Genomic DNA, 144179 nt, shown 5'->3' with positions numbered 1-144179 from the left:
TATTCTGTTTGTTACTGCAGTGGTTTCTCACACAATGCTCACACAAAGGAGATTTGGAGAGCCATTTACGTGAAAAGTGCTTTATAAATCCTTCCTAAAAGTGGCATCTTGCAAGTACTCAGTTTCTACTCAGGAGACTTGGTTTCATGTCAAAACAAAAAGAGATGCTAGAATCACTTAAGTGAGTAAAAGCCAGTATTCATCTTTATATTCCAAGTTTCCTCAGTCTTTATTTTTGAAATATAAACCACCTTATCAAATTTTTGGATATTTTTTAAAATCACTTTGCAATACATTTCTTATGGTGAATGAACAGAGCTGGGAGAGGTGAGGATGGCAGCAGAAACTAATGCAATTGGCAAAACTCCTTTGCTCAGATTTGAGCTCTCAGCACTAATAGTCCCCAGTACTAAGGAGAGCCTTCTGTGTGTATTCTTGTAAAAACAAACCTAGCAAATAAGTCCTGAAATGCATTGCCAGGTAAGCAAGTCTTTTAAATAGCCCATTCTGTCAACATTTTCTGGATGCATGCCAAGTATTTGGAGTTAAGGAATTCTAATTATGCTATTTTTCCTATCAGCCTTTGCACTAGACCAAAAGGTTGGACCAGGTGATCTTTTGAGGTCACTTCCAACATAAGCTAGTATATGATTCTGTGAATTGTCATTGTATACTGAATTCTCTTGCTTAATGGATCTTGATTTGAAAATAATTTCCCTCTGTAAGACTCCTTTTGGGTGAAAATGAAAATTTGGTGCCCATTTGGTCCTCACTGGAATAGCAGGTGCATGTCCCATCTGCCCATTCTCCCTCTGCAGAGGAGTAGCCTTCAAATTACATGTATTATTCTGATTACACTATCAGCTAAGTCCAGGATGATATTTTACATTTCATAGAAAAAAAAAAAAAAAAAAAAAAAAAAAAAAATTGAAGAGCAATCCCATGGGGTTCTTACTAATCATAACTTCCAGGTGTGTGAACACAGACATTATTTCAGTCTCTTACAAGTTTCCCATGAAGAGTCTGATGTTTTATTATACAGAAAAAACATCTCACTTCTCTGTCTCATGGTCATATTGTGAAGCTGAAGTTTTTCACTGCTGTTTTTGGGTAAGATTTATCAAAATCTCCTAATTCAGGAAGAACATAGGGTCTCAGATGGACCTGAGAAAGGTCAACCAGAGGAAGCAAGGTTTGAGCACAAGCTGGCCCATGAAGCCTTAGTGGGAGAATGATGTTACAACTGCTGTAGATAAAGCACTGATGGACTCTGCCCTGGGTCCAAGAGGAATGTTATTGCACACTACACTTTCCAATCTACCTTCATTGCCCCTTGGAGCTCACCACACTTATTCATACAAGACTCCTTTTGCAAGTAAAGCCCCTCTAACTGTACTGTTACCACAGAACCTAAAGAAATCATAAAGCAGTTTGTTTCCACAGATCCAGAAGTACAGCAGCTTCTCTGTCATTTAAATCTGTAGCAGCAACTTTGAACAAAAAGACCCAGCCAAAGCTATGATATTCCATACAGCGTGGGTAAATGGAAGCACACACTGGATGCATTTTGCCCAATAAAAATTTTTAAGCCATATGTAGCTTAAAATCATTCAGAACCTCTAAAAGTAGCATGCAATGTTCATGTTCCTCTCATGTGCTTCTTTCTTTCATCCTATTCAATGGTATATGAATGAACGCAAAGAAAGAAACACACCTGGCAACTTCAGAATGATAAATCCCTATCAATATATTTTTTCAGATTATATCAAAAGAAATTAGATTTTCTTTTCTAACAGTGACCCACTGCAAAAAGAGTTATTTAACATAACTTTAAAACTCAGTCTTAGGAATTAAAAACCATGTCAGAATCAGGTACTACAGGAATCACCAACAACAATATCTTAGAAAAAGCAGGAAACACTAGAAAAACAGGGAACATCTTGAATTTTTACACAGCAGCTGCCAAAACACCAACTCCTTCAGAAAACAGTCAAGTAGGGAGAAACCTGCAGTAGAGAGGCTGAAGGACACCCACAGGAACTCTTAACAGCAAGGGGAAAACCAATCCCTCTCAACATCTGGTTTAAAGCTCCAGGATGGAATGGAAGAAAGCACCTTCTGCTCCTAGACTAGTACTGGCCATTGCTATCACCCCATGTGGAGATAAACAAGCAGCACACTTGTCACAGCACACGTCTCAGTTGAGACAGTCACAATACATAGGACATCACCATACCATTTCAGAAAGCTTTAAGTATTCACCCAAACAGAGCAACACCATAACTCATCAGAGGACTTCAGGCATCTGCCCATACAGAGCAACATCATGTCACTTCAGAAGGCTGCAAGAGTCTGCCCTTCTTGTTCTTTAGCCCAACCTTTTACACCCCTCATGTTGATGCATTGCACTTGTGTGCCCTCTGTTCCCTTTGGTGTTTGGTCAGTGCACATGGGCACTCCATGGCTCATTGCTGTCAATGCTGCTCACCTGCTTTTCACTGCTGCACCCACTGGGGATGAGGCTCAGCCACAGCCCCACTGCCAATGACCACACACTGTGTGCCTACACACACTGATAGTGGATAAGGCAGGAGCACTTTTCTTTGAGCTCCTGGTTTTTGTTGGGCTTTTAGAGCAAAAGGGCAGGAAAGAGGGTGAAATAGCTCTTTCCAACTTGCATTGTAACATATCCCATGAAAGTGAAAATATGATAGGACAAAAGAAATGGGAGCATATATACAAGGAAAGCAAGGGTAGTTCTGAAGATTAGGGATTTGTGACAAGGGATAAAAAGGAGAATATTTTTACCCACTAAACAAAGAAAAGTGTGGAAGAATGAGAATATGAGATCAGGAGAGCCTGGTTGGACAAGGTACAATCAAAGTTGCCACAGAGGAGAGTAAGAGAAGTGCACATGCTGCCCCTGCATGAGGCTGAGGAATCTTGCCACATTGTTGTGGCCAGCACCATCTTTCTGATCATAAGACACTGAGAAATTAAATAAAGACAAAGAAATCTTTCTAAAAGAAAAAGAACAACAGATCAGGAGTAGGTATGTTTGTGCAGATGGAGGCAAGCGTTGCTGCTCATGGTCTAGGAATCACATGGTGAAGAGTATTCAGTATATTTTTGCATCTCTTTTTCTTCAAACTTGTTCCAGATTTTACTGAGGTATTGACAACTTTGCCAGCTATAAACCTTTGACTCAGCAGGTTTTTAAGATCTGTTCCTCTCTGACTAAAGACAGATCCTGAGAAATGATGAGTAGCCTTCTCTGACCACTCAAACCACCAGGAATAAATGAAGCAGTATCTGTTTCCAGAAATGAGACCAGTGCATCCTGCTAATGACAAAGCAAGAAGCAACAGCCTTGATTCCTGAGAGAATGGATGTTTCAGTACATGAAATGGTCTAATTTAAAACATGTGATCCCCTGCATAGCTAAGGGTCTCTTCACTCCCTCACCCACATTTTCCAGATAGACAAGTTAGGCATGTTCCACACTGGGGGTTTCTCTCTGGCATCCATTCTATAACACTCCACACCTGGGCTGCCCCTTAATTGATAATGTAATTATCAGCATAGTCATATTACTTCACACTAAGCATTTTCAACCATTTATCACAATGTTGATCTTTATTTTAAATATAAATCAGGCAATCATTTATGTCTTTTATGTTCTTTGTATTTATTCAAGAATATTTAACTGTAGACAAAAGGTGACTTATTCATTATTCATCCTGAACAAGGCAAGTATGGCAATTTGAAAAGCCTGACATTTGAGCTTTTTGCCAACACTAGCAAAATTATATCCTTCCCATTGTAAATCAATGAAGTAGAATCATTGTGCACAAAAGAATTAAATTGCCTTGTCACTTTAATAAGGCCACCTTATATACAACCTTCAGCCAATGCCATTGTGCAGAAAAAGGGTGCATCCTTTGCCTCAGCTGTCTCAGATCTCAGTAGGCTTTCCAATTAAATGAACATCCTCTTAGTCTTTCACTCCACTCCACTCTTTCTCTTTTTTGAGAGGCAATGTCAGAATGTCATAGGCATAACTTGCTATCAGTGGCATGCACACATCAATGTGAATTAACTTCCTCCAACTCCTGCTTTCTTTTGGCAGCCTTTTTAACTTGTTTGTCAATTCCAAAATGATGGAACTCCAAGAAAAGGGATTTTTTTTTGTTGATGTTTACTGAGCATAGATAAAAGCTGCAAATAGCTATCTGCAAACCAAAAAAACTATACAAATGTGACGATCCTTTGGAGGCAATGTAGATAATGTAAAATGGCAAAGAAACAACATGTCCAATCAGGCAGAACACAAGTGGCATATGCCAGGAAGAGAATAACTTTGTATGTTCTCACTTCACAAGCCAGGCCCCTATTTTACAATCAGACCTGATTTTTCCCATCTAACACCCCTTGGACACATTTTATCCTGAGAGTAGAGACCTTTAACCAGCCATTTTCAGGCTTGTGAACAACTATCCAGAACAGCTATTTCATAAATCAACAACAGATGGCTGCCCATAATAGTCAAATGCCTGCCTGCCCTTCCTTTCCATCCTAGCACACAGAGACTGAGAGAGTAACTTCAGCCTGGATTTTTCTCAGAATCAGAGAACTGAAAACAACTGAACAAAGCCCTGCACGCCAGCAGCTGAAACACAGCAACGTGAGTGAATCTTGATATTTCAAACATACCTAAAAGTCTGCAGCTTCACAATTGTTTTGGAGTCTCAATATTTTATCCTGTTTTGATAGTGAACTGATAGGTGCATGGTAAAGAAAAAAAAATCATATAAGTATAGAAACAGTGCTAATATTCTTGATGTTGTTAACATTTTAGATTTAGTCAGAAAATGTTAATAACAAATGACCTTTTTCTGAAGGGTATTTTAAGGAGAACAAGCAATTTTCTGTAATGTGGTTACCATAGTGATTTGCCCTCTAAAAAGACCAGGAAAAAAAAAAAAAGATGTACATCTGTAATCAACCAGCTACTGCAACAACAAATGGTCTGACAAAGCAACACTTTAATTCAAGCTGGAAAGACACTTGGTTTGAAGTTAAGTATAAAAGAAACTATTTATGGATGCAAAATAGGTCCTCTAATAACTATTACAGAACATTTGTGGTGATTCAGAAGGGATTTTCCTTGAAAACTATATTAATGCACAATAGATAATTTTTTTCTTAGAAACTACTTCATCATCTGTACCGTGTTGAGCTGTTCAGTAGAAGAGCTCAGCAAGCAACTGGGGATGGTAAATAGGGACCTCTGCCTCTTTCACTCTCTGTCTCTTCCTTTCCTGGAGCATACTTGGAAAATAAGCAGTTAAAAGAAGTGCTACAGTTTTAAACATTTCTGCAACTGGACATACAAACGCCACAAACATTTTCAGCCTACCCGTCCTGATAATGTCCTGGTATATTTAAGGACAGGAACTCCAAATCACCCATTAAAGTATTAGAGTATTAAATTAGAGTACTAAAACTTCGACCATCTTTCTAATTTTCTTCACTGTTTCTTGACATTGGGGAAAAACCATGAACATGTCTCTTTCCATGCTGAAGTTCTCTGGAAGCCTTATGTGACAAGCCTGCCCTTACTCAGAGAAGACCTTGCCATGGCAAGATGCTGCAGCCTGAAGTCATGTAATGCCCAGCATAATCCCTCCTTTTGTAACCTTCAAGGCTTGGAACAAGTCTTACAAACCCCAGCACCACAGTGCCAAATATCAAGTGACTTTTTCCTTTGTTTAAGGCATTTTAAACTTATCGTTTAGGCTTATCGTTTCCTGGGCTCTCCTCCTTGCCCTTCTTGAAGTTAGGAGGGGCATTTACTTTCCTCCAGTCCTCAGGCATCTCTCCCAGTCACCATTATCATTCAAAGATAATAGACAATGGTCTCTCAGAAACATCTGGCAGCTTCCCCAGCACTCATGGGTGCATCCTATCAGGCCCCATGGATTTATGCAGGTCTGGTTTGCTAAGTATTCTCTAACCTGGATTTTTTCTACCAAAGTCTTTCTTGCTCCAAACTTTCTTCTGGGTCTCCACATTTTTGAAGGAGGAACTTACTATTAAAAAGTATGCACTCAGTAGCAGTGGAAGAGACCATTCTTGAACTAGAAGGAAGCAATCCTCCAATATCAACCAAGTCTCCTGAACCCTTTTTATCTCCTGGGCCATCTCCCATAGGATTATTCTAAGCATATCCTTGAAGAAGCCAAATTCTGCCCTTCTGAAGTCTGGGCTTATTGTCTGGCTTTTTGACTTGTTCCCTCTTCTAAGGATCCTGAAGTCCACTTTTTTCACTTTTCTGAAAAAGCTGCTTCATTTACTTCTTCCTGATCAGACAGTGTGCAGGAGTTAAGTGCAGGAGTGGTGTTGCACCCACTGCAACACCACCCACTAACCCTGATCCTGTAAGTGCTGGGCTGGCTCATCATCCTTTCCTAGGCAGAGCTGCATGCAGTCCTGCTGTCCTCTCTCACAAATGCTAAGTCTCTCTCCTTGTCTTGCTAGCCTGCCCCTCTGCAGAGCCTGTATCCCTCCATTGCAGCACTCCAGGAGCATGAGCTACCTCACCACGTCTCTGTGCACATAGACCTCCAAACCCTTCAGTTTGTTCCTGGTAAGAGCTTTGCCCACCATGCTGTCCTGTAGGTATTTCTTCATTTATGTGTATACTCAGAGGTCCTTTCAAGTCTTCTTCTGCTGTTTGCAGGTCTGTCTTAACAGTATCACCCTCTATCTTTTACTTGCCAACCACAAACCACCTCACTTGAATGTGGTCATCACCTCCCACTCCTGTTACTCCTTCTTAAATCTCTTCATACCAGGTTGGTCAACTTGTTGGCTACAATGCATTTCCCCCTTGGTCAGGTGAGTTATCTCTCTTCTTAGACCTCAAATGGATCCCTTTGTCATAAAAGCCTCTGTTGTAGGTACCAGCTGTAGAACCAGAGTTTCAGAATGGCTAAATCTGAGCTGGCCCCTGCCTTTAGGGAAACAAAGACAACCAGGTAACTCCTCGTCTTTATTTCAAACCTGTTGCTAGAAAAGGCCCTGCTTTCATGGATTTTCTCTACATCAGGGAAATTAAAATACATGCTCTTTCTTTCCTTATTACTGCTGATTCCATGCTTACAATCTTGAAGAGGTCTGCTTAGGCTCATTCATCTGGATAACAAATTACATCATCCAGCTGTGATGTGACTCTACAGATAAGCATTCTGTGCAAATACTGGGCAACATCTAGTTTAGGAACATAAGAAATTGAAAACCCTCTCTGATTTCTAGTGATAATAAATATTTGTTCCTTTGGACCCACCGGCAAGAGTTTCTGTGTTGATATCTCATCATTTCTTTAAGGCATGTGAGTTTTCTAAACATATAAAACAAAAAAAACCACCTGAAATTAATCAGGCAGGCAGGCAGGCAGTGAATGACATGGCCATTATCTCATGAATACAAGCCAGTGTTTTAACAGCAATCACATTGTTTTCTTTTCCAGCTATCATTTAATTGACTTTAAAAAACAACAATTTCTTTGGATAAATGTTCTAAGTCTCTATATATAATTTAACCAGGCATTAATGACCAATTTATAATGAGAATATATCATGCTGCCAATGGTCCCATGTTAGTTTGTCTTTGATCTGATACTACTCTAAATTTCTCTGGGCAATTTGATTATTTAAACATCAAAATATGTTTGATGAAAGTGTATCATTGCTAAAGCCTGCCTCCATTAAATGAATATTGATTATGGATAAGCCACAAAACAAGTCCCAGGTATTTTTTTTTTTAATGCCTGGAGAAAGTATTTTAACCAAAATGACACATTTTTCATTTTTCATAGGATCTTTTCATACCAGATAGCAAACAACATGTTATAGGCATCTTCTTTTGAAAAGGAAGGTGACTTTAAAAACTAAAACCTCTGTCAGGAAGGACAAAGTTGAAGTCAATCAATCCAGGTGAAGTAACTTCTTTAGACTCCTTACTGGAGGGACAAGAAACCATCTCTAGAAAAGCTGGAACTTAGAACATTTGCAACATCTTACCTTTCCCATAGTGATCCTCCATTCCTCCAGTCACTGTAAAAGCAATTGTTACTACCCATGGAGCAGAGGGAGGCTGTTATTAATGAGTGGAAGCCTAAGGCATAGGGGAAAAACAGTGGTAAATATTGCCTGTGGGCCTTAGTCACCGTACAATGCAGAAAAATTTATAGTGTGGAGAAGCCAAATACTGTTTTCATTGGTTTGACTTGTGTAACAGGAAGAAAGACTTCAGCCACTGTTGAGCCACAAAGCAAACATCACAACACTCAGCCTTTCCACAGCCCCACACCTCACAACCCCCAGTATTTCTAAGACAAAGAGAACATATTATACACAAGTTCACAATCTCTTTTCCCATTGTCCCATCTAGGAATTCTCAAAAACCTAAAACAAGTATCCATCTGGCTCCAAATTTTCATAAATAAAAATATAAAAAATCTCTGCATTTATGAGTACTAAAGGTCCATAAAGAAGTTATGTTTTACCACAGGACCAAAATTGTGTTAGTACACAATTCCCTCACAAATCCCAGAGAACACACTGAAATAGAATCCCTTTAAAGCAGTGACCAGTACCTTATAGAAAAATTACTTTTGTGAATGAATGAGGGAGACTAGAATCTTTTCAGTAGGTTTTATTGGTGTCAGGAATATTTTAGGACCTATACAGATGGCAGTCATTGTGACTGCTATCATTGAGATGAGCTGGGTTTTCTCAGTGGCCTTCAGCAAGGCAGAGATTTCCCACAGGTCCTCTAAGACATCTGCATGAGGCTGAAGATGTCTTACTACCCTAGCACAGCAGATTTGTCAAGACATGTTTATATTTTATTTAGGTTACTGGAACGAGTTCCACTTTTCAGCAGAGTAATGGGATCCCAGAGTAAGGCTCAGCTCACACCCTAAAGTACAGATGACTGTACATACATCATACATCAGATGAATGCTTCTCCAGGCTCCACAGACTACAGTGACTTGCTGTCAGGAGAGCTTAGACACCTAGCACACACACAAAGGTGCCCTCATTTAGATGTCTTAATTTTAGCTGAACTGCACAGTCAGGGCAGATCCAGCTGCTTGAGCAGCTCAGGCCCATCCAAAAGGGCGCAAATCATTTTTCTCAAACCCTCCCTACAGTGGGATAAAGTCATAATCCACCCATCATCCTTTTTCCATGGATGAACGCAGTGAGTTGCATTGAATCGCCATCCACGCTTATAGGACAGGATACTCAAAACAGCCTGTTTGTGCCTCAGCACAGTTTATTCACATACCCTATCTTCATTTGGTATTCCCTGGGCCAGCAGCACAGACATTTCTGGGGATAAAGAAAAAAAAATTCAATATCTGTGAAAGCCCCTTAAAGCTTGAAATCAAGTTATATATGGTACTAATTCAATTTTGGCAAAGTCAATAGAATTACATTTTCTTCACAGAGTAAAAGCACTTGCCTGCTGTATACGTAAATACAATGAAGATGCCCAGGACAAGTATTATCAAGTTGGCAAGCACTTTCACAAAGGCTGAAAAACAATTACACTCTGTCATCTACAACTCCTCAACATCATTTCTTCCTTCTCCTTTAAATAATGATGGCAGCAGCCTGCACATTGCATACAGGAGTGGCATGGACAGCACACACTTAGGGATGTGATTAATATTGGGTATCACTGGAACAGTTTTTCTCTTCCAACATGTGACACTTGTTCACAAGTTTGAGACACTTATACGGTGCTCTTGGAATAGATATGGGTGATTTAGACCCTGAACTGGCACTTCCTTTTAATTTTCCTTAAATTAAAGGTCTGGTCTCTACCTTTGACTTATAACAAGGGAATTATCTTGATTAGAAGATTAGGTGACTGATTCCTTTGAGATAGACACAAAAAAAAAAGTGCAGAAAATTTAGAATCTTACAAGATTTTTCTTTTTTTTTTCCTGCAATCTGGAAGATAATTCTACCTTTGGAACCCTCCACAAAATCATACTTTTTAGCCTTGCTCATTGAGAAAAAAAAAAGAACAACTTTATTCTAAAAGGTAAGATGCCTAATAAAAGAGCCCCCATATGTATCACTGGAGGTACTATTAATATTGTTATCTTAACTGCCATGACATTTCAAAAACCCAGTTTTTAAAAGGCTAGAGTTTGCTAAAACACTGGCAAAGTCACAAAGGCACCTTGAAACACATTTCCTTTACCATGAAGGAATCAAGTCCCTAAATGTCTTTGTACTGGCACATAAATAAACTTACATAAAAGAGGAAGCATTTCAGTGTTCTATTTACCCAGCCAAGGCAAAGGGTCAAGGGATTTCTATCCCTGCTTTACAGACTCACTGGCATCAGGACAAGGAATGTTTGAACCCTGTGTCCCCACTGGCCAGCAGATCCCTCCTGGGGTTACCACTCAGTAAGGGAGAAAAGCAGCTCTGCATCCTCCCTGCACAGACCTGCACTTCTCTGCAAACCCATCCTGAAGCCCTGTGATTTTTTATGGGTCATTTGAATCAAGCATTGCAAAATGTCATGTATTTTCCCCTCTTTTGGCCAAAACTATTCATGTGATTCAATCAGGATGTGAAACTCTGAGCAGCCTCAATGAAGCAACACTTTTTTGGCAAAGAGATTTGTATGAAAAACAATACCCTTTTCTGTGCACAACAGTTCTTTCAGCAAAGCCTCATACTGAGTCTGAGTTAAAGGTGCCCTATGCCAGAAGAAACAATACCACACACCATCTCCCCTGCACTCAGCATGAACCTGCTTTTTCAACAGTGAGTAAATTAAAATAAATGGGGAAATGCAGAGAAGTAAATGTTGTAACACGTGAGATAACCCAGATCTCAGAAAAGGGTGCTGAAGGACATTCATACACTTATGTGTGTGTTTTGCACTTGTTTCACAAAGATAAAGGAATTAGGAGGAGAAAAAAATAAAATGAGGTGCACGTTGGGTCTTGTAAGCTCATAATGCTGTGATCATAGAACAACCTGGGTTGGAAGGGACCATAAAGATCATTTAGTTCCAGTCCCACTGCTATGGGCAGGGCCATTTTTCTGAAAATGAAAACATGCCTGTGCAGCTCATTTTGGTGTTCCTTGAATACCCTAAATTGTATGTCAGAAACCTTTTTCTCCAGTCGGAAATTAAAATCTGTTGAGCAAAGATGAGTTCCTCACTTGCGAGACTCTCCAGGCTGAAGAGTTATTGGTCAGTAATTTTCCCCTTTTTGAGATTCCCTTTATCCCATTACCCACTTTCACACAGATACTGTCTTCAATTTAATATTTTTTTTTATAAAAATTCCTTTCCTATCTCTGGCTTTTACCTTTTGTATTTTTATTCTTCATTATTATTTGACCAAGCTTCTGACAGAATATGCTGAGTTGGAAGGGACACATCAGGATCACTAGGTCCAGCTCCCAGCTCTGCACAGCACCATCTCTATGAGCCACACTCTGTGCCTGAAAGCGTTGTCCAAACACTTCTTGAATTCTGTCAGGCTTGGTGCTGTGACCACTTCCCTGGGGAGCCCTTTCCAGCACCCGATCACCCTCTGGGGGAAGAAGCTTTTCCTGATATCCAACCTAAACCTCCCCCGACACAATTTCAGACCATTTCCTAGGATTCTGTCACTGGTCACCAGAGAGAAGAGATCAGTGCCTGCCCCTGCACTTCCCCTCACAAGGAAGCTGTAACTGCAGAGAGGTTTCCCCTCAGTCTCCTCCAGGCTGAACAGACCAAGTGACCTCAGCCCATACGGCTTCCCCTCAAGGCCCTTCACCATCTTTGTGCCTTCCTTTGGACACTCTCTAACAGTTCAATATCTTTATTTTATTGTGGCACCCAAAACTGTCCCCAGCACTTGAAGGTGTGGCCGCCCCAGCTCAGAGCAGAGCAGGACAATCCCCTCCCTTGCCTGGCTGGTGATGTTGTCCCTGATGCCCTCCAGGACAGGGTTGGCCCTCCTGGCTGTCAGGGCTCTGCTGACTCATGTTCAACTTGCCACTGACCAGGACCCGCAGGTCTTTTTCCGTGGCACTGCTCTGCAGCCTCTCATTCCCCAGTCTGTACATCCAGGGTTGCCTCATCCCAAGTGCACAATCCAGCACTTTCCCTTGTTGAACTTCATACAGTTGGTGATTGTTCAATCCTCTGATTTGTTGAGGTCTCTCTGCAGGGCCTCCCTGCCTTCAAAGGAGTCAACAGTTCCTCTCAATTTTTTATCATCTGTGAACTTGCTCAGTATCCCTGGAAGTCCTCTGAGGAATTCTTGCACTGATCTAGTTAACTTCCTCCAGTCAGTCCAGGTAGACTTCTTACATGGAAACCAGATATTTTCAACAACAAGATTTTTAACAACACAGTATTTAAAGAATCACAGAATTGCATAAATATAGATTTAAATTAGATGTGCATAAGCCATGCAGGAAAAGATAAGGGAAAATTGTCTATCCCACTTCTCTCTGAAGGTGCTCTTTTGCAGGTTTCTTTCTCCTTCATGGAGAAAAAATGCCTGCTCTACATTTTTACAAACCTCTTCACTAATTTTTCAGTAAACTTATTTCTGCCTTTACTCATAAAGATTTTGTTCTATTCTCTGTCTCCTTGGCCTGTGGCTCTATGAGAGGAAGCTGCAACCAGCTCTCTGAAATGCAAGTACAAGTCAACTTCTGAACACCAGCTTACATTTTGGACAGAACTGAAACACTAATCAGTCCTTAGCTGCCTCCCCACAGACTGATTGCTCAATGATTAACATACATAGCCTCTCCCAGACATTTTTATAATGAACTTTTAAATATTTTTTATTGGAATCTGGGCATTATTCCTGAAAATTTTCCTGCCACATTAGCCACACAGTTGATGAAGTTCTCTTGGTTATTTTAGTATGAGCGATGTGAAGGCAGTCATCAGAGGAGGATGCAGGGGCACAAGGGCATCAGTAACTCGAAATGAGAACAGAAAGACTGTGGTGAGCTCCATGGGCACAGTTCCATCTCTTTCTGCTTGAGACACGAACACCACAAAGTTGGTCAATGAAAAGACATTAATCCCACAATTAGAAGCAAAGTCTGACATTTGAACAATGTAAGTTATCTGACAACCATCTCGCCCACAGAAGGAGCAGTCTGTGGTTACATACACCTCACCTGGAACTGTTTGATGATGTATTTCATAAGCATGGGGTTCAAAGAGTACAAAATAGAAAACAAAAAAAGAAGAGGGGAGAAAAGGCAGTGGATCTAACATTAGTTTTCATTCAACTTCACTGCAAGTGGCTGCATTATCTTCATAATCACTGAAAGTGAAATCTGTAATGCATATGTAGAATAAATTAAAGTTTGAAGCAAACAAAATAAAGGTAGAATTGACTATTCATAACAACACAGTCTTCAAGTCATAATACACTTCAGTGGAAGACTCTTGCTGATGCCAGTCTGAATAGTCCAGTAGAACACAAGACAGACTGAACACAATAGAAATGTTGAGATTCGATTTGTAATATATAATTATTCCACATTTTACTGTATTATAAGTTTAAATTATCCACATCAGAGGTTTTAGTATTTCAAGTCTGTGTAATAGAATAGAATTTTTTTCTCCCATTCTGACAGGAAAGGAGGAAGATAATGAATATGTACTGCAGAAGAAGAATAAAGAAAAGTACAGCTCTGCAACTGACCAATTTCAATATATTTACAAGTAGTTCAACATTTAAATCAAGAAATCTTTTTATAACATGAAGTGGAAGTGGAATTGTAAAATCAGCACAACTAGGTAAAAGACTAAAACTGGGGAGAAAGCTAAGTGCTGGCACATTGAAGGGCTCACTGAACCCACATCAGGGGACATCTCCCAGATGCAGAGCTAATATTAATGGAACACAAACATTAGTGGATCAAAATTTTAGAAGGATTTTGTTACAACAGAAGCCCTTTGGAGCTGCATTTTTGGAGGTGTCTGTGGTCCAGAACCATAGGCATGACCTGCAAACCTGCCTCCCCATAACCATCATTCCCAATTAGCTCTGTCTCATTTTAAGTTATATGCATATGATGGAACTAGAGGCATTGTAGTGCCCCATGCCAGGGTATTTTATGCTGCAGTACACAATGTGGCTGTGGTATAGGGGTACAAACCCTGATGTTCAACACAAAGCAGCCAAGAGAGCAGCACATTGTTATTTGAGCTAGGACCAGCACTGCAGCCTCAGAGATGTGCCCAGCCTATCTGTACTCCTCCTGTTTTAAGTTCCTTCAGCAGCACGAGCAACTCAAGCCCACTGGATTCTCTGGTGAGTTTTTCATCCTTGAGGGTTTTTGAGACCTGACTGGACAAATCTTTGAGCAATCAGGTTGGACCTCAGAGTTGTCCCTGCTCTGGGCAGGAGGCTGGACTAAAGACCTTTCAAGGTACCTTCTAGCCTGAATGCTTTTAATAATGTACTTAGCCCATAACAAAGGCTGTAGTGCTTCAGCTGATCCTACCCTCAGTGCTCAGGTGGAGATGAAGACGTAGTTAAGTTCAGGTTTGCTCCTCTCTGCTACAGTCAAATTTCTAATCCAAATATAGGCCTAGGAGCTCTGAAATGTAGTAACTATGGCAAATGTCAGCAAAGGCCCACCTGTTTTTTTTTTTAAAGCAAGCACCTGGGAAGCCAGCCTAACTGTGGAGCATATTTGGTATGGGTTGAATGTGTCTTCCTGGACAGGCATTAATGCCTTGACTAAACAAGAAACCTAAGTTTAAAAAAAAAAAAAAAAAAAAAAAAAAAAAAAAGGATTAAAAGACCAGCCTGACCAGCTTGTTTAGTCTTTCCTTTGGGCAATGGGAAAATTTTCTGAAGAACTAATAGGATTTAGACATTCAAATATCCTTGAGCCATAGTTTGGAAGGACGTTTTTCTTTTTCAGTATGGGTTCAAGTTTTCTGCATCTCACTACTAACTCAAAATAGTGGTTCCAAATCCCAGTTCCAACAGGAATAAAAAGTCCCAATAGCTTTCAATACCACTTGGGCTGCAGCTATCCTTGATGATAGCTGCAGGAAAAATTTTGGGTCATCTTTTTTTGGGAAAATGAAAGCTATGGTGATAGAAACTACCACACAATACCACAGATCTGCCAATTGATGAGGACCAACAAATGAATATTCTATTGAAAATGGACAGTGAACGTGCAGAAGGTTGGATCCAGCCAGATGCAATCTCTAGAAACCTGTGAAGAAAGCTGCAGTTGGTTTGATCAGAATGTAGTTCTTTTTCTTCATAGTAGTTTGTATGGTGGTGCTGTGTTTAGATTTGTGATGAAAATAGTGTTAACACAGTGTTATTGCCGAGCAGGGCTTGCACAGTGTTGGGGCCTTTTCTGCCTCTCACCCACCCCACCAGCAAAGGGGCTGGGGCTGCACAAGGAGTTGGGAGAGAACCCAGCAAAACAGCTGATCCCAAGTGACCAGAGGGATATCCCACACCATGTGGTGTCATGTTCAGCATGTAAAGATGGGGTAAGAAGGAGTAAGGGGCAGGGGGACATTTGGAGAGATGGTCTTTGTCTTCTGAAGTCACCATTAGGGGTTGTGCAGCTTGGCTCTACCGGAGAACTCTGAACACCTGCCCGCTCACAGGAAGTGGTGGATGAGTTCCTTGTTCTGCCTTGCTGGTGTGTGCGGATTGTGCTTTGCCTGTTAAATGGTCTTTATCTCAACTCACGAGTTTTCTCACTTTTACCCTCTGATTCTCTCCCCAGTCCCAGCGAGAAGAATGAGTGAGCGGCTGCCTGGGGCTGAGCTGCCGGCTGGGGTTCGACCACAGGAAGGCAGCTAGAGTAATGAAGAGAACGCCAGAGCAACAGGAAGAGGTGCCGAGAGAAGGGATTTTTCGGGAGGATTTTAGGCGCGGTCCTGTTCAAACCCCTCCTCTTCCTCGCCTGCCGCGGGCACCAACCCGGGGGCGCGGCGCCGCCAGCAGGGGGCGCCCGTGCCCCGCGCACGGAGCCGCGGCTCCCGCAGGGCCCGCCCGGAGCGCTGAAAACACACCCAGAGAACAGCCCAGCGGCAAGAGCAGAGCTCAGCCCAGCGTGCTAAGGACACTCCGATGTAGCACAGCAGGTGGGATTTTGCCAGACTTGCAGGAAGATGACGCATGGGAAGGGGCCTCCCTGGATTTCGGAGTTTCTTAGGGCCTTCTGCATCTGATTTGAAGGCACCAGTACAGTACAGCACATGATGTTGCTTTGCTGCTCCTGACTGATGTGATTCCTCCAAGTCCTACTGCCCGCACATCGAGCATAGAAAACCTTACACACGGCAACTTGTTCTCCGTCCTTTGGGGACTCATCTTGAGTTTACAAGATGTTTCTTTGTTCTGCTTGTACTCTGTGAGCCGTCCTTAATTTTCATCATCTTCATGGGCTTCTTCTCCCACCATTGCTCCTATGTACCACTGCTCCTGATCCTTGTGTAGTGAAACAAATTCCTACACTGGCTGGTGAACAGCCACCCTTGGAGTCAGCTCCTCACTGCAGGCATTCACAGAGCCCTAGGTGAGTTGTGCTTTAGAGGATGCAGGTATCCAGGTAGCCAAGAGCATTATCCAGGAGCTCTAGGGAGTTCATCCAGGCTCAGTGCTCCTGAGCATCAGAATAAAGCACACATTTCATAGTCTACTTCACACACAAATAGCACAACACTGGGATAACTACAGTATATGAATGATATATATAATGAGACATATACATGATATATATATACTGAATGATATATGTAATGATATATATACAATATGAAAGAAGAGGGGCTAGCAGACCCCCAACTTCCTCAGCCTGTATCCCTCCATCATGGCTTTTGTTAGGATTGTACTTGTTCCAGAGATAATACAATATATATGACAAGCTTCTCTGGTTTTCTTTTTCTGTAATTTGTCCACATTGAAAATGCATTATATAGGATTATTCACCAAACCACACAATCGCCTCACGATGCAATGTCTCCTACAGTGAACAAAGATAAATTAGACTTCACTGAAATGTTCTGTGAACTTTATCTGTCGATCATGTTTCAAATCTTGTCAATTGCACCAGATTTCAGAAGCACTCAGCTTTTGCAAAAACTCTCCTTCTTTTTTGTTTTTCTGATGAGTACAGGACTGAACTGCACCACTGAACTCCTGGATCCTGTTTACTGCTTTACCACAGTTAAGAGCAGTGGCATGACTCATTTACAGTATGTACCATTTTATGGTGAAGTGCTATAATATTGACTGCTTGCATTTCAGAATTATCTCCCATCCAGTGTGGTTTTTTCTGGCCCTGAAGACAGGTTGTGTATTCTCCTGGGGCCTCACATAATGGAAGAATACAGCATTTGCTTTTCACACTTTAGGCACATAAACCCAAAGTAAATATTTTCATTCAAAGCAGTTTACTTCCTAAACCACAACTTAGGAAGTAACAGCTTGTCCCATCTATCACTATTTCAAAGCCAAATGCTCAGAGATAACTTACTTTGAGTCATTTCCAAAGCCTGGAAGGAAGGGAAAGTCACAAGATTGCCAGTCATTGTATTCCAGATATGTTTTAATACTCCAAATTTGGCAGAGGAGATGGTACTGTACCTGCACTACAGTATTTGCTACAGCAAAAGTCTGGATTCAATCCCTCAAATACTGCATTTTTTCAGTTTTCACCTGTATATGTATCACTTTCACAAAACAGGGGCTGAAGAAGAGAGCTGTCACACATGATGGGTTTTGTTTTTTGTTTTAACAACTTTTCATTTACCTCTCAGCTTAATGTGGACAGTCATGTTGGTTTCATATCCATTTAATCAGATTCATTTAAGATATTTTTCTGTGAACAACTGTAGAACAGATCCAAACAATGCCCTACAATTACTGCTCCAGGACAGCATCTAAGCAGCATCTAAGCAGCCAGTTGTGAGTGTTTGGTTCAGACCAGGGGCTTTCATGGAGAGATGAAGAAGAGGCAGGTTCAGAAAGAGATATGATTGAGGTTGCCTGGAGAACAGCTCTTGCAGAGGCATTGAGCTGGATGAAAGAGTTTGTCCAGGACCACATCAGCCAGCACAAAATGCATGGACTCTGCAGTCAAGAGCCAGCAATCAAAGGGAGAGAGAGTTTGATGGAAGTGCCAGACCCTGAGCCATGAGCTGGAGGACAATGCACCAAAGACACAAGAGTCTGTGACAAGTTCATAGAGTGGGGTTTATAAGTTTAGTTTTGCTCTAGTCACTTTTGTTCAAATTGGAGGCAGTTTCTGTAAGTCAGTGGATTTCCCTCAATCAATATGCCTCAACTTTTTATACATCTTTTTCCTTCATATTTCCATGGCATTACTTCACTCTGAATAGGGGGACAGAAGTCCAGAAACAACATTCCAAAATTGTTGGGCAGCTGTTCTTAAAACAGAACTTGGCAACTAAACAAGCAAAGTGTTACTGGCTTTAGAAAGGGGATTTTAGCAGAACTGCAAACATCCACATAACCTTATGGCTGTCCACAGGCACAGCCTCCAGCAGCTGGCAGACTTCAGCTGTGCTGGGCAGCAGCCACTACCACACAGGCACCCACATCCCAGCGCCCCACAGAAACATAGAGAGGCTTAGCTTAGAAGGGATCCTAGGGATCATCTAGTTCCAAGCCCTTGCTGTAGACAGGGACACTTTCTGCTAGACCAGGTTGCTCAGAGCCCCATCAAACCTGGCCTTGAATACTTTCAGGGATGGGGTATCCACAGCTTCTCTGGGCACCCTGTGCCAGTGTCTCATTGAGGAGCCTGATGTAGCCCTCATTGTGTTATTTTCAGTTGTTTCAAGACTGACAAGTAATTACTTGATTCATTACAAGTCTGTACACAGTTTTTGTCTCACCTTCCTAAGGTACCTGCAAAAGCCAAAAAATCTGGCAAAAAAAGGCGAACTCCTCTGCTTTCCATACTCCCTCCAAATATGAATGATTTCTGAACCTCCTGATGGAGGTTCAGACTTCAACCATATTTGACAAAGGGAATGAGTTCTTTATTTTTCCATAAATCAACACTCATTAGACCCAAAAAGCACTGTAAATTATTCTCCTTAAATCAAGATTAAAGATTCTACCTTATTTAGGCTGATCACAGAGCACTTCCAAATGCTGCAAGACACAGTCAAGGCAAGATGCAGAACAGTCTTACAGCAGCATGTTTCTGCCTAGGAACCAAGTAATAGCTCCCTGAGTCATTTAATATATTACAATGTGCACAGTAACTGCCTGCACAATGCATAAATGCACAGAGTAAAATACATCTCTGCTTTCTAATCTTACTGGACAAGATTCCCAGTACACAGAGATCCAGACCTCACCTATGAAGATCTTGCCTGAACACAGACAGCGAATTTATGGTCAATGACCTGTGACTTAAGGCAAAGGCCAAGCCTGGAAGCTGAAGGGAAGCTGTGAGGAATCACACTAAAAAAAAGTGCTTCTTCATGGCAGTCTGCTCACTTTGTTTGAAAAGCTATGAAGAAGACTTTCTGGAAAGCCACGGGTTCAGTTGGAAATAAAACAGAAAAAAGGCACAAGGGATTCTAATGTAGTTGAGAAAAAATGAAGTGTTCAGTGCAGCCAAGGTCAGTAGCTTAAAGTTTCAGGGTAGAAGCTTTTCCAGCTGCTCAGGACCTGCATCCCACCCTTCTTTCCCCACAATGTGGGCTGATGCTCAGTGAGGTCACATGGTGTTTCACATAGCACCATAGTTATCAGCACATGGACATGGGAAAGAAGAGAACACTAGCAGAAAAGAGCAGAATAAGGAGCTCATTTTCTGTGGACAAAATCCCTCCAAAATTGCCATCTCATCTGGGACAGTGCCTGTGGGTTGCACAGTGTTTTCAGTCCTGCTTCCCCATCAAAGAAAGCCTGTCACTCCAACCTCTTCCAATAGCCAGGGTTTTCAGTAATGCCAGACAACAACTTGTCTGCCACTTCCCACTCAAGTTTTCACACTCCTGTTCTTCCCAGTGTGCAGAGCACACAGGACATGCTGCCTTGCTGAAGGAGCACAGCAGACTTCCCCTGTCAGGATCGTGAGGTAAGGGCATTTTCACTGTGGTTTTCTTATGTCACAAGGCAGCCCCATGTCACAGCTCCCTGTTTCCTTTGTCATGTCCCCCCAATAGTGCACCTTTGCACAAGGCTGCCTGCTTTACCTGTGTGCAAACCCACTTCCACCATGTTTTTGGTTTGGAGTGCAGCTCAAAGCATGATTGTTGCTTCCACAGGGTGGTTGAACTAGCCTTCAAAAGTCTCTGCCAAGAAGAATCCTCCTGGCACACACCACATCAGGCTGTGCACATGAATCCAGCCTTACAGACATGTATAATGATTAAGGCAGAAATTACTTTTCCTCCTGCTATGCACCAGTGCCTCTCAACTTATACAGATGCATCTGAGCTCTTTATCTACAGCTTTGCAGAACACAGAACTCTTTATGTCAAGTATTTCATGGTGGATGTTGATAAAATCTGATGCTCTTAATGAGCAGGAAGTCATTCAGAATAGCCAGAGAACTATATGCTTTTTCTTTCAATCGAATGCTTCCCTAGTAGTGGAAAACACATTGAAACACATTGAAATGTTACATTATTTCTTGCATTGAAGTGTTATTTCACTTCCTAATAGAACCCAGTTCATTTAAATTGTTTTAAAGTCACATCTAAACAGATTCCAAAATACCAGCACCGTAAATGGGGAGAGGGAGATGGGGAACAGAACGAAGCTCCCACAATCCAAAGAGATCTGCTACATCACTTAGTCACACAAGCCTATGGGGCTGAATGGGATTCACCTGAGCATACTGGGGGCACTGGTGGAAGTCCTCATTGAGACACTTTCCATCATTTCACAGTCACAGACAGGAAAGGATTTAAAAGTACCACTAGTCCAATGTCCCTGCTGTGGGTGTTTTTTACCTGGACTTTAGTAAAGCCTTTGAAACAGTCTCCTGCAGCATTTTCCTGGAGAAACTGGCTGCTCATGGTACAGATGGGTGCACTGCTTGAGGGGTAAAAAACTAACTGGATGGCCAGGCCCAGAGAATGGTGGTGAGTGGAGTTGCATCCAGCTGCTGGATGGTCACAAATGGTTTTCCCCAGGGCTCTTCAACAATCTGGATGAGAGGATCAAGTGCACCCTCAGTCAGTTTGCAGACAGCACCAGGTTGGGTAGAATATTGATCTGCTGGAGGGCAGGAAGGCTCTGCAGAGATCTGGACAGGTTGGTTTGATGGGTTGAGGCCAAGGGTATGAAGTCCAACAAGGCCAAGTGTCAGGTCCTGCACTTGAGTCACAACAACCCCAGGCAGCACTACAGAGCAGAGAGGCTGGAAAAGGTGCCTGGAAGAAAAGGACCAGGAGGGGCTGGTCAACAGCAGCTGAACATGAACCAGCAGTGCCCAGGTGGCCAAGAAGGCCAATGGCAGCCTGGTTTCCATGAGCAACAGTGGGCCAGCAGGAGCAGGGCAGTGATTGTCCCCCTGTACTCGGTACTGGTGAGGCCACACCTCCAATCCTGCGTTCAATTCTGGGCCCTCACTGCAAGACATTGAAGCACTGGAGCATGTCCAGAGAAAGGCAACTGAGCTGGTGAAGGGTCTGGAGAATGAATCATAGGAGTGGCTGAGGGAGCTGGAACTGTTTAGCCTGGTAAAGAAGGCTCAATGGGGACCTGAGAAGTAAAGATGAGACAGACAGCAGAACATGCAGCCAGGTCTGGATGCAGTGGCAGAAATCCTGCTGAAAATCTGGTGGTCATGGCACAGCAGGGGCACTTTCTTGAACCTGTATTTTCAAATGCATATCTTCAAGCCCAGGGAAGTTACCATGTCCCTCAATGCATGGCTCTTTGCCCCTCCCAGCACTGTTAATAGTCCTAAATCATAAATTCCCAGCACTGAGGAAATCTAGTGCAGTGGACGGAGCATGCATTGCATCACCTCAGTGTTTTCTCAGTTCAGTCTCAGAATGGAGATTTCATGTTAGATGTTGCAGCAGATTTTTCTCAGTTCCTCTGAAATTCTGCCTGTTGACCAAGGTCAGAGATTTAAATGAGTTAGTGATAACAGAAAATTCCTTGCTTAGTTCTGCCTGACAATAAACCTGATCCCGTGTTACCTCCACACTGCATTATGCTGGAAGAGCCCTTGTGATGCTGAATGTACAGACTATAATAATTCATGTGTGCCGTGGGGAAGTGCTAAAAAACCCCATACAGATCCCATGGGCACAGCTTGGTCAAATGCTACGTGAACACTTTCAACTGTGACTGTTTACCTCTGTACTACAACAGGTAGTAAATACCTATTAAAAGGTATTTAATAGACTGTACCTACTGAAGCTTGAAAAGCTGCTCCCAAATATACAAAAAGCTAACTCCATTTGGTTATAAAAGCATACAAAAGTAGAAATATTAACAAATTCAGGGAAAGTGAGTAGATTCTGACATAGCAGAAGCTAACACAGTCCCCTGCTGGAAAAATATTGCAAAAACATGCTATTTCTGTATTGTTCATCTCTGTCTACTGCATACACACAGCTGTCACAGGCTGCTTGACTGACAAGAGATGGCTAGCAATACACTAAGAAAAAAATTAGTTGTTTGGGGAATCTCACCAGGCCTACATATGACAGCAGAATGGACATTAGGAAAAGGTTTGTCCTGATTTCAATTGGGACGGAGTTCATTTTCTTCTTACTAGCTGATACAGTGCTAAGTTTTGGATTCAGCAAAAGGTGCTTCCTTTCCCAGGCTGGTTAGCACTGCCACGTTATTAGAAGGCCAGCAGATACCCCTGCAGGTGTGCACACCCACACAAACAGGCAGGGATTCAAGACAGTGGATGGCAAGAAGAACACCACAGAAGTGAGCTCTGCCATGCACAAAGGAGAGCCTGTGCATGCTCAACAGAGAAACACAATGAGATCAGTGAGAATGTGCAGGAACTAATGGGAACACCTGAGCAAATTTTGGACTCTGAAGACCTGCACTAAGTAATTGGTACCACAGTTGTAACTATTCATAGTAACTTGCAGAACTGTAGCTCTCATGTCTTCCTAAGGACACAATAATTAGATTTAGGCCTGGACAGTGGCTTTAAGACAGCCACTCAAATTATTGGAGAGCTCAGAAGGTCAATTTAGTTCCAAATGCAGGCTCAGCTCCCCTTCCAAGACAGTATTTGACTCATGTATTAAAGGGAAAGCTCAAGTGCTGAGCACACAAGCAAAATATGGCAAGCCTCCATCCCTTTTCCAGATGATGAAGCATGTCTTGCAGAGAAAATTCATCTCAGATTTCATCTCAGCATTTCTCCAAAGTGCAAACTCCTCTTTTCTGGGACCCTTCAGCATCTTATGGGGTATCTACAGATACACACACATTAACACACACCACCCCTGACTACTGTAGGCCCCTCACTCCCATAATCAAGGGTTGCATGTTCTTTCTTTTCCCTTCTCCTGACCTATCACAGCAAGCAAAGGTGTGAAAGCAGGTAACAGCAAGTTCTGCACCTGAATATCTGAGCTTGGTAGGTGTAGCAGGTCCAATAGAATGTAACTGAGACATCCCTTGAAAAAGCAGGACACAGCTAAGCCTCAGACAAAATAGCAGTGCCTTGAGGAGCACCCATTTTAGAGTGCAGCAGTGAGGGAAAAGTGCAAGAAAAGTCCTGTAACCACTCAGGTTGGAGATGGAGGGGAACAAGGTGCCACAGGTGCTGCAGAAGGCTCCCCTGCAGCCTGTGGAGAACATCACAGTGAAGGTTTTCCCCTACAGCCCATGGCAGACTCCACACTGCAGCAGATGCACTGAAGGAATCTGCAGTCCATAGTGAGCCTTCAGTGGGGCAGGCTCATTGGCAGGAACTGTAGCTCAGGATGAACCCACCTTGGAGCATATCTATCCTTGAAGGACTGCCAGCCGTGGAGAAGACCAACACTGGAGCAGGGGAAAGCATGAAGTGGGAGCAGGAAAGAGAAATTGTTATAGACAGACCAAAACCCCCATTGCCACCCTCCTGCACTGCTGGGGGGAGACTGGAAAACAGGGGCAACAAAAATGGAAGAGTCCAGTTCAGCCTAAGAAGTGGGGTTAGGGAAAGGTGGCTTAGTTCTTCTGTTCTGAATGATAAGAAATCAGTGGTTTTTATCTCAATGCACAAGCTTTTCCATCTTATTCTTCTCCCGTCTCCTGCTGAGGGAGAGGAGTAAGAGAGCGGCTGCGTGAGGGTCTGGCAGCCTGCAATGGTCAACCTACCCCAATAAAAAACATTCAAAAAGAAAAATCCCCAAAATACTTCAGGTGACAAGGAAATGGCCATTTCAAACTGTGTAAAATACCCATCTTTACAGTGATGAACCCAGAGAAAAGTTGGAAAGTGAGACTTCTGAGAATAATTATAAACTACAAATAAAGTCCTCTGTTCTAAGTATATCTCCTTGCTGAACTAAGCTGGAATAAATCTATCATTTCACACACCCAAGATGTTACTAATCTCTTCAAATGACTTGTCCAAAGACTGAAACCATCTTTTCAAACAAATTACTCCCTGTACTTTCCTTAACCCATCCCACCATCTGGCATAAAGCCATACTAAAAATCACCCCTCTCCCCCTATTTCAGGCAGCACCAACCACAAAACATCTCTATGACACACATCACACATTTCTATTCAGATAAATCATGCATGTAGACATATTTTACTCAACTGATGAAGTTTCTAGTGTTTCTTGCTGTATTTCCTTTCACTATTTTCTGTCTTTGATCTCCTCCATTTCCTACATTACCTGAGCAGGTCAGGTTGCCAAAGAAAGTGAACATTTTGCAATGTAAGACAGTTAAGGTCCTCCTCCTCACCCGTCTAAACAATCCTTGCTTTTTTTTTTTTTTTCCAGGCATCAATTTACTATTATAAAAGACCATGAAAAAGCTCATTCAAGATGGTATAGCAGCTACTAAATTGGAGAGGTGGTTATTTACATGAATGGCAAAAAAATTAAAGCAATTTCCCTTTATCTCATAGCCCACATATTAGATGAAACATAACACTTCATAGGGTAGGGGAAAAAATTCATGGTTTAATTACAATGTAGCATAAACGCTTTAGTAGTGGATACCAGGATATTATTGTGACATCTAAACTAGAGCTCTTCACAGACACTGTAAACAGATACTCTAAATTCCCTAAATGATTTGCATTAAAAACGTTTATACAAAAGCAGTCAGTTATTCAATCTTTAGGATGTCATGACATGGCGAGACAAACACACATACATCAGTAAGTACAGAGAAATGTTATGCTACATTTTGGACAGTTCAGAACTGAAAGTGCTTCACATCTATAGGATAAGAAATGGCTTCATCTCCTCATCCCTAAATGATGAGAGCAAACAAACAACCCTTTAATAGGTTAAATAAACAGTGCCCCATTTATCCATGCTTATGTAAAGTTTCCAACAATTCAGAAGGTCCATGGTGACATTTACAATCTATACACACTGTAACAAATTGTCAATGAAAACAAGTTCAGGTACTTGGTTCCCAAAAGTCAGAAGCTGCTCTCTGCACTAGAGACAAAAGTTACCTACAACATTAGGTCAGTTTTCTTTTTCTGCCTCCTTTTTTTTTTTTTTTTTTTTTTTTTTTTTTGTGTATATGTTTGTGTAAAAATTAGTCCTCCCAATCCACATTGAATAAAATCAGTCCCTAAGTCCTGGTCATATTTAACAACTGCTTCATCCCAGCGTTTAAGGCATGTTCATTAGATGTCAATGTAGGGGTACTGTCAGAAATTATAGTATCACAGGTACTAAGAGTCAGCAGATTTACATAGCAACACCACTCTTTACAATATAATGCAAAACAAGTTGTTATGATGGAAATTGTTCCTGAGTTAAAATTTGCTAAATACTGCTATGGTTAATGTTTTCCTTTTATACTTCTTCCTCTGGAATGTCCTTTCACATATGCTCAATTGTAAATTAAAAATCACTCTGAAAATACCCTGGATGTCAGAAAGTGAAAATGGTAGCAAAATTCTAATTATATTGGCTTTCCCAAGTCTAAATTTGGTCATGATAGTATGCATTTGCAGGGGTTAGTATCACTTAGTTTTTAGCAAGGACATTTTCTGAATGTGAAGATAAATAAAACGTCAGTCCACAATTTTGTGCAACCGCAAACATCAAGGGAAGATTTTGGTAACAATAATGAACAAATTTAATGTTCTGTGAATGTATAAAACTGATGATGTAGATGTTTTTCATTTTCTCCTCCTTTAGAATTAAAGGAAAACATTTTTAAATTGCAGGAACACAAGATACCTACAAATATATTCAGCTTTCCAAAAGAGACAACTTGTCTACTCAGGTTATGAAGCATCCATTCCCACAGAATTGTTTCTCAAGTATGTAATCACTGACAGAATTTCCTATTTAAAAATGCTGTTCTTGACTGAAAAAAGTGGGTAGCTTTAAAAGTAGATTTTTCATTTGATTCAAAATGTGCATGACAATTCTTACAACCCAAATCATCCTGGCTCCAACTCACTAAAGTTCGTACAGACATTTTGCTCAAGTCTGAGCATTACATTTAGCAGGAGTTAAAAGAGCAGTAGAAAATCAGAATGACAAAAGGTGTGACTCAAGTCTGTGCTATACCTGCACTTCTGACTCAACACAAACCCCTCAGAAAGCTGCACTGTCTGGAGTTAAACCCAAAATTTGATGAAATCCATGAAAACAATGAGCTTTAACGGGATTAGTTTTTTAAGTGCTTCATCTGAAGCTCACCGTTTGCAGTGATGTATCATCTCCTATCTTAAATACAAGAAATTGCAGTGATTGCACCTATCAGACTAGGGAATTAATGTTCCTTTATGTATTTTAAAATCTGTCAGCAGTGCAAATTATGAGTTACAGTACGATTAAAAAAAAATCTTACTTCCACATTTCTTTCCATTTAAATCCTAATAGCAACATGCAAAGAAAAAAAGGTGGGAAAGGAATGACTGCTTCCACAGTATGGGAACTCCAAACAGAGAGTCTTATATAGTGGTATAGAAACAAAGCTCTGAATGAAGTTTGGCCTAGCCCACGTGTCTTATGCACAAAGGTTAGCTAAAATTTAATTGCTGTGACCATAAAATATAAATAGCAACAATTTATTCACAAAATTCTGGATTAGATTGATTTTTTTCCTTTAACAAACCGCATGATCTGTTATCAGCCAGCTGTATGTTTAAGCCCAACAATAGAAAATGTAGTACATAAACACCTAAAAATCACAGTCATAAAAAGCAGGCAAGTACATAGTCTTTTGGTGGCCAAAGCACAATAGATTAGTCTGTGAATGCAAATTGTGGGCATTAGATTTGTTAAAATTGTTTCTACTGTCAATAAACAATTTCCTGCATTTTAATACTGTTCTTAAGGAACTGTAAACTGTTTAAAGTAAAAGGTAACAGTAAAGGATTTAAATATAGTGGTAAATAGGAAAAATAGGGTTTTAAATTTGCATGTGTGGTGAGTGGGTAATTTGGAACTAATTCATAATTATCCACAAAGAACTCTGACCTTTCTTAGGTAAGACAGTACTGCCATCATTTCTAACACTTGTGATCATTATAATAACATAAGAAAAAATCCCAACATATCAGCCCTGATACATCAATCACATATGCATTCTAAATTACAGCTATTTACATGAAAAATATATATTTAATTAAAAAGCCACTGAAAAACATGGACTTTTAGTCAGGTGCTGCACTTTCTGCAAAATGAGGTAATTTGGATGCAAACAAATTAAGTTTAGTAGAGTTCAGGATCCACAGTCTCCATGCTTAAAGTACAGATTGCTGCAGTAAATGGCTTGACTCTTTCTGTATGTTCAGAGCAAGAAATCACTAGATCCAGTTAAATCCTGTTTTATAGTGCTCTTGATGCAACACTGACTAATGTCAGAAGGCTTCCCAGCTCAGTTCTACAACTGGTCTTTCAATAGAAAGAAGAAGGGGAAAAGAAAAAGTGGTTATAAGTTGGTTTCATCCCAGGATGGATCATTCATATTCTTTAAAACTTTTCTAACAAGCTTCTCCAAGTCCTTGCGAGCTCTTTGTTCCTCTTCTAATGATTTCTTCATCTTTTTGTTATCCTGTTTAACAGAGACAGAGATATTACTGGTTGGTTTTGGGGTCTGTTAACAGATCTGAATACACATACACTGTCCATTACAAACTCTGAAGGCTCTTCCCAGTAAAACCAGTGTTAGCTGTTCAAAACCAAAGCTTCTATTAACTTCACAAGTTACACACAGTTATTTCACACAGTGCAACAAAAGCTGCCAAATGGAAACTGAGCTACTTCCTGTTGTACTTAGAGGGCCTTTATACAGCAAGTGGTAGTAACAGATGGCCACTAATCTTGAATTCTTCTGCTCAAACCTGATCAATGAGGAGTAGAATATATTTGTTGCTAATGGAGAAGGGAAATGGAGCAGTAAGCAGACTAAATATCCCCTGTAAGAACCTCCTGTGATTTTAACAGGTTTCAATCTCCAAAAAGCTTCTTAAAACTTAATGCAAATCAACTTGCTTCATTAGGAATGCAAGCAGTTGAAAGAAGTATCCTGAAAATCAATACATTCTCTGAAAAGTGTTTTGTGACTAAATTTTAAACTAGACTGATGACTACCAGCAGTCTAAGAGAAGTCTGAATTTCAAGGAACACCATCTCTCCACATATATATTAACAAGTGAGTTCTTACTGTTTAGTGCCATCAGGCAATATTGAAATAAATTAACAAGACCATAAGGATGACAGGGATCAATCCACAGGAATGCTTACACTATTTAATCCTGTACAGGTTAAGGTGATGCTAGCAACAGTAGGGAAGCAACCAGAAGGTAAAATAACATTGAAATAAGGCCCCAAGACAAGTCTAATGGCATTTAACAAACACTGGCCTTCAATCCAAGGTTCCAACTGGACTCCCATTAGCTGTCCTTTACAGACATTTTAGAAAAAGGATGGGATCATAAAATCATAGAATATGAGTTGAGTTGGAAGGGACTCAAAATCATTGAAGTCCATCTCCTGACCTTGCATAGGACACCCCAAGAATCACACCATGTGCCTGAAAGCATTGTCCAAATGCTTCCTGAATTCAGACAGGCTTGGTGCTGTGACCTGGGGTTCTGGGCTCCCTGGAGAGCCTGTTCCAGCAACCAGCTACCCCCTGGGTAAAAAATCTTTTCCTAATATCCAACCTGAACCTCCCCTGACTCAGTTTCATGCTGTTTCCTCAAGTCCTGACACTGGTCACCAGAAGAGATTGGTACCCGCTTCTCTTCTTCCCCTCCAAGGAAGTTTTAGACCCCAACGGGGTCTCCCCTCAGCCTCCCCTTCTCCAGGCTGAACAAACCAGGTGACCTCAGCCCATATGGCTTCCCCTCAACACCCTTCACCATCCTCATGGCCCTCCTTTGGACACTCTCCAATAGTTCAATATCTTTTATATACTCCTGGCTCCAGTTCAACTTGCCATCGACCAGGACCCCCAGGTCCCTTTCCATGGCACTGCTCCGCAGTTTCTTGCTCTCTAGTCTATACAGACATTGTCTGTCACCTTATTAACTCCATTCCCTCCTCAAGTCTGTTAAGAAACTTGGAAAGTTCATTATTTTATGTAGGAACAGATTTAAGTCTGCCAATTCAGGACCAGTGCAAGTGTACTGCCTGTGGAACAACAGCTATGAACAACTGATGGAAGCTGCTATAGGAAGGATCCCACTTTGCAGTCTGGTGTCTACACCAACCAGGACACCATGTACTCCCAGAGAGCCTTTATCCAAAAAGCCTTGCCAGCTCACAGATTGTTTCTGCCCCTTCTCTGGTTGGCAGCATCACAGCAGTGGACCAATAAATGTTTTTAAGTTGAGATTCCTGAATTCCTGATACATAAGAAAATGAAACCAGACTTTAATATGTCTTGGCTTGGAAGATGTAAGATTCTGAAGAACAACTATTTGAAAAGGCAGCAGAAAAGAGAGCTGTTGCATGAAGCTCAGGAGAAGGTGACTTTTTGTTTAAGGGTCATGGAGCTATGCAGAGCCTCAGTGAGGTTGCACATTTATTCTTTGTACAAAAGCAGGAGGCCACAGGAGTACTAGTGGGCTATTATTGCTGCTTTTATTATATGAATTTTCTTTTCTAAAAGACTGCCAAATTCAGCTCTAACCTGGGATACTCATTCTTTATATGCTGAACCCAGCAGAATTTAAGTATGCAACACATCAACTGTCCTATTTCAAGGAATATGCATGACATCCTTAGAAATACTAGGCATGGTTACAGATGGAAAAAAAAAAACTAAAAAAACCCACACATTTATAGCCCCAGACCTGAAGAATTACATTAACTCAAGAAATTTTATCCAACTTCCAGAGTCAGACTGGTAAGCAAATTCACACCTTGCATAGTGAGCAAAATCCAATGCTTCCTTTCACCTATACATTAAGCAAAAACTACATGAAGCACCATTAACATTATTAAAACAAGCTAAGTCCTGAAAAGGTGATTTTTTAATTTAATCATGGTGGATATTTAGAACAAGTGACAAAAAAGCACCCAGAGCTATTGTGAAGCCCTCATTTTAAAAAAGCCATGTGATAGGCACTGAGAAGGACTCTTGTCTCTGGAAATGAGCAGTTTTGAGAACTGATCCATAGAGGTGTTCAGGTTACTTTATGATTGTATCATTTTAGAACTATAAATATCTGGTTCTATTCAGGCCTTTATTAGCGTTCTTGAGCAACTACAATTTCTCAGTCTCCGTAAGCCTACTTTGCTGGTGATACAGCACAACTGAATTTGCTTAACACTTCCACCATTTCAGAAGCTGCAACATCCAAAACCAGCTTAGTAATTCACTTCAGAGAAGCAATCCTCAATGCTATTCTCAAAAGATTTATGACAACAACAGGGAGTGCTTTTTTGGCAAATGATATTTTACTTTTAAAAGTAAATCTAGTCCAAAATTCAAGCTGATGACTGTCAAAGTGAACTTGCAAGCCATATTTAGTTTTATAACAAACCTTCCATCTTTTCTTTCTCCATGTTGCTATAAATGTAGCAAGTTACCAACCTGTCTTAACTCCTGTACTTCATCCTTTAATGCATATACTGTGTCAACAAGGCTTCTAAAATGAAAAAAGAAGATCATCTGTTACAACAGTTTTCAGAAATACACATATAATTCTATTATTAGACAAAACTGTTTAATGAAATGCAATTAAATAAAAAAATACCCCACACCTAATAGCTAATTTCAAACCTGTGTTAAAAAAACCCTGTTTCTCACCCTGATTTATATTCAGTAAGGCAAGGACTTGTTATCAGCTTCTGGGACAAGAAACATCTCTCAAGCACATATGGACCTCTGCTGGTTTCTGTACTACAGCTTTCTACAACAGTACTGTACTTTCATTTCCAACATACTCTTTATCAAAAAAGTAGAATGATGCCACATGCTAACTAGAAGGATGGCACCAATTTAATACTGACATCTGACAGCACTTGGAAAAATTATTTGCAAGTGAAGCACGTCACTTCTTGGCATGGGTGGAATAGGTTGCACAGCATATACGAAGAAACCAGACATTTAAATGAAGGCCAACTGCATTTAGAGGACTGGCAGCATACTCCAAACAGCTCTATTCCAACTACAATCATACCAGACACACTCTACTATCATGGGAGACAGGAGGAGGAAGAGTGCAAAGTTTACTACTTTAATTCATCATTCATTAAACATATTCTTACTTCTCTTCTATAACAGTCTGACCATTACTTTTAGTTTCTTCTACAATAATTTTTTCTTCTTCTGGAAGCAGGACTTGAGGAGCTGATTCTTTACGGGAACCTGTTGTAAAAATAAATTACAAAATGAGCAACTCACAAATACTACTGTGGCATTATAAAGATTATTCTTTCATCATCGCATGATACACCCCCATGACCAAGATCTACCACTTTCCATTTCCCCCTTCCCTCTACGCATGAGTTACTGACACTTTTTTACTTTTGAAACTACAGCCTTACAACAACAAAAGATTGTCTGACACCCCTACCCCACTGGTGACATAACTCTCGAGTCACTGACAGGGATGTTACACTGTCCAAGGAACAGTGCACTATTCAACCATCAGTAAAAGCTGTGCCAGTTCCCCACAGCAGACTGAGAAAGACATAGCTGTGTTTAAGTAACAGTGATTTAAGTGTCATGGACAGATTCTGATCTCACACTGATAAAAATCCAATATATAATTCTGCTCTAAACCCATTGCTCTGTCAGTAAGGAGCAGAATAGTGCTATCAAATGACACAGCAATTAAAGAAGTAAAAACCCTTTTCCCTGAAACACTGTAAGCACCCCACTTTGTGTGTGCACACATATACATGCAAATACTCTTACAGATAGCCTTTTAGTCCTATAATGCATTCCTACCAAATGACACACACTGTTTGTATTTAATAGATGTTTTAAAAAGCGCTTCATGGTTTGATGATAAAAACTCAAAACATACAAACATCTTCAGAACTTTTTCCACACATCACAATTTATAACATCTAGACAAAATGTATAATTATAAAAACATAGTTCTGACTAGAAAAGCTAGAACTCAGAAATGTGCATCTACCGTAATTCTGTAAACATTATTCAATTCAGCTGCAACAAATTACAAGAGTTTTTTTTAAGAAGGTCTGTAAATAAATTGGTGTCTAAGCATTTGTTCAGAATTCAAACACTGCAGATAAAGCACTGAAGTTCTTACATTTTTTAACTAAGACATCAGTTTTAACAAACAAGGTATACTTGTCACCAATTCACTGTAATGAGCTTTCATTAACCAGGAATTTCTCAAGTCTCATGCATTTCAAACGGATAACTTGGTACTACAGAGCACATGCCTGTCCAGAGAAATTGGACTACAGAGCACATGCCTGTCCAGTTGCTGAACAGCTGCTTTGTGCTAGCAGTGCTTTTCTTTTATGGATCATGGTAAAATACAAAATATAAACAAATAAATAAAAATGTTTAATAAATCACACTCATTACAAAATACTAACTTCCCAGACAGCTGCAGTCTTGAGTTCTGAACAGTGAGCTCGTAAGGATCCTATCTTAGCTGTACATGTTTAGCTATTTAAATTATTTTAGCAAACAACAACAAATGTCTTTAATGCAGAAAAAAGCTTCCTTAAGCTTACAGTAAAGATCTAATGTATGAGTATGTGATTGTCAAAATTATAAAGACTAAAGAGAACAGCAGATTTGAGAAAGAATCTTGTCCTCGAAAGCGGTAAGTTCTTCTTACGGAGCGAAGAAATCTTTTAAGGGTTAATACACTTCCACTTATTTTCCAGGAGGAACAACCTATAAAACAAACACATCCAAATTCTGTAGGGAGCTCGAGGACACTTCCCTGTTTGTGCTGTCAGTCTCTGTAAAAAGCTCTCTTATGTTTATTTCAGTTAATTGCTTACTGCTCTGTTTTATTAGCCTTGCAGCTAACATAGAACTGAATTAAATGCTGTACTAGGAATTAGTTGGCAGCAGCTGCTACCAGATCACTGCATTTTGGGTCTCTGTAGTGATGTGGAGCACACCTCAGCCCAGCACAGGCCAAGGGAGACACTGACCAAGGGGAGAAAACTGCCACACATTTCTCACTCATGACACCCTCCACCCAAATGGAGCACACGTTTTTCCCTTTGTGTACAAAGCATTCCCTTTGTGTGAGCAGCATCCAACTGTCAGCCTGGGCAGGGTAACACGGGTCTTGTAAAGCACAAATAGCATGGAGCAGACAGCCTGAGAACAAATGTCCCAGCTGTTCAGTTATACACACACATGCATGTGAAGCAGACATCTACAGCAGCACATCCTGATGAAAGTACAGTAGAGCACAGCACACAACACTGCACAGACACACGAGGCACTTCAACATTATACACACAAGGAGACCTGACGCTACACAAACACACACAATGGAACACTGCTGCTGTGAACGTTGACCTTCCTGTGCCACAGGACAGTAATTACTGTGGAACACAAGTTCCACTCTTGCCTTCACTGCTCCAATACCCCTGGTCATACAAACCCTTATTTGTATGTCAGAATTCTTGCTGCTCTTTGGTTCGTACTTATGTAAAACCCCCCACACTTTCTCTCCTTGATCGTGGTTTGGGTTTTGTGATCTTTGGAGGGTTTTTCTTTATTGTAGATTTTTTTTCCTAAACCCCACAAGCACATGCTGAGTATCAAAGGTACAAACACTCAGTACATCTATCCTGCCACAAAGGATCCGGCCATCAAATGAGTACATGCACAGTAACATCAGACATGAGGTGTCAAGTTCTAGAGGCAAAAGAAAGCTATTTCAAAATCCTGCTTTTCTGCACCATTTATGCCAGCAGCTCTCCTTTTTTTTTAAGGTGCTTTTTTTTTTTTTTCAATTACACATCTGGAAGTAAATTCAAGCAGAGGCATCACTGGCACTCAGCAATATCCCCCAAATTCCACCTTGTGCCTTCATCAAGCTCTTTAGGCCTACCCCCTGTGCAAACATTTCCCTCTGCAAAAGCTACAGCTTTAGGACATGAAGAAAGAGTTGTGTTACAATACAGTGGGCACTTCCCACTGAATTAATACTGAAAGACTGTGCAGTCTAGGAACTTCATACAGCTCAGATAATCCTAAACACCTTTGAGACATACTCCACATTTTCATGAAATAGGGTGGAAGAATCAAGTTACTTTAGTTTGCCATATCTGCTATTCCTCAATCCTAACTGTCCAAGTTTCACACTAAATTTTATTACAAGACACTACTCCAAGTCAAAAAGGTCAAATGACTATATTTAAATTGACCTCAAACAACTGCCCAAATCACCTTGAGGCAACATAACCACAAGTACTAGTCAGTTAGTTTGTAGGGGTTTTTCATGTGGGGATTTGTTGGTTTTTTTTGGTTTAGTTTGGGTTTGGGGGTTTGTTTGGTTGGTTTTGTTGTGGTTTTTTTTTTTCTTTTTTTGTATGTTTTTTTTTTTTTTCTCTTAAAGATGGACACCCCACACCCCATGCTACACAAAACAGGGTTTCATTCAGTTTGGCGTTTTTTTTGGAAGGGGTGGGTATTGAGGGAAGTAAGGTAGATGGGAAGAGAAAATATGTTTGACAAACCCAAACAATTACTTCAAGATTAGCAAATAAATATTAAGGCCAAATAAGTTGCCATCACTTCTCAATAGGGAACTCTTAAAATGAGGGTTTTAGAAGAATGACCCCACTGTTTAGAAGTCTGTTGAGTAATTAAGGCAAACAACTGACCACTACAATAAGATTCAATTAAGTTTCCATCAATTAAATTCCATGAAAAAAATAAAGGTATCTATTCAATATCAATACCCCTCAGTCTTAGAGTGGAGAACAAAGAATTACAATGCTTTTTGACAAAATCATACCCTAAATTATAGGTTTAGCAAATTAAGCCTCCAGAGTAAAGCCAGTAACAACACAGCCCACCTGACATTCAGAGCACTATAGGCCTTACAATGCCCCCTACATAATGTGGTAGAACACCTGACATACAAGAATAGGCTTGTGAGGAACAGCCCCCTGCTTTTGGTTTTCAGTGTCTGATTCCCTTTCCAGCTAAATCAATCAGTCTAGAACAAGCAAGCAGTTCTGAGTATTTCTAGAAATAAGGAAAGCTGGAACTTGTTTGGGTATTTACATGGTTGAAAGACTTCATAACAAAAGTTCACTTTATACCTGCCTAAAACAGGTAGAGTGTCACTCCTAGCCCTGGAGTATGGTCTTAACACCAAACAAGGAAGAGACTACAGCAGAGACTGAATCTCACTGAGGTTCTCACTGATGTCTGTTTGCAATCCTAACTCAAAACCTCAGCCTTTCATTCACTCTTCCCCAAAAGGAGCATGACATATTACAAAATGGTTGACACAGAGTCAATCCCCCTGCCATGGGCAGAGACACCTTCCCCTAGACCAGGCTGCTCAAAGACCCATCCAAACAGACCTTGAGCACTCCCAGGGATGGGGCATTCACAATTTCTCTATAATAGCACCATGCTATTTTTATTGGCACCATCCTGGCTCCTGACAGAAGCCAGGCTTCAGAAAGAGCTGTACTGGTAAACAGCCTAGCCCTTTGTTTTGAATCCTTTAGCAGACAAATATGAAGGCAGTTAAGAAGTTTTGCAGAAGGGAAGAAAGAAAAGGGGGATGAAATTGAGAAACCTTTCCACTTTAACTGGACATTAAATCTCTGCCTATGTCCAAAGACCTTGTCTGTCCAGGAACCATTTAAGCCAAGAGTAAAATGGAGGTGGGTATTCCTATTATCCACTTAAAGTAGCTAATTTCAGGGCATCAGTTAAAAGACAGCTCTCCCCAGTCAACCAAGAACAGCTTCCTCCAGCAGGCAAAAGGGAGAAGGCTCATAGTCACAGAAGACTATGAGTGTCCCAATTTAAGGTATGGAAGTCAGATGTGTGGGGATGGTGGTAATTTCAAGAAGTGCACAGCATTATCTGAGGCCATGAGCAAAGACTCTGTTGCACAGTTTTTAAGTATTGCTGTTTTCTTCACTTCTTCAAACCTTTACTGCGATTAGGAGAGGTAAGGAGGGGAACAAGGTAGGGATAAAGGGCAAAAGTTTGAAACAGTACTTGTAAACATACAATTCTGTTTTCCACCAACTTTACAAGCTAAGAAGCTCCCAGAAATTAAATTTACTTGAGTTTCAATGACAGGAGTGTGACTTGCCACTGAAAAGCAAGTGTGTGTATACACAACTGTTTAGATCCACCATTAACCACTGGCATGTCCAGATATGTACATTTCCTGGTGAAGTAAATGTTAGACAAAAAATAAAAAACTTGTCATTTAAAATATTTAGTGTATCACTGCATTTGTTATATTAAATATGTTAAAGCAGATGAGCAGACCTGCCAAATTGACCTTCTCTTTCTTAATAATTTTTTCTTAAGGTCCTAATACATAGAATTCTAAAAATGCTGCTCCCAGACTCTGTACGTGTTGGGATTTAAAAACTGGAAAAATCTGTGCTACAGATCTGTCAAAATCAAAAGTGTATCCTTAACTATCTTTGTAAAGAAAACACAAATCAGAAGCCAAATATCAACTAAACTTTAGTTCACTGTATAAGATACACCATTGCTTGCAAATTCTTGGGAATAGAAAAAAAAAAGGTTTGGGCATGAAGTTTTGTCTTTTTTAACTAATAGAGAATCACAAACAGGAATAAAACCCCACATGACCCAGATGACTGATTTAGGCAGTTTACAGCAATATACTTAGATGAGTAAAATGGAAACAATTAAAGTGGACCAAAATATAACTTCATATGTAAGTGTTAGTCATGTAAGAACAGAATGAATAGTTTGAGCAGACAGATACATCATCTGAAGACATGGGAGATTTCTAAGACAACATTTGTAAAGAGCCACTCCATTAAACTGCCTGTATTTCGCTAACCAATACAAAAACTTCCAAGCACATGGCTGCAGGACTAGAGCTGCTACAATCATAGCAAAACAAAGTTATGACCTTTTAATAGAGAGGTGTGATAATTAAATTTATTCTGATGTAAACATTTTAGCGTATATATTATCCTACTAATTTGTTTAAATTCACTCATATGTAGCATCTTTTAAGTAGAAACACTAAAGATAACTCTTGCTTTTAAAAGAAAAATGTTGTAATATTAAATCATGAAAACACATAGGGTTTATTCACCCTTAGCATATTCATAAAATATCTTAGTATATTCATAAAATTTCTTTCTGGCAATAGGACCTGCAGAAGTAGGTTTTAGATTGTTCCAATAATTCAGCTCATTTCTACTGAGACTACACCAACAAAAAAAACCTCAAAAAAACCCAGCAACAAACAAAAAAAAACCCCACAAAAAAAACCCCACACCAAAATATCAAAACAAACAAACAAAAAAACCCAAAACAAACAAAAAAACAACAACAAAAAAAAAAAAAAAAGAGGAAAATAAAAATCAATTTAACAGGAGAGGAAGGTGACAGAAACACAATCTATAGATGGCAATGTCTCTGAAATTTTTACAAAAAAGAGGATATAGCAGAATACATACTTCCCATTACATTGAATATCCTGTAGATGTCAACTACATTAAACAAAGATTACACACTTATGTTAAAAAAGGTCTTTCATGTCAGCATTTGATTGCTCTGGGAAGAAGGGAGGAAGAGAAAGGAGGCATAGGAAGAGAAAGGAGGATGTGTTAAGTTACAAGTTCTGCTGTCCTTTCCCCCTGTGTAATAATTAAATATTAAAGTCACAGTCTAGCAAATGCAAAATTTATTTCAACTGTACATAACAGATGTCCTTTTCATATAAAACAAAACACTTAATTGATATATGCAACCACAAACAATATGCATACTGTACAGTACAATGAAACATTCAGATATACATCCATTTTGCATTTTCCAAAGGCAGTCACCTACTAAAGATGGCTTCTCCCATTCACAAATGAAGTGCACAATATATATTACTCTTTCTATGTTTTACGTCACTATATACACAGTACTGTGTTTTGGCAAGATTACGCAAAACACCCAATCAATATTGGTTGGCTTTAGCTTATGGTAAGTACTAATTTATATGGAAACACTGCATAAGCCATGAGAAGAGGGCCTGACAATGGCTTGAACCTACCTTCCAATTCAGGTTCTCCATCCTTCCAGTGTATTTGTAACTGTACACATACAATTTACAGAATTGCATAAACATAAGGTACTGTTATTACCATGACTAAAGTTCCACAAAAATAGAAACACTGAACCTTTGGACTGAATACCATCATTTCCACATTTGTCCTTTTTTTGTTTCAAGCATTTTGCATCAATACTCCTGATCAGTTCACAATAGTTTACAGCCTGTAACATTGAAGATGTAGAATGTTTTAAATGTGCTGTGATGTTAATATGAGAATACACAATATGAGAGATCTTAATTATGATACTACCTAATGACATAAATGCTACAATAATTAAAGGTGGTAAACTGTCAAAGCTTTGGTGCTTAAAAAGTCAAAATCTTCAGATCTGGATAACAAATCTTTCTGTGAGATAAGGAAAGTTCAAGTGCAACAACTGTATTACAAACTCATATTTACACTATATAACATGAAACAGACATAAAGGAATTACCATTTATCCAGTGCAGAAAACATTATTCAACTAGAACACCACATCATAAGAAACAGGGCAAAAAACAATCCATACTTTCAATATATGTTAAAAAAACAAAACAAAAAAAAAACTGACTGAAAAGAAGGAGGGAGTGAAGTGGGTTACAAATGTGCTGTGAAATGATATGGAGCACATATACTTATTTCTCTAAGCAAGACTCCTCCATTTGCAAAAGGTTCAACATACACAAGCTCCTGGTCACTACATTAATATATGACCAGCAGTAAAATGTACCCCTGAAAACCCTCCTTGGTAAGCACTACTGCTTTTGTTAGTCACATAATAGAAGGCCAACAACAGTGAGAGAGGATAAAGCAGGGGGTCAAACAAGACTGAATGTAAACTGAAGACACGAACTGCCTTGAAACATCTTCTCCACAATGACCACCTTCTGGAATCGTGCACGTCTAGCAATTACAACCTTCTGATCATGTAACCTGCAGAAAGGTATTGATTACCTTTTAAACAGTGTGATCAAGTTCCCAGGCTGCAGTTAAATTTCATCACAATTACTCTGAACTTGTTCACAGAGTAGTATCTGAACTCTGGATAACATGCTTACGTGAAAAGTGATAAGGGTGTTGCACTTGGGAACCCTGGCAAAACTGAGAACTGTTTCTGTCCTCCTATCACTTTCACCATACTTTTCCCTAATGCTTACCAAGATTTGGAAAACATGCCAGTTTTGTTTTGATGCCAATTACTTTAGCAACAAGACAGAACACACACAGTTCACCCCAGCAGTGCCCCAGGTGCAGGTTTGAGACCTTCAGCTGTGCACAGCATGTCACAGTTCTCTGAAAAAGCCAACATGACTGTAAGTGAAGAGCTGCTGCTGAAAACAAACCTGCTTATGAGAGAAGTTACAAGACACAATAAAATCTGTCACAGACATGCTCCAAACAGTACAACCCAAAAGCCAAGCATTCTATTATTCAGAACTTCAAACAAGCCAACTTGATCACAGTTGTACCTAGAGTTTCAGATGCTGAACACTGGAGCCTCCATCAGGGGAATCATTTTCCTCTTGTCTTTTCAAGAAGAATGGTCAATTGAGAGTTGACAGTTGTGTATTTTAACAGGCAAGAAAACATCTAAACCCTGCTTTCTGCCACACTACTGCACACAGTAAAGTGACAGTATGACCACAGGTAACATGAGAGTACCAAAACACTGCATGTAATGAGCATGGACTGCCAGGTTTTCATGACAATTGCTGGACTGGGGTGGGGAAAGAGCAGCAAGGTCCTTCATATAAACGTTTTAAGCAATGAGCAAAAGGCAGCAGTATAAAACCAGAAATTTTTATGGATTTGCAAATGCTCTTCCAAACAAATAGGCCAGATATGTGAATATCTGAATGATTTTACAGCTCTTGTACTGCTTATTTTTAAGCTGCATTTCACTTACTCTACCAGCTATGTATTTTGTTAATAATATGTAGGAAATCCAACCACTACCACTAAGGTATTTCCATATAGCTGGCACTCAGCTCTCAAACCATTATGGCTTCAGTACAAAGTATAAAAATGTGCTTATCCAAAATTAAAAAAAAAAAAAAAAGAAAATAAAGGACCTGTTACTACACTGACCAAGTCAAAAGAAAAAAAAAAAGACCATTCAGAGCTACAAATTAACATCTGTCAGTTAAAAAAACCCTCAAGAAGTATCATCCTTAACAGGATATACACTTTTTAGAATGACTTATTTGTACGTGTACTGAATTGACAATAGAGCCTTCCACCAGGTATAACTGAAGTTTCAGGAGCTCCCTCAGAAGTTGTTAAAATATCACATTAAAGAGACAAGGAACAGCAAGAAAACATCTAAGAAAAGCAGGCTGTGATACAACAAGCATTTGTTAAGAAAAAGCTCAGAAGTGCATTAGTTCTGGTGAGAGATATATGAGCAACAGCTCTTACGAGATGTAGACCCCATTCTGTAACTATGGGCTGTCCATATACTGTCATAGTCAGAGTCTTCTGAGAGGTCTGAAGGCTCCAAACGAGAAAGACTACTGCGACGACCCAAGGAGTCTAGACTTGATTGGTCATCATCAGCCAAGACGTGATTATGCATCAGGTCAGTGCCTTGCCATGCTAAGGATGTATAGGTGAAATGAAATGGTGGATGTGGATAGGCAGAGGTGGGATGAGGAGGAGAACGTAAGGAATAGCCACAACCAAACACATGAAATAAAAGCAAAAAGGTGATGGGAAGAGAAGGAAAAGAGAAAATATTGTTAAAAAGGCACCAAAGTTGGGTTTTGCTTTTTTTCTTTTTTTTTTTTTTTCAAATTTGTTTGGGGTTTAGGTATAAATTACACTCAGCACATAATGTTTGAATGGTTACAATACAATTTTGAAGTGGTTTTTAAGTTTCTAGGCAGTCTCAGTTGAGAATTTTGAGTAACAAAATATTGTTTAAAAGTAGAATTTTTTGAAGAGGAAGTCAAGTTCTTTTGAAATACAGTCAGTTCTGGTCTGGGGAGGATTTGACTGGGCACAGAGCAGAAAACAAACACAGTAAGCCAGCATGATCCAGCACCAATGTGAAAAGCAACAGCCCCTTCCCCATCACATATCTGTACCTCATCCTTTCCCTCCCTTGCAATGACACAGTCTTTTGTACAGCTGCTTCATGAGCCAGGTCAGGAAACAGCTTCAGATGAAAAAATCATTTGGAGACTTAGTTTTTTCAAGCGGGTAATTTTCCCACCAGCTCACAACACAGCCAACAGAAGTGCTTGTGTCACCACTGTGAAGAGGAAAATGAAGGGGGGAAAAGGAAAAGCAAAGGTTCTCATGCAGAGCAGGGCTGCTGATTACTAAATCAGCAGCAACATCTTGCACCCATTGAAGGAGACTGTCAAAGTACATTTTTTTTCTGTGCCCATACCCCTCGTTATTTGTTAAACCATGTGGCAAATTAACTCAGAAAAATATGGACAAGAGCCTAACAGTTACACAGCCTAGCCCATTGTGACCCCTCACACACCTCTTCCTACACATCTGAGTCCACCCCCCCCAGCTAAATACTTTCAGATCTCTAGGGTCATTGGTCAAACATAGTAAGGACAGTTTTTTTAATTTTTCAAGGGCTGACAATATCCAAGGATTGAAGCCATGTAAGTGGCCATGTTATGAGCCACCATACACATGATATTGCAGAGAATTTTAAGTCTTCATTTGAAGCAGAAATGCAAAATAAGCTCAGTGCTCAAAAAGCATAAGAAAGTCAGACTCTGCTCTTTCATTTCCATCTACCTACACAAATTAAATCCCATTTTTCCCACCCAAACAACTGATAAAAAGCTGCTCTGCTACCTCTAATACCACACCTTACCAGTTTTGCACTCTGCTGTACTGACACTGCCAAAAGCAGCAGATTAAGGTGCAGTAGGGGAATTGCCCAGTGAGTGCTGTGAGGGACAGGCAGAATATTAACTGGGAGATAAGAATGGAGTATGTAAAAAACCAGCATACTTCACAGATGGCAGGCAACTCTCATTCTATTATTCTACACTGACTACTGCTCCAACAGAAGCAATTCCAGCTTTATTGGTTCTTTTCCCATTTCCAGTTCCAGTTTACAAATGGACCTTCTGAAACCTAGCCTTAGGTGACAACACTATGCATTCCAAACAAAGCAGCTGTGTACCTAATCAATAAAAAATTGTTTCTTGCTGCAATTAAGAGCAAATAAAAGCTGCTGACTTCTGATGTATGCAATGATACCCACAGCACTATGTATATTTCTTAAATATACATAGGATAAATAGGCAAGCAAAAAAAATCATATCCACTTCATATCTGCACGCACACACTGCTGTGCAAGTGCAAATGTTTTCCCAACCATTTCTTGTCACGTTATCCTTGGAAATAACAGACCACAGTTGAGGTGTTTAAATGTCAATCATCTCATTTGATTTTGTTTGGAACAACAGTATATCTTCAGAACTTTGAACTCATTCATTCCCTTTATCCAATTAAGCACACTACTTTAATGACTGTAGGACTACAAAAAGATTAGCATTAATAAAAAAATAGTAGTAGTAGCTGATTTCATTATCTTGGAAATACACAGTTCATTAAGACAGAAAAATTAAAATTAAGACATTTTTTGTTACTTGAGAAGTTTTTACAGTCTAATATAACTGCCATATTCCCATAGTAAGTTACATAGGAATACAAAGTAGCTGTGTTTTTTTCAAGGCGGCAATAGCAAATAAGTATGTATTAGGAAAGTTCAAGAACTAAGTCTGCAATTGTGTTTTAAGACTTCAACTGACAGCACGAAGTGCTTTTGCTTGGAAGCAAAATGGGCCTAGAGCACTGTAGGCAACAGTAGGAGTGATTAATATTGCAGAATTTAAATAGCTTTAGTGGACAAGAAGTTATGATGTCCAGTCTTCTAGTTCCAGCAAAACCAGCCAAGTACTTCAAATTCATTATACTGTGTTCCAAGGATCTCCAAATTAAATTTGTATTCAACAGTGCAAAAAGGAACAAACGTAACAGCATTTTCTCCTTCCTTGTGTAAATGGAACACATGCTGGTGGACTCCCCTGCTTTGAGCAATGTTTTACTTACAATACAGAGGAACTCCACATGGCAACCTTGATTTGGATTAAATGAAGTAGGACCCCAGAGGCACGTTACAGGTTTTCAATATGCTAGGTATTGATCTGAGAAACTAAAAATGGCTTTAGGCAACACACATCTGAGAACAATTTCTCCTGAAATTATGAGACGGGATTAAAATTTGTAATTAATACTAAAAACAAGTAGTGGCAATAAAATTAAAGAAATTTTTAAAGGTCTAGGTTACTTTTCTATGGACAAAGTCTTTGTTGAACAGAACACAACAAAAATAGAGTCCTCCAAAATTACAATGACTTCTTCATTCCTCCTCCTACTTACCAGCTTCTTGAAATTTATCCAAAAGCATACTGATTAGCTGTTATATTCAGTTCAGACACCTCTTATTCATTGTTAAAGCTTTAGTACAATTTTAAACCATGACAACCAGTTACACTTGGGTTTTTGTTGTTTTGGATTGTTTCAAAATACTGAAAATTACAGTCTCTAACCATGGTCCTTGGCATCCAATACATAAACACCTGGCATTGATGTTAAACCAGAAACAGGTTATTATTATTTGCAGGTCCAGCTTGCTATTTGCAAAGGGCTGAGGATATACAGTACTCGCTTTTGCAAAGTATCTTATTTGTATTTTAGTTAGAAAGTACTGAAATGGGTAGAAATGGCTAACTTACTTGAATTTAATGTTTGACGTGTTTTGGCACTTGTGCAATATGCTTCTATGACTTTAAGAATTTGAGCATCTTCTTCTAAAGCAGCTGTACCTAGAATCAACGGGAAAAACAGAATTTTAAACATGGGCATGTTTCTTAATAGAGAAAAGCCTTTATGAATCAGTACAGTTTGGTTGAGTCCAAAGTTCAGCCTAATCAACCCTTCAAAATTATTTTAATCATACTATTTTAAAAATCAAACTTCAATGAACAAAAGTAACAGTTTAAAAAGACAAATACTATTTTGAAATGCTTAGAAATAATTCAATTCCAAGTAACCACCCACACATTCAAGATATTTTCTGAGCATCTGATGTTGTACAGAATGTGTTTTGAAGTGTGAGGACTCTCATTCTAAAGCAGTCATTTTACTGAAAAACCCCTAAATACTCAAGTTATTATATAAAACACACAATTCAGTATGCATACTATTCCATTATTTAATCAAAGAAATCAAGAAACAGAATACCAATTCACAGAAAACATCTTGAAAACTTTTTTGCATTTGTGTGTGTATATATATACATGCATTTGTATATATATATATACAAAATCAAATCTACCCCTTTCAACAGCACTGAAACAGCACTTTCAACATTGAAAATAGAACTCAGGATTAACAGCATAACTTCAGTCCATCGTGCAGAAGGGAAGATGCCACTGTCATGTACACATATCTGTGAAAAGTGACTACCCTAAACTACTCAGACTTCAACACAGAAAGAGCACTACTGAACAAATTTAACTATTCAAGCTTAACATGGCAACATTTTCCAAAAGGTAAAGCTCCACAGCAAATCTCATTGGGTGACTCAGTAAAACTAGTGTCAAATTGTTCACTCACAATAGAGTGTACCTCTACCTCTACCATTATTAGTTTCGATTAAAGCAGAAGTCTATGTGCAAGGAAAGACAATTTGTTGTTTTAAAAGCATTTTTCCTCCTTTCACCTATGAAATAGCTAGGTTTGAAAATGTCCTGCTACATGAATCTGAGCAGCCTTCAATATCAAAATGCAGTTGGTATTCTCTGCCAGCCAAGGCATCCTGTTGGGTTTTGCGATTTATTATCACCACAACAAAGCCGGCTTTCCAAACATATGTTGGGACAAATGCTAGCTACTGCAGAAATTATCTTGACCCAATATAATTTTCCTACAGCTTAAGAGATACAGAAACTCCAAAATATGGGTTATCCCTCTTTCAAGGCAGGAAAAATAATTGGATTTTTTAGTTAGAATGCAGCACCATATAATTACAGTAGCAGGGCAAATACTACTTCCTGAAATAGCATTTTGAGGACAGTCAGTTGAAACATCTCACTTGTTTTGTCTGTTGAAATGCTAATTTGACACAGCAGTTCTCAAAACATAGCCCATAAATCCTCTGGATTCCTGAGAAGGGAAGTAACAAAACCCAGACCTCTCTATCAATATGCTTTAAGTTCGATAGAAGTGGGAAACTTTTATAGCTCCACAAAAAAAAAAAAAAGAGAAAGTTGAAGGAACGCTAACAGAAGCTTCTAATTACTGATTAAGGAAGATGAATCTGTAAGAAACACTCTTTGACTAAAAGCTACCAAAAAATATGTTTCAATAAAAGTTATCGAATCGGGAGTAGAACAATGTATTTGCAAGCTACAGACTCCTTCCTTCCCCCAAGTAAAAACCCTTAACTCCTCCCACTGTGTTCTTTAACAGTTGTTAAACCTGCAAGTTGGCAGCTTCATCATCATCATTACAATTACTGAATCTCCATTCTCCAACATCTGAAATGATACTGTATTACACTGTTTTCATTTTTCCTAAACAAATGCCTTGCTGTAAGGGTAAAACATCTTGAACTACAACATCCACCTGCACATCCATCAACAGAGAATCATTCTACTCACTACCTTAACCTTTGCCACATGAAATTCACAGAACATTCAGAAGAACTAACACCTCAGACAAACCAAGAGCACCCTGAGGAAAAGCTTTTTCTCTCCAACTCTATATAAACCTGTGAGAGACAACTGCCACAATAACACACTTCATGCACTGAACACTCATGGCACAGAGTATCTTAAAAAGCCCATGAGCAAAGGACAGACACAGAGAAGCAAAAGCTATAGCAAAAATCTGTCCAATAAAACACCCTGTCTTTTATTGATACAAGTAATGAGATTATTCATTCACACACATTTCTAAGGAAAAATTACAGCAACACTGACAAGTAAGTGAATACTGTGCTTGTTTGATTAACATTAACGCTCCCTCCACTTCAAATTATCCCAACATCCAGATTTTGACCTCTCTTTTTGCGTACATTCTCTCAGATCAGTGTTTTTCTTCAGACTTCAGGCAGCCTAAATATCGGCAATTTATTTAGATACAGACATGAGCAAATGACTTTATTTACAAGAGATAAGAGAAGACTGTTGGATCCTAGAAGGATTGTGGAAGCAACTAGTCTTCAAATCAGCAGCAATAACCAGCTTTCCAGCACCCAAGACAACAGAAGCTCCTACTAAGACCAAGTAAAGAACACAGCTACAAAGTATCCTGCAGGAGTGGTTCAGTATCTTCACCTTGTTTACAGTACTAAAAGACAGGTTTACCTCACTGAACTTCACCTGGCTCTCTAGTGAACCTCTCTTCCTTCTGTAACAAACAGAAGTAGGCACTTCACAAGCAGACATCCACTGTAGCAATCAGTAAAGCTCTACAAATGCCACCACAGCATAAGGTGACTGTAACAAATCATCCTCTGGAGATATCTACCCCTCTGCCCTGACATTAGAGTGGAAACCAGGTAACTTGCTTACACTGTACACCTAACTCATACAGAATTTAAACTGATGTTAATTCCACCCTTTGTATTATGCAGATATTTGTTCAAGTCTCTCTTACTTTTTCTCAGTGCAAACTCTTCATCCGATGGCTTCCGCTCTGGCTTGCGTTTGGGAAGCAGCTTTTTCATGGTTTTAGGGCTTTTACTGAGATCCTGTATGGGAAAAATAAAAAGTAGTGCTTCTAGACAGCATTTCAAGAATTTAACTTCTAAGATGCATACAGGAATTACTAACTAAAAACCTTTTAACAGCACCAAAATTCAGTTTACTAATATTTTTGCCATGTTCAATTCACTTGAATTGGCTGATTTCCTCTATACCCTTCCTCCAACTACACACACAGCCAAGTATTTTATCTGTTCTATTAAGAGAAATGTGCATAAAACCTGCTGCAAAGGCATTCAGCTGCTTGGGATCTAGAGTGAAGAGAAGAGGCAGGAATACATTAACAGGTCTTTTTCCTGAACAGTTGAAGAGACAACCCATTTCACTTGTCTAGTGGGAAACAAGTAAAAAAGGACCTAACAAGGAAGCTTGGCAGGTACAATAGCTTTCAAAGCCAAAATTTGTGAAAGTTTAGGTCTGCTTTTACAGAGGTCTATAGGAAATAAAACCAAAAACCAACACAACAAACAAATACCACAAAGAAACAACAAATTCAGTAGCATTTCTGCTTAAAATGTGATCATAGTAATTTACAGGAACAATACTAAGTTTCAGGTACAAAAGGAAGATGCTGCTCTGCCTTTTACCTTAAAGATACAGTACATCTTCTGTGAAAATACAGAACAAGAAAATAAAAAGGTGATTGAGCAGGACCTACCAAAGTTGATCAAGATAGGTTTTGGACATTATTGTATGCTAAACACTACAAAGATTATTGAAATTTTAATACTCTGGAGAATTTAGTGGCCTACACATGAAAGCATAAAAGGATTTCAAGTTAAATTACAAAATAAGCATATATTACAGCCAAAGTGATACAGCCAAACAGAAGAATCTCTTACATAAGTTTCAATACAAATCTTGCACTGCAGATCAACTCTCACTTTTTCCCTGTTGTTTACAAGAGTTACAAAATTAAAGGAAAGTCACATACAAAGAGCCACCACAAAAAATTTACAACTTCCTACTGAAGGGCTGCCACACTGTCTTGTTTCTTGGCTGCTGCACCTCACCTCTTTGTAGCAAAGAGCTGCTGAAGGCCGTAGCGGAGGTGCGGGCCGCAGGCAGCTCAGGCTCCAAGGCTTGGGCGTTTTGGGAGGCTCCAGCGGTCCCCAGTTTATTGTGGTATGTGGAGTCCCATGATGTGAGGGATGAGGGAGAGTGTGGTAGGCAGGAGTCAGTGGTATTGGCTTGCTGTCTGAATGCTTGCTGGAGGGAGTCACTGGGTGGGAAGGAAGCTGTCAAACATGATGTGAAAGGAAAGAAGGCATATTACCATAATGGAGACAGTGTCATCAAGGACTGGTGAAATAATCCCACTTGCTATAGCATTTCTGTTTATTACAGCTGGCCTTCAAAAAAATTTACACTAAATTATTTTTTGGAAAAAAGGAGCTTAAATTTTTTTATTGTCTACCACATACAAACTAAAGATAGAACAGCCTTGCTCCCACTTCTCTCACTACTAAGGGTGGAGCTAAATTTAGAACCATTCATATCCAACAATTCAAATGCAGAACCCAAAAGAAATTACTGTTTCTCCACAGCCTGTCAAGTACATCACCAATTACAACCTACTGTTCTAAGTATACTTAAAAAATAGTGATGCATGCACTTGGTCAAAACAGAAAAAGTAATGATAATGAACTTTTTTTCACCCCATTTAACTGTTACACTGTTTTAAGCATTTTATTCTTTGTTCACACAATTAAAAACAGAATTATCTTTTTACCTATTAAACTACAGTGACAAAATTCAGGTTTTGTTACTAATGGCTAAAAAAAAAAAAAGCCTTTCCATGGTGTTATAATTGCCAGAATACCTAATTAGAACCTAATTCTGCTCATTCATTTCTTACCGTGTGAGATGGCACAGAGTGAGGTTTAATGGTGGGATTCCCAACAGTTGTGACTTTGGTTTGCTTCTGCAGGTGATCCACCCATTCATGCAAATCTTGTTGGTTGTTACAAGATACTAATATCCTTTCAATCATATTTCCTAGGTGATAGAAACCAGAAAGACATAGGAAATGAAAAAATAACAGGTTAGTTGATCTGACATGATTAAAAAGACAGTCATTTCCTAAAATATTGACAGGAAAAAGCAAAAATTTAAGTCATATTTTCAGTACAACACCATCCCAATTTCCAGGTTGTAACACACATGGCCTCCATGTATTTATTCTTAGTCTAGCACAGGAGTACTACTTTTTTCGCCCTAGCTCTAATTAAGCACAACCCTAAATGACAAGAGTAGGAGACAGGCTCATCTACCAGCCTTATGCTTCTCCATCCTCCCCAGCAAGGCCAGAACATAGCCCAAAATGTCATTCTTGAGTCTGTACACTACAACACAGGAAAAGTTATAAAATAAGAGTTCACCAGTCTTCTCTCAAAAGAAGGCATAAAATTAAAGCTAAGGCAAAAGTCACTTGGGAATGTAATCTCAACCAAAGATAACTTTCACTTCTGCACCATAAATAAACATTTAACACCATTTAACCCATCACATTCCCCTTGAGGTAAGCTTCATAGCTATTACTGCAAAAATGCATTTTTTTCCTCAATATAAACATTTTTTTTCCCCTGAGACTCATAGCATTGATATCATACTTGAGACAGTCAAAATTAGTTTCTTTAAATGTAACCTGCTTGGATGAAGAACTGATCCAGGAAATTAATGAGGATCCAAAACTCCACTATGGGGACCCTGCACTGTCCTTTAAATTGTCTCAGGATGTACATTATGAAATGAATGACTAAACAGATAGAAATTACCTATAAGCACAATGGCAACAGTCATTGACATCAGAGATGCTAAAGAAGCATCTTGTTTTCTCAGAAAGAGGTGGAAAACTTCTAGAAGAAAACTCTTGCTCAAAGCTCTTCCAGAGTCTCTCAAATTCCTATTCTTTCAGTAAATAGTATACTTGGAACTGCTTCATCACAAAAGGCCTTCTCCAAGGCTACTGCTTCCATTCATTAAAATACAGAAATTCCAGGACAAATCCCATGCAAAGAGCTCCTTAACTGCTTAAGAGAAGCAGTAAAAGAAAAACCTTCAAGTGAGGCTCTGGGTAGCTGTGTTACAAAATCTGTATAACCACAGGATGGCTGAGGCTGTAAGGGACCTCTGTAGGTCACACTCCCCAGTGCTCCAGCACAGACACCTGGAGCTGGTTGCCTGGGATCATGGCCAGGACTGTGCAAGGACAGTCATCTCCCCAGGCACCCTGTGCCAGTGCTTGGTCACCCTCCCCATAAAGTTTTTTCCTCTGTTCAGAATGAGCATTTGATGTTTGAAACAGTGTATCCTGGAATAACTAATAAATAAAAATACTAATGGGCAATACCTGATATTTCAAATGCATTTTTATGGTTTTCACTGTCTTCTAGCTTTGTAATAGTCATTCCTGTCATAGGCAGTTTTCCCTTAAAAAGAAAAAAGATGGTAACATCAACATTAAATACAAAATACATAAAAGCATTGCCAATTAAAGAAAATACTAACTTTAAGCTCTGAAAAAAGACATTCACAGTAAATTGACACATAAACCCAGTGGGTTTAAAACATTCAAAAATCCATACAAACATGTCACAATGGGAGTTTTTCATGTGTCCAACTTCTGCAAATGACATCTGTGATGTCAGTAAGTCTAGCTGATACCTATTCAGGCTACAAAATCCATACAAATACAATAGTGATCATTCCTCAGTCTTGGGTTCTTGAAACTGAGACCTTCAGGATCATATTACATGACTGGAGGCAACAGTGACTCTTCTTTAACCACATTTGTTTGCAAACTGCTTTATTAGCTCCCAGAATAAGGTCTGTAGAACAAGTAAATTTATAAGGGAGTATTTCACTAAATAAATGCATCAATTATTTACTAATGAATATTAGATTTATTTCTCTAATAAAACTTCTACTAAATTCCCTCACGGAAATACTTTGAGGGGAAAAAAAAAAAGAAATTAACGCCTTCAAATTTTTAAGTTTTCTTCACAAGAACATACTAATTTTGCAGGAAATCCCATTTTAAACCCAGTCAAGCAGGAAAAAATGTCAGGATAACTTTTTGACCCTTTAGAAACACAGAAGAATAAATAAAATTGAGTATTTGTGGGATGAAAGGTTTTATTGAAAATGAAACTTCAAGAAAAGTTCTTTAAGACATCCTGTATTCTCCTGCACAGAAACACTATTCAGCAAATACTGGCAAAAGCACAAATACTATGTACTGTGGAATTTTGGCTCCAACAGAGCAAAAAGAATAAAAACAAACTTTATGTTTTCCTCTTTCCTAAAGACAGCAGAATGGACAAAGGTTTCTTAGTTGCTTAAAAGGGAAAAATCACTTGGTATTCTGTAGGCACAGCATGCTCACGCCCAAGATACCAAAGAGAAAGGAGGAGTTCTCTTGTGGCAGCTTCCCCACTGAAGGAAACATGGTGGCCATGTGCACTACATAATGAAGCTAAAATTTGCTCTTTTCCCTTTTTCCCTATGTTTGCTGGTTCATGAATAACACAGCATAAAACCACAACAGGAGAGATGTGTAAGAACTGCTGACACAGGTGGGGAGGCAATATAGGGGTACACTGGAGACAGAGATCACCTGAACCACATGGCAAGAAAAAGAACAAAGTCAGCAAAACAGAAAGCTGAAGTGAACTTGTGAATAATTTATATTTCCCTTCTTTTAACAAACAATCATGTAGCCCTCCTAAGAAGTGTGGTCCTTGCTCCTTGTGACTTCAGCTTACCCCTGCTAGAAGTTCTTCCCATTAGCTCCTGTGGTAGATATCAACATTATCAACCAGAAAATCTGAAGCCTGAAAACCAGTGGGCTATTCAGAAATGCAGGGAAGGTCTTATGTAGGATGATGCCTCCAATGGCATAATCTCCCAGAGAATGACTGGGAGAACTGCATCATCTTCTGCCCATATCCATCCCAGTTCTGAGATGTGAACCTCAGAAAAAAGTTCCAGGAGGCCCACATTATGCACTCTAGACATGGGCTCTGGTCAACTGTCTCAGACACAGTGATGAAATAATTTCACCTTGCTGTGAACATGTAGTCAATAAAATCTGGGACATTCTCAGTGCTGGGACTATCACACATGAGGTTGTGAGAAAATTAAGAGTTTTGCTTTCAAGGGGTGGTTGGATAGTGAACACCAAGAAAGGGCTTGGCCATTCTGAGCAGAAACTGAAGACAAATCACAGAAAATGGCTTATTTATTTACTGAACAATGATGTACATCTAGGGGATAAAGTGAGTGGGAAGAAGAAATGCAAGTGATAGGAGAGAAAAAATAAAGCTTTTTAAACAGACTGTTTAATTTCATGCTGCTTGTTAACATACTAAATTTCCAGTCAGCTGCCTTGTAATCAGTACAGAAGAAGCTATCCTCACCAGAAATTCTGACTGTGCCACTTGGAACACAGAACTGACCTGTCTTTTCTACTATCTTCTTCCATTAACACTGGGATAATTTGAAGTGTCACAAAGTTAACAAACTTGACTGTCCACTTGAACCACCTAATGCAGCAGCATTTCAGACAAATCCATCTACAATTGTGGCAGGTAAGGTACGAACCCAAACACAAATTTTGGAATTTAATTGCTCTTAATTAAAAAAAAAAAAAGTCACATTTTTGTGACTGTGGTTGATCACATAGGAACACTGAATGACCAACCTTCAGCATTCCTTTGAAGCAGGCAAATCACTGCTCAGGAGAAAGGAATGAGCTGTTCAAGTGTCTATTTTACAGAAGCATTTCTAGTAGGTGAAATCTCTGTCTCCTTTTAGAACTTCGTTGCAGCTTTTCCCTGTCTTTTGGTATTTTACTGTGATGCCCCAAACCCACATGGCATTACTTGGAACATTTACAAGAGTTTGGAAGTCATGGATTGCACATTTGCCTCTCTCAGGAGTCTTTGAAACTATATATACCCAAGATGCAAGTGCTTTTGTGAAACACAGCCTAGAGCTACAGGTGAGCCAAGACAAATGGCACCCCTGCACTCCAGCAGTTGTTCCACCTCTGGAACAGGCCTGTGGGACAACAGCTGCAAGTACTCAGCTAGGAAACTTGAGAGACAGCTCAAAGACTCTGTCTACCAGCTGTGAGTAGAGGATATTTGAAGTGAAATACCTGGTGCTAAGTTCCCTAGGGCCACCTTGTATGCATTCCAGGTGGTGCTACTCCGGGGAGCCCGAGGCTGGGGCCAGTGACCGAATGTCACTCCATGTACTTGATCTTTTCCCATAGTTAGAGCATATCAAGTGTACATTTGGAGCATGCCTTCCACTTCAACTTCATCCAGATGGAATCTAGTCTGTGAGCCCCAAAACAACAACTACTTTGTGACTCAGTGCTCATTAAACAGAAAAAACTAAAAGATGCCTTTTTCAAGTGTGCCACTGATTCCAAGATAAAACACTAATGTGGATGCATCTAAACAAACTAATGGTAACAGCCTAATTCACACTAATGAAAGCTTAAGGGGGCTGTGCAATTTTGTTAAGTCTCAAGCAGCAGTCAAAGAGCACTAACAAACCTATGCAGCAACACTGGTTTCCCACACAGATCTAAAAAGCTACCAATATTTCCTGTCATCAGCCACTACTAACAAGGTAAAAAACCCGATGTCTCCTTGGTGATAGTCACAGCTACAAGGAAAATCAAACCCTGGGCTTCTAGGCCAGAATTTCATAAGACAGATGACCACTTCTTATTGCAGATATTACCTTTTATCTTTATAAGTGCAAAAGTTTAATATTCCTTCCAAATTTCCTATGAAATATCATTTGGAAAGAACACAACCCCCAACACATTTTTACACATATGTAAATGTATTACTTTACCTGATAGATAAACCCACTCATTCTTGGGCTGGCAGACAACATTAGCAAAATGTTGGGGAAGAGAAGAAGATATCTTTCATTCTTTTCCTTGTTAAAAGAAGAAAATGAAAAAGTAAATACACTATCACAAGTCCCTTCTCCCATTTTTCTATTACTAAAAGCTATCAGCATTTTAGCTGGATGATTACTCCACAAATATTTGCTCAGTGCAAAACTATTTCTCCATTGTATTTAGGGGGAAAAAAAAGAAAATTAAAAAAAAAAGGAAAGAAGACAGAATTACTTATTTTCTATTTGAAAAATGCTACTAACATGTGCCTATACATTTTCCAGAAGATTACAGCCTTGTGTTTGAAAACAGGAATTTTATAGTCTGGGTGAAATACTGACCTTACTTAATATGATAACAACTGTGTGGCCAATTTCAGTAAAACCAAAATTACATACTGGATCTATTTCTTCCTATAATTTAGATGGATACTGTTACAGTCATATCAAGACTGTGGTCTCTCAAATTGGAGATCAGATTTTTAAACACTGGATTATGCCCAGAAGTAGAAAAGGCAAAGGAATAATTAGTATAGTCACAACAAAAGCACTCATTACTTTGTTCTGGTTTTAATTTTCTGGTTTCATGTATGGTTTCATCCATTGTGGTTTTGTTTTGGGGTATTTTAAGGAAGGAGGATAAGTTTACTCTAAATTTACTGCTATAGACAACAAAAAGGAGAAGCATTAAAGTGTAATATTTGAATGACAACATAAGTATATCAACTGACAAAGCCACCGTCCTAATTTCAAGCATCTTTTCAAAATTACACTTCTTTAGCAGGTTTTAATGTTTTTAGGTAAACATTTGCAAATGTTTATATCATTTTTAGAAAGACAAAACCAAACCCAGTTGCTGTTGCACAAATGAAGCTGTCCTGTGTCTTGCCAAAAAGCTGCAATGCTAAACAGAATCTTCTACAAGTCCATTACATTTGACATTTTACCTCATAATGAGAGTGGGGGATGGTGATTGGTTTTGCTGGCTTCAAAAAGAGACATGACTGCAGAAGATGCACTATCAGCTCTACTGAATCTTATTTATTTACTTTAACACCTAACATAATATCAGAGAAAAATATCAAGTGACTAACTTCTAAATATTCAATTGCATAAACACTTTATGGACCTCTTTGTTCTAAGGGAGGAAATGGACTGAATGAGGTTGCAATTCAAAAGTCCTCATCAGATTCAAAGCCTCATTGATTTTTCAGGAGAACAACAAGCAAGAAAAACATGTCAGTAACCTGTATAACATTGCCTTTCTGTTGGCACTTGCTTTTCAGATTATTTTAACATTAGTTCTGGTAGGACAAGTTTTTCTTTACGTTTTGCTTCTTTGGTTAGGAAAAAAGAAATCACCCCACTTTGTCACTTGTAACTTTCTAATGTATCTTCTTGTTCTATTTCTCAAAGAGCATTTGGTACTCAAGCTTGTAGTTCAAAATTTACTACTTGAGCAATGTGCCCATAACAGCCAAAAAAGAGTTTGTCTCAGACACCTTACAACATAAAACTTTAAACCTTTTTTTATTTAAAACACATTGTAATAACTGCTATGCACAATGATCCTGTAATATAACAACACACAGAAAATCTTGTTCAATTATGCCCTCTGAAAAAAGCCCTGCAAAAACCATCTTAGAATATTTATAACTACTGTTGTAATTTTTCAGTAAATTTTACAGAAGAGACCATCCATCTTCAATGAATTTTATTTCAGGTTTTGTAAAACATGCCTTAAATCAACACAAAGACTTTAGCTTAGATTACCATCTCTGAAGCATTCTCTTTCTTTCTGTTGTATAATGATTATAATAAATTTTATTCAAAATTGGAGGAGTGACAGTGAAGATGAGAAGGACATTACCTCACTTCCAGCACACTGAATCATGACTTGGGACATGTAAATCACATTGCCAAGTGTTTTGATGTCCTCTCCCTCCCAGCAACGAATAGCTTCTGTCAGTATTTGCAGTTCAAGTTCTTTCCGTTTCCGTACTTCTTGACATTGTGCCTAACAAACATAGGGAAAAACATCATCTCTAGAATCTCTACCAATTTGGAATGGTTTAAGGGTAGAAATACCACTACAGTTGTATTTACTGCTGCTGTGCTTGTAATGCACAGAAGACAGCACCTTACTTGAAGTATTTTCATTTAGATGACTGCTACCAATATTTTTTATAAACTAGTTTTACTAAATTAAATATTACGGCTTTTCAATACATTGACTTCAATTACCATTCCAAACTCAGTTATAGCTCTGTTACTCAATTTTCTCCTTCCTTTAAACTTCAAATTTTGGATGACTATCCAAAAATGGACATGCTCAGCAGCCAAGATTAACACAGCTGTCAGATATCTATACAACAAAGCATATTCTTTCAGTAAGAAGACACATGCCACCTCTGCAAACCTGAGTGTTTATAACCTTGTGTTCCTACTTTTATTAAGTAACTCCAACCTGTTCTACTCTTGCTTTTTGAATTTTTCTCAACAGAATTTTTTCCTCTTGCTTTTATAGCACCCAACAGGATGTAATCCACAAACCTCTTCTGAACACTGATAACACTAAATTTCTGATTTAAAAAATAAAAAATGCCAGGTTATCATCAGTATACATTTCTAAAAGGAAGCAGAACACATTAAGTTTCTTGTAACCGAGACTGCATTAATCATTGCTTGTTGCAGTTGAGGCATACTTTTTCTTTTTTTTTTTTGTAAAGACAGTAGCAGACAGCTTATCTGTTCAAATTAGGCTTCCTGATCCAATTATTAAGTTTTGCATCTTCTGAACTTCACTAGCACTTTTCTCTTCAACCTCTCTTAAATCCAATGCCATTCCCTGAGAAGGAATGCACATAGAAAAAAATCAGAACATGTACTCATTTGTTGTAAAGAAGCCTTCAGGACACTAGCCATGCAAGCACTAGTAGAAAGGGAGATGAGTATGATGAGAGGGCAGACAAAGAGGTGCAGAATACTTTGCACAACTCTCATACCAATAGTCTACTTACTACAACTCCCCAGCAAATTACCATCTTTAGCTCTGCCTACATCCAGCATTGATTTCCAGGCTTTTAAAAATTTATTACACATTCATGAAAAAGCTTCACTTTTTTAAGCAATAGAGGAAGGTGTAATTAGAAAGCATTCTACTTAAAATATATAATGTATTCTTTTATCACTCTTACAGAAAGATTTTTGAAGGCAGTCATGGATTTTTGAATATCTGGACGATCCGGATGATAATCCTAAAAAAATGGAGAAAACATACATAAAAGGTTCAGTTCTAGAAAAATTAATTTTAAAAACTGTTAGAGGCTTAACTAAAACCAAACAAACAATTTTGTAAAATTGAAGTTGTAGACTGATCTAGTCTCTTCATGGCCTCCTTATATTAAACACTGGTGGGTTTGGCTTGTAGTAAAACTGCAGTTACTTAGCACAATCCTAGTTACACTTAAAATAGAGCTGAGGAAGTTTTACAAGACCTAGTGGATAAGAGATTTTGAATTCCCAAGAGGAAAGTATTAACAGAGTTTTGTTTAGCAGGTTAGCTTTGTCACAAAGGTGATTTCCTAGAGACTATCTAGCACGTTCTGCTGTCACTGGCTGACAAACCAATCTGTGTGACAAGACCTACACACTTTCTATTTCTCTCTTTTTTTCCCACTCCAAACATGTAACTTATAAAATGCAAAGGTTTGAGTAGGTCCTCAAACACCTTCTTGTCCTGCAAAGATCACTTTTGGACAGTGCTCACTAGAAGCAGAGGGACTATTTTGCCAATGTGCTCAGCATACTGAGGTGAAAAGCAGCACTCACTCTGCAAGATAAAGTGGCCTCAAATAGTGTGCAGTAGACACATTCAATGTCAAGTCAACTAAAGACCCTGGTAATCATCATTCTAGGGATGATGATTAGCTTCTCTGAATAGTTTTAGTTTAAATGTTTATCTTTTACAGGAAGTTTTACTGCACTGACTTTTACATAAACCACTGCAGCCTGTAGTTTTGAAGGCTGACCGAAGAGCAAACAAATGCAATTTTGGGTCCCATCATGTTTGACATGTACCTTTAAAATAATTGTTGTCAAATCATCATTAAGCTGGAACATAAATGCTGATAAGATATACCTCCATGTGCCTTTCAAGTTCTTTGAGTAACGTGGGGTATTTATCCAGACGCATAAAAGGTTTGCTGAGGCCCGTGGTCAGTACAAGGATCCCAGGGCTGTTTGCACCTTTCATCTCCATGAATTCTCCTAGTTCCTCACTGTGTACACAAGATATTTAAACAAATTAAGATTAAATTATCAAAACAAATAAATTACATTGGATTCATGATTCAATCTTTCACCTGCAATGAAGTATGCCAATAAAACAGGCATATGAATAAAAAATTTATTCAAGTATAACTTAAGTGCTGTGACCGGTTTTAAACAAAATACAGAACAAAGCCATGTGCAGATTTGGGACCCAACCAGGGAAAACCATACATAGGAACAAATCCACTGTTCTAGATAACCAGTGCTCAAAGACAATTCCTAAATGTTGCACCATTCAAGCAACAATTACAGAATAAAGCTGTATTTTATTACTCAGATCTTTATTCTAGTAAAATGACATACGACCTTAGAGGTAGTTTACACAAGTAATACACAAACAAGAGTCAAATGCTTCATATACAATTTAAAAATAGGTATTTTCATGGTGTCAGGCACTAATAAGAAGACAGAACATTTCAGAAGGTTTTTTTTCTCTGGCACTTACATGTTTAATGACCTCATCTCACATCCAAGGTGTTAATGCAAAAAAATTACCAACATTCATACAAATGGTAGAAATAATCACCGTGCAGTCTATTCTCTAATGAGCTAGGGTTTCATTAAGTGTGGACTTATACAACACACTTCTTTTCACAGCAAAGCCACTGTAAGAAATCCATTCTTTCCATGTATCATGAATTGCTACTTCCCCTCTCCAGATATTTTTTGGTTATTTGAATAATGCAGAACTGGCCCAGACCCTCAACTTTTACAGCAACTCAGTTGAAACACCAGATCTGAGAATTTCAACTCCCTTTGCTATCAAGGAAACAAAGTAGCAACATCTTCTGCTTACAATGCAGAGATTTTAGAGGACTATGGTGGAGGAGGACTAGTTTTTCAAGAGTTTAAATCACCAAGAACAAAATGAGCCCTCTCCATTCAGAATGGAAGATACGGCAGCATCTGGGCTGATTGCCAGACTTCATAAAATACAAGTTGCAAAAGAACACAGAATTCTAAAGGCAAAAATCTATGTAAAAAAATACAGGAAGTCATTTATTAAAAATGTAACATCTTACTGCATTCAAGACACACAAACACACACACCTTCCCATTGCAGAACAAGTGGCACTGATTATTCATATCATTTGTCCAAATAGATGATGACAACAGAACAAGAACACAAACATGGTGCTTAGGGGCGTGGTTTAGTGGTGGACTTGGAAGTGCTGGGTTAACAGTTGGATTCTATCTTAAAAGTCCTTTTCAACCTAAATGATTCCACAGTTCTGTGAGCTGTGACGTTCCTATCCCAATGTAAGTGCTCTACCCACAATCCCACCTGGATCATTCACCTCCCAGATAGCAAAGTTTCCCCTAGTTCACAGAAAAGAAGATACTTTTCCATACAGTTTACTCCAAGTTTACTTGTCTTCGGATTAGTTAATTGGAATTTGCTTAAGCTACACCTAGCTTATGTATGGCCATCACTGTTTCTGAATCGTCAGGTCCATCATCATTTCACATCACCTCTTTCAAGAGCTTTCTGTCCCCATTCTAAGGAGGCCCAGGTTCTCCTCAGTGTATGTATTTGTGCCATTTCAACTGCATTTAACTACAGAGTGGAGAAAGAGGGTGAGGGGATTTCTCAACATCTGCTGTGCATTTTAAAGATGCAAAGAGAAGAGCTGGACACACTTGGGAAAAACCTTGCATCCCTCTTAAGCAGGAAATATCAGCAACTCCAGGCCTTCTAAATCAGCGACATAAACAGGTTTTAGCCAAAATTAAAACACCTTGAAAAACTTCCTACAATACCTTGCATGAAGGGTTATAATAATGCAACACAGATGAACCTGAGTACTTTTGGAGCTTAAATTTAAATTTAAGTAAAGCTGGCCAGCTCTGAATACCTAGATGCTGAAGACCTACTTTGACTAACACTTCCTTAATCACAGCCCTTGCTTAGCATAAAATCACACCACTTCAGAATTTGACAGCTGACTGCAGTGGTACCCTAAAAAAACCTACAGATTTTGACTTGTAACTGTGTCTTGGGTTTACCACGTTGGCAGCTACTTCCTGGTCAAGTATTCAGGGTAATTTTCTGAAACATCAGGCTGCATGGCTACAGTGTGGTGTCATCTGTACTCCTGACTCAGTTAAAGGAAAGAAAATGTTTCCAGTAAGTAATAAAGGTATGACACCCAGTTTACACAGGAAGCTTTACCAAAGTTCACCTGGGAAAGCCCTTCTGCCAGACAGCACTCATTGGTTTTAAATTTCAATTCCCTATGTGTATGACACTGATCATCTGCAAGTCATTACTTTTCTGTTTTATCCATTCATTGCACCCGTAATCACCCCCACCCATTTCAGCATCATAAAGTCAGGTTACACACAGTACTTGATCCTTCATCTTCTTCCTACAAGAACCAAGAGGAAGTAGCTGTTTAAACTCATTATTTGCATTTTGTTTGCTTCAGTCAGACACAGCCCCTGCTGCCTCATTCTACCAACTCTGTCCTTTTACTGTCTACTACTCTTCCCCATTTCAAGCAGCACAATCCATAAGTGTATTACCCAGATTGTCTCACCCCTACAAAGCTGCATTTTCCATAGGATGTGCCACTCTTGAATACCACAGGCTACTCATTTTAACACTGTTCTGAACAGTCCTCATTTTTGCCCTTAGACTGCTAAGGGGCAAAACCCCCTATTCCTAATTACTTCAGCCATCTCCATACTGTTGAGTGCATACAAATGCATTATACAAATAGTATTTGCTGAGCTATCCACTCAGACAATGTTTGCACTTCCCCCTGCCCTTTTTTTTTTTTTTAATGCTTTTACTGCAGGAAAAACTTTGGTTACCGTTTCACCTACATTCACATTTCTAATTTTCATTATCATTGTTCCATTTCTTCAACTTCAGCATCATGAAAGAGATGTGTGAAAAAACAGGGGAAAATTCACTGTAGTTTGAATTAAAATTGACTTCTTGGAAACCTGAAATAAAAAGCTGGTATTATCTTATTTTCACTATCTCCTCTGCAATCCCTTTAACTAAACACACTCAGTAGTTACGCCATTCTCTGCTCAAGTGAAACCTGGTGTTGATCATCACCTTTTTTACTTAGTCACAATTTAGGACTCTATGGAGCAAATTTAAACCTCAGCTCACTTGAAACATACACAAAGTCCTGAAAAACAGGCTTAGCAATGGCATCATCACGAAGCCTTTAACAGGGAGCAGTGTTAATAGGTGTAATTAAAACTGAATGACGTATTTTTCCTCCCAACATTCCCAAGAAGACAATGTTTTCTTTCATACACTTCTACGCTTCCCTCTGACAAGTTTTGACATGCCTGCTTATTCAAGCTCGAGTCTGAACACAGGCACACACTCCTTTAATACAATAGTACCTAAAATTTTGTCTGAGCAGTTCCATCATGCAGACCACTGTAGCATTCTACTCATGCTACCAAACTGGCAGCTCTGCAGCTTTGTGGACATTAAATATCCATCAAAATGTGGATGTTACTTTAGCTCAAAGCTTAAAGTGAGTGTCTTTCATTTAGTCACAAAAGACAAATAGTATACAGGACATAACAGCAGGGGTTTACTTTTACTTTCAAAAATATATGAGGGGGTTAAAATACTGTTCGAACATGACAACATCTCACAACCATTTTTTAATTAATTGCAACATAAAAAAAGTCCATGTCAGCTGCTTTGCCAAAGACAATGGCTTTTTCATGTCACAATTTCAACTGATGCCTGCAAGTACCACAGTCTCCTAGGCAGTACATGCTAAATTAAACTCCAGCCCACAGCTAAGAATATGCTTTAATAAAAAGCTATCATTTAGCTGAACAGGAAAATCTTTTGAACAGTGAAATCATCAACTCAGTCACAACTGCCTAAGGAAGCAGCTTTTCAGAAAGAGGCAGACGAGACTTTAATTCACTACTCGCATCACTTTACACAATAAAATGCAGAGAAGCATACAAAAGTGCTGTGCTTCATTTATTCTGAAATCTCAAACTGAAGAGTTCTCCCCACTCCAGACTAGACTTGGTTCACAGCTTGGGATATTTTAAAGGTCACCATGAAAAGTGTCTTGAAGCCCTACTAATATATTCAAATCCTCCTCAGAACAGCTGCCTCAAAAGCTGCAAATCACACTGGAAGAGGGAAGAAAATAAAGTTCAGATGTGCCTACAAGTAACAGAACAAAAAAAAAGAAAAGGCCATTGAACCTTGAGGAAAGCAGATCCAGGAACTAAAAATGTAAACATTTAAAATCACAACTTACACTTCTGAAGGAGGTCTCTGTTTGTAATAGATGGAGCATGAGCTATCACTGCTGAGGGGTCTGAGGACTGCACACAGGCACCGCATTTTGAGAGCGTTGTGACACAGCTTAGCTCAGCAAACCCTCTGCTGCAGCTTTTAATTTCCTAGGGCTAAACTTCCCAGTCAAGCTCCTCTCCCAGGGACTGCTGCTCAGCGTATGACATCAGCCTGCACACTTGCAGGCTCAGGGATCCACCAAAGTGGGGGAAGCACAAAGAGTTTTCTGACTCAAGCTGATCTGTATTCCATGCTCCAGTTACTTAGAGTAATTGTAATGTTCCAGCTCCACAAATTTTATCCAGACTGCTACGTCTGTGATGCAAGTGTAGAATATGTTTGGGACATGTTATCTCAGAGAACAGAAGAATCTAGCAAAATTAATGTTTCAACAAGTAAAGATTTGTGAATAGCTTTCTTGCTGCTGAGAACTGGCTTGATATTTGCCAATTTGCAAAATAAAAAAAGCAGGTGTTAGTAATTTTCAACTGCCTTTTCATCAAATTAAATTTTCTTCTGGTAAGATATTTCTTCTGCCTGTTTTAATATAAATATACTGCTGTTTAAACAAAGCAAAAAAATTTAACACCCCATTCTACCCCTCCAAAATTACATACCTGATGCTGGTTACATTGGGTCTGTACTATCCATATTTCCTTAAAAGAATTTTTTGTGCACTGATCAGCGGGGCCTGTTACACTTGTTTTTTTAAATTATGTTATCCAACCTTCAGTAAATCCTCTACTCAAATATCTTTCCTCTTGTCATTTTTGGATATAGTCCATAGGAAGTCCCAGTCCTAGCTTCTGCCTCTTTTTTTTCTTTTTTGCTAGACTTTCTTGTTTCACTGAACTTTGTTGCTTGTGATCTTTTCCAGCCAGGTAGCATTTCATGTTCCTGGCACTCCTTATCCTGTTCCAATTACCTATTTCTGTACTTTGTGTCCAACTGGGTATTTTAATCTGCAGGACATTCACTCTTTCACACCTTTGATACCTTTGATTACTCGTTCTGTTACTTCTCTTACTGGAAGGCAAGCATATGTTTATGATCAGAAGCACACACAGGAACAGCGCTAGATTGACTAAACTCTACACCCTTAAGGTAGTACTGGTCTCACCAGCAAGCAAAATTATCTCCTAAAATAATACCACATATTGGAATACCTACCTTTAGATGTGAACTGGGATCTTCAAGCAAAACTAAACCTGATACAATGGAGCCAAAAAAGCTGGGACTGTTGTGGAATAAAGTAAATAAAACAGGGACAGTGTACAGTGGCACTACAGCCACTGTGAGAAGAGAACATGGAAAACTCAGAGCTCTGCCAGAGCACCACCCAACCGTACCTGGCAAACTCCACCTTTTCAGCTCTAGCCGGTGGCTTAAGACTCAATTACAAGATACAATGACAGATCTGAGGAAAAATTACTTAATCCTTCAAAAACCTTGATTCATTAAGCAGAAGGAATCTAAACTCTGGAAAAAAAGTATGCAATAGCTCCAAAACAATTCCTGAGACAAAAAGGTATCTACCAAGTTTGAAGACAGCATAAAATAGGAGAAATTATTTTGTACACAAAGTTTTAACACCTGGATAAAACTTATAAAGCCACAACTAAAACTAAAAAAAGAATCTCTTCCCAAACTTAATAGAAAGATTTTGTTGTTGCTGTTATTATCAGAGGCAAATACATCTTCAGAAACACATAGCTCTGGAACCTAGCCCTTATATGGGCTGCATTAGGCTTTATTCCCATTTCTTCATGTCCACATATACTCAGGTCGCCAATGACTTTAATAGTCTTTTAATAGTTTGACTATTAATAATTTAACTTAATGAAATGAAAGATGTTTGTGGCTTTGAAGATTTGAACATGACAAATGTCTTATTCTTTAAATAACATAACTGACCCCCTTCAGCCCAGACTGTGTATTTACACAAACATGCACATATATGCACAAACAAACCCTTATTCTGCATTAACTGAATGAAAGCCCCTATGTTGCTGCTGCATATGATCAAGAAGTAAATGACAAAAGATAAAGTGGAAACAGAATTGCATTCATACTGGATGGCATTTAAAAGAAAGGAATAAAAAGTCACATTCCAATTGTATGCCCCTTGTACATCTCCAACCCCATCCCTAGGACTGCTATTTAGTACCTACTTCACAAGAATGCTATTCAAAGAAAGTTTTTCTCTAGAAGTGCACAGTAATTCTGAGCACACTAATATAGTGTTTTACCTATACATACACACAGACTTTACAAGGTCTCAACAACATTTTAACAGGCCTTACAACACTGCTTGAAGAACACCATTGATAGCTCAGAAAATGACATGAAAAACCCCCACTACCAAACCAAATTTTAATATAAGTGATACAATCACTCTGAAGAAAGAATACAGTTAATGCTTTAGCCAACTTCCTTAAAGCTTTTTTTTAGCCAGTGAGAGTAAAAAACAATAATAAAAGTAGTATATTTTATAAAATTTTTAAAAATATTCATCTAGAGCAATTCTCTAGGAGATTTTTTTTATTGGTATGGGTTCCCAGAAAAACAAGCACCCTAATAAACTGAGAAGAAAATACTAACTTTGTGATACAAGAATTTGACATTTACTGGAGTTTTCTGTAAAAGGGTTTTCAGAAGTACAGTAATTGCATATGTGTTCAGTTTGTGAATTGCACAGAGCTCATGGCAAGAAACAACCTTCTGTAGACAGTAAGAACTTATGTTCCAAATCAAACCGTCCCAGACAGTTCCCTTTTCTTCTCTAAAATGCTACTGAATAGCACAGATGCTACAAACATGATATTAAAGTCCACGTATTCCACATACACTTATTCCTTTGCCCTATTTTTGCTAGTATTAAAACACATGGGTTTGGACACTCTTGTAAAATTGTACTTGCAAAACAGCCAACTAACACTGCCTTTTCTTAAAAACCTTAAACCTTGGTATTTTACCCAGTATAAACAGCAGTGTAGTTGTTTCACCATTACTACAATCATGGCTGTCCTCAAACCTCAAGGCAATTTTTAAATTTAGGTTTATAGGGGATTTTTTACTCACTAAAATAATTTCGGCTAAACAGACAAAGAGACAGTTCTGAGTATTTTACATTTCTTCATGCCTCCAACCAGTTTGTTATTTCTCTCTTTCCCTCTGCTTTGAAACAATGTAATTAAAAAGTTTTCCAGCATTCTGAGAGGAAGAGATTCAGAGCTGCTGAAAGCCACCTTCTGATTTTTCATGGCAGCTGTCTCAACCAGAATATTCAGGTTACTTGCTACCTACAGCAATGTTGAACAACAAAAATTAAGGTAACAGAATAATAAAATGGGGGTAATTACAAAGAGTAGGATGCAATTCTGTTGACTCAAGCCTAATAACAGAATAGCATTAAACAGAAAACTCTGTATCAACTTCTCTTCCCTTGAGCTATCTAATACAAACAAACTTCCACAACCCTGCTTAACTTTTCTATCATACTTATATTGTCTCCACCAGGATTTGATGTCAAGAGGACTTGAGAGACCTGAAGCTGAATTTTTCTTAGGACATCTTCCACAAAAAGAAATATGAAAGAAGAAATGTTTCTCTTCTCCATTTGCTGAAGAAACAGCTTTCCTCCCTCCCATTTCTATCACCATTTCTCTGAATTCTGAGATAATCCTTTACAGATATCCCTGAATCTAAAGAAATGTAGATGATCACTTTGCTGTCACATGTCATCTTCCATCTATAGGTTAAATCCCAGACCTCTGGGGAAGAGCATAAAGACTCAAACAACAAAAATCTATTCCCAAGAGTATTAAAAATCATTTACAGAAAATGGTACTAAGAATAGAGTAATTTGGAAAAAAGCAAACACATAGGGATTTAATTGGAGGGCATTTAAAAATATTTTTGTTTTGCTGAATTTTAATGACAAAAATTTACCTTCTTTCTGCCTATTCTGTAATGCGAATTCGCAGCTTGATTTTTCCAGCTGGAGTTGGAATATAGTTACATGTATTGTTAACAAATATGAAAGTTAAGAGTATTTGGTAACTAGAAGGTTTTTTGTCTTTATAACATTATGAGTAAAGCTCACAAACATACCACAACTGTTGCTGTTAAAACAAAAATTGAGTTCCTGCAAGAAACTAACACAATAGGAAAAAAATCTATTGTGATCCCCTTGGTCTTCTAAGTGCTAAAAGTATTCAAAATGACTTTACTTTAGTCCAACATAAGAAGACAAAGAGGAGAGAGGTGTGTGTGAAGCAAGAACAAGATATATCCTCTGAGAATTTTTCCTATAGGTAACCTCCAAGAATAAGTCATGGTTCTGTCCTGCACCAGCAGCAAGCATAAACAGCCCCAATCAAACAGCTGTTTCAGCATGAGAGTCATCAGAATACGAGTATATAGCAAAAGCTTGTGAAAACTGACTATTTTAATCAAATTCTGGCCTCAGCACTTTTCCCTCAAGGTGATACAGGGCATTTTCCATACAAATTTCAGGTCTGTCCAAAAGCTGAGCAACCTACATCATGTTAACTAAGCATCCTACACTTCTTACAGAAAATAGGAATTTTGTAAACCTCACACTTCTCTCATACCACTCAAAAGTAAAGCTAAGGGTTTAATACAGTTTGAACTTAAGTATATACAGGCATTTACAGGGCTAAGTTACAATGCACCCAACTGTCTAAGAAGCCTAAGTCATGTCAGTTTTGCCATAATTTCACAAACTTGTTTTTATCTCAACATTTTTAAAACAAAAATGACACTAGTAAAATCTGTTTTACTTATTCAGAGTCCAGCATGTGTTCTTTCAATGAAAAAGTTCTCTCAAATAGTTGATAATGCACTGCCAAAAGTGACAAGCTGTCTTGATCACATGAAACAGCTTTGTTTTATGGGACATTCAGTCTTTTTTTTAAAGTGTACGGTTTTTTCTCAAACAAGTTTTACCACAACAAATGTATCAAAAGAGACATCACAGCTTTACAATTCTAGTGTATATTTGTAATTTCTCAAGTGTATATTTTGCATTTTTGTATCAGATTCAGAAGATCACAAAGTTAACATACCTGTGTTCTGTGAGGACATTTACTGCTGATGGGTGGTTGGCACAGTATGTAAGGTATAAGCTTTTCATTTGTGGCATCAAATTTAGAAAACATCCTCCAACCCTCTGCTGAGCTTCAGGCAACCTAAAAACAGAGTAATAAAGATGAAAATACTGTAATACCAACCAGACAGAGAAATACATTAAAGCACTCCAGAAAAGCAGTGTATACTGTGTGGTGGGTTTGGCTGGGGTAGAGTTAATTTTCTTCACAGTGGCTGGTAGGGGACCATGTTTTAGATTTGTGCAGTAGCGTAAGGGTGACAGAAGGGATGAAACTCTTCTTTTCTACAGAGCAGCTCCCACTTGAAGGACTACGCCTCTTCAGCAGAAGGCTGTATGGCCAATTGCATAACCCCCACTGAAGTTAACCAGAAGATGGGCCACTAGCTTTCATCAGTCCTAGATTACAAACTTATTCATGACACCTTGTCTAAACCACTGTACAACATGTGCAAGATGAAATGTTTCAATTTCCCCATGTCCTTGCTTTCCTTCCATAAAGGCTGCATTGCCTAATATAAATATGCTGAATTTTTCCTTCTTTGCAAGACAAGACTGTGGATTTTACTGTTGCTGTTAATCCTTTTAATTACTCTTAAAACCAGTACTTCACTCTTCACATCAGCTGTAAAGCTAAATGAGCCCTCGCTGAGTACTTGATGCACATACTGTTAACACAGTCAAAGAGCTGCATTCTAAGATTAGTTCCAACAATTCTTTCTGGAAGAAATTTTTTTTTTTTCCTAAAAAAGAAATTTTACAGAAGTCATATTTTCTGTAGTTGTCCCAGACATGTACATAAAGCTCCTAAACATCAATATTAAGCATCTCCCCTTTAGAAAAAAGTGAGAGATGCTCCAGTGAACTTCAGTGGGAAAGAAACCATTCAGCTTTCCAGGACAACCACTCCTGCAGGCAGGGGATGTTCCCTTTCTGCTCAAACACAGTCATCTTGTCCCAGTCCTTAGGTTTGCTCATAGCAGTCAAAATTCAAAGTTCCCAAGAAATTCTCCCCCAAATTCCAAAACAACAAGTCTGTCTCCTATTAAGCTGTTCAGTCCCTCTGCACAGTATGGGAAGACTACCCAAAATGAAGCAAAAATTGACTGTAGAGGTGCTCCAAATGCGAGTCAGAGGAAACATATTCCCTGATTTGAGAGCAACATCATTACAGATACCCAGAAAATGACAGCTGAATCCCCAGCTAACACATCACACCAGACACACTCAGGTCACAATATCAACACTCCTTATATCAAAGGCCAGGGCTCATATTTTAAGTCTGCATCTTTTGTTTTTAAGAAGTTTAAATTCTGAAGTCAATAGAGTGGCTGCTTTTGCAGGTGATTAGGGGAAAATCAAGCATACTGAGGGAATGCTATTCTTACAGCCTTGCCAAGCAGCATTTCCTGCCAAGCAGCTGGCCCCCTTTAATAAATCTAGCATGAGCTAATAATACATTCTTCGAGTAATAGATGCAGCCAAAGTCTCAAACTCTGAAGACATACTCAAGGCATATAACTCAGTGTTAAATAGCAAGAGGCTCCAATAAACAGTTGCTAAAAATGGTTAAATTCCCATTTCATACTGTAGTGATGGGGGTGGAGGGTGAATTATGGCTGTTTGCACCAAGCAGACATCTGTGTCTTCTCAGTCTGCTGTTCTTTTATCAGAATCAAAGACTGACATTATTCTCTTTCACATGTTGCACATGCACTGCCACTTTATACTGCACATTCTTTGTTGAATTAAGATAATTAATAGACTTTGTAAGGGGGTGGTAACTCATCCCCTATGACTTTTCTAATCCATGCATTTTAGTTCCGAGTGCTCTACTATTTTCAGCAGATAAACTATATCTCCTTTACCTGCTGAAAAAAATCAACAATTTAATGCCTATCACCACATCATAAAAATCTTTTACTAATTAATGTGCTCCATAAAGGCCATAGTTATTTTACAATTCACTCTGAAGTTATCACCCAGCATTATTATCATAACACTTTAATTAAAAAGGAATCACATCTAAATATGTACACATATATTTAAGTTATACCAACTTCCATTAAAAGAAAGACAGATACATGCTTTAATTCTATTTGCAAGTGTAAAGGAACCATAACAAAGCCTCTGCTGTTGTACACATGCTAGAGGAATCCCCATGTGACTACATCTAAACTACCTAACATTGTCTGCTTGTTGGAGTTGCATCCAACAGCTATCAGTTCTGTTTCTCCAGACTTACAATAGGCACCCAGTGCATGGTAATTTGAAGAAAGAAATAAAAAGTAAATGTAATTGAACACCAATGGGTGCTGTTTGTGAAGAAACTAAACATTATCTCCTGAGGCTTCACAGTTAACAAGGTTACTGAAATAAGGGACCACTGCAACTTTCTGAGAGACTCCTTGCACAAATTAGGCACTACTCAACTTATTCACAATCCTTCAGTCTAACTTTCACCCTCTTCACTACCACACTTTTCACTAATTGTCTAATTGTCTTACTTCTCAGACATCAGTTACTATGCATGTTTGTCTCAGGATATCTAAAGACACTGCATTCAAATTCCCTTCATATCAATAGCCTTATTTCTGTTGATACTCATGATAACCAGAAGTAAAGGATGGTACTGGGACTTAACAGATTTAATTTGTATCTGCACTCCAAAACCAAACCTGAAATACTAGTGAGTTTTGGACTAGATTTAAATAGTCTCCCCCTCTCTGTTTGTGTTGCTTGGGGTTGTTTTAAATTCCATTCCACTTCAGGATCATCCCCAAACATGAAGTATCTGCTTGCACTTAAACAGAGAACAAGACAACAGTTCCTGTGACTGCAAGAGGAGGGACATGAGGGAAAGAGAAGACAAACCCCAGCTATGGCTGTTACAGGGCAAGGAGCTAAGCCTGTGATACTACATAAAAGACTTCAGTTTGCTACAGAGAAGATCATATCTAGCAGTCTATGTAGGCTGGTGTCACCAGCCAGCCTGTGTGTCATGTGTCCCTCCTTACTGAGAAATACAGCCATGAACGGATAGCTTCTACTTCCAGATGAATGGAAGATTCTTTTCTGGAGCAGGAGATCAAATCAGGTTCACCCTCCTGCTACAAAAATACCCATAGAACAACACTTCCAATAGAGATCATTTATATCAGGCCAGAGATCACCTGATGGCCACTGACTTTGTTCACAGAGACTCTTCTGCTGTGTGAACTACTGCAGAACTGATCTTTGGCACAGGACCACAGCCCTGGAATGAGACCTAGAGCACTGGACCGCTCTTTGTCTTCAAGAGATCAGAGCACGGAGCACTCTTGCTATGTTTCACTGTCAGAAATCTACTCTTTCACAACTGAAGGCTCCAACAGCATCTCTCTGCCTTGTCTGTTACAGTTATTTTCCATCCATGAACCAAGTGCACTGGAAGCTGATTAGCCAAAAAAGCACCTTTGAAGCCTAGCAGCTAGAAGATTCTCACTCAATGCTAGTTAGATTTATTCCATGCACCACTTTTGTTTGGTAAATTAAGAAGAGAAGTTACAAAGGTGGAAACAACCCCAACCTGGACAAGTTCAAAGAGGACAAACCTTTAACAAGAACCAGAAGACCTTCCAGACTGTGAGCAGGATGAGAGAGTGGCACAGAACCAAACCCAAACCATATCTAAACAACCATTTCCACCAAACACACAAAAAAGCCACTATAGCATTGTATGTTCTGAAAAAGCCCCACAACCCAATGATTAACACCACGAGGATTAAACAAGCCAAAGTGACACAGGCAAAAAGGAGGAAAGCATAGTAAAGTTTCTGCCACTGAAGTATGTGCCAGGATTTGTTTAAGAGAAAACTCAAATGACAAACTGTCTCAAGGTAGGCGTGGAATTCAAAAAACATTTCACTCTCATGCCCAAGAAAAGGAATTTGTCATGCAAGGTAGGCTGGCAGCATTACAATTGGCAGAATGACAGTATTTGGTCATTCTGACATGTCAAGTTAGAATAAAACACCACACCGGATGTTGCCTCGATGAAGTGCCTCAATGATGGAACTATAAGCTCTCTGCCAAAAATAAAATAAAATGATAAATCTATTTTCAGCCTGGGAGCTAGTCTGAGTTTACAGAACAGGTTCACCAGCCAAAAAAACATGGCAAAATGACAAGAAAAAAAAAAAAAGAAGAAGGCAGCAGAGCACACATTCTTCTACATGATGGGAATCATGATGGATTAGTGGATCAGATTCCAAACAGGAGGATGCTGTACGCTCAAGTTAATGTGCTATGATGAAAATTAAACTGAAAGTACGACTCGGCATGATGAGCATATTTATGAAATGAAAATAAGACAAAATGTTTGCAAATAACGCTTCAGTAACTCTAGGGCATCACTTTCTCTGCCCATCTACTAGTATCCAGCATGTTCCTATATTTTATTATTCAGCAGCATTCCACTTAGCAGAAAGAAGAAATAAAGGACATTATGAAAAGGTGCTTTAAAACGGTTTAAGCCAAGCAGAGTTATTTTGAAGCTTGATGAGCTTGAAGCTCCATTATGGTATCACTTTAACTTACATTGCAGGTAGAAATGAAGTTTGCGTTAATATTTGTTTAAAGGTATATGTAAAGGTATATTTAAAGGTATATACTCTTTTCCTCTCATTTTTAAGACCACCTTAAAAAAAAAAGTTTTAAAAGATGACAGTCTGTTCTATGCAAAGAATTTAATTTCCCCTAACTTCTGATACAAAGAAACAAAATCATGGTAACAAGCAAATGAGTGACAAGAAACAAAAGGAAACATTTGAGTATGTTGGCAAATGGACACTTTCAGAGATTTAGACATTTAACAGATCAAGTCAAACTTGCCAGAATGACAATCCTTCTTTCTCACAGCATGAAAGACAGACCATTTCAAGAGTACACACCATCCTCCCTTCCCCTCTTTCTGGTCTAAGTTACCTAGAGGCAGGAGAGAGAGACAGAAGGCAGGTGGTGGGAGGGCGTGGGATCTGAAGTCAGCAACAGTACCAGGCATATGTCACTGCCTAGTGCAGATGCAGCTCATCCTTTCCCATGACAAGACTACTTCTTCACACAGAGCAGCTCAGGGAGAGGGGGGAGAGGTCAAAACAAGACATACTGAGGTGATCCAAAGCTCACTGTTGCCAAAAGAGGTATTTTCTTCTCCATCCAAGACATTAATTTGTTCCCACAGCAAACTGAAACTTATTAAGCCCCCATTAGTACTTCAAATTACTAACTTGGCAGAAAATAAGAAAATATGTATTAGGAAGTTGCCTTAGCTCACCATGTGGTCAGACAAAACTAGAATATAGGCAAGGAAAATGACACAGCTGAGGTCAGGAATGTAAATTACACTTTCAGTGGAGTCTCAGAAAATTGTTAGGACAATCCAAAGGCAATATGGTCATCTTTCTTACACACCCAAGTGCTGAGATAACAAGCTGAAAAATACCAAGTTACCACTTCAGCCTAAATTACGGAAAGAGGACTAGTGTCTTCATGCCCGCCTTTCTGCGCTCCACGCTTCCTATATAGTGAAGAACAAGCATTGAGGGGTTTTATTTAATTGCTCTTTCTGCCTATCCTGCACATCTCTCCCAGTACACTCTGATGACCACTTTTGCTCAGGCCAGAAGAATACCAAGTACAAGCATTCTCATACAGTGTCCTTCATCCAAGTCACTTACCTCCTTCTCCATTGTTCCACCATCACATAAAGTTCCTCCATTCTTTCTTTCTTTCTCTTACTTTGAAGAAAATATTTAAAATTCATGTCCCCAAAACCAAAACCACCACTTTCCTACCGGTATGCATTTGCATCATGGAAATCCAAAACTTCTTTCAAACTATATCAAAATTTCTATCTTTGCAATTGCGTCCTGTTGCAATTGCAATATGTATCTCTACAAACAGTCAATACATTCTCTAAACATCTATTACTGTGCTCCTCTGGCAACAACTCTTGAAGTAAAACAAAAAAAAAATCTATGCTCAACAAAATATGCAACAACTAAAAGTAATAGAATATATTTGCATGTTAGCATTTACTCTATCCAGTATGCATGATACTTACTTGGTGCATTCTTCTAAAGACTGTACAAGCATTTGCTGGAAAGAACTTATTTCTTCCAGGTTTCCCATTAAGTACGAAGTATTTGTCAAGGTTAACCTGGAGCCAAAGCAAATAAAACATGTTTACATTCGCAGCTATTGACTAACTGTGCATTAATACTTCCTATAGCATAAAAGAAAATGCTTACTGGTTCTTAGATCAAGGACCAGACTGTTTCAATCAGCAAACTGAATAAAAGCAATCCCTGCCTCAAGAATCACACAGTTCACAGAGGCAAATTCGCACGGACATGAACATTTTGACCATGTTAACCCTCCCCAATACATGAGAGATCTCAGTTTAAAATACAGGACAAACTCACATACTTTTCACTGGCTTGTAATGGTCGCAGGTAGTTTGAAAGCATTGTTTGCAGCTCCTTAGCATATTCATTTTCTGTTTCTAATATATTTTGTAGCACCTACAATAAATGACAATTGCTAATTGGTACTTTTTAAGATATATGAATATCAGTTTTAAAGCATACTAAAATTTATTTAGCATGAAAAAAACTTAAATGAGAGTTCCTACTTTAAAAATGCAAATATCTGCAAATATTGAATACTATACATCTATGAAATTCACAGGGGGAAAAAAACACACTACACCAGATGAGCCGTCCTTTAGCTATATAAAAAAAATAATTGTAAACTTACAGGATTATCACTACATTTTGCTGCAAAATTTCAGTTACACAGAGTTTTCCTCCAAAGCCAGGGGTAATTATTCCCCCTATGTACTTCAGAACAGTCACAGATCATCAGAGGATGGTAAAGCACAATAGAATTAGCAAGAGAAATGAACAGTGTCCATTTCTCAGTCTCAATTACAACACATTGCAACTAAGGTTGCTAGTGGAGTGCTCAGATGCATTAAATAACCTGCTAGAACACCTGAATATTAACAGATTTACAAAGATCAAGTAATTTCCAACTTCACTTACCAATATAATTAGCACTATTACATTATTTTTAAATAGTGCTGCCTAACCTTACACTGGGAGTACACTACCATAAGAAAATTGCAATACACTGATGGAAAGCCAGGTATTTATAAAATACAGCACGCACTTGGGTTTTGGCTGAATATAAATCAAACAAGTAGAATAACCCCAAGTATGTACAGGAAAACATTTTACTGGGCCATTTCTTGAGAGCCTGTTTTAGGATATCCTCCTGTATTACCATATCAGGTTCTACTGTGCTTTTAGAAGGCAACTTATTTTTTGCCTCCAAAAGTTATTCAGCAAGGGAATCACCAGAATTAAATGGAGTTTAGTGAACAGAGCTGAACTTCAAAAACTTACTGCTAGTCAGTGGTCATAAGCCACAGCACAAACCTCATTTTGTTACATGCCATATTTGTCAAGCCTACAGTAATATCTCATTTCAGCATTTATAGGAACGACTGTAATTGAGTGCATTATTCACTGTTGTAGTCAATACTCTTTCTTAGGAAATAAAAAAAGGCATTCATTCCTAAATGCAAACCTGATGAAATAACTTTAAATAGTTCAGTATGTCAATGAAGAATTCACTGTCCCTTTCATTGGTGTCACTGATTCTGCTTATTCCTTGAATGCTTCTATTCATTTGGGGAGAGAGAGAGAGACCATTTTTGAGTCCATTCTTTTGTTCCAAGCCTGAATCTTGAACTGAAGATTAAAATGTCTCCATTCTTTGCTAAACACTGTGACAGAAGAATGTCACAGGGAAAGTTATGGCTACTAACTGGGAAATTACAGCATAAAGTACAATATGGGCACACAAATTTTAAAAAAAGCTACAGCTTTTTTTTTTTTACCATTTAGACCAGGGAAATAAAATATCTCTGTCAATCATAGCACTAACTAACTCCATCTTCTCTTTTACATATATAAATCAAAGAAAGCAAATAGTTCAAATGTAAATATAGAAGTACTTGGCATCCATGAGGTTCAAAACTAAGTGCAGAACCAATCTTTTTCAATATGGTTTTTCCCACAAAAATCTCCCAGCCCAAAGTCATTACACTGGCAGGAAAAATTAGTAGGGAAAAGGAGACTGAAAGCCAGGGACAAAACCACAGTGTCCTGATGAAGACCCAAACAGTACTAAAAGACACTGAAAGATAAAAATTAACAAATTTGCTAAAGATCTTTAAAGACTGCACCACTAGCCCATTTTCTCAAAGACTACTTCCATTCTGTGCTATAAACAGCTGTCTGAAAAGCTTGAAATAAAACTCTGTCATGCTGGACACACTTCATTATTCTCCTTGTGCTGGTTTGGATTTTTCTTTGAGGATTTTCTTTGCCATATGAAGAACATGGGGTTAGAGGGCGGGGGGGGGAGGTAATAACAAGAAAGTTTAAAAACTAGAATTAGTAACCTGACAGTTAGTGGGAAAAGGAAAATGAATGCCACTAAATAAAACTATGCTACAAAACCTGTGCAGAGTACCAGATACACTTACACATCTTTTTATTTTAGTAATTCACAATGTTACACAATACTTGAGATATACACAGTTTCAACAGTGCCCAGAACATATTAAATCTATTATCCTTCCTTTTTAACAAGTACAGTTTTCACTGCACACAACATTTTTTTACTTTGACTATATTTTTTAAAGAATAAGCTTGCTTACATAGCTCTAAAACATGATTTTTGTGATATCTTGCATTCTTCCAGCTTGACTTACCTACCTCATTGAGAAGCTATAAGGATTATTAGACTGTGCTTTGAAGTGACAAGTAGTCATTACTGCAAGTCCGTATTTTGAAACCAGAAATCCCTTACATTCCTCACATCCACATCTCGTCCGCATGATCTAATAATCACCTTTCTTCCCTTTCCTGCTTTCTGCGCATTCTGGCTGCTGCAAGACCCCATGAGACCTCCAAGACCTTGTTTCCACAACTGCACCACAACATTTGCACAGATCCGCCCGAGCACCGAAAGAGCAGCATTGAAGCGGCAGCTTGTGCAGCCCGTAACACTGATGAATGGCAGGCACAGACAGCTGAGCTCATACAGCACCAGCTCTCTCAATCACACGGCATACAAAATTCAAGCATGGTTAACAATTCTGTCACACAAAACCTCAGCCTTCTCCCTACCACACAAAAATGGATTTAAAATTACCTACACGAAGATGACTGCCTTCCAAATCAGTGGGAGAAAAGGCAGAGTTCAGAGATACACTCGGGCATGATCCTGTAGCACACTGACATTTTATCACAGTAGTATTGCACTTAACCAAAATATCACATAGTTGAGCAAAATTGTGATCAGTATGTAATTTTCCTAGATGACAAGAATTTGCTGAACTCCTTAGAACAGGCCCTTGAGAGGGGCGCTGCACAAGTATACCACATCTTGAGGGGCCTCAAAAACTTATATGAACTTCAGTGGACACTTTGATCCAACTTTAAAAGTGTGATCTCAAAAGGAGTGTTTATTTTTTACTACTTCTCAAACACTTAAAAGAAAACAAGGTCATCCAAATACTCATAACTGTGGAGAAATTTGCCCATTTCTTCACCTGCTTTTAGAACAGCTACCTAATCTCAAAGCAACTGTAAATGGAGAGAACCTGATTTTATTCTGGATACAAAGTTATAACCTCTCAAGGGATCTGAAGCAAAAATAAAACTCAGTATCACCTGCTCTGTCTTCAGGGAATAACATGTAACAATACACCCACTTCTTCAGTAATAGGCTACTAAATTACTTCTACATGAAAAATACTGCATCACAGGTCTGGTTCGTATTACACACTGCTAGAGACTTGTACCATTTTCTGAAGGACAAAACCTCAGCATTCTCTACTAACCTGAATTCCTGAACCATGCCAAATGTACATACATAACCAATATCTGTCTTCTCAGCAACATGTAGTGCAAGGAGCAATAATTAAGCACACTGAGACCAGAAGGCATGTGATTTGTCTCACGAACTCCAGACGGAGCTGTGAATCCACAGAAATAAAGAACATGTTTACAAGGGGGCGAAGAGCAGACGAAAGTGGTGAAAGCAGTCTCCTCTTTACATTAAGTACTTTTCCTTAGCCTATCCCAGTCCTCCTCCCAGAAAGGGAGCCTCTCCTACCACTTTCTGAACGGCCCTTTGATTTTGTCCTCAGTCCAAATGTATCCTCAGGTGCTGCCTGCACAAAACCTCCCCTAGGGTAAACAGCAATAAATAACTGTGAGGACTATAGAGTCTCAGCACATCCGCATGTGGGGACAGCCACAACCCAAAAATAGTACACAGTCCCAGAGTAGCAGTCTCAACTCAAGCTTGGTAGCCAAGACAGCCTTAAAGACAGATTTCAACATTTACTCCTTCACTCAAGCTATATCCTTTCAGCTACCACTTGCCAAAAGTTTTTTTAGAGATCTTCTGTTTTTACCTCAGCTTTATTATCAGTACAGACTGATGACATACAGCACAGGGAAGTCCCATGTCTGCAGCTTAGGTATTAAGACAGAACAAAAACTCAACTCAGAAGTTCACTTCAGTGAATGGGTTTGCTGTTTGTCTTTATCTTCATGCACAACATGTAAAAATCATACATATTTAATAATAACTGAAAATATTCCATAGATATTTTGCCATCAGAAGCACAAAATGTATTTCAGGAAAATCTAAATATGTCAACACGTCTAATTTATGTTTCAGACACAGCAGTAGAGTTTTACTTCTCTGAAACAATGGGCAAGGTACAGCACAGCTTCTCATTTTCTAAACCAGAAGAATAAAATGGTGACTTAAAAAAAAAAAAAATAGGGGTATTTGCCACACTGTGGAAAAATGTGAAAAAGACAATTATCCAATTAACTTCAGACAGACTTAAGACCAGCACTCTAGGGTCATTGCTGTAATTTACAACATATTTGTATATTATTATGAACTGGTCATTTTCACCCCCTACGATGTCATGGACAGTTATAGCAGTCAAAACAGTTGGTATCTCATTACATCACATTAATTGTACCAAGAAAGTTGCACCTGAACAAGATATAAAATAAACTAAGCCTAAGAATAGGTATATGATGATTACTAGGGTTTGGGGGTTTTTGGTTTTTTGTTTGTTTTTTTAATTAAACTATTTTAAAAGCCAGCCACAGATGTATTTCCCAAAGTACAGTAGCTTGAGCCTCCACGATTAGAAAAGGCTATCCAGGGAACAATTATAAAAATCACACAAACCAAAGGCGATATTTCAAAATTGTATGGCATAACTTAGGTGCCTGAATAAATTCAACATTTACTTTCTCTTATTTTCACTTAAGTACACTTTCATCTCTCAAATTTGCAGCCACACACTACAAGAACTTAAAAAGAAAAAACACTCTAGAGAGATACAGTGAAAACAAAAATAAATGAAATCAAGCCACTATTTTGTCACTGGATATACCACAGCAAGATCTTTACTTCCCGCAGTTTGAGGGAAGGGTGTGCCTGCACGGATACTTTCCATTGTGACCAGCAGTTGTAGGATGCAGTAGCCAAAGAGCTGCAGCCCTCCCTCCACCACAGAATTGCAGCTACTGACAGAGGCAGGAACAGAGGCAGATGGAGGAGCAGGAGGTTGCTTCATAGCTTTCAGTTAGGGACTACAGACAAAACACCTCTGCTCCTCCAGGTGCTATTCATGCCACAACCACACAAGACAAAACCAGAAAATGATGCTTTATGATCCTTCTTAAAAACTGACATATAAAATGAAAACCCATGACAGCTCCTTGGAAGAAGAGGGATAGAAAGGTTGTGCTTTGGTTTTACACCAGCAGGGAGCAGTGCTTAACAAAAACAGTAAGATGCTTTTTTGCTTGCCAATGTATCTGCTCAATAAATAAATGATTCTCAACAAGGTTACAACATGCTTAAAGACAGAGTTGGGTATGTTTCTTACATGCATCTACTAAAGAGAGGTCTGAGTACTAGGATAAGAATTTCTGGGGGTGTGCTAAAGGCTCACTCTGCCTGTACTACCTCACTGTGAAATCTATCCACCAGTATAAGGGAGAGGTTCCTTAAGTTAACAACAGAGTTGATTTACAAGCATCAATACAAAGGAAGCAAATTGAACATTTTGAAACAGTCTCTTATTCAACAAAAAGGACAAAAGTATTCTTAATTAGTTTAATACAGCAGAATTTCAGTAATTCATGGAGATTGGGGAATATTGATGTCACATGCCGGGGATGGCAGAAAAAAAAGGAAGTTAACAACTAGCAAAACAAGAGCATAATATTACATAAATGCCAATCATTCACTTACTTTAGACTATAATTTTTGCACCATGTTTAAGAATCCACATATGTGATATTCTATTAAACTAATAATGATCTTGTTTATATGAGAATCCACCAATACCCCTATCTAGTTTTGGTACTTCCTGCAAGACTGCGTTTTTTTTGGTTTTTTTTGCAGATAAAGAGCATTTAGTGAAATGACATTCTATTGTATATAACAGCTCACATGGAAGAAAAAATGATCACTCACCACATTGTAATAACTTTTGTTAATTGCAGATGTATCAAAGCCTTTAGGTGGACTCTTCAATGTACCTGATTTGGGGGAGACTGGTTTTTCTGAAATAAAAGATATTTTGGGGTCAATGGGGTGCAATTTCACAGCTCAACACTAGAGGTCAAACAAACTGCTTTAAAATATTTATCAAGATACAGTGAAAATGGTGCTTCACTGAGAAACATACATAATTGTACTTGAAATTACTGGCAAAGAATCAATATGTTCACAATGAATGAAACTCCAGCCTCATTGAAGGCAAGCAGAAAAACTGTCATTCTTTTTCCTGGAACCAGAAAGTCAGTTAATAAAACTTGCGTTTCCAAATTCATTTTTTAAAAACAAGATGTTGTCATAGACTGCAATAAAAAAAAAAAAAAAACAAGCAAAAAAAAAAAATCAGTAACAGGCATTTCCAAACCATATATGCACTTTCAAACAAAAACAGTATTAAGATTCAATATTGGTTTAATGAACTCTGTGAAAGCAAGTGACCAATCAAAAGCTGAACACTCAGTCTCAAAATATAGATTCAAAACACTATACTAGTCAAGTGACTTACCTTATGCCCAGAAAATCATCTTTCAAAACAAATTATCTTTTGCTATTAATGAAGTATAGAATAAAAGTGCTTATGCCCTTGAGTACAGGGTTCTTCATAGAAATAAATCCTTCCTACAACCCATAGGGAATCTATCCCTCAGTAATGCATGCTCTTCCTAGAAGGACAACATTAATCTGCAAGATCAAAACAACAGTCCTGAGAGTTACTGAAGTGCTGGCCCAGAACAGAGAGGCAGAGAAAACACACTCCTAAAGCCTTCCCTCCCACCACTACCACTCCTCTAATTACAGAGGAGTAAACATGAGGTGAGAGAAAATCAAAAGCAACATCCTGCATGCTGCAGAAACAGCAAGTAAGATTTACAGCATTTCTTTTTGATCTCTCACACTTGACCGTGCACTCAACCAACTGAGAATGCTTGCGAGACTCTGTTTATCAGGACATTTTGGTGCTTTGGTTTGTCTATTTCTGTATGTTTTTTAAATAATCAGGCTTCTCTAATATGCAAATGTCAAATAAGCACTTGAGTAATTTGCATCCAAGCTATAAAACAGCAAATTGTCAACTGAACTGCCCCAAACAAAACCACAGAAGCATAACCAAAATCTACCTACTGAAGGCTTTACCTTTATTTTAAAAGCCAGCTCCTCTTTCAAACACATTTTAATAAAGATATATGAATAATTTAACTCTAGTTTACCTGATACCTCAGGCTAAGAATAAATTATGCAAGTCTCAAACACCTCTCTAGGAGAAGCCCAGTCAGCCAAGCTAAGGGCCAGCAATGGAAAATTTCCATGGACAGCAGAGCTGACCAGGGAAGCACCATCATAAGCAGAACACTCCCTGAGGTACCAGCCTCTCCTGAGCAATTCAGGGCTTCTTCAGGCTCCCAGCTGCAGCCCATGGATGATGCTATCTCAAGCAAGCTGGCTCCAGCTGCAGATCACCCTTTCATCTCCAGTACCAGGACAGCCTGGCAGGCCAGAGGCTTTAGCTAACAGCCCATGAAGAGCAGCTCAGGCCCCATAAGCACACAAATGCAAGTATCTTTAAGGGGATTTGCTCTGTATTGCAGTGGAACTTCCCCCAAAGAAGCTAATCTAAAAATAAAATGTAGTCTTAAAACATGAGCAAAGAAAAAAAAAATATTCTCCTTATCACATTCAGAGATGACAGTAAAACCCTTTTGGTTAATATCCCCTGCCTACCCACCCCACGTCAGATCTAAGCTGACACACAGCACAAAAACTGTTAGACCCAGCAGTTATCCAGCTGGGAACACTGATGCTCTCAGCCACCAGCCCTGCAATACATATGTACTCTGCTATACAGCCAAGTAATTCCAAATGACAGGACTCCTCCCACCCCCTTAGAACAAATCTGTAAACGCAAGCAGATTTGCCATCAAACACTCAGTGTGAAAAGACCTAAAATCACCTCGTATGTATGGCTACTCATTTATATATTCATCTATAATGCTTCTCTATATGGGACAATTAAAATTCTTTTCTTTGTACTGAATGATGAAAATTATGTCATTCCCACAAACTTGGTAATTTGCTTTCATTCTCTGGAAGCTCTTGGACTTATCCTACAATTTATAGTGACTTTCAGGTTTACTAAATACCTAAAGGTTTATTAATCATGCACCAAAAAGCATGAAAGAAGAAACCAGAGTTATTTAAGGATAAAAGTAAATACTTGTCACAGAATTTATCATAATACAGGTGTCTTGAAAGAAGGAACAAGAGTTATTTAAGGATAAAGGTAAATACTTGTCACCGAATTTATCATAATACAGATGGCTGACCATTGTTAAGCTGGCTGATCACAGAATTCTGCTTCTTTGTTAACTTAAAGGGTGCAAAAATACCTCTCTTCCCTTAAGCTGCTGAAGAAAGTGGGAGACTTTTTTGCTGAAACATATAGAGTCATTTATATTGCCAGCTGTTCAGCTGATTCAGTTATCCATCAGAGACACTCACATGTCCAAATTCAGATTCAAAGACAGGACAGAAAAAAAATTACACATTCATATAATTTTGCCTGAACAGTCATAATCAACATTTAGCTTTTAAAATGTAAAGGCCATTTCTATTGCAGAAACACAGAATCAGACATAGCAAATTAGTCCATCTGTCTATCGTGTCTGGTATTCTGCCTCCAAGCAGTGCCTTGCTTCATAAGGAGGAATAAGAAACAATCTTGTTGCAATTAGCTTATTGCACAATGTATTACAGAGAAGAAAATCCTGATCTTGAACATAAGAAATCACTTTATTTGTTTATGCTAAATTAAGTGTCATTTATTATCCTTGGTAATAGAACATTAGAGTATTTTGCAAACAGAGCACATTTCATTAAACATTTCAAGGAGGTACTACCCCCCTTCAGCACACTATGTCTTTATAAAGTCCACAGGTTTTTGAAACATCAAAAAAAACCCTGGCACCTTGCCCACTCTGCAGAGGCTCTATTTCTCAAAGCCCTGGAAGAGAGTGACCTGAGCCAGCTTTTCCCACACAGAAGATTTTTGCATCTCCAGCCACAATGGGCATCCCTTACATTAACACTGAAAGCACAGTGAAAATGGCTCAGCATACGATCAAATCCAAAGCTGGCAGGCATCTGCCCAAGTACAGTAAGAGATGGTATCCTGCTGGTGATTGAAACCAAGAGCTAAGTTCCCACTGTCCATCTCTCTTGTGATCAAAGCATCACATTCAACTGCCCTCAGCCACACTTGACAATGCATTGTCTAGTGATAAACCAGATGGACTTCACTGCACAGATCATCTTTTGGTGGAGAATGAGAATAGCACAGGCTTTTTAACATTACTTTTCCAGCAAATAATTATCCTCAGTGGAAGCAACTGCTTTTTTAACCTTTCCCTAAGTGGTATAAGATGCCACAAGCTCCCTAAAATGAAGTTATTTTGTTCTTTACAAATGTCTACTTATTGGCTGTAAAAAGACAATTTACCCAATCCTTCCCAATACTTTGTTTCTTTCTATTTTAACTTACATGCCCTTCAAATTATCTGACATTCCCACATTCTCTCTCTTCTGTCATGTCTTCCGTTTATGCCATATTCATTTTCATGCAACACTCTTACTTTATGCTACTCCACAGAGTATCTACTCCCCTCAGAATATACTTTACTAAAGCACTTTGACCCTACTGCCACAAGAACACATGGCAATTACTGTGCTGTGGTACGTAATTTAGACAGATCCAGTTTGGGTTATTTCATACGGCATTAGGGGAGGAAAGATGTGTCAACAAGAACACCAAAAGCTGTGTGGTCCCTACCAGCAAAGTGCTACAAACAAGCTCCATCTTCCTAGACTAATCAGTTCAAGTCCAGCATCAGGAGGGCAGACCTAAACCCTTCCCAGTTCTCAGGAGGGCTCAGGCACTGCTGCAAAGCTCCACTCTGCAATAGAGACACCACCAGCACTTCTGCCCCAATAGCATTCACTGGTCCCAACCTCTCTTTTGTTGATGTTGGTAGAGTTACACTTGACAAGAGAAAACAATACTCCTCTGAGTGTACATGGCTGGGGAGAGAAAAACTAACATTCTTCATGGGGTTTTAGTTATTTTTTTCTTGGCTTTTTTTTTTTCCAAAGCCAAAAGTGTAATTTCTCCTTCCCTCACACACCACAGGATCACAGGATGGAAGCAGCTGACACTTTACTCCTCCACTATATTCTGACCTTTTCCCCACACTGATTTTGTTTTTTTAACATCCAACTAAAAGAAACATTATCACTGTAATTTGCACTGGGCCTGATACTAATGTCAAGAAGGCATAATGGAGGCTTGGGCAGTAATGATACATTAATTTCTGCAAAGAATTAGAATAAAGTTTGTGACATATCAAATGTAGTTTGTACAAAGCTGTATTCCCTTCTGTGTAATCTCATGCCATTTAAAGGGATTATGCTTGGATACAACTCAGTAATGGACCATGTGGGTTTTTAAAAATCTGATTAACATCTGACAGTAGCTAAGCAAGTGCATCCCATTCTGGCTAACCACCCTTCTTTTCATGGCAAGGGAGCCCTCAAAACTAGGTCTCCAAATCTCTCTAAGTACCGTGTGAGACAGAAGCAGCACTGTAAGAGACAAGACTCCACCTACACCTTCACCTCTTCCTGTTCCATTTTAGGTAAGCAAAAACAACCTCAATAAGGCCACACTTTCAAGTATCTTAACAAGTTTACACATAATTTTTTACCCTCTGTCACATGTAATAGTAGAGCAGAATAAAACCAAAATCCTTTCATTTCAAAGTACTTCCTGACTAGGGATCAAAGAGCATTTAAAAACATAAGATGTTAGAGGGTTTGAAAATAGAAATGAAAACACAGGCACAGGGGGGGAAGGAGAGAAAAATGGACCTTGTTTTTGAAGTTCACAGTGTAGGCATGCACTTGAATAGAAAACTGTACTTTTTTTTTTTTTTAAAATATATTTGATCATAACTATCGCAACTTTAAACAATTCCTCTTTTTCCCCTCAGGGAGGGGGACAGAATAAATACACACTCAAAAGCAAACCAAAAACAGTTTCCATCTCAAGCAAACTTATTTTACCTCAAAATAGTCATTGTCCAGCCTAAGAAAATGAAATGCTGTGCCTTGCTCAACAATCTCAGTATGTGTCCTACAACCATTTGTAGCTCACCTCATTAGCATTGTGTGCTAACTCTAATCACTCAGGCACAGCTAAACAAACAAGTTACAGCCACGGCATAACCACTGTGAGATGCCTTATCATGTGATATTCTTTGCTGGTGTAATTTATGTAATGCAGCTTACTTTTGTTCTAAACACTTGAAGAAATCAATGTGGGTAAAGGCAGTTTCATTGCCACACATCTTTTTCTTCCCTTCCTTGAATATATAACTTCAGAGCCACCATAAAAGCTAGGATTACATATCTACAGCTTTTTTTACACTAGAGGATTTAAAATTAGAACAAAAATCCATTTATATAAACATCTAACGCCTATGAAGTTTGTGAGAATTGAAACAAAAACACACATGCACAAATAACTTTACTCATTTCTTCCTGCACTCAATTTGCAGAAGTCAGGATACAGCAAGACTAAGGGGCTTTAATTTAGTGAAACCCAGGAGCTTATTTAGTCATGTCCTGGGAGCTCTCCATAGAATGCATCATCCTATACAGAATTTGTAAGTATTTACAGTATTTTCAGCTACATTTCAGAGAAGAAAGAAGTGTAGTGTCATACTGCCAATGCCAGACCATTTTACAGAGTATGTTGAAAACAAATGAGATGTCCAGGATGAACATTTTTTTCAGAGAGACCTTAATCAAGAGCATATATTTCAACAATCCTATCTGGATCTTTTTTTAAATCAATCTATTGTAACATTGATAGAAAACACATTTTGAATTTGAGCTAGCAAGGCTGCAAGTTCTCCTAACCACTTTTAAAATACGTAAGGCAAAAAAGAGCCCTTTTATATTTCAACCTCATGATTAAGGCATAAGGGCACTTAAAATACGTTTGAATTAGGAAAATCCTGAAGTGAGGTGTATATATAGTTGCTAGGAAGTAAAGAAAAATGGACAGTGTAAGATTACCAGCTCAAGAAATGCCAACTCTCCTAATGAAGACAAACTTAGAAGAGTAGGGACACAGGAAGGCAACAGAAATTACATATAACCTAGATGAAGCTTCTCATGAACACCCACCTATTCAAACAACTTCAGAGCTTTGTATCAAACAGCATTACATCCTTGTTTCAACAAGGACAGCAGAACAAAGAAAGTCCAGCAGCAGGACACAGTGACAATGCATTTGGATACAAAAGGGAGGAGAATTCCAGAAAAGCCCTCTCTGTAGGATCTTCAACAATATCCATAAAGCAAAACTTAGTTGAGAATAGAAATGCTCATAACAAGTTTCATGGAAACAAGCAATAAAAAAAAAGAAACAGTGCAGCAAAATTACAACAATGGACTTCAAGTAAGAACTCAGTAAACTTAAAAATATGGATAAAAAAAGAAGTCCCACTAGTAACAACATAAGCAGAATAGACTCACAAGAATGATAATTCCTTTAAAAGTTAGTGAAAGTGAATGCAAAGTGATGTGGAACAAATATCACAAACATATACACTGACCACAAACACAAAAAGAAGCAAAAGTAAGCAGGAGAAGTCAGGTCACCATTTAAAATACAACCAACATGGTCATGAGGGTAGTAGTAACAAAGCATTCCACAGCATGCATACATACATGAAGGGGTAAAGCTAACCTGCAACTCCACAGTTACTAACACACTAAGAAGCTCTTAGTGCTTAACACACAGTTACTAACACACTTAGAAGCTCATGCTTCCTTCTACCACCCCCCATCCTCCTCATAAAAAAGTCAACTTCAGGCAACTCAAACATATACCTACAAATGCATAAAAGCAGGTTAAAATTACTATTTTGATAAATTACACAGTACCTGTTGTGCTGATTTGATAGTAAGAGAACTAGCTATATCCATATCTGAAACCAGAGAGCACAAGTGAAGTTCCAAAAAGTACTAGAAAAAGCCAAACACAGTAATTTTAAAAATGGATGAGGAAAACAGAGAAAGCTAGTGAGCTACAGCTCAGTCATTTCAACTTTGTAATACTCAATGAACTAAGCTTCCTGAGAAGAGAAAAGCATGTGCACAAACAGAAGAAACTTCCATAGAAGAAACTAAACATATGAGACAGCAGTCCAAGAATGCAAGTACTCTTGCAGAAGCCAGAAGGGATAAACTGTTGTAGCAGAGAGAATACACCTATAAAGTGGAGGGAAAAAGACTTGGGAGAAAATTCTTCTGAGGGCAAGAAGTGAAAGTAAAAACCATGTCAGCCCCAGGGATCAGACAGGGTTGCAAGGAGTCACAAGTATCAGACCACACTTGGTACTAACCTTGGCACTACAGCTTGTCTCTTCCTACTTAGAAGGGTTACTTCACCCAAGTATTCTTAATAAAATGAGAACCACTTAATTCCAGTTACTAGCAACTTCTGGTTCTTGCATGTTCACTGTTAAAGCATTTCTGTTCCGGAGCTTAATTATCTACCCAGATTCCAAGAGTTAGAAGAGGTCAAAACTGATGAAATCCAAACAAAATCTCTGCAGCAATGATTTAAATGAATAGCAATGAGACAAGAGGGTCATCATGGCGGATGCTAAAACACTACAAACCAAAAACAGGCTTCAATAATTGTTTCTCAGGATAAGCTGCATCTGAGAGATCTCTAAAGAATATTAAAGCCAAGTCTTACACTGGGACTATGTCTGGGAGAAGTTGGTTGAAAAGGGCAATGAAGCTGCAGATCTCAGACTAGCATTTTGCAGCAACAGACTGGAGATATTAAATCAAAGAAGAAAATAAGAGGATGCAACCAAAGGAGAAAAGGTAAGTTTTAGAATGGACTTTTAGAATGGACCTCACTGCAATCAGGCATCTGAATAGCTGCCTCATAATGGGGGGGAAGAAAAAAAAAAAGCCACGCCCAAGACTTTAGCATAGCCCCAAAAGATGTATGTTTTCACTGGAGCTGTCACAAAGGAAACAGTGGTAAAGCCTTCCAGAGACCCTGAGTAATTTTATCCTACCAGGCTTATCCCTAATCTCTGAAAATAAGCCAAGACAAGGAAAGACATGGGGTAAAAAAAGGAAATAAAGGAGACAGAGAAATTATGTCACCCACAGCAATGTCCTAGTGGATTAAAAAGGAATGTTACTTCTGATATTCGGATGACATTTACAGAAGGCACTTAGACTGCATAAAGTTCAAAATAAAACTTCAGCAGAAGGATGAAGTCTGTATGAAGAAAAGCTGAAGGCACATGAACAAGAAAGAAAAAGAAAAACCACAAATACATTCGCTTTCAAAAGTAGATCTTGATAGAATTGGGTTTCCTTCCTGCAGTTGTTTACTTCTAAGTAATGGGGTATATTGAATAAATTTTTGTTAGGTTTGGGGTTTTTTTCTTGGTTTGTTTTTTGGGGTTTTTTTTTGGTAGGAAATCTCTCACTATTTAAACCAGAAGCACCAATTCAAAGTCAGCATCTGAGTCAAAATCCCATATTCTAGGAATTCAGACCAAGGAAGTGAGAGCAGCCCAAATGACAAGCAAACAGAATAGGGAGTTTTCTGCACACTTACTGCTAATTCAGAAGCCACCCCCTACAGTGAACTGGGGTGGGGAAGTGCAAGTTCCCAAGCATTAATCATTGCTGTGAATGACGTTCAGTAAATAAAATCAAGCTTGAACAAAAAGCATTAGAAGCTTTAATAAATCAACCAACCATCAACCTCTACCCAAAGCAAGAATTTCTGTAAACATGCTCTCCCCTTCAAAACTCACCATTTGATTTGATTTCTCGTACGTAGTTACTTGGAAACCACCCTGTTTTTCCATTCAAGGTTCCTTCCCACCAGCCTCCTTCTTCCACTCTTGTAACATGAATAATATCACCTTTTGAAAAAGAAAGTTCATCTTCATTTGTCTGTTGAAAATTAAATTTGGCTCTCACCACCAACTGATGGTTGCCGTTATCTGTCATGTCCTAGTAAGAGAAAACAAAGAATAAAATGATCATTAGAGACTTAAACAATATTTCCATGAGCAAAACAGAAATGCCCATAAAATAGAGTTTCCTCCACACACAACAGTCCCTACACGTTTTTACTCAAAAGTCTTTATAAGGAGCAATTTAGCATTTCCAGTATTTCTGTCGTTTTTAATCTACAGATTTTTGTCAGCCATGGAAGTATATATTCTACTTATTACAGCCCCTCCAAATCAGAAGGGGTTAACAGCTAAAATGAGAATAATTATTGCTCTCACAAAAAAAAAAAAAAGAAAACATGCACATTTTCTATAACTAGCATAAATTGAAACTGCCTTTGAACAACAAAGAAACAAAGGCTTTACATTAGAGAGCTTTTTCCTAAAATTCTCTGCACTGCAAGGAGGGAGAAACTGAGTTTGGTTTAATTTAATTTTGGATATATCAAGAGTTTGCAGCTCAAAACCTTTTCCTTTTCTTTTTTCCTGTAACAGATCAGGTTGGTGGCTTCCACAGTTACAAGTCTCCATGGCCTGCCAATGAAGGAATGTTCTTTCACAAAACCTATGAGTTATGCAACTTACCTTGAATAAGTACTCCCAAATTATTTCTCTGAAGGTTAGCAAAGCTGGAAGCCTGCAGCAGTCAGACTTGCAGCTGTCCATATACACTGTGCATGTATGCTCATCCCCTACCATGGATGCGAAGGCAGATTATCATTCTGTCCTAACATCTGAATGATCTTACAAGTAACTAGCAAGTCTTTCAAATGAATGATTTTCAAATTCAGCATTTTGTCCCTAGATGCCAATTTTGGGTATCTGCCCCATGCAAGCATTTCATGACAGTCTGGGCAAACTTTTGTGCTAAAAAAGTGCAATACTTGGAGAACTTTAAAAAACTTGCACTGGAACTGAGAGAATAGCACTACAAATCATGTTTGTCTCTATCCTAACCAAGAATCAATATCGGTACAGCTAAAAACATAGCCTAGTGAGAAAATGACTGTGTAAGCAGTCCTAGTCAGCTACCCAGGCAGAAGAATTTAACCTACATATTGCCTATATAACTGAAGTGATGAAAAGACTGCATATTGTCACTAGGATCTTACACGACAGCTTGATTCATAACGCCAGCAATCATGTAATTGTATCGTAACTCAATCCGACTTTCATCAGAGTTAGCAGCTGAGAAACTTCAGGAAAATTAGGGCAAACACAACTTTGAAAACATGAAGAAAGTCCCAAGATAGTGTAAGTACCAGTGTTTGACAATTACATCAGCACATTTTCAAACAAGTGCCTCTGCCTTAGTTTTCTGCTGGTATATTATGTGCTTTCATCCTCTCTGTTCAACAAGAGAGAATGTTTTGGTTTAGCAAATGGTAAAAAGCCACAAAATAAGCAGAAACATTGTGCAGTGAGATCAACTACAAATGCTATGCTCTGCCAGTATGGTTTTCCAGCAGAGGAAATGAGTACAAACTTGGTGAGAACTGTTCCAAACAGATCATCTACACCAACAAAATCTAACAATTTCCTGGGTTTGACCACTAGATCTTTTTCCCTCCTTCTTGCACTTCTCTGCTCTAACTTTGCACAGAGCAACTCAGATCCCCAAAGTGATAGAAACACTGAAAACATCAATTACTTCAGTGATCCAGCTAACAGCCAGTCCCACCAACTGCTGCATCTGCAAAACTGAGTGGGTTGTGAACAGCAGTACAGGAGCTCGAATTAGTGGCCAAGGGCAAAAACTTCCACAGGCTCTGCTACTAGATAAAACACATTACACCACACCTAAGAATGCCATGGATAAAGCAGCTTTCATTAGGGTTCTGAATCCTCCTTGCAAACCTTCAGTGACTAAAAGTACATTTTATTACAATTTCCATGAGGTATGCAACCCTGAATTCAGCGTACTATAAAACAATGTCCCATACAACTCAGTCACCCAAAGGCAAGTTGAAGGATCAACCTTGAAATAGCACAGAAAACAGGAACAACTAACACTACTATCAAAATTAGAAGTATCACCTTCACGGAGGTTTGAATAACCTTCAATCATCACCTCTAAACTCAGAGAGAAAATTAGATTTTTGTCTTTGGAAAAGCAAGTCCTTACACTGAGAAGAAAAACATAAATCCAGGAAGATACTGTCTATGCAGACAACATGGAGCACTAAAGGAGCACTAAACACTTCAAACACTAAAATAGTTTGAAGTTCATAAAAAGCTGCATGTATTTTGAAATATCATATAAAAAGCTGCAAAAACAAACTCACAGGCTAAAAATACAGAACTGAAAGAGAAGAAACAGTTATTTTGCTACACTATAATTTACTTTAAAGGGGGAAAGAAAGGGGGGGAAAAATACCACACCACAGCATATTTCATTCTTCCAGAACTTACCAAACTCCGATACTGTCCCTGAAAGAGTTTTGAAGTTCTACTGTGTGAAGACTGGGATCCCAAAGAATCAAAGGATTTTATCCGATGAGATGAGGGACGTGCACATACAGAGTCACTGCCCAGCCCAATGTCTGTACGAGGGTGGGGAAAAAAAGTAAATATTAGAATTTTAACAATCTGCATCTATAACTTCTGCTTATCTCTGTAAAATTCACATGCTTAAAGCAGATTTGATGTATCTGCATTTACTCAGTAATTCAAGATTTAAAAAATGATAGCAATAAATCTAAAATCCTGAGACACTGACAATTTCTTCCCCACACAGACAAGAAAACAACTTGGCCTGTTTAGAGAGGAGGCTTAGGGCTGTATTTATCTATTCCTAGTCACTAGCAGTCTATTTAAAGGTAATCAAACAGCATCATTTTAGCTAGTAGCCAAGAATTTTGACTGCATAAAACTTGCTTGAAGTGAAGCCAGCCACATCTGTTTCTTAGCTCTTCTCACAGCCCCCCATCTCCTTCTCAATTAAAACATTCCTTCCACTGTCTTTTTTCCTACATTCCTTTGCCTCATCCCAATTTTTTTTTTTGCCAACTAAGCTATTTTTTTCCTCTTTGGAGGGAGGACTAGGAATAGAAGAAAGGAAAATGCTGCTTCTCAAGTAAACAACACCCTCGCAAAACATTTCCCCTTTTCCATTTGTCTCTCCTCTGAGAAGCACACCCATGTGATATGTTCACCTGAAGGGTTGTGTGCCATCAGGGGCTGCTGGGGTCCCTTGTGGGCTGGGAGGCACCGAGGGAGCAGCAGGAGAGGGCTCATCCCACCATCCCAGCCAGGAGTGGGGCAGCTAGGGACACCAGAGCAGCCTCAGCCCTGGACACTGGATTGGCACCTCCCCGGGATGGGATGTTGCCAGCCAACAAAAGGTGGGGGTGTCCTGTGGCTTAGTGAGCCACAGCCTACCAGGTGCTGCGCCAAAAGCAGCTCCCAAGAGTCAGGTTCAGTGCTGGCTGCAGCCTCCTTCCTTGATCCCACCACTCCAGAAACTGATACTTCGATGGAATGAAAACCCACAGAGGTCCTTCATCAGTAATCATGCCCATTAGTCACATTCCTCATTTTGTAAGAAGGCCTATCTCAGAAGAACCTGTGTATGCCTGAAATTCTTACAGATCCACATGAGGATCTGAAATCCATCTTCCAATACTAGAGCAGAGAGATACAGTCTAAAATGCCTGCTACACAATCACAAAGTTAATGAAAATTGTTTGGAAGAACAAGAAGGTTTATGCTTGCTCTTACAGGAATGAGACAACACCACAGTTTGCATGTGGTTTTGATTTTTGGTTTCCATACCAGCACCCCATGCCCCCACCGTGAAAGGGATCAGCCCAGGTCTCTTCCAACCAGCTGCAGTTGTGGCTATTTGACATAGACATTGATCCATAGACATCTGGACAAAACAGGCACACTTTTTCTCCACTTTAATGATGGCAAAGGCAGCAATGGCCAGTGTACAGCAGTTTTAAAGATGTACTGCACTGGTCTGCATTTGCAGTTACACTTGAAATGAGAGGCAGTATCTCCAACTGGTCTAAACAGCTTCAAAGAAGTCAATGGTATTACCCCATGCTGCTTCATTAAAAATTAAGATGTGGTTGCAAAACTTAATTTTAAGGGGTGTTTTTTAATGCAAGGGAAAAATATAAAACCACCAAAACCACAAAGTCTCTCATTAAACAGGTGAGAGATTATAAATGTGATAAGATACTTATCTCATTAGTATTAAATGAAGTAACACTTATGCATCACTGACTTTTCTATCACCTTCCTTTTCTTCCTCATACAAAAACTGATATATATGGTTCAGTTTTAGACTCTCTCTCAGACTCTGGCCTGATGACCAGTACTGAAACTTGCTGCAGATGGTGAAAAAGGAAGAAACCAAAAGGGCCAATGTTAACACTTCTTGACTGTCCCAGGGTCCAGCTGGCATAATTTAGCACAGCCTCACCCTACAATGATGGATGGACACCTCTCACCTGTCTGTTATTTCTACAGCTCTCTCCCCTCCCACTAAAGAACTTGAGGTGAGTGGTTCATGACTTCTAGCTGGTAAATGAATGAGATGTGGCTTGAGGGATCGAAGACACTGGATATCCTTCTGTTATTGGCAAGAAAGGATAGCACTGGGAAATGTAGGCGGGGATGGCAAAAATGTTGCCAAACTCTTCAAATAGGAGAATGACAGAATGGAGCAAAAGTCAACTTTAGCAGTTAAAACTTGGAGGGAAAAACAAAAAACAACCTAAAAACAGGCCTTTCTGAAAAACATAATTTTTCTAAATTGCTTGCCCACTTAAAGGCTTAGCCTTAGCTCTACCACAAAGCTTCCTTCTGCAGAGGATGTGACTAGAGAACCCAGAGCCACTGCAAAGTTTTAAAAACATGAACTTCCACAAAAGCTCATTTAAAATGCTGCATATGTTCACCTCATCATGGGTACAACACAGATATAAATATACACTGAAGCAAGGTGAAAGTAGCAGTAAGCCAGCACAAGACAGAGTAGTCTACTTACCTGCAGTCACCTTATTTAAAGCCACAAGAGAGCTAAGAACTTTGCTGAAATTCTGTCCCTGATACAGGTCATTTGCATCAAAAGTCTGAAAGAGAATCAAAAAACAAGTAGTTAAGTCATAGAAACAAGCCTTTAAGCTTGTACATACAGACCACAACTATAGAAGCTATTGCATGATCGAAGTATCAATCTTTTAATGGTTGTTATGAACCACTAAAACGGGGGGTGGGGGGGTCTCCTCAAAAAAAAATTAAAAACCCCAAACTATGACACTTTTAAATGGAAAGATAATATAGCAACAGCTGCATTTGAAAAAAACTGAAGAACTGAGAAAGTAAAAATATCAAGTATCATTTAAGTTACAAGAATGTCGAATAAAACAAGTATCAGAAGTTTTCCTAAGACATTTTGGCCAAAAAAAAAGTTACTGGGTACCATTACTCTTGGCATACTCTTCTTTTTCTGTAGCAGTGCACAGGCATTGTACCTGATTTTTTCATAATGTACTTTGAAAATAACTACAAATACTTTAAGAAGTATTACAACCCACATGCTGTCTCTTTACAAGACACAGAGGAAAGCAGCATTCCTGAACATTAATGAATTTTTAAAAGAATTAAATTGCTGGACAGGTTAGATCAAGGATGAGGTTTGGGAAGAGGACAGATGAAAGGAGAGGTTCATTTTATTTTTATTTTTTAACTGTGGTAAGGCGATTCAAACCTTGAATTATCTTGCAGAAAACACTCCAGCAACTTTCAAGCACTGGGTGATGACATTAAACATCTGGATTTTTTGGGGGGAAAAGAGGACATTTTTTAAAAAAAGGAAAAAATCCCACAAACCCATATTTGCCTGAGGTAATGGAAACACTCATCCAAAGTCTCATGAAAATAGCTCTTGCAATAGATTCTGCATAGGTTGAAAGAACTCACTGGACTCCTTTGTACAAGACTAGAAAGCTGACAATAAAAGACAGCTGCTGCAGTTCTTCCAACTGATTTAAGAAACAGAAAGATATTTAGTTTTCTGCAGTGAATCAGTTTTTATCTAAAAAGTCAACAAAAACCAGTTCACTTTTCTGACAACAGACCCATCCCACAGACACTATCAGAAAATCCTTACCCCAGAAAACAGCCTTCACAGACAGGAGAGGAAAAACTCATAATCCCAGGGGAGAAGCGAGAAAGGAACAAAGAAAGGCTAGTTTAACCCAAGAGAAGCAAAAGTGTTAACAAAAGCTATGAAAGTAACCACAGAAGGGGCTGCCCGACCAGTTCTGACTGGTGATGCAATATCACAGGAAAGGTAGAACAGATTTAGGAAACATTTAATGACTGTGTTAGTAAAAAAACAAACAAACAAACAAAAACCACCCACAAAAACTCCCAATGCATCCACAGTATAGGTCCCTCAAGCTTGAATAGCATTTACACAGCTCAGAAAAGCAATGCCACACAACACACACAGCATCAAGCAGTCAGAACCACACAACACACACAACAGTATACTCCAAGGAGTTATTGCTCACATAAATTAAGTCAAATAACTACTTCAACAAGGTTCACTGGACTACAGATAATTTAAAAAGGCTTCTCTTAGTTATTTGAAGCTGTAAGGACTAAGGAGAGCCATCAGGGAATGTCCTAGATGTGAATTTTGTAAGGCTTCTCCTCAAACACAAGGAATATTAAAAGACTATGTACACAAAAAAAAAAAAAAAGCATTAAGGAGAAAAAAATAATCTGATTTAACAAACAGACGTGATAGATGTTATTAACAGCATAATTTATAAAGTCAAAACCAGGCTGGAGATCAGCTTAACCACTGCTCAAATTGGGGAAAAAAATTAAGCTGCTATGGAACAAGAAAGTATTAATAGTGTGAAATTTCCATTATTACTGCAGCTTATTGTGGTAGTTTTTAAACAAACTTGAAGTGTAAGTAAACTTGAAGTGTGAAAAGAATCACAAAAGCCTAGCCCTGACCCTAAAAAAATTAAATACACGGGACAGGTGCTCATGCAGAAACCAGAACTGGATCAGAAAGGGACAAGGGAGAAAGAATGACTAAGGGAACATTTAAAACAAAGGTTAAAAATTACAGCTTGAAATTACAGAACCTTAAAACAGCCCAACCCTAAATCAATTTTAAGCTCACCTTCATTCTGGATTCTGACAGAGCCAAGAGCTCTCCACAGTCAGGCTAACTTGAGAACAAAAGGTTGAGAGGAAGCCTCGTTTCCTGCTACGCTCAGACTATAGTGGATACCAAGAACAATTTGATTGGATCATCCCAACATGTACAGTGCCATAAAAAACCTGTATCCAGGACATGCATCCAGTCTGCTCCACAGGAAACAACACAATGGGAGGATGCAAGAAACATTTGCTTCCTTGTGATTTTACATGAAGCAATTCTGACAGGAAGCCACCCTTAGCAGCTCCTGGCCTACAAAAAGCCAATGTTCAGCAGCAGCCTACAAAAAAGGGGGGGAGGGGGGACATGACACCCCCCAGAGGGGTCATTTTCTAACATAGCAAATGTTTAAGAAATAACTAACCTACAGAGGTAAAAGGTGAAGGAAATAACATAAGTGTTCTAATGTTTTATGGATAATTCCTGGTTATAAAATCCTTATCTCAAAAAAAAGACCCAAACAACCAAACCTAAAGAACCAAACACCAAAGAAATACACAACCCACAAAAAAAAAAAAAAAAAAAAACAAAAAAAACCACAACAAAAGACTCCACCAAAACAAAAAAAAACAGACAAAAAAATCCCCCTGCCAACCACTTACACCCTTCGTCCATCTTAGTGGAGGTTTGCTTATTTCACAATATATCTGAAAATTTTGACAGAGTAAGAAAATCAACTAGCCAGAGAAAACAGTCTACTCCAGGTTTTCAAGGGAAGTCTGACTTGCATGTGGCCTGTAATCTTTATTCTGGTAATTATGGACAAATTAACTGTAGAACTGACTCTCAAAATTTATCTTGATGTTAAAAAGAGTAACTTCTCATTCAGTGACACTGGGTGACAGACAGCCCTCCCCTACCATACAACACTCCAAATTATTCAATTGCAAAAATCAAAGCTGAATTTTGAAATCCAAATATCAAGCCAAACCATTTTTATAACAATAACAGTATTCCAAATAATAAGGTCTGCATACTAAATTACTTCTATAATACTGGCATAACCCACTCTTCTAATCACAGCAGAAGCACAACATGAATTCAGAGCTGCACATCCTTACAACTCTGTAAAACTAAAACCACAAACACTTAGAAAGGTATTAGTTTGCAAATATTAAGATTTGTCTTTTGAATAGTATGCAACAGGTATATATAGATATTAAACAAAGCTTTATGGAAAAAAATATTTCCAATCTGTCCTCGACTTCCAGGCAAACAAAATTTATAACTCTGTAGAGACTCTACCTGCAACAAAATTCACCCTCTTGTTCATTCAATCCTTACTTTCCACCAAAATTCAGATTAAACATTAGTAGGAATACAAGAATAAAACCATCATAAATCAGATCAGAGAAGGACCCAGCTAAGCCTAATCTTTTGAACAAACTATTTAACTATACTTTTGTTTTTAAATACCACAGAATTACCTACATGCACATATGCCTTACATAAGCATTAAGATGAGAGCAGGAGAATGGGGTGATGCTCACAGTGATGGTGTTTGTCTTCCACTAGGAGTGATGCAGCCTGGCTTTCCTGGAGATTGCTGAACATCCATCTGCCTGCTCATGGGAAGTAATAGATTCACTCCTTGTTCTGCTTTGCTGGCACGCCCTGTTCAGCTGTACCCATTCCACTGCCTTTATCCCAACCGGGGAGTTTCCTTATCTTTACCCTTCCGAATCTCCCCCCACCCCACCAGGGCAGAGTGAGAGTGAGGCTGCCTGGGGCTGCAGCACAACAACACCCCAATGAATACCATGTTCTAAAGGCAGGCCAGATCAGGCTAGCAGTGACCTACAAACACTTTAGAGCATTCTGGCACTTTTGGTCACTGACTGCTAAGGCCTCCCAAATGCCAACCCTCACTCACAGATCCTGGCTACCCTTTCCACACACCACATTAATTCCAAACACACAAGCCTGGCTTCCCACAAATATATATGCATTTTCTGCCCCCAGATTTCAACTGGCTACATACTTTATTGATAATAATTTTATGACCTCTTCCAGGTCATTAATGAAATTTTACATAATGTGGTCAAGTAGCAACAGCAACAAAAGCCCTACAGCAAGATATACACTGGATGTACATCTTGTCAATTCCATTTGGAATTATAATTAAGTTTATTAATAAGCCAGTTTTTAAACTCACTTCATGACAGCCATTTTCATTTTTCCATCACTAAGATTTCCTCAACACCAAACAAAATGCCTTAGAGATTCATTTCATCCACATACTGGCTGTTCAACTACCACATTTACCCTCTGATTTTAAACAAGATTAAACTCTGCATGGATCTGCTTAAACTCCGCAACATTCAAAATTACCTGAATGCATTATTAGGGCCATTTTAAGTCATCTAAACCACTAACCCCTAGTGGATGGAGACTTCTCATCTAATAGCAATAAGGAAATAAAACTAACATAACAATGCTTATCCCTTACATCCCTGCAACAACCAGTACCTACTGAAAGGCAAAAACACTACCAGAGAACTTGATGAAAGAAAAAGGAAATGAGAAAATAAAGCTGAAAATATATCTAGTGAGAGCAGACTACAGCATGCAGTAAGCCTGCAGCAAGATTCTTTTCTTCAAATCAGTCAGTTTCAAGGCCTCATGTAACCTTCATACTATTTTAGTTCCCCCTTCTAAACCTTAAGTCAGAATCTAGTTATGGAGGAAGTATTCTTAAAATGAAGGTACTTCACCTGATAAAGCAAGGTCTACAACTGGAGACAGGGAAAAAAAATGTATCAGGGGTAGGTCAGTCAAGCTTTCATCTGACACACACTTTCTTCAAATAGGTCTTCTACAAACCTTAACTTGCTTGTATCCTTAAACCAGCAGAGCATCAGTAAGGTTGTATCTAACAGTCACAGCAAGAAAAGTTCATATACTGGTTAAGAGTAAAATAGAAATGTTTTTCCTTGCTAAACTACTGCCTTGAATATACACAGGTGCAGTATTCCCATTGAGTATTAACACTTAAATCATCTGACAAAAATAGGTGACAGCTCTCTTTACAGTCCTGCATCACCAAGTGCAGCAGCTGAGGAGCACTCAGGCATCTGTGCAGCACAGATAGGGCAACTGCTGCTAACCTCACCGGCCAGCCCCAAAATAAGCTGTAAGCCCTGGGCTGTGTGTACTAAACCAGCAGGACACTTTCCAGCTCCGTTTTGCAGCCTCAGGCCCCTCACAAAAAAGATCAGGAGAGCATTGGCTCGCTCACCCGGAGGAAATGAAAGGAAATGAGCAGAGTGGCTTGACAAAGCACAGCGTGACACCACAACGTGTCGCTCCACCTGTTCCTACTGCACACACTGCAGTGTTCTCGGCCACGGGAGCATGAATAAAGAAGTGGTAGGAAAGAAAAAAAGCAACTAATGTTTAGAAACAGGTGATTGCAAGAAGCACTAGGAATCCCAACATCTTGTTTGTTGTGCCACCACCCCCAGTGTGGCACAATCCTTGGAGCAGCTGGAAAGAGGATGCCACGCAGGCCATCCACAGTTCACCTTCCAGTGATGACATCTAATACACCCAAGCTGCAAAAAAAGATCCTGTAGGTAAGCCCACAAGCAAATCACAGATTTGTTCATTTATTCTCACATTAGGTCAGCTCTAAGCGGTGCTGCAGCTATTATGCAGCAGCTGCTGCTCGAGCTGTGCATTATCATCTGAAAGCTGCAGCAGTAAAAGGAGAGATAAGAAAAGCAGGGAACTATGACAACTGAGAGGAAAGGAAGGGGTGAGGGGAGAAGAGATGATTACAAATGTTCTGGAAATCTCTATGAAGCATACTGTTGCCCAAATGTAGCACTGTACAGCACAAAAGAAAGCAAAAAAAAAAAAGTTCTCTTTCAAAAATTAAGAGTAAGATAAAAGGAAAGGTTTGAAAATAACGGGAAAAAGAGATCTGCAGTATATGATTTCTGTGCCATTTGGTAACATTTCACAAGAGAAACATCAGTGGTAAAGACTAAATAAAACTTAAGAGATGGTCTGGAATAAATTTTGCTGCTCATATAAACCTGTTCCTCAAAAGTAAAAACCTAACTGTACTAAAACACCACATCACCTAGAAAGCTTTAATTCCTGCAACTAGTAATACTTTTAAGATATAACATGTTATCTACAAAACCAAGCAGAACCAGCTGTAAAAATGTATATGGAAGTTTGTAGTGTCTGTGTGTACATCTGTGTGTGCATGCATCCAGACACACATTTAAAACACAAATCCAAAGAGGACAAAGGTTAAAAAACCTGTTTTAGAATCGTAAAGCTTTCCAGCTCCAAGAAATTTTGCCCAAACCCAGACACATCAAAGCGCTAAGGATGCTACAGAGCACTAATTTTAAATACTAAACATCTCACCTGAGAAAGTGCTTCAAAGTAAACTTCTCACATACACAACCTATTTTTCATCAACACAAGCAAAAATATCATTTGAAAAAAAAGAAACTCAAAGAAATGCTATGTTTCCTTTTGGAGAGGAACTGTTCAATTTCATAAGCTTTCCAAATCTGTTTTTAGAATGTAACACCACAAGTTAGTATTCTCAAATGAATTCTTTTGTAAGACGTCATAGAATTTAGTCTTTTTGAGCATAAACACCAACTTCTTTGCTAGTAGTAGCAAAGCAAGATGTAATTTAAAAAGTATAAATAGAAATATTAGCACTGCCTACACTTCTGTAAATAAGAAAACATAGGAACAAGCCTATTCCAAATTTCCACCTGCACAGCAAAACAAAAACTACATTTATTACACCTTCATCCTAAAGCAGTTTCAAAATTGCTTTGTAGGTTTTGGTTTATAGATGATATCACACAGTAATAATCTCAGTTGACATAGAGAAAGACAGTCAGTAGCACACAGTATTAATACACAATTGAATAACATGGCTTAAGGAAGCTCACACTCCTGGAACTACAGGCAAAAATAAAAGTTGTTGAAATTAAATTACCAAAGAAAATTTGATCGGGACACTGAAGCTGAGATGTCTCAGTTGTTGCCAATGTAACAGTTACACCTACATGCTTGGCTGAAACAGCAATTGCATAAGCACCTTCTAGTGCCAATGAAGAGAGGCACCTCAACAGGAAAATTGGCCAGAAACATACCCTGAGAAATCCAGGTTATTCAGCCAGCAAAACCCATCTCTTCCTGCTATACACAGGCAACCACATAAGCTAGTCTCCTAAAATATATCAGGAAACACAGATGTGGAAATGCAGGCCAAAATGCAAAGGGAATACTGTGTCCAAGTAAGAAGACACATACAGCGTTGAGAAAAAGAAAAAAACAAGTATACATTTGGAAATACAGACAGCTCTGCTATCAAGCAGAGTAATCAGTCAGTGATAAAAATGGTGAAACTTCATTTTTACTAGTAACTGCACAAGGCAGACAGCCAGTACATCTTATAAAAAAGAACATGGTTAAATAGTTATTTTCTTGGAGAAAACCACATGAGCAAGTGTTGGTAAAGGATTTTCCCAAATGAAATAGACTGTAGAAGAGGAAAGCAGTTTCTAGGTCTTACTACTCTCCCCTCAACCCTACCACAAGAACAAAGTTAACAACTACTCCAGGACTGCGATGCTGATTCTGAGAGCAGACACATCTACTTCATGAAACCAGTGCCCTCTTGTATGAATAGTCCATTAAAGATCAATGATGCATGAGAAAGCCTGTGAAGTCAGTTTTTAGAGCTGCCTACAAGCCAGACGCTGGTAACCTGTTTGAGTATATTAATCAATAACTTGCAACTACAAAAAAACAGATCAAGCAGATTTTGGTCTTCCGAGTCCATGTGATGTCTGTAACACTATCAACTGGGCACCTACCCAAGACTACAATCCCTCTTAGACATGAACAAATGCAAGTAAGGGGAGTAGCTGGTCCCTTGAGTGGCTGCACTGCTTTTTAAATCTTAGGTTATGATTTTGGGAAGCTACTCCTTGATTCCACAGCTTCTGCTACTTCAGACTCTGTTGGGCACTTATCCTTTCACCAATCTCATTCAACACTGACATGATGGAGCAGCATGGAGAACATAAGCCTTCCTGAGTTTCAATTTAGAGCACGTCTGTCATGCCCTGTAGTACTAGTACTAGCTCACAGATAGGTGCCCCACCTTCCCCTCCACAATCCATAGATGATTGTCAAACTTTCAAGTAAAGTTACTACAACAATCTGTAAACGGTTCCCTTTAGAGGAGAAACATACATTATGGCATCATCATTTTCATACATTCCCAATTTCTTCCTGACTTTTCTTCTTTTTCCTCAGTAAAAAATTAAAAAGAAACAAGTTATGAAAAAGCCTTAATGAAAGAACAATCTAAAGAAAGGTCTCTGGCACAAACTCCTGACCAACACTGTGCTAACTCAAAGTATCAGAAGCACTGAAAAGGAAAACTGACCTGAAATAGATCAGTCAGTCACAGTGGAAATCAAAATCACACGAGAGCAACAATGACCGTGATTAAGACTACCAAAACAGGATGCCCAAAGGGCCTGGCCAGGGTCTGGAAGTAGTTAATGAACATAAGGACTCAGAATGAAATCATCTCTTTCCCAATGGCTGAACTGAGTAGTGACACAATAAATATTTTAAGGCTCAGATTAAACCAGTTCCTAGGAAAGAGGAAGTTGATATATTCAGGAAACTTTCAATTAGGTTTCAAATGTTACAAAGAGAGAGTCTGCTTCTGGCATACTTGAATTGTAGATTTATATTCTAAAATAAAAAAAAAGTACACATCAGCTAAACTGTGAACATCTCTATACTCTTACCTAAAAACACAGGAAGGATGGATTGCCACAACTGATTTCAGATGCCTTCTGTCTAGATGCATGTTCTGCCAACATTTCTCAACTAATTTCTGAAATATCAGCTTAGTTTCAAAAGCCATGCTGTATGGAGAGATGAAGAGAGGCCTATACAATGAAGCAAAAAGCTTAATTTATATAATAAAAAATGTTTGAGAGGAAAAAGAAAAAAAAAAACTAGGAAAGCCTGCTTCCAAAACAGGGATTGTTACCTGCAATCTAAATCTCCATTTGCAAGTCCAAGCACCACAGGCACACAGCAGGATTGCTGAGACAGACTTGTTTCAGAACAGCAGTGAGAAACAGGCGTGCCCAGAGCATGTCAGAGAGCAAGAGCTGGAGGTGGGTGAAAGAAGGCATCTTACTGCAAAAGGTTTTGTACTACATGAGGTTATCATCTCTCTCCTAAAATAGTCTGCTGGCTGTTTTACTACACTACCACGTGCTCCAACCACAATTTAAATACCATCACATGCTCACATTTCAACTGGAACAAATGTGTGCAGCCAAGTGATCAGATGATGCACGGATTCAGCATCAATGGAGAATGAACTACGGACAGAGCATGAGCCAGAAGCACAGACCCACTGACCTCAAGCGTGCTTATTCCCCCCACTGCTTATCACCTTGGGAGTCTCCTTTTGCTGTGTGCACACATAGTTTTTAAAATAAACGTATTAGCAAAAGAAACAGGAAAATCCTTGTAGCATTAAATATGTACTAGTAGCCAAAGAAGAAAGACTGAGGGGGAATTGATATTCTGGTAACAGTCAGAATTTGACTTAGTGTGGTTAAATAGGTGTAAAAAAAGTGGGAGGGGGGAATAAGGATAACAAAGAAATGCAAAAATTAAAGAAAAAAAAGGAAAAAAATGTTACATGCTTCTGGTAAGAAGGAATTTAATCAGAAATCTCAATTGTTTCCTTAATACACTGTGAAAAGTGCCAAAAATTAAGAATAAAGGCTTACTCAATTTTCATATAGCTTGTTGAAACTTTCATTTAATTTAGAATCACAAAACAGCAAATAAGTAATTCTCAAGTAGTTAGCAGAAATGAACAAGCCCCAAAACCAACACTTCAGGCTTCAACCAGAGTAAATTCATTCCAACACTTCCCTTTTAAGAATTGACTGAAGAACACAAAGCTGTACGCAAATCCCTGAGCTACAGCTCCTCCCAAGCACGCCCTTTTCCATCCCTAGGTTACCACTATGACTCCAGACGGTACAAATAATCTTTAAAAAGGGGCCTAGGGCTGGATCTCTCCCTCTCTCGCAGGTACCTGCAACAATGTGCTCCAGCATCCTCCACCACTTATTAACACTCATTTTGAAGGATCAGGCACAGGACTTGATCCAGGGAGCAGGGACAAGCCTCACCACCACCTGCTGCAGTGACCAACCCTTCCTGCTGTGGCAGGGCTGGTGGAGCTGCCTGGGCAGCCCTGGGACCCAGAGTCTTTGGCCAGGAAGAAAGGAAACTGAAGCCAATCTAATGCAACAGCCTGTAAGGTGAGGGCATCCAGCAGCTGCCAGGCCAGCAGACAAGTCATCTCTCTGAAGGGCAAGGCAGACACCTCAGGGAGAGACATGCAGAACATGTCTAGGTAAAACCATTCCTGCTCAGGATCTGCAAGCCCACCAATCAGTGCAAGATTTCAGGAGTAAAATCTCCCAGACCTCTCACACCACCTTATACACTTTTCACTCAGGGGACCATTAAAGTGAACTTACGGAAAACTAATCCAGCAGGTAGAAAGCTTGCTGCAAATTTCATGTGCTAAACCAGTCCAGTATCAGACAAGACTAGCACCTGAGCCAATGCATGGTAGAGAAATATCCTATCTACCAGGGGGACAAAAAAAAAAAAAAACCCACCAAAAAAACCCCCCCAAACACTTAGCTACAGTCCAGCCATAGAAAATCATCCAGCATCATTCAGTAGTAAGTTTCTGTAAGAAATTCAAACTTAACATTTATGGGAATATCTACAAAAATTTCCACATTCCAAACTAATAAAAGAAGTCTAGCAGTTACAAGCAACCACAAAAATACAATCCACACCTATTCTGCTTATTCATATTAATGTTTGGGAATTCAATCTGAAAGAAATAAAGATAACTTCCTTTAAGAAATTAGCTATTGCAAGAATTTGATAGTTCTGATTCATCAGGTGATGCACTATATGATGGGCTTGGGTAGCCAAGCTGACAAGGACAGCTAGAGGTGATACTGTGAGCTGTCAGGCCCAACAGTTTATCTTAATTCCTTCTGAACAGTCTCATCTCCACAGTCCAGGGCTCTTCCAGCCTCATCACGGCCCCCACTGCAGATGCCTTAACTTCAATGCCCTCTCCAAAACAAAACCACTCCCACTCCAACCTTTACAGAACAGAGTCCCCACTCCAGCCTCTCACTGGCAACATACACTGCCTCACCAGTGCTGCCTGAGCCCTGATCCAGCATCCTCATCCAGAAAGCACATCCTGGGTTTGCTATAGCCATGTGCTGAACACAGCAAGCCTCAGCCACCATTGGATCAATACAGAGACATCCTTATCCAATCACCTGAATGCAGGTAGCCAATGCTGAGGCGTCCAGGCCCATGGTGGTTGATGCCCTGTATGGTCAGGAATGTGTATGTCTGTCCACAGGCACAAGAGCTTGGAATCTGGTGCAAGACTCAGAAATGCTACCTTGTCCTTTTACAAGTTACAACAGTTCAGTGACTGGCAAAGATTGCTTTGGTGTGAGCCCTTTTGCAAAGTGCTGCTCCTTGACAGCAAGAATTTGTAGCAGAGGGCCATACACTCCTGCAAGCAGCAGCTAGGGATGCCATCTATGGAACCAGGACAAGCACTTAAGAAAAATCAGTGACAGCCTATTCAGGCCCAAAACCTGCATCTCAGATTTGCCAATAAGGAAGAATAGAGAAAGGCAAATATTATATAGTTATACTTCCTCAAGGTTTTCTCCAACTGTTTGTCTCAGGGACTATCTGGATCTAAAGGTCTTAAGTGGATTTTTTAGATTCCTATAGTCACGTCGTAAATGATGTAATTTCAACTTCTACAAAAATCACATAAATCATTTGCACAACTTAGTTACAGGGTGAAGAATCACTTCCTTTCATTTGTTATGACCTTGCCAATTGCTTGGTTTTTTTCTGAGTAACCTTTAGCTCCTGTGCAAAGAGAAATAGAAAATAACCTTTCCACTTTCTTCATGTTACCTGTTGATCCTATTGACCTCACATACTCATCTCTTCTGTTGACAGAAGACTCAATTTATCTGCACCTCACACAAACTCAATTCCTTCATTTTTTTGTAAAAAGTTCTGTTAAGTCTTGAAATGGCAGACTATTTAATTTCCTTTAAATACAGCATTTCTCCCAGGCAATGCTGTAAATATAATTCATCTTGATGCTACAATTTACAGAATAGTGAGTGACCAAGCACAGCATCTTTGTGATTTGTCAGGACTCCACAACACCTGTCAGTAAAAGAACTCAGACACTAAATTGAAATTTTAACTACAGTGAGCAACATAATCCTTGGCACATCCTCAGAAGTAGAGGAATGGAAGGCAGAAAACATGAACCAAGCCTTTAAAGCTCAAGGAAGGAAAAAAGGGAAGAGGTCCAGAGATCTATAGACCAGTAAAGCAAATAAGCCCAGTAAATTGATAAAAGATGTAAGTAAAAGAAAAAAAACAGAATTGGTGAGGTTTGGACAAATAGGGAAATATAAGAGAATAAACACTGCCTTGGTAAAAGGCAAAGGAAAGGAAAGGAGCCTTTCCAAAATGCTTCTATGCATCTTAAAGCAATTAGCCAAACACAGGGCAGTTCAGTTAATGCATCATATCTGAATATCCTTTGAAAAGACAACACAACAAGGGTTGGTTTTATTTTAAACAAAGGTCATTTGAGCTAGGAGACTCCTCTTGAAGATTCAGAAGTGCTACAGAAGAAATGAACAACAATACACAAACAACTGGGTTTCACTATGAAGGAGCACCAAAAGTGACCAATAGAGATGCAAGGTGGGAGCCACATAACACAATGTACCTGCAATTTCACACAAGGCATGGAGAGAAACCTTTAATGAGGATATGAAATTATTTGAATTAGTCAAAACTTGAACTCACGGAACAGCCACCATACAATGTTGTCAGCAGTCAAACATTGAAGTGTGGGGTGAAATCCAGTGCCAACAAATGCAAAACCTACCCCAAGGCAAAATAATAGAAACCCACCCTCCCCAAACTCCCTCATTATACCTGTGCAGAAATGAGCTCTCAATTAGCTTGTTACACTGACAGCTAAAAGATGACAGTGAGGTAACAATGTCAGACCATTAATCAGCCAAGTCATGGAGTGCAAGAAAAACAATACTGGAAAATTAGAGGCAACAAACAGCCTTTTTTCTATTTCTGTAGCGTAAATACAGCTGTGGTCCACTGTGATACTACAAAACAAGAAGGGGTACAGAGATGCAAACTGTTTAAACCAACTAAATTAATACAATGGTATTCACATGAGGAAAAAGTGTTAACTAAATGTGTTCATCTTGGAAAGAGTGGGGATGTAGTGCAGTACCCTAATGCCATATGAACTCACATATAGCATGGAGAACATCTCTGACACAAAAACAAAGGCACCCACTGCCACCAGCTGAACAAACGAAATTATTACAAAATGCATAATCTAGACATGGAATTTACTGCCATAGGATGCTGTGAAAGTAAAGAGAGCTCAAAATAGCATTAGAAAGCTATTTACATAGGCCACAGAAGGAGCTCCACTGAGCTGTTAAATATATAGGGATGCATCCTTGACTCCACAAGAAGCTCCTCAGCTATGGATATCAGAAGCTGGAAAGATTTAACAGCAGGTATCATGCTCTATTTTTACCAGTTTGTCTGGGTTTTTTACCTTGTCTTCCAGGCAACTACTACAGACCCACATCTCACAAGATAAGGTAAGATAGCCTTTGATCTGAACTTTCATAGTTATCCTTAGGTCATTGAAAGCTGTAAGACTATTTCTACATTTTTAATGTGCAAAAACCAAGCTAGGCATAAAGCTTTTTATGCTAGTGTAGTCACGACAAAAATCCTCTGTAAAACACTGCCTGAGTAACAGTAATTAGCATTTATTTCCCAAATTCTCAAAACCATGCATCAAGTTTTGTTTCACAATTATTACAGGATTTAAAAGTTGAGCTAAGCAATTAAATTGTCATATTGGAAGATACAGAAATATTCTGACAGTATTACCTCTGAGAAGACTGAGAGAACATTGTACCTAGCTCAGTCTAACTGCGCCCTGTTACTCCAATGGCCAGTGCTGACTCAGTACCTCCCACAGGTGTGCCCCCACACCTCTCCAGTGTGGGATCTGGTCACAGGTCACAGAATCATGGGGTGAGTCACAGAAAGTGGCAGGGCTGTGTCTAAGACTGTGGACTATTGGGATTACCCAATTTCACACTGGCAGTCCATAGCCACAACAAAAGATGTGCAACAAACCTTGTTCACCACCAAGAGAGGCAAACACTGTAACGCTAATACCACTAAATGCACCACTTAAACACCGACATAACTTTGCACCACTTCAAAATTAGCTAACAATTATGTCTAGCCTTAAATGACAGCAAAGAGATTAGCAAGAAGAAACAGCTCCAAATATCACTATACCAATATGTTAAAGTTATGGCACAGACATAGCATTTTGTTAAAAAAAAAATTCATGTGATACATTAACACATGAGAGTTTTCTCCCCACATAATCTTTGCTATTTAAATGCCACTAAAAAGTCAGCCTTAGTCTAGAAGAACAAGTCATGGATTATTATACTGACCCATCTTCACAGCTGATACTGTGGAGTTGAAGTTTATACTAATGGGACTTCTGTGGGAGGCTCACAATTTTCTAATATGCAAAGTCAAGACTGCTGAGTTAACAATGAGGCTTCAAGTACAACTGAAACCCCTACAGGGAATCATTTAAAACTGAAACTATGATTTACATAATACTTTCAGATAAAAGGATACCAACCAAACCTCATGGATCTACAGCATCCTCAGAAAAACAATTCATCACTGTAAAGCCATAAATGGCTGTAACACTGGCATTTAGTACAAGTCTCAGAAAAAGCCAAATTAAGAGCACATATAAAGCCTTTTCAGATTATTATTTCCATTACACTCCTCAAAGTTCCTGCTGAGGTCACTCAAGTGACTAACATCAGTCTCAAGATGTCAACCTTTTAGCTGTGACACCAAAGCAGAGATCCAGTTACTTCCAGAGTCATGCAGCACTGGAAATCTAACTTTTACAAGACACACAGACTGCAAAACATTCTGATTTTTTAACACAGAATATGCCAATACAATGAAATAGAAAAGCAAAAGGTTGTTCATTAAAAGCAGTAACAAGGGCTGTGATCACAAAGATGCAGCCTCAGAGGAGCACACTCAGAGGTGCTCTGTACATGGCAAAAGGAAGCATCACATCCTGTGTGGATAATGGAGTACAATTAGTGCCATTCTAGAAACAGGTTAAAAAGGTAAGCATATCTTTCCAACTGAATGCTTCAGAAGCACTAAGAAATGCAAAGGCATGGTTCCAACACAGTGGAATTGCTTAAAAATCTTCAGCAAAGTTATCTCAAAATGGTACTGCCAGCATCTTTATGGATGACATCATCAAGAAAGTGACTTGTGTTCAAAAAAAAAAAAAAAAACCAAAAATAAAACCAAAAAAACAAAACAAACAAACAAAAAAAAAAACCAAACAAAAAAAATCAGCTTCTGTGGGTGAGAAACTCTTTCAAATACACAGCAAGAAACAATGCAAAGCAAGCAAAGTACAAGTTGGACAATATCGAAGTTTTCCAAGAGACCACAACTCCTAGTGAACAGTATCAAGAGAACACTTTTTAACCTCTAACTAGTAACAGTAGCTCTGGAAATAAATGTACAGTTTTTAAAAAATCTGACACAAAGTAACTATTAAAAAGTACTTCTCATTCGTTAAGAACTGACTAAATATGCTTGTTCTGTACTATCAATCTGCCAGGCAGAATTTGTTTTGCCAAGCCTTTGCAGACTTCTAGAAGAGCCTGCCTTATTTTGCACCAATTGGACTGTTGCTCAATACAACACACCTGATAAAACAAAACACATATACTGTACAGGTACAGTACATACTCCTCATATTTGTGCCCTGCAACATATTTAGTTTTAGTGTACCCCAACAATAAATATACCCGTGAGGACTGTGCTCAAAGCCTGCAGCAGTGGCTTCCACACTACCTTTTACAAGCAATTTCTTTCAGACAGACATTCAAACCATAATCCTAAACCTGATGCCACCTTTTAAAATGTAGTTAAGCCATAATGCAATATCTGTAAAGTAACAAATCAATTCAAGTCCTGCTTCATGGCAATTCATCACCCTAAACTCCATTATTCTAGTGCTTTCTGAACAATTTCATTTCCAAGTAGTAGAAGCCACTGGGTCTTCCAACGTAAGAGTATCTACTTCCCAGTACCACCCTGCCACCCCAACTAATGGCAAAGGTATTCTGTCAAAAACTCTTCAAGTCATGAGAGCAGGTGAACAGCTGTGCTCTCTCCAAGTTGCTTGAGAGCAAGTTCTCTCTAATGTCAAACAAGCCACAGCTCACTGCCTGAGAGCAGGCTGCATCTGCTTGCATAAATTCCCTCAGAGAGGCTTTTTAAAAGGCAGAAAAACAAAGGAGGAGAGAGTTTCATGCTGTGATTTCACATCATTCATTAATTCACATGAAGGGCACCCAAGGCTTCTTCTTCTGGACTACAAAGCCTCCCTATTTTACAGAAGAAAAAAAATGCACAAAGATGAAAAAGTTGTCTAATATTGAAACCAGGATTATTTCAAACAAACCTCAGTATATCTCACTTCAAGCATCACCACAGTTACCTGAGGGTAGACACTGCCATGAAAATATAATTATTTCCCTTGGGTCGTTTATCTAGTGAAACTATTAGTATTCAGTTTGTAGTGAGGACACTCCTTAACTCCTTAGTGAGGACCTGCCTTAACTACTACCAAGAACAGACTGAACTTGAGAGCAATTACAGGCAGCAATTAGACAGAATTCAATCCACCTTCAGCACTTTCAGTAGTGAAGTAAAACAATTAAGACCCTGTTTGAAGGGCTGAGCATTGCAGTATGTTCCCCCAACAGTTAAAGTCTCAAACAAGCACAAGGTAAAGGTCTGACAAGCTTTACCTCCAAGAGAAAGCAACTGCCCAATTCAAACGACATAAAACAAAAGCTACATCCAGAAATGAGGAGGGGGGAGGGTGCCAGACAAAGAACGACACTGCCAGTAGTAAGTTTCACCTAAATTTAGGACAGCATTTTTCAGATGTCTTCCTTTGTATCCCTAAAGACTTGATCCCACCCACCATAGGTTATCCTCTGGAGAGGCTTCTGTTGTTGACCATAACAGGAAGCCTCTCCACAATTAACTCTAGCTGGGATCCATGAGACAGCGCAGAAGCCAAGGGGAGGAAAGGATAGCGTTACAGACACCTGCAGCCTTTGCAAAACCCACTTGTTTCAACTACATGCTCAGCTACAAAGTTGCACTCTCCCTTTCCCACTAGTTTTTGAGCCCATCACTCTCTTTGCTGTAACGAACTGAACTGGCTAAAAACTAAATAAATCCAGTTTTTTTCCTGGAATAGTTTTTCAGCATTTCAAGCACATGACCAGCACCACAGCGAATCTATAGTAAGCAATTGCAACAGATAGAAAAATAGTTGTCTCTTTGGCCAGAGACAGCACTGACCCTGGAAACATCAGAAATCAGGGTTAGACAGCTGATGCTAAGCTAGGAATGACAGGAATGAGGAAACAGGGGCAAGTCACCTAGGAAAACATTGCAGAAAGGAAGAGCAGAACTCAAAACACAAGTGGAAAAACAGAGCCAATGAGAAAGAGAGAATGGGAGAGGAAAAACAAACAGTTACTAAGAACTTGGTGTAGAAGCCAAGTCATATCATCCCTCTGCTATCAACACTTAGAAAACACAGCAGTTGAGAATATGCCCATCTCTTCCCAGCTCAACACAAAGCAGAAACCTGAGCTTACTACCACTGGCAGATATGCTGACAGCTCAGGTGCAGAGGCTGAAATGGAGACACAGAAATGCAGATCTCCCACACATCACCAAGCTGCCACACAGAACTTTCTTTCTCCCTACTTTTTTTGAAGCCAAGGATCACCTAAAGATGATCTACATATTCACCGTACAATAATCTATCCTCCCACTTTGTGCCAGCCCCAGCTCCTCCTTGACCTCCACAAGGTCAATTTGGTAGGAAAGAAAGCAGGTTACCAGGGTTATTTCTATCAGCTGATCTTCCTGCACCATCTCACCTCAGAGCCTGCCAAGCAACCATGCGAGACAATGGGCAAGAAATAGGCAAGTGATAGCATGTGTCACTGCTGCTCTACTGCCACAATGGTTTATCTACCTTAGGAGCACAGCCTGGCTTCAGCCTGCTCTGCATCATGTTCTGCACTCACAGCTCCAGCTGAGGCCCAGAGGAGCTGAGTCAAACCCACCATGAAACAAGGGTAAAAACCACCCTTTCAGAAACCAAACAAACAAACAAACAAAAAAACAAAACAAAACAAACAAACAAAAACAATGTACTGTGAAAAGCACTGCATTCATACAGCAGCTATTAATTCTGCCTCCAAACTCATACTTAAATCCAAGTCTGAGACTACCCAATGAATAAAGGAAGAGCAATGAACAGCTTTCCAGCTGGAACCAGGCAAGGTTCCTAGAAAAAACTGAGCAATTACCTGTTTAGCACAGTGCACATACAGAGGGGGCCTAATAACACTTTTTGGGTTTGCCATAGCAATTTCTTTGGTCAAACAGACCAAATTTCTTAGGTAACATCTACATCAATTGAGGGAAGTGTGGTATGCAAAAGTTAAGCCTACAGTTGTTCCAGTCTTGCAATGCTTTTACAATACAAAGATAAGTATTCCACTTACCTTTTTTTAAACTAAACTAATACAAAAGCTGATTTATTTACACCGGTGCAAAGCAACACTAAATTACAGTGTTTTGAGCGTGTCAATTGAAAACAACAAACTGCAACATTCTAAGTTACAACAGTCTCTCACTTCTGTCTCAAAGTACTTTTGCAGGACCTGAGATTTTTTTGAGTGCTCTAAAGGCACATATATATTCTTCTGCATTTGCTGACAACAGCTATAAATAAAATTACACCAATTAAATTAGTTTTGAATGCTATAGTGACATTTGAAATACCTCTAGCAAGTCTTATTAACAAAAAAAATTATGAGATAAGCCATCTTAATAAGCAAATACAGGCAGGAAACAACTAGCTGACTGGCATTCTCAAAACTGCTGAGCCCTCGAAGCCAACTAATTAACTTAGGCCATAAATAATACGTAGATGTGGTCAATTTCACTATCAGCAGTTTACAACATCAAAGTCAGGTAATTACTACAACTCTATATTTTAACAATGAAGAATTCTCTTTCAGTTTTACTGCCAAGTACAGAAAATAACTTTAGCTGCATTTATCCATTAAATTTATCTTTTGCAAAATGTTCATGCGACACCAAGATGAAGAACTAGCCTAAGGCAAAGGGTGTGAAAATGCATTTTCTTGTAATTTACTTTATGCTGCTCACAAGCCCACAGGGTGGATGGATTTAAATGGCCTATTCAAATAATGATTAGATTAGTATAGATTAACATCCTATTCCATGTTTGTAATTCAAACACTTTCCTAAACAGTTGGCATCAATCTTTAGAGAAAAAAAGTGAGCGATTACCCTATCTTCACGCACTTAAATGCTTTAACATACGTGATTTAAATGCTTTGACAAAAAAGACTATGATGAATTATGTCATGATTTCTGCAGAGGCTTGCTTTTAGACAAAACATGGTAATTGCCTAAAGTGTACATTTTGAGAGCACTCTATGAAGCTAATAAAAATATAGAACATAAAAAAAAAAAAAAAGGCATTTCAATGTGCTTTAAACAGAAAACCAGTTAATTTAACAAGTAGGAATCTTTGTGCCTGATGATTTAAAACCAAGTGCTTCCAGGCACTTTCTGCTAAGAGACTTAAGAATTCAGAACTGTCTTTTTCTTACCTCATTTCTATTCATTAATTATGTGAACACGTGTGGGGGGTGTGATAAATTCCACTCCCACTCTCTTTGCTTTGTACAGACTGAACAAACCTCAAAACATTTGAGGAATACGCTTCTCCAGTTAAAAAGTATGTAAAAGTCTGTTTATTTTAGATTGGGTTGCTGCTGTCAAAAGAAGACATCCCAGACTCCTCCCTTCTCCACTGCGTCCTCTATGCCAACCACTCAACCAATCCAGTTCTGAGGGTCAGTCACAACTGGAAGAAAAATCTAATATACAGATTGGCAGGGAAGCAATGAACAGTTTACTGGGAGTCTGTCAGATCATCTAAAAACAAAGCAAGATGTATTTCTACTCCCATTTCTTTAGAAATAATAATGAAACACAATGTAAACTCATATAGATGATGTAAAAATAATACCTAATACACAGATGATACACACCTGCTGACTTGTTTTATTTGTAAATTGGACTCAAAAGCAACTGCTACTTAACAGTTTCTAAACACTTTATTCAAAGAAGTGTGGCCAACGACTGTCAAAAAAACTGGAAGAAGTCTATGACTTCAGCTGAAGTTTGGGGGAAAAAGAATTAATCAGGATTTCACCTGCTAAACATAAGCCTCTAGCCCCAGCAGTTCAGAAAGCAAAGGGTACCCCAAGAATGCTTCACCCTCTCCCTGCTGGCCCCAAAAGTAAAGAGGGCAGCTGCTGGGCCGCCCACACACAGGCTCCCAGCAAAAGCTGCCAGCAGGGCAGAGCCACCTCAGGACACCACTCAGGCAGAGAGGCTTGCACCAGGAGGGATACCCCTCTTCTTTCCAAGGCACCAGTGTTCAGGCTCCTGCATTTACACTTGCCCCACAGGATGGCACTGACAGAAAAACTTTGCTCCCTCTTTTTTCCTCCATCCCTGCCTCTCTCCATCACCAGGCTCAGCACTGGCCCTGGACTGATTCAGAGAAGGACTGCCACCTACTGAAAACACCACATCGTTTTCCCACATAGCTGAATCTACCTCCTCACCTGCCCTCAGGTTACCCAACCAACTGGATCCTGCTGGCTTCATCTAAGAGGCAGAGTATGAGGCACACGGCTGAAGGCAGATTTTGTTCAGTAACAAGCGTCCGAGGTTTTCAGCACTACAATTTCCCCCATTACCTAGAATTTTTCAGCATTTCCTGAAAAACAGAAAGACTTGAGAAAAGCTAGAAGTGTCAAAAAAACCTGCTGCTCTTAACACAGACAAACTCCAGCTCTCAGTAATACTGACAGGACCAGCCCAGTATCTGATGAAACATTTAAATACAGTTAACTATAGAGAAATAGAGGGCTCAAGCTGAAACGTGCAAGTGCTAGAGCCATTTGTGTATTCAGCTGAGCACAATAAGATAACCCCCCTTAAGGAAATAGACAAATCACCACATTCTTATATTTATTTTCCTTTTAATTAGAGCAAGGTGCTTTTCCCCTCTCATCAACACCATCTTTCAAAATCAAGCCTGTGAAAACTACTCTCCACTGCAGAATGCATATCACCTTTCCCACACACGCCAGGATATTTACATGCAAGCAGAAGTCAGGAACAGTTGCAAAGCTGGAAGCACTTAAAAAAATCAGAGCAACTCACAAAAGACCTAGATTTGGTACTCCACCATTTACAGATAACTGAAGTAATTTATGTCAACTCTTAAGTTCAAAGAAAAATCAAAATATTCTGGTGAGATGACAGTAAACAAAAGCAGCAACTTGCTTTGCCAGGCTGGACTCTCTTCTGCATAGTCCTCATTTGAGGTAAGATTCAAAGCAACTGTTCTGCCAGAATTCCTCCCTTGCCAAAATGATGCAATACAGTCACAAGAGGAGAAAGTTTTCCAGGTTCCTGAAGAGACTGAGCACTGCCATCTCGCATACTTCAGGATGCACTTCAGCACTTCTTAGTCCAAATGCACACATTAAGGAAACACAATGTTATGTTATTGAGGTCTGCAGGTACTCAAGTTTTCTTCACACAATACACCACCAACTAGAACCTATTTTGTATATTTTTTTTGTTCTCCTCTGTCACACACATGGTTGGGAAATAATCTAACACCTCATAACAATGTAACTGTTCAGTATACACAATAGTAACTGTACAGTGCAAGATTTAGCCACATTTCTATTTTTAGTATGTTTGCCAGCTAAAAAATCTCTTCAAAACTATTCAAGAGAAAAAGTGTGTGTGTAGGGAGGGAGTCCGAGACCTCCTAAGTCCAACTTCACAAGGCATTCATAAAAACCACAACAACTAACAAAAGCATAGCCATCCTCTGGGAAGTAAAAAGGTAGGCAGGTCCTGACAGGAACAAAACCTGACTTCTGAAATGCACTTCTCTGCCGAGCACTGGGCTCACAGCAGGTGCCACACTGTCCTGATGCCATCTCCATTCATCTCTACTGTCCCTGCTGTTCTCGTGCTGAGAGGGACAGGGCAGCTCACCTGCTCTCCTCCCAAGACCTGCCTTCACACCTGGCATCCCCACCACCTCTGCACAGCTTGCTCCCTGTTCAGAGCTTATCAGAAGGGCCCCCCTTCCCACAGTTCCCACCCTTCAGAACACCAGCAGATGAGTCCTTCCTCTCTGTGCTTCACAGCAAAGGAGGGCACAAGAGGGCTAAAGAAATCAGAGAGCAAGAACTCCTCTGACAAGTCAGGAGGACAGTGTATAAATCAGGAAGCAGACTCTTCTCCCTTTTTAAGGGCTCCAAAGTTCTGCTCGAAACCCTCCAACTCTCTCTACCCACCCTTTTCTCCCAACTTTCCTAGTTTCCACACCTTCCCTCAGATGATTAATTCATCTTCTATCAAAGAAGCAATGAAATCCTCTTGTGAAAAGTCTGCTATATTTGAGCATATAACACTGAAGTCTTCTGTGCATTCCCTATTAATAGTGCAATACATTTTAATTGCTAGATGAAGGTTCATTTCATTCTCAAGATCTAAACACCACAAATGAAGCAGTTACACAGAAGCCTCTCCCAAACCACAGAGCAACTTATTTGCAATACTGCTCTGAACAGATCTATACCAGTGCTGTGGTTTCACCTGGCAGGCAGCTAAACACCACTGAGTCATTCACTCACTCATCCCCCAGCCCACCCTCCCACAAGTGGGATCGGGGACAGAATTGGAAAGACAGGTTAAACTCATGGGTTGAGATAAAAGCAGTTTAATGTGACAGAAAAGGAAGAGAAAATAACAATGATAAGGGAATATAGAAAAAGTGTGATGCACAAGGACCTGTTGGGTAGGGCCCAGCCAGCGGTCAGGGAACAGCAGGTGGACACCCCCCAGTCACCTCCTCCCAGTTTCAGTGCTGAGCATGACACTACACGGTGTGGAATATCCCCCTAGTCAGCTGGGATCAGCTGTCCTGGCTGGATCCCTTTCCAATCTCCAGTCTGCCAATCTCCTCCCTGGCAGGACAGCACAAAAATCTAAATAGTCCTTGCTTTAGTGTAAGCACTGCTCAGAAACAACTAAAACAGTGAGTTATTAACATTATTCTCATTATAAATCCAAACTTCAGCACTGTACCAGCTTCTAGGAATAAAATTAACTCAATCTCAGCCAAAACTAGGAGGACTAGTTAATATTTACTGTATCACTGCAACTTGCCTTGTACATGCTGACCACCAAGACACGACTGAAACATTTTGGATGTATTCTGACACGCTAGACTCCCCCTCACATTTGCTTCATGCAGCAAAGAAAGGAATCTGCACCCATGATAGATCCATTGCACGCTGTCTTATATATTTGTGATCAAGGTACCACAAATCGGGCAATACGAAATAACTGGCAGGAATTAAAATATTCATGGTCTAATTCAAAATTTCAAAATTATTTTTTTAATTGAAAGTACTGAACATAGACCTCAAGTAGCAAAAAAAAAAAAAAAAAAAAACCACTAGCACATTCCAAAAAAAAAAATACTAGCATTATTTGTTACATTATTCATTACAAAAATACTCTTGTAATCCACTTTTGTTACTTGATAGCTTTCTTCTAAGTCTTTTTCAAATTATCGTGTATCAGGTGCTTTTGAACCTGTATCCCAATAAGGAGGTTCATTCTCTTTATTCAAAGCCACTGGACTTACTTTAGTCAGGAGGTATAGCACAATATCATGCTACTGCTGATGCAACAAGCTCACACAAGGCAGAATCACAAGAAGTAAATTCTCAGGGAAAGAGAAGGAAGGTTTAAGTGAAGGGGGAACCATGTAAGGATTTAAAAAGTTACCATGCACATTTGTGTTTTAGACTGAGTTTTACTAAATAAAACTGAAGCAGTTTCTGATACTACCATTCCTCCCTGTCCAATGCCATATGTTCCTACCTCTGTGTCACCTTCTATGCACACCACTATGCATGAATGGTATACAAGATGAGGAACTGGCTTCATCTCAGGAAAAAAAAAAATACTATTTTTCCACCATTCTATCTGTAAGACACCCTTAAAGTAGTATTCAAAGGCTTCTCTTCAATAGGAATACAAAGAATTGACAAACACATGAAACACAGTCTCAGTCCTAGGCGTGCTACTCTGTGCATCATAAAAATGCTTCATATCACAAGAAGCCATTCTTATGAAAATAATGTACATAAGTCAAGCAACAGCATCTCCCTGTCTTAAAAACATATATTTACACACACATGAGAAAAATGATAGAAATTGAGGGTGTGAGGGAGAGAGAAGTAGTCATATGTTGGAGGTCTGTATGTACAAGACAAGTTGCAGTGACACACTACACTTTTCTGTAAGCAATATCCAAAATAGCTTTGTGAACAAGTAGAAATTGGGGTGGGAGTTGGGGGAAGGAATAGAGTAGACACATCTTAATTAAAAGATAAGACAACTTTTCCCCTTTGAAAAATATACCAGTAAGATCTCAGCCTTGAAATAAAACTTCACAATGTGCAGTCTGTAAGCAAAGAATGGTAACCTTGAAACATTGAAATTCTGGAAAACGTTTATGACATTTAAGAATCATGAAGGCATTTGGCAGCGCACCTTCTGGGTTAGAAAGACATTGTGTTGGAATAAACCCAGGAGCAAATCTAAGGAATATTGTTCTTGACAAAATAAAGATGATAGTCTGAACAAGGGCTGAAAGCAATAGGTAGATGATTTCATTTCTGTACCATCATCCTAAGTCTGGCATGAAGGTCTTCAGTACTAGAAACCTATTTATTCCTAATTCACTAACAAGTGAATGTCAGCCAAGTCCATCCACACTAGCAGCATCGCTCTACACCTTTCTTATACAAATAGGTCTTTAAATGTCAACTGGCAGAATACCTTTCCAAGTTCACACTGGTAGTAGGATTGTAGCCATAACGGTCTAAAGAAGTGGGCAAGGCTCAGGGGAAAGAAGCATCACCGAACAGATGAACTGCTGTGTTAGAGGTGGGTGTGAGGGAAGAACACAGACAGGTACCTTGGCTCCCAAAAGATTACCTGCTCTAACAGAGTGACACTGGCACCCCTTACAAACTTTTCCCCAAGGCTGGAGCTCCATTATAGACATTCACAGGCACTTGTCTATCTTGATTAAATCTTGAGTGCTATGAATTTTATTTTACAAATTTGCATGCACTGCTCTGAACCTTAAGGGCAAATCCCTCTTGTTCAAGAGATTTTATAATATACAAGCACAAGGTCTCCTTAAACTGTGTAGGACTGCCAGATTTGCTTTATTTCTTCTTTGGTTAGTTTATTATAAAGTCCTGGGCTTGGCATTGCTGCCTCTGTAATAAAATGACCATCCTTGAATCTTAGAAGCAAGCAGGTCTCTTGGCAGGTAGAGAAAAGGTTCTCAGATTCACAGCTTGTCTTTTTCCATTAAGCAGTTGCTATCTTACCCATCAGTATAAAAGTCAGAAATACAAAATATTTTTGAGCTCAAGAAACCTGTTAATGTTACATATTTGCAAATAAGCAAGCATTATCCTTTTATTTGATGAAAGCCAGCAAAAAACCCTACAAGATGCTACTTACAGAATCTGATCACACAGACCGTGACATTGTTCACAGGATATGTCAAACGTTTTGCCCTTTCAACAGCAGATAATAACATCATTTTCTATTAACCCATTTTTGTTTATTATTCTACATTCAACCTGTCCTGGTTTAGGACAAATTAGGGGAAAACATGAGCATGAAAATGTCCTGTCCCCACGACACAACCGCTCTCCCAACAAACCTCACTGCTGTTGAACTACACAGGGCTTGTTTGTGGTCCTGCAAGCTGTCAAACAGCTCTGGTCAAGAATAAGAAAAGACAGCATTATGTTCAGGAAACCCAACCTCCTTTGAAAGAGAACAAAACTAGAGTAACATGACACAGGTACAAGATAATCATAATGGCAAAACTTGCTAGGGCTCAGGTAGAAAAAAGCCATCTCTTTTTCATTTTTCTCCCCTTTGCAATACTTCTGTGGAAGATATACCTGCAGCAAGTTCCTTCTTAACTATACATATCCGCCCACTTTCTTCTAGAACAGAGTCTCTCAGGTACAACAAGTATCTAGGACCCTGTTTTGAAAAGCAGGTCATGCTCCTTAGAAGGGAGTACAGTTAAATGTCTTCCCATCCAAAGAGAAAACTGGGTGGGAAAACAGCCTTTAAAGCAAAAATGGCAAGAACAGTATCTAGCAAATATCCTATTTGCCTAAGGAAAAGGTGCACAGTAAGATGTGAACTGACAACACAGGTAGTTATTCTACAGTCCCCTCCATCTACACAGACATTGAGTAACAGCACTGAAGGCTCAAAGTAGAATAAACTACTCAACATCACAATTATTCTAAGGATGCACTAATGGCTTTCAGAAGGAAAAAAAAATGGAAATTCAGTCCCTGGTGGAAGTCTTGGGAACATTTTTTCATTAATAGGTCTCAGTTCCTTGTATCCGCATACAAGAAAACTGTATTAAAAATAATTTTTAAAACCCAATACTTGCATCACATTCTTCTGGGTATTTCTGGAATCATGCTTTGCTTTACCAAGATTGCTGCAATCTCCAAATTAAGTATTCTCTTTTCTACATAACAGTTGAATATCAAAAAATACTGGGGGATGTAGGAAGGGAGCCACTGGTTTCCTCTGAGGAACAGCAACCCTCCTCATTAGAATTTGAAATACCCTTTCTGAATGTTTTATTATCTTTCTAACAATCCAAACTTACTGGGAAGCAAGAGGAAGAAAATAAGAACAGCTTTCAGACACCAACACTTTTCCAAACCAACAGATTTTCTCATCTCTGCCCCTTATTTCACATGTAGGAAAACAATCATTGTTATGTCCTCTAAAAAAATGGATCCACAGATGAAAGCACCTCTAAGAAGCCATCTACTGCTGGGCAGCTTTCCATTAACCACAGTAGTTTATCAAATTCTCAAACATGCCATAACAAAGTCTTCTAAACTGGAGACCTACAGAACTCCAGCAAGGCAAGGAGCTATGACATGGCTTCGTAAAAATAAAGCACCACTGGTTCCAAGAGGAGTTCAGATCTGGGAGCAAAAACTACTTGTGCAATGCTGATCTTAGGCTAACCAAACCACTACCATTCTTTCACCAGGCTCACAAAGTAACACACAGAGGAATCATCTGATCCAACTACATAAAATTCACATTCAATGTAAGGCTCAAGCACAACCCTTATAGGTCACAGAAAACTCCACATTGTGGAATACTTATTAGGAAAAGCATCACATTACTGCACAGAATAATGTCACATCTCCCCACACCACCCTAGAACTTCTTCTGATACCCACATTGTCCAAAGGTTTCTATTATTTAAAGGTACCACATACACATCTAACCCTTTGTCAAATATTTGTACTCACCACTAACTCCTTGTTAGCTCATCTGCCCTCTCTGACAATATCCCCTAAAGCGGTTCCAGAGATGCTCCTCACACTCTTTGCTCAACGCAATCTCTAAACCCTGACTGCAACTCAGGAAGCATTACACAGACCCTGCACAGGGGAGCTGTGGCATCTCCTCAGTTCCCACGGTGAGGAAGGCTCAGATTCTCCAGGGCTGACTCACACCTTGTTAACAGAGGGAGGGGAAAGAGCCCAGGAGTAGCGGATGGGCAAGAGGCCCCTGCCAGCTACTCCCTGGTTGAATCCAGGTTTCCATTGCTCTCATCTTCGGCCACAGTTAGGGGGATGGAAAAATTAATGAGAAAACAACAGGGAACAGACAATGTACAAACCATAAATACACGCACAAGAGCTCCATAAGCTCAAGCATTTGTGCCCCTTCTTGCCAGCTTCTGAACTCTCTGGTAGCTTGGGAGTAATTCCTGTTCCAACATGCTGAGCTGGAAGCTACTGCTGCCAGTTACCTCCACGTAAGAAAGGTGTTTCCGGCAGTCTTGCTGAGAAGCCCCTGAGGCCAGGTTAACAATTTGACTATTCCCAAAGATATCCAGGCTCTCAGAACAAGAGCAAAATTATCTTTGCTTTCAATCATTTTTCTTCATTTTCTCATCACCCCAAGGAAAAGAGCTGACAAAAGCTTTTTGCAACTAGAAAAGAGACCAAACTGCAGCACTGTAATTATTCCCCTCCTGTCACAATTGCAATAGCTTCAAGCTTTGTGAGAGATCTGATGAAGGAAATTAGCAAAGGGGAGGGGACGATATTAATGCCATTTCCCCCCTCTTTAACATTTACAACACTCAATTTATTTCTGCATTGAGATCAGAAGTACCTCCTCCCCCAGTCCTCTCCAGTTCACCAATGTCTACAACTTGAAGTTTGGATCTGCTCACACACATGAATGTCCAAAACATGAAAAGATCAATGTGGCCCTAGAAAAGACAAATGGGAGTGACAGCTGCTCCAAAGCAAAAAGAATGCTTGATCTAATGCCCTGTTAACCCCAGAACCTGGTTTCTGAGTATTTCAGAAATTAATTTGGTTTTTCTCCCAAGAAATCCTAAGGGATTTTCTACGTATTTGGTGGGGAGAAGGGAAGAAAGGTAAAAATGTAAGGACTTACTCACAAGAGGAGTGCTAGAAACAGTCTTCATTTCCATCTTTATCCATTAGGGAACCTAAGATTAAGGGCAAGTCCTGCAAGTATCATTTATTTCACTAATGATACTTCTCTGTTTAGAGGCCTCAGGAAAGCAATCAGAGTCTTTTTTAATGACATTCGGTTACTGCCTGGCAAAATCACAGGCAAGACCAGAGGTACCATAAGACCCTGCGAATTAATTAAGGCAACATTACATTAACTTAAGTCCAGAAGCACCAGAAACCAATTTTTCCACCCAAAGAAATGTCTCCAAGAACTGAAGTTATAATACATCTCACTTTCCAACACAGAGAAGCTAAAACCTGTTTTTAATCTCATCAGTTCCTTCCCACACGCCAACATCAAGTAAACTCGACAGCAGTATGTACTTGCTATAGCTAAATATACCAGCAATATTCGAGAACCTAATTTGCAACCCTGCGAACACACGTTCAGAAAATATGGCAGTTTGCTCGGCTTTTATGTAACGCAAATTTAAATAGAAGAAACAGCACCTGCCATTTTCTTCAATTAGCATTTCGCTCGGTTATAGGCAACTTCATTTCTCTAAGCCGACCGCTGCACTTCCGAAGAGATTCCACGAATAAAGCGGACACAATTTATACGTACCAAGAATTCACTCGGCCAGAACAGCAGTGGTTTTAGCAGCCCCGGGGCCAGGCACTCGTGTCCGCAGTGACAGAGGGACGGGGCGCGCCCTGCCCGCCCGGCGCTGCCCGAGGAGCGGCGCGGCCCTTCCACGCGGTCCCGGCGCACCCGCGCCCGGTGAGCGCGGCTCCGCCGGGGCGCGGCCGCCACCGCGCAGCATCGGGCAGCGCCGAGGCAGCTCCGGGCGGACGGCTGCCGCTTCCCCGCAGCCCCCCGAGCCCGCAGCCAGGGGAGGGGCGGCCGCCACCATCTTGTCAGCCGCGTCCCCCGGCACAAAGGGAGGGCGAGAAACCCCCCGTCCCCGGGACCGAGCGGGCGCCCCCAGCCCCGACTCACCTCCAGGCGCAGGGAAGCACCGCAGCCCCGCAGGAACTCGCGGATGTTGCTCAGGCACTCGCCCTCCGTCCGCGGCTCCGGGTACACCTGCAAGAGAAGAGGCGGGCGGCTCAGCGCGGGGAGGAGACGAGACGGGACCGCACCGCATCGGAGCGGCGTCCCCCACCCCGCCGCTCCCCTCACCTCCCGCTCCCTCCGCAGGCAGCGGCGCCGATCGCTCCCACTGGAGGGTTTGAACCGGGAAGTAAACACGGAGCACAGGAAATGGCGTGCGAGGGCGGGGGGCGGCGGGCAGGAGCGCGGGCAGGGGTGCCCCGGCCAGGCGCGGTCGCGGGCGGCTCTGCCCCGGCGGGGCGGGCGGAGGGAGGGAAGGAGGCGCGGCCCCGCTCGGCCCTCCCCAGCCCCGCCCCGGCTGCGGGCGGGAGCGGCCCCGGGCCTCGCCGCACCGTGCTTCTGAGTTTTTCAAATTGCTGATACACAGACCCCAGTGCCGTGACGGGTTTGGCTGCAGAGCGAAGCGGCCCAGCGGGCAGCCTGGGGACAGCCCCTCCTCGGGACAAGCGGTGACCGCACACAGGGTACAACGCGCACGCCCCGGGAGGCCGGTGTCGCCAGTGGGGCTCGTCGGTGCCCTCGTTCTGACTCCGGTCCACCCTTGGGTATCGGTTTTCTAACGAGGAAATATATCAGAAATGCTTCAAAGACCTCCGCGGAAAATACCAGCACCCGGAGTTAATAATCTACCAATTCAAGGGTCTGATGTTAACGACCTTTATCTGTAGCTTATTAAACAGCCCCTTCCTACCCGAAGAAAAACAACTTCGCAAAGAGGAAAACCTTGACTGAATCTAAGACAGCTTTTGGCAACGCAGCCGTCTGCTCTCTGCAGCCACACTCACAGTGCCTTCAGCTCAACCTCTGTATACCCCAAAAGTAAAGTGTAGCCCTTCCACGGAAAAGCAGCCTGCCCTAAGAGCTTCAGGGACATGGGTTAACTTAGCACAGCTGAACTAAATTCTTTGTGCACATTAGCATCGTTTCACAATAAATTCATTGATTTCTGTGAAGTAGTTTAGCAAACATATCATTGCCCAAACTGACACCTCCCCTTCTGTCAGAAGGGGAAAGCCTAGCACAGAAGTGCAAGTCGCTGGAACCCGAGGTGTTGCAACACACAGTATCATGGCCTTTGATCATGCATTACACTCAGAGGAGGTTTCGTTGCATGCATGCATGTCAAGGTTACATAAACTCACAGCATAATCCACCTGCATAGCACTGGGAACTTCACATGAGGTTGACTCCAAACATTCCATCAAACTGAAACCAAGGTAGTGCCTTCCCACATGATTATAAGATATCAAAGATACCTCTGACCCACAGAGGTACTTTTTGATACAGAATTATTACCACAGAGGTAATTTTTGATACCACAAAAATTAACAAAGGTGACAGCATGACAGGGTGAACCTGGCACAAATAAATTTAAAACACAAGTCACTATCATTTTCTAAACAAAATTCATATGAGTCTTAAATGAAAGCCACTAGACTGTAATGCAAAGAAGTTGGTAACTATATGAGTTGAAGAATCTTTCTTTCCTCAAGGAAAGAATGCATACACACACCCCTTCAAACTCCTCAGATTGTTTGGTACTGCAATAAATCACTGTGGCTTAAGAATAACCCTTTACTACACTAAAGCATAAAGGGAATCCTAAAGAAGCCCTACGGAAATACTACAGCTCAAAATATAAAGTCAGTAAGTTTGAAGGACAGAAGAGGTGAGAGAGCCCTCCTGAAAACACCACGACCTTCATGTCTTTTGCTTGAAATACTTTTTGATCACTCTATTAATTTATTTCTTAATTCTAATAAGAAATCTAAAGCTATCATGCCAACATCCCTTGTTAGAATAAGATGCCTGGAGTTTTTTCCATGTTGATGTTTCTAGTATGCTCTCTCCTATATGTTCTTAATATTTACACAACAATGGTATCATTGCAATTTATAACTGTTTTATCTTAAACTATTTGTATAATAACTGGGGTTTATCTCCTTTTAGACATGCTACTGCACTGTCTTTTTTTTGTACCCACCATTTTCTTTTTCATCTACTTTGTTCATCAAGGCCTCTTTTCATTCTGAGAAACCTTAACATTACTTCTGCTCTTCAAACACGAATAATGTATGTCTCCCAAGAAACCACAGTAAAACCAGGTTTCTCTTAAAGAAAGCAAATGTGTTGTCTCATAATGTAATCCACATTAACACAAAATCTCAAAGTCTCCAACACATTAAACTCAGTAATTCTATGAAATCCAGACGTGTACTACCACGTAGTGTGCACCTCACAAGAGGCTGCACATAATTCATAAAAGAATGAAAAGACTGAACTGTAACTGGAAAGAGGAAAAAGAAAAAAAAAAAAAAAAGAAAAAAAAAAGGGGGTTGGGGGAAGAAAGGGGAAAGGGTAAAACTTTGGTTTTAACATGGTTAGAGAAAGGCAAAAACTTTCAATTGAAGATTAAAGAAACAACAAGCAAAGAAAACTCAAACCCAGCAAATTGTTCCCTGTTAGGTCTGGAAGCTTAAAATATATGCTAAATACACCACTGGACCTTAGCCTCACCAGCACTCTAATGCAAGTTTTCAGTCAAAAATCATCTTCCTTAAAACAATAAAATAAGTTACAATAAATCTTTAGAAATGTCATTTCTTCCTTCAAAATAAGGGAAAATACTTTGGAGCGATAAAAGAAGCAGGGTACATTTTCTCAGCTCTGTGACTGCAGCGGCATTTTTATACAACAGAAGACATAAGCATATGGGTAAAGAATTTAAAAATATCTTAGCATTTGCATCCTGCTGTAAATGTAAAGGATTAATGATCCCATAAAATGAAGCAAACCCGTTATTTACCTGGAGAGTCTTAATGCGATTCTGGCAACCTTCTCCTACAGACAGCTGAGAAACACAGTAAGGGACCTGAAGAACAAAATCAGCCCTGCGACAGAATGTTGAAGTGCAGTTATGTGCAGTTCAAGTGCAGTTAGGCCCATGATAAAATCACACATATGGTACATGATATCCTTTGCAGTTACAGGAAGCTCAGGAGCATGACCTCTCACACAGATCACATTTATAGCCTCACAAACTATTCAAAATGTACCAGAACATCATGCAAGCAGACCACAGGCAGGTAAGTCCCAATCCACCTGAAAGACAGCTTTTCTGTACAGAGACAAAGGATAAATAAAAGTAGGCTCATATTCCCAAATTACTTAGCTTAATAGAAGTAGGTTGCCTGTACATAAAGCCAATGAAATAAAGAGGTTATGTCTTTTCTTCTCCAGTATTTGCTTCACCCTTTTCCTATCATAGAGCAACACCATTAGTTCATTAATGGGGGTTGTCTACTTCTTATATGTATACACTGCTCTTAGTACAAAGAGGCCTCAGTGTCCAACTAGTGCTCTAGTAATACAAATACTGCTCTAGTAATACAAATAAAAAAGGTTAATAGTAATTAGAAAAGACAGGGATTCCAGAGGGGCATGACAGATTCTTAATTAGGGACCAGGGTGCCACGGTGGAATCCAAAGAGACGAGAGGAAGGTAATATGCAGAGCAGCCACTGTTTAAACCACTTCTTTGTGGTTCAGGGACAGGTTCTGATTAAGATTTGATCTCTTGGGGAGCAGTGCTAGAAACCAGAGCTAGTTCAATGAGGACACTTATGTGATACACTGTAGCTATCAAGGAGCAGAGTACATTTCCCACCATCCAGAAAAGGTGGGGAACAATGTGCAATGCAAATAGATGGTACCTAGCTAAATGTTACATTCCTTTAGATCAGTTTAAAATCTATGGTTTTCAACAACATAACAAGTGAATAAAAAAGGGCAATGCAGAGATGCTGCATCAGGAAAAGGTATGACAGGGGTGGTCTTAGAAAAAAAATGAAAAAGGCTACTATTAATTCATTTGGAAAGGGAAATTATATTAAGAAAATAAGCAAGCAATGTGTATAATAATGAATAAATAAAAAGATAACAACAAGCAAACCCACAGTTCTTTGATTGCAATCTCAAGTAAACATGAGACATTAATAAAAAGTAGGAGACATCTTCAGCTATATGTATGGGAAATCAGCTGTTTACTTGCATTCACTCTGAACAAGTTGACAAACTGGGTCACAGAACAAGAAGTGTACAAGGTCTTTATATAGAAACTGGAATCTACTAGGTAGACTGAGTAAGAACGCTGTTCCTACATGCAAGTTACATCAATCATTTATCTAGCACAACACACAACAAGTAAAACATGGCTTACTATGTAAGAAGACTATCTCTGTAACTAGAAAGCAGAAAGTAACAGAAAATGTAACCTAGCTGCAAACTAGTAGCAAAGTTCAGCAGACGCTTAAAAACGTCCTGTTCAGGTGTATGGCTGCTCGAGCCTGAAATTCAAAGACTGAGCCCTTAAGTAAGGAGAAATCCTGTTCATCCTGCCTGGACCCTTTTATATCAGATTCCCCTCGCAGCACAAAACAGTTTTCTTGTCCATGTTTCGGAGCACCTTGTACACACAGAGCATTACCGCAATCTAATCAGTAAAAATACCATAATTGCACAATGCAGCAAAGCTATCAAAAGGGTCCTATTGATCACATTCAGTCCCACAGCAGCTGTGTTTCCCTTGCTTCCAACTCCTTTCACTGGTCAAGGGCAACTGATCTTCCAATGGGGCAAACACCTCCTGCACAAGCACTACAGGCTGGGATTTGTTGCTAGGGTTTGTGTTCAGGGACAAAAATGAGATTAAAAGCATCGTGAGGAGGAAGCCTGGCCATTGCCACACCAGCCTGGGTGGTGAAGCTGCAGGCGATTAACTGTCCAACAGCTCCTGCTGGTTCCTTCCCTCCCCACCCCTCGCAGCTGCTGCCTCCTGCCTGCACCTGCACCCATGCCCAGCAGGGCCTGTCCCTTTCGGCATTCGGGTTTCCTGCTCTGGCCCAGACCATTGGCCCTCACAAATTGCACCCAGCAGGGATGGAAAAGGAAGAGTGGCTACATAGCTACACAGCTACACAGGAGGACATCCTCTGCTTCTCGAGGAAGCATCCACTGCTAGGGACCAATGGCAGGTGCAGCACTTCCTCCACAGTCACCTCCACAGTGAGCAGCTGGGCTGAGAGGACTGCAGATAGGAGCCCCGTGCTCCTCCTAGGACAGCAGGAGGCACAGCTGCACTTCAAAGGATCACATCTTCAACATCTATAAGTAAGGAGCATTCTGCAGTTGAACCAAATCACTTAAAGAGCTGCACATCTTACTGATGGCACATTTGCAGGATGCTATTAGCTAAACTAAAAACACAGATTGGGATTCTCAACAAAGTGCAGCTCTGTTTTAAAATCAGGTCTCTTGACAGAGCACCAGACCTTAGCATGATACAGTCTCTGCAGTACTGTAGCTCTTTAGCACTGACTTTTCCTGCCCTATAAAACCTGCAACCCACAAACCTTTCAATAATAACCTGCACAGCAGTCAGCATGGACTACACACCTGTATTTTGGCTTGAGGCCATGCTCTGAAAGCACAGCAGCAGGCAGTCAGACAGGCATAGACAGTAAGAGCTACTTCCAGCAAAAGACTGAAGCTCATTCAGCTCAAGCACTAAGGTGCCAAAATTTTACATTTCCACAACTCACCTAGACTCTACATACAATACAAAGAGGAAGGAAGGTACCTTATGCCCTAAAATTCTTATTTGCTGAAAAGGATACCCAGACTTCAAGTTAATCAAGACACAGCAGAAGGTAAAAGCAGGAATCTACTTAGTGTCCCAAACTCCAGTCATCTCCTAGACTTACAAGAGTCCTTTGAGTATCATTTGGAACAACTCTGAAAGGTGGATTGTGTCCATTTTTTATTAACAATAGACCATAAAGGTTCCCAAACCTCTTGCCCTTGGACACCACTATTGATGACAGCCACAGAAGGAGCTCTTAGATCCCATTACCTCACTTCAAAGCCATCAGCATGACTTGCTCCACATCTGACACTCCTCTGCTTTACATCCTACATCCCCACACCAGTCCCTGTATTCCATCTTTCCCACCTCAGAGCACACACCACCACCTTCCAAACCAGCAAATCTAATCCCACATTTAGCCACACAAACGTAACCCACCACCTTTTCTTTACTGGCCAACAGGCCACACCAACTCATCAGCCACCACTCTGCGCTCCCTCAACCTCCACTTTGCTATGCTATGTGAAACCACGAACACTTTTAGTCGGCTGAAGATTCCTCCAGCTCTTCTGATTTCTTCCTCAGAAATGCTCCTCTGCCTGACCAGCCATTATTAACAGTGACCTACATTCAAACACACAAATGTTCTGCTTTAGCTGCTTCAGTTCTTTAGCGTAATAGTCCTCAAAACGTAAGTTCATCTAAGTTTGCAAATGAAATGTACAGTTTGGTTAAAATGCCAGCCAGGTCTTGTGGCAGCCTTTATAAATGGGACCTTATGCAAAAATTAGAGCTGCTTTTTTCCATTAATCTGCCCTCCAAAAATGACTCTGTAAAACTGATTCAGCTGTCTGATTTCATCTTTTCAGATATGTACCTGAATTAAACAATATTCAGGAAAACAGTTTTGGTTTTTTTTTTTTTTTGCAGTAGAAGTACAGTACTTTTGCCACTTCCCTTGGACCCTGATTAAATTCCCATCAATGTACATAGACTCAAGTTGCATCAGGGAAGGTTCAGGTTGGACATTAGGAGGCTTTTCTTCACAGAAAGGGTGATTAAACATTGGAATGAGCTGCCCAGGGAGGTGGTGGAGTCACCTTCCCTAGAGGTGTTTAAGAAAAGACTGGATGGGGTACGTAGTGCCAAGGTCTACTTAACAAGGTGGTGTTCAGTTAAAGACTCGATGATGTCAGAGGTCTTTTCCAACATAATTGATTCTGTGATTTTGCGGAAATCTATAAACTGAGTCCCATGAAGCAGGTTTTAACCCAGCTCTAAGATACAAACACCATAATTTAAGGGCACCAGGGCAGTCCATATGGTACTTTTGTTGTCTCAAGTTTCCATCAAATTGTTATATTTCATACAGAAAACATAGGTTGGCACAGCATTAAGAAAATAAGAATGCCATGCACATAAAACTTGCAAGCTGTCTTTGCAACTGCTATTAGGATCCTTGAAGGCCCCCCTGCTGTGACCTGAACTAGGCAGGAGTCCTACCAGAACACATGCACAGAAGTGTGCCTGAAGGATGTGATACATACACAGAAGAGAGTCTGGTTGCAGCTGCAGCAGTAAGCTGCTTTCCCTTCCTTCCTAAAAGCTAAGAACTAATATTCCTAATTCCCGTGATTTTGCTTATTTTCTTGCTATTTCAAAGAAAAAGAGGAAATCAGCTAGCATCCAGCTGACCCCAATCCCAAGCAGCATCATCAGGGGTGCCAGCATTAAGCGTCCACAGGAAGATGTGCATTTCCCTGAAGTCAGCACGTGAAAAAAGCCTGATGAAGTGCAGCTCCAGGTGTGGGCTTGGCAGGAACTGAACCAAAGAGATTCCCCTGTGAAGGAAGGCTGATGAGGAAGGATTTTGCACCCCTTGTCACGTAAACCCTGCAATGTTTCCTGTGGAGCATCGCTGTTTTGATGCAGCACAAGCTTAGGCTTCAGGAGTCTAATCACTCAGGGTTTGTTTACTCTGGGAGAGCTCTGCTGCTAGATATGCTGGCATCGCTCCTCAGTGTGGATGTAACATATGCCAGAGAGGGAATTCCTCTGCCAGTCTAACAGTACCACTTCCCCCAGTGACATTAACATAGCCAACAAAACCACTTCTCTGACAGCACAGCTGCACCAGTGGGGGGTATATGATTTTTACTGCTGTCCCCCTCCCCCCAGCCCATGAAGATATTCCACAGGACTACCAAAGCCCTACAGAAGGGATGGATTCTCTTCTGGGCAAGCTGCCAATATCATCCAATAGCACTCACTGCATAGCAGGAAAATGGAGACCCGTATTAAATGCACTTAGAACCCAAGCAGTGTTTCATTGGCCAAGAAGGGACAGGGGCCTCTGCCCACGGGGTGTCAGTGATCCGTGATGAGGAGTGGCACGAAGGAAGCTTCTTGCAGATGAAGCTGGCCACCCCTGCTCAACTCCCCACCATAATTACAATGCTGAGGCACTTAGGTTGCCCAGATACATCATGGGCGCATCATCCCTGGAAGTGTTCAAGGCCAGGCTGAATGAGGTTTTGAGCAACCTGGTCCAGTGGAAGGTGTCCCATAGCAGGGCTGTTGGAACTAGATGATCTTTAAGGTCCTTTCCAACTCAAACCGTTCTATGACTCTTGTTGTGGGTAATGGCAGCAACCACATCATACTGAGAGATGTGGAGAGAAAATGGCTTTGCTCTAGGCAGCAAAGTGAGGGAGAGAGCAGAAGTGTCACACTGGCTGAGGATCAGGGAGTAAAGCCCAGCCAGCCAAGGTGCAAGACACTGCTTCCATGCTGCCAGCTCACAGTATTTTTGCAAGTCCTGTCATGCTTGAAATGTTTTAAAGTTACAGCTCTTCAAATCTCAGCCACTGGATAACAATTAATTTAAATTTTTATTTAAGGAAGATGTATATTGAATTCCAGGCAGTGATTCATGGCCAGATTTTAATAATATATGTGCATACTATATATAATATATAAAAATATATATGTGTGTATGTATAAATACACTTACATACATACCTAGTCTGCAAACTTCAATTTTAAAGCAAGACTTCCAGTTTTCTAAGGCTGAAATTACAATCTTAAACATTTTCAGCTGAACAATGTAGTACCGCCAGCCACTAGCATGCAGTGTAACCAGAGGGGAGTATGCTGGTGGCATCCTCACAGTTCTTCCTTTTCTCCACACACACACAACATTTGGAGGATAGTCTGGATAGCAGTAGGGCACCTGAGGGCTAACTTTTTTTGTTGTCAGTATTATGTACAAACATAGAAAGAATGCATATAAAAACTGTGGAAAAGGCATTAATGAGAGTAAGACCAGCAGAACTACATTATTTTTCCACGTTTTCTCACAAAAAACAATTTAATCACCAACAGTTTCCTTAATTGCCCCCTCTTTTCAGGATCTGGCACACTCTTATTTAACACAGTCCAGATCTTTATGCACTGACAGGATCTGGTTTTCAAGGAAAAAAGCAGTGCACATAGATACAAGTCCTCTGCTTCCTCAATGAGCTCAGGCAGACCATATTTCTTTGGATAATATCCCAGTCGCCAGAATTACAGAGACAGTACATAGACAGGAAAAGCAAGGGCATTCTCCTTCAAAGCATTTGTGCATCCTGTTCTCACAAGGCAGCAGGAGTAGCACGGTCAATGACAAGTCTGTAACAGGACCAAAAAATCCTACAAAGCTCACAGTATCACTGATGAGAACAGCATGTATTCAGGAAAAAGGCACTCTAATGACTTTGTTTGGGAGAACTTTTGCCCAGTCTCTCTGCTCATCCTTGCAGTGTTTCCACCCTGGATCAACAGCACTCGTATACACACCAGCGTTCCCTGAGCACGCAGCCATGGCAGACAGACCTGTCCAGCACAGACTATTCTTGCCAGAAGCACAATAATCTCCCTGGGAGGACTGGTGCTGAAGGAAGAGAGCATATGTACATTAAAATGAGATTTTGCTTCCTGTCCTGTGATGACCTGCTGCTGCAATACCAGCAACCACTATACCTCCCAACAGATTTCAGTGAGCAAAGGCAGGACAGCCTTTGGCGTCAGCCAGGCAGACCCAAACAACCTCACCAAGGCTTCAGGGTGAGAACATCCTGCTAGAAGAACTTCCAAAATGTAGGTTGCTCGGGGCCAACTAGCACCTGGAAATTTCCACCTTAAGAATAATGTCTGCACTGCTGGTGGGATGTTCTCAAGCTCTGTCTGGGCTCCACATTCAGCTCCCAGCCAGCATTGCACCTCTGTAAATATACGGGGCTACAAAAATCATAACTTTTTATTAACTCTGGGTCCAAAACACCTTTCCTTTCTTCTTCCTTCGTATCATGTGAAATAACATTTTCAGGTCACACCTTGTCACAACAGGAGAGAAGTATACTTAGCCCTGATATTTACGTGTGAAATCAGAGATAAGCAAGCATAAACCTCCCTTTGCCCGAGCTGTAGGCACACACGCTCATCGTGAGGACAAGGCTGGTGACATGGTTGCCACATGTGGCAGCCCAAACCCTCCTTTTAGATATTCTCAGTGCTTGTACTCATACACAACAATTCATTTGCCTTGTGAATCACAAAGGGTTAATTTATTCCTAAATTACAATTCAGAATGCCTCATTTAGCCAAAGACCTCTCTCATTAAAAAGAGAATCATACAGATGTATGAGGCATTTGTACAAAGATCTTAATCTCTGCTGCCATCAGTTCTGGTACTACCCCAATTAATAACCAAATTAATGTCAACACCAGTACCCAATTCTCCACAGGGAATAGGAATGACGTTTCCTTTCAGCCATGCACCAAGTCTCATCCAGCAGGAGAGAGAGCTGTATCTGTTTTCCCGGGGCCAGCCCCGTGCCGTCCGTCTCCCACCTCAGCGCCGCGGGAGCAGCGAGAGGAAGCGGCTGTGTTTTGGATCAGCCTCCCACGCGCAGCAGAGCAGCTTCTGGCTTGTTCAATCCTACGCTCAGTGCAACGCCTGGGGATGGTCCATTCGACGGAGGGGAGCCAGGCGTGCGAGACCCAGCCGCACACCCCGCACGCTCCCCATCCCCTGGCTTCAAGGCACGAACCAGCTGCTGCCATGCCCTCCAGGAGCCCCCGACAGGAGGGGGGGCACCACGGGGTGTCAAATGGCTGCTGCATCACATTCCCCGATGCGTCTTCTGCATTTTCCCCAAAAAGAACAAAGCTGTCCTCAAAACGACGCTTTCTGTCGAACAGCTGACCAAAAATAAAAGTACAAACAAAACTTAATGGAGCGCGACGCCTCATATGACAAGGAAAATTCCCGCTCCAATTCTGATCTCTGTTTACAACGTAGAAAGTGGGTCAAACTGGTCTGCGATGGAGGAATCTGTTTGGAAAATGATCTCTGAGAGGAAAAGCATCTAAGCGGCAGACAACTGCACTGCAATGCTTCCACGGGGATCCCTTCCCTGCCATCAAAGTAATTCAGTTTTACCACACAAGACCGAAATCGTCTAACTTGAAATTATGGCTTTTCAATTCAAATTACTTAAATTCAGCAATTCCCTATCTTTTGGAGCAAATCAACTAACCATGTTTCAGCACAGATCTCCATGCTTTAAAAAACTAAGACATAGCTGGGTTTGGACAGGGTGGGGGAAGCTGTTGTCAGTTTTGTTGATTTTGCTTTTTTATTTTTTCTTAATAATTGCGCTTTTGTTCATTTCCTGTGTTCAGGACAAGGTTATTGTGCAGTACCATTACACTGCCTAACCCAACTATTTTGTTTTGCCCCATCATGGGGCCATCGCTTTCAAAATGCAAAGGAATGATTATGACATTAAATAGGAGCCCAAAAATTAGAAACAGTCTGTATTAACATTACTTTTCAAGGTATTTTCATTCTGACTTACAGAAATCTAGTGAATTTAATATCTGTTGTTTCCTGTTCAAGATAGAAAATTATTGTAATGCAAACAAATTCAGCCAAAACTTCCTGGCAAGCAGCTCTGTAGGTTGCTCTGTGCAATGCTGGTATACAACTACATAGCAATCTAAAGAAAGGATATACTAACCAGCCTTGAAACACACTGATTTGTTTTATTGACTTATGAAAATTCTGTTCTTTGACCTTCAAGTGCTTGATTCCTTTTATGGTCGCACAATCTTTATTTATTAAAAATCTCCTACTACTTACTCTCAGGGTACCCAGAGGCTTTAAAAAGCACAAAATGCCAAAAAATGTATTACTACATTCCTGTGTATATTGAATCCTCTTTCTAATCTGTTTTTGAAAGAAAGAAATACATTTATAGCATTTTCTAGAAAACATATTTAAAAGCACCCCAAGCTGATAAACATTCCTTCATATTTGTATTTTGTATTTTTTTAATATTCTCTTTGGTTTTAGTTACTATTTTGTATTTACAGAAAAATAAGCTCTGTGAGTCTTCAAAGTGTCTGCTAATGTCAGATATTTATAGAAAGTTACAATCCAAATGATTTTGAGAACTGAATCAGTCTACATCTGTGGGACATCCTTGTATCTTTTTAACTTCAACTGGAGACTTTCAGGGAAAATAAGGAATAAAAAGGCTCATATTTTATGAGCCTTTTAAATGCACTCAGTACAAAAAAGTAACAAAGAGTAGTAGCCAAAAAGACTTGGAAAAAATACCATGGCACAATAAAGGATGTAAATTTTATATTTGTTTACTAACAAACAACGAAAGAGAATAAAGTAACACGGAAACAGCTCAGACATAACATAGATGAGAACGTGAAAGAGGTATGGGGTATAAATTCTGAGTCTACAGAAAAAGAATATTTACAAAGTTAGATGGAAAAATGAGTTAGTGAGTCTCTCAGACACATCTATGAATTAGAAAGTGCTTTTGAATGGCCCATGAAAATAAGAACAGTTACCCTCACAAAACCAAAGATCCCTCTAAAAAAATTTTTTAAAAGGGCTGCTTCTCCTCAGACTCATAACTAAGTCAGAGCCATAGGAGACACACAGGGTCAGCAGGGACGCCCAGGGTGGCCGCCTGTCCCAGCACCCTGGCTCGCGGGGCGAGCTCGGGGAGGTGGGAGGCTGCGAGGAGCCAGCGTTCCTCCCGCCCTGGCTGCCATCCCAGCCCGCAGAGCTCCCGCTGCAAACCCTGCGCTGCTGCACCGCGGGGTCCACGAAGAGTCCCACTGACAGCTCCTTGCACCCAGGCTGGTGTGGGGAGCTGTGTGCCTCTATCAACCCTCCTCTGCATGGGTGCTGTGAAGGGACCCCCACCCGAACATGAGAGGTGTTTGCTCCTCTGAGATGAAAAGAGAGCGTTTCATTCAATAACAGAGCTGTCCCAAACTATACTGTAACAGAGAAGCACATTAAGTTGGGAAACACTCTTTTAACATTTATTTCTGTTATGCTTTTCTGTTTATTGGGAGAGCCTCTTTCCCATATTGAGTGCAGGACCCCATTTTACTAGGATTGACATCTACACAAAGGGAAAAGACCTTTTCTGCCCTAAAGCTCAGAACCCAAAGTCCAAGAGGTGCTCAGGGAGCGTGCCTGGAGCAGCAGTATGGGAAAGGCTGCCAAAACCCTCCTTGGGCTTAGTGCCACCAGGCAAAAGACCCTGAGGACAAGGAGGCATGGGCGGAGCCTGTGGATAATTAGGTGGAGGAGCCCCCACTTACCCCCAGCCCCACATCACGCGTGTCACCCCGGATGGCAGAGCAGGACATTTACGGAATGGCAGAACAGGACATTTACCTGCTCTGGAGCGCAGAGCAGCCCAGTGCACTGGACAACAGTTTGCACCTCATGTATCACCTCCACAAAGCTGCAGCCCCTTGGGAGCAGGGACATCCTCTTCAGCTCTACTGCCTGAACAGCCACTTAGGAGGAAGTGGTGGTGGGGAAAGCTGGCAGCAGCAGTGGCAGGGGCTTCAGCTGTCCCAGCTAGCCCCACTGGCCACCATGGTGATCCCTGAGTTAGCCACGCTCACACAGCCACCGACACACTGTGCTCTCATCACTTTCATCGCCCGCCAATAGCACAGCAGGCTCCTGTGAGGTTTCCATACCCCCATACCACCTCCTTATGTACCTGTGAATCTGAGAGGCAGGAATGATCTACTAAATCTGCAGAATGGGACTCCAGTCAAGAGCCTAGACCTCCAGGCTATAGTACAACACAGAAGAGTAACAACCCCAGTGGGTGGCAAACTGAAGAACCGAAGGGGGACAGCCCAGCCCAGTGTCCTGCTAAGCTCAAGGCGCTGGTTACAACTTTGTGGGTCTGAGAGCTACTTGAAATACAGCCACAAAAGGTAACAAAAGCCCACTGTCAGCATGCTCCAACGAGGGGATTGCTCTGCCAACTGCTCTGCAAAAGGTGAAAAATATGATGTTATTTTCAAGCAAGGAGTCATCCCATCATCATAGCAGATGACCTTCAGCAATCTTCTCTTCACTGCCTTAGACTGGCACACGAGGAAAGTTTTTTGTCAATATGTGGATCTCTGTGCGCACTACGTTACTGAACATCAGGTGAGATAACGGTACTGTCCCAAGTTTTGAGGCACAACCAAACCCCTCTCCCTCTGGCTGAGCTACGACAGGAATTATATACGCACACAGAGCACATAAAAGTTACCTGACAGAGTACATTTTCTTCAAACACAACGCAAACTAGAGCTGTAACGCGTTTTTTCAGCACCAAAGAAAAAAAAAAAAAAAAAAAAGAGATGAGATTTTTTTTCCACAGGCTACCGAACAGTAAAGGACCCAAATAACGCTAAAACAGCCTTCAAGAAAACTAAGCATCAAACGCTAAAATGTCCTTCAGAGGCTGGAAGGGATGAGCTGAATCACCTCCCAAGCGAGGTGAGGCACCGAGGCACCGGCTGCTCCAGCAGTTGCGTAGATAAGTTTGCAGCCGGCTCGTGGCACGCAAGGAAGGGTCCATAGTCCACTCCCCAAAATTAATTCATCTCCCATGCATAGCCAGGACTCCGCTTTGAGGAGCGGAGCGTTTGTACAACACTTGCAGAACAGTGGCTCCTCACGGGGGAAGCCCCTCCAGCCCGGCTGCCGCTCCCCGCTCTCCCCCGGCCCCCCGACGGGGACCGGCCCCGCTCCCACCCCCGAGCCCCTCACCGCCCTTCCCGGGCCCGGGGGTTCCCCCTTCGGCGCGGGGGGCGGCGCGGGGGGCGGCGCGGGCGGGGCCGGGGGCGGCGGGCCCGGCCGCACAAAGGGCGGCGGGGCGGGGGCCGCCGGGCACTTACTTTGTCTATGGTGCCCGGGAGCAGGCGGTCGAGCAGGCGGCACAGCACCACGCCGTCCTTCAGGGAGGACTGAAGGAAGCCCTCCGGGTCGGAGATGGTCTTTTTGGGTGACTCCAGCACGCCCAGGGCGATCAGCCACGTAACGGTCTGCTCCGCCGAATTCATGGCGATGGCGGCGGCGGCGGCGGCGGGCGGGGGTCGCGGCGCCCCGCGCCTCGCGTGGGTTTTGTGTCCCCCGGCGGGGGCTTCAGGCGGAGGCCGGCGGCGCCGCCCCCATGTGAATGCAGATGACGACGCCCCGGCCCCGCCGCTACAGACACATGCAGCTGCAGTGCCGCCTCCTCCCCGCCCCCCCGCCGCCGCTGCCGCCGCCGCCGCCGCCGCCGCCCCATGACATCACTGGCAGCGGCGGCGGGCGGGGGCCGCGCGCCCGCGGAGACCCGCGCACCGCTCCGCGCCCGCTGCGCGCACCGAGGGGCGGCCGGCGCGCGCCCCCTAGCGGGCGGACGGCGCCTCCGCGGGCGCGCAGCGAGGCGGGAGCGGGAACCGCCGGGCACCGCCGGCCGCGGGGAAAAGTTGCGGGGTCCCCCGGCCCCTCATTTCCTCCTCGGACGGCGCCGTCGCGCAGAGAACGAACCCCCCCCTCAAGCCTTCGGCGCCAGGCTCCGGGAGACTGGTTTCGGACCATCTACCTCTGGGAGCACCGGCAGCGGGTTCCGGCCCGACCGGCCGCAGTAAAGCGATCTCTGCCTTTGCCCGTCGTTCCCTTGCGCGAGGAAACCCGTTCGGGAACCTCGGCCCAGCGGCCGGGTCGCGGGCTCGCCGCGGTGCGCGCCATCCCCGCCGTGCGCCTGCCGGGATGCTCCATCCCCGAGCGCCTCTCGCCAGCTTCCACCCCGATGGTCTGCGGCACCGCCTGGGAAGCCAGCGTAAATATTCTACACAGAAGGACTGTGAAGGGTAACCTGAAACAGAGCCTTCCTGTGCCTTTTATTCTGACAAAAACCATTCGTCAAGGCTTTACTTGGACAGGACACTATGAGCAATCAGTATTTTTTTGTTAGGAGCTGGCTGGTGTGGGCTCCCAAGGTCCCTCTGTTGCCATCAGCCTCCCTGATGCAGCACATACGCCAGGAGAGGCGATACCACCACAGCCCCTGCTTTCCCTTCTCGCCCCATTTGACGCCCTCGAGGGGCAAAACGCCTTCAAGGCAGAGGTAGAGGGAACAATGCCAACCCAAACTTATCTCTGCTGTTCTGCTTCCAGCCTGGCGTACTGCATCCACCACCATCACAGTCCCTGAGCAGCAGCTCTGGTAGGTTCTTTTGACCCAGAATCTCCTACCAAACCACCGGCCGGCCCAGAAAGACAGAGGTGCATTTCAATTTGATACAAGATAATCTAATTTCAACACTCAATCTCCTCCTAACCCATAATAGGTGCAGATTTTCTTAAATTCTGACACTTCAGGTAGATAACTCTTCCAAAGTTTGTTTTTCCTTTTGCTCCTTGTTTTTTGGTCGAGGTGAGAGCAACAGACTGGCCTGTGCCAGTATTAATGCCCACCTGGACTCAAGCAGGATGGGACAAACAAGTACAATGCACACAGCAATGGTCAGGCGTTTATTACCTCAGCATCCCCAGCAGGGGTTCCCCAGTAGCTTCCCAAGCAAGGTGAACAGCAAGTGGGGACATCCCTGGCACTGGCCCATGGTAGAAAACCATGGGCATGAGTTTATGAAACTTTTTATGTGAGAGATGTGATGGGTACATGAACAAGGTGAAAAGCGCATGGCTGATTACAGCAGAGAGCATGATACATGACATGTTGTGGGAAGACCCATCCAAAGGCAATGGAAGTAACCACATATTACAACACAGAATAGTGATCTTAACAAAGCATAAAGGATTTCATGATAAGCAATATCTGGGTTATCACTGACATCCATCACCTATCTCCTCACCATTCTTCTGCACTTAACTGTACACCCTTCCATATCTATTTTGATCAACAGCTTCCAATCCAATGATTTGCCAGCTATGAAGAACACAAACATGGCAATTCTTTGCCATTGGAAAGTCATATGGATGGATTGCCTGGAGACTTCTAAAAGAAGCTTGACACAAGTCGGGAAACCATTTCCAGATCTTTAAAGTAAAAAAAATTGAAGCGCCCAAAAGATTTAGGAGCAAGCCACTCCCTTCCTGGATTCCTTTCTTGTCAGACTTTCCCCTACAAGGTATTTACTGCAAAGCATCTGAACTCTCTGCACAGCTCCCTTGTTTTATTCTTTCCTCCTGCATGTCCCAGTACTGTCCATTTGTACTACAACCTTGTAGGAGAGACAGATATTTTGCATCTGTGCTGCTGGCGAGTGGAGCCCATGCCATGGTGCGAGTCTTGAAGCAACACAAACAATGAAACACACAATTACTGCAAGTCTGCACTTCTTCCTCTTTGTTCCTCCTTCTTCCAATTAAAGATGTTCTGATTCTCTTATGTCCTGATTCTGATCCCACTGTTGCTTCTAAATTATAAACTCATGACATCTTTATTCAAACATCCATTTTGATAGTATTTAAATAATATAAATTCTTTCTGAAGGATGGGATAGATTTTAACTACTTTTTTTTAGGGGATGAGGGATGATTTTAACTACTTTTTTTCCTGCAAAACATTTTAAATTTATGCAAAGCTGAAAAAGTAATTTTAGTACTGAATTTTATAAACAAAGAATATATATTGATATATATGAAGCATGTAGGTTCAGGTAACTTCCAGACTTTAAATCTGTATACACAAGCAAAAATATTCTTATATTTGGGGGATTTGGTGGGGGGGGGGAGGTGTCTCAGTTTAATAATATCTGTACCGCTTTTGAACAAGAAAGAAATCAATGTTCTCTGAAATGCATCAGGCAGTTTTGGCAGAGATCTAGTAAATTTAACAGCACATAATTGTGTATAAATAAAGATTAAGTGGTTGACAATTTATTTGGTCTTTTCCAAGCTTTTGCCATATTCTTATGAGAAGTTACAAAGGAAACCAGGTAGGCAAGAGCTAGAAGGTAAATTTCTGTCAAGGATTAGTGAGTGGTTGAAAGACAAAACAGCAGGAATAAATTGCCAGTTTGCAATTTGACCAAAAAGTTATCAGCAGACATACTTCCTCTCTTCTGCAGTATGAATTAACTGAAAGTCTCCAAAAGATGATTATACTTCTGTGAATTTTATTTATTCTTTTAGCCTGAGCAATTGATTTTGGAGGACGGAGAACAGGAGAGGAAGGAAAGAGCAGGTAAAGAAAGCTATCCTTTCATTTTGGCCTTCCATTTGCCGTTTTCCATTCTCAGCTGTTAATACCTTGTCTACCTGTCCCTGGGCAGCAATGAGATGCTTTGGCCAGAGACACAAGTCTCTGTTTTCCCTGTGCTAAGGCAAGGTCAGGATTTCAATGTGGAGGTAACTAATTAATTATCAGTCCGGTTTGAACA

At 40.1% G+C, this 144179-nt stretch overlaps 1 protein-coding gene across 5 annotated transcripts; it reads right to left on the bottom strand.

Moving 5' to 3' along the window:
* Nucleotides 1-25198: 25198 nt before the first annotated feature.
* Nucleotides 25199-140962, bottom strand: ARHGEF7 (Rho guanine nucleotide exchange factor 7). Of its 5 annotated transcripts, XM_053934833.1 has the most exons (22): nucleotides 140685-140962; nucleotides 125651-125737; nucleotides 95309-95393; nucleotides 92722-92852; nucleotides 90106-90307; nucleotides 81110-81198; nucleotides 74942-75036; nucleotides 74577-74672; nucleotides 68433-68555; nucleotides 58852-58990; nucleotides 57908-57967; nucleotides 56581-56727; nucleotides 54663-54749; nucleotides 51139-51217; nucleotides 49645-49784; nucleotides 48800-49024; nucleotides 47680-47773; nucleotides 44751-44840; nucleotides 41395-41571; nucleotides 31960-32059; nucleotides 31283-31337; nucleotides 25199-28291 (listed from the first exon to the last, which is right to left on the bottom strand). In XM_053934833.1, the coding sequence occupies exons 1-22, from the start codon at nucleotides 140847-140849 to the stop codon at nucleotides 28169-28171; spliced, it is 2589 nt and encodes an 862-aa protein (XP_053790808.1). In that variant the 5' UTR covers nucleotides 140850-140962; the 3' UTR covers nucleotides 25199-28168. The 5 variants fall into 5 exon arrangements, with proteins under 5 accessions (XP_053790808.1, XP_053790804.1, XP_053790807.1 ...); XM_053934829.1 differs by lacking the exon at nucleotides 41395-41571; XM_053934832.1 differs by lacking the exons at nucleotides 41395-41571; nucleotides 140685-140962 and adding an exon at nucleotides 125834-125902.
* Nucleotides 140963-144179: the final 3217 nt, after the last annotated feature.

Source organism: Vidua chalybeata, chromosome 2 (genome assembly GCF_026979565.1).
Source record: "Vidua chalybeata isolate OUT-0048 chromosome 2, bVidCha1 merged haplotype, whole genome shotgun sequence".
NCBI lineage: Eukaryota > Metazoa > Chordata > Aves > Passeriformes > Viduidae > Vidua > Vidua chalybeata.
Note: the sequence above shows the minus strand (reverse complement) of the source record. Positions and strands in the feature narration are given on the sequence as shown.

Coding starts and splice junctions, on each gene's coding strand:
- ARHGEF7 (XM_053934833.1), bottom strand. CDS start 140,849: ATGAATTCGGCGGAGCAGACCGTTACGTGGCTGATCGCCCTGGGCGTG. Junction 58,991..68,432: donor AATGTCCTCACAGAACACAG/GTATGTTAACTT, acceptor TTGTGTACACAG/TGAGGAACTAGGAGAATTCA. Junction 49,025..49,644: donor ACTCTGTGCCATCTCACACG/GTAAGAAATGAA, acceptor CATGTTTGACAG/CTTCCTTCCCACCCAGTGAC.